The 144,179-nt window shown below is 44.4% G+C and overlaps 1 protein-coding gene across 1 annotated transcript; it reads right to left on the reverse strand.

Annotated features, from left to right (window-relative positions):
* Nucleotides 1-2,210: 2,210 nt before the first annotated feature.
* On the reverse strand, nt 2,211-109,714 carry SCN8A (sodium voltage-gated channel alpha subunit 8). Its single transcript, XM_077923944.1, has 27 exons — nt 109,422-109,714; nt 80,908-81,237; nt 71,319-71,438; nt 69,486-69,574; nt 68,495-68,623; nt 66,182-66,273; nt 58,374-58,595; nt 57,492-57,555; nt 55,213-55,354; nt 51,653-51,859; nt 51,167-51,454; nt 49,295-49,687; nt 46,898-47,033; nt 46,171-46,409; nt 44,490-44,663; nt 41,816-42,172; nt 36,542-37,012; nt 35,368-35,485; nt 34,267-34,421; nt 31,504-31,677; nt 22,742-22,864; nt 16,946-17,230; nt 13,722-13,775; nt 12,489-12,626; nt 11,825-11,929; nt 9,845-10,115; nt 2,211-7,939 (listed from the first exon to the last, which is right to left on the reverse strand). The coding sequence occupies exons 2-27, from the start codon at nt 81,181-81,183 to the stop codon at nt 6,795-6,797; spliced, it is 5,967 nt and encodes a 1,988-aa protein (XP_077780070.1). The 5' UTR covers nt 81,184-81,237; nt 109,422-109,714; the 3' UTR covers nt 2,211-6,794.
* Between the last annotated feature and the right edge of the window lie 34,465 nt (nt 109,715-144,179).

A 144,179-nucleotide genomic window follows, 5' to 3' on the forward strand; every position in this document is an offset into this window, starting at 1 on the left:
AATGGAAAGATTTAAAAGTGGGGGCGGGGAGAGAGAAATGTACAAGCAGCTGATTGGAACAAATTATTTAAAGTGCAAAGCGTAGGCATATTACTTTTGTCCGGTGGATGGATTCAGAACTGCTATAAGCCAAAGGAGTGGCTTTCCACTGACCTATGTGCAGCTAAAGCCCTAGCACATACTGTTTATGGAGAGACTGTTACCGATATGCAAGAGACAGCAAAAGGAGGAGAGGACATGGAACACACAGGACCACAGAGCTACCCATTTCCTGTACCAAGGCAAGTGCAGTATCAACCTGAGAACCTTCTGGCTTGGAAGGAGTAATAACATACATAGCAGAAGAAGGCCAAGGTTGCGGACGGGACATGATTGTGAGTGCTTACCTGCAATCCCCAGGTAAGGGCCTTTTCATGCTGGTGCATAGTCTCGAAACTGAAGTCCTCAACATGGTGATGGAGACCAGAGGGTTTCAAACTACCATCTATCTATGGTCTTCATCACCATGATATCTGAGCCCTTCACTTTCATGTCATTCTCCAGTTCATAAGAGCCAGTTCACGCTATTTTCTCCATTCATCCCCCCAGAGGTGCATGTGAACCTTCATATGTTTAGACAGGCTTTTCGAACCAGCTGGTGCTTAGGAGACTGAGCAATGCTTCGGAGCCACATTGGCACCGCAACCTTGCATGTGTGCCGGCAAACACGTAAGAGGTCACATATGCCTCGTTTTCAAACATGGCTACGTTCATACTGAAAATACTTTACAACATGAAATATGAAGCGGCCCCTTGGTCCTGTACAGGAAGCCACCTTTCACTTCATCGATGGCGAATATCAGATCACGCTGTTGCCCTGTACTGGTTCCCATGAGGCAACCAATTTCAAGCGTCAGACTCTCGGCCCAAGAAAACATTCTCACTGGGCCACATTTAGGCCTGTTCACTGTACCTGAATGTACCCTGTACGACGGGATTTTGTATCAGAGTAAAAAATAAAATAAAAATAAAATCGAATCTCTATTTTTCAATGCTCAAGCTGGTGTCTTAACTAAAAATTATTGGCAAGATCACTCCCGAGCTATCAAGATTTTGCCTTTGCTTCCCGAACTTTGAATTACAAAGTTTTGGAGGATAGCACTAGGTCAACAGCATTTTGCTTCAGAGAATCACCAAAGGTTTTTGCACAGTCTATCAGTGCAAGAAACAAATGTCAACCATAATTGACGATTTCTGGATGGCCAGACCCTGCTTCTTTGATAATTGCCACAACTATCTATTTGAGAATAACTGCATGCTAATTCTCAACCTAGCAGGCCCAGTTCCCTTACATTCTTAGGAGTTAATATGATTGCTACAGAAACTTTTTAACCGCTGAAATGCAGAACACACACATCAAACCAACTTTCCCATGTGCAGTTGAACTGGGAATGTTCATTTCATGTTCTTTGGCTAGCAGCGGCAGCAACATAGTTCATTAAAGTGTGTTTTCTTATAACGACTACAATGAGCCACCAAGCTATCTAAGAAGGAGCAGCCAATTTATATGAGGTCAGACTATTTGCTCATTTAGCCCAGTGTTTTCTAGTTGGGCTGGCAGTAGCTCTCCAAGACTTTAGTCTTTTACATCACATCTTACCTGATCCTTTTATGTGGAGATGTCTAGGATAAGGCTACCAGATTTTTTTCAGTGAATCCGGGGACACTTTTCAACTTCAATGGATTTTGTATCGGGACTGATTTGTACATCTGGGGACTGTCCCCGGGAAATGGGGACGTCTGGTAACCTTAGTCTTGGACTGAACTTGTAACCTTCTGTAGGAAAATAAAGTACTTTACCACTGAATAATGGCTTCTCCCCAGGGATAATTCACTACTGGCAATCTGCACTTGCAAGACGGATTACGGCAGATATGCAAATCCTAACGGGTCTATGAATCTTGAGTTTAAGATTCCTCAGCATTTCCCCTTTATCTTAAAAGTTTAAATGGGAGGACTGGGTGTAGGGTGAAACTGGGGCAATATCATTTTTGCCCCATGTCTTTACAAAATAGAGAGAGAACAAACAGGAATATACATATGTATCTTGATGCAACTTCCCACCTGAAGAGCAAAACATTTTCTGCTTTCTAACTAAAGCTCCTGATTCCTCCTAGTGAAACAATAATATAGAGATTGGATTGCACATTTTTGCACTGTTAGAAATATTCGAAGTTAGGAGTAATTTTTATTCTAAACCCTCAATAATAAAATGTGTCGAGAGTAAAAGAAGCAGGATTTCCTTACATAATACCCTCCAGAAAAATTCCACAGATAAAAGTGACAACAGTGATCAGAACAATATTTCCTGTAACACTGGTATTTTGAATTCTAGATTTCCCCCTTCATGCACAAGTCAGTTTCGATTATCTTCTCAATTACATAGTTTTACTAAGCATTTCTGCATCATAAAGTTGTCTGTTGGTTAAGGAAAACTTGAATTCTTGGAGTCTTCGTAAAAACAATCCAAGTAGTTGAAGAAGGAAAACAAAGGAAGTCGGTCATATTATTTTAAAATATCCAGCATTTTTGATATAGGAACTTGTCACAACCTGACCACTGGTCTAAAGAATATTGTCCGAATTATACGTGTTCAAAAAATAAATAAATGCAGTCTTGAAATTATGTTTTCTCCCAAGGCCTATTGCCATTTATACCATTCAATTGTATTAACAATAATACCCTCAAGTTCTGGTTTTGTTTTTTGTGAGGGAGAGGATGGTTGGAGTGGCATGAGTTTGTGAGAAGTTGCAAGCCCAGCCATAGTATTTATGCCAAATGACTTGATGTATGAGTGTTTTCCCCCCTGGTTGTGACTTGATTGAAGATCTTCCATGTCAGTTTCACAAAGCACCTGCCATTCATTGTTGGCTGATTAGAAATCTCCACTGCCCATTTAATCGGACAGCCCAGAAAACCAGATTGCTTTTTCTTACTAATTCTACCACTCCAAATAAATAAAGAAATGAACATAAAAGCAAAAACTAATTTAAATATTCTCAGAAAAACAACATTTCAACAAAATTCTATACAGCACCTTTTCTGGTGGTGGTGGGGAGTACAAAATGTTGAGCTTAAAAATCAGCACTATCAAAATTAAATGTACGTTTTCTAACTGTTCTCAACGATTTTGAGATTTCTCTGATTTCTAATTTTCTAATGCTTTCTCGAAAAAGCATTGGCCATGCCTGTTAAACTAATAGGATTCCTTCTTTATTGCCAAATTCTTTGATTCTATATATCTTTATATGCTGTCTGTATGTCTCAAACTACCTTTTTGTGATTGTTAATTTTTGAGTAAGATTTCCCCAATATTCTACGCTTTGCTTAAATTACGATGCATATAAAAATACGGAGCAAGTTCCACAATATCTGTGAAGTTTGGCCGATTGTTTGTTTAAACAACTGTCCCCAAAAAAGAAATGGAAAAAAAGAAATGTAGTGTAGCAACTAGAAAAAGCAAAAGTATTCACTTTAGTAGGACATAGCCCTCAGCTCTGAAGCTGTTTGTTAATAACTTTTATTTGTTAGTAAAGCTAGTGTAACGTAAGAAAGTTCAAGTATCGCTAAATAATGACCCAATGTAAATATAGATTGCAGGGCATTTTTACTAAAAATTGCTTAGTAAAATTTGACAGCACAAACACTACATGTACCGAGCTTTCCATATGGAACAATAGTCCAGCTAAAGAACAATTATGACATTTAGCCAAATCTTGCATAGAAGTGGTCAAAATATATTGCACCTCAGAACCAAAATATAGTCTAAATATTTCCTTTTGTTGTAAAGGTAACTTTGCAATAAAGCTTTGCTCTGTGTCTGTTTGGGAGGCTTTATCTCCTCCCCCTGTGGGGATGTACATAAGTTGACATTGTCTCAAAAGTGGAAAAAAGAAAGAGAAAAAAATGTATTATATATAGATATAAAATTAAACATGGACAGTGGCATATGCCAGAAGCCATTCTATTTAATTTTTTGTAGTCCTTTGTTATTTACAAAAAGGCATGCCAATAAAATAAAATGATATATTACAGTATTTATAATATTCTTTTAAAAAGTTCAACCACATTTTTCAGCTTTTGTTGTTGTTGTGCTGTTTACAATGTTGCCTGTACATATGCATGTATTTTTTTTATTTTTATTTTTATTATACACATTGTAGGAGTAAGTGGGGTAAGTCTAACAGGATAGAAATGTTTTGTTCCTTGTGGTATCTGGTACAGCAGAATTCTTCCACTGATTTCATGATAGCTAGACTATGCGTTTAAAAAGTCCAACTTGGCACAGATGTCTATCGAATGGCTTGCTTTCTACAAGACCCTTGTTGCGGGCATCTAGGCTGCGAGATTCTATAGGTCAAGCCTCTGCCAGCTATCTAAAAGGCATTGCTATTTGTTTGTTTTGCTTTTGGAATATTTTGAGTGGTTATTTTGTGTGTGTGTGTTTTTGCCCTTTTATAGATACAATTTATTTGGTCCACATTCAAACAGCTTGTTTTCTTTCATCGCGCCCTAAAAAAAGTTCAGTACACCTCCCTTTTTGCAACCAGGCATTCTAAACGATTCATAGCAGCCTATGCCTTCTCTTTTAAGCTGCATGATGGAACAGAGTCTTGGTTATAGTGCAATACAACCTTTGGCCCATCGGCGAGAACAAGCCCACAAGCCCGTGCCCTTAAAAAACAAAGAAAAACCCACACAACTGAATTCTCAGTATGATCGACTCGTTGAAGGTGACACAATGAAACATTTTGAAATATTGAGATGCCCAGGTACTAACTAGAAACACAAAAATTATGTTCCCACCCACCCCCAAACCCCCCAGGGTGAGACTCCCGTCAATTTAGAGTTAAGACTGGTTGAGAGGTAGCTCTTTCATCCCTACCTGAATTTTGCAGGACTGGTTAAAATTATGACAACAATGTGGGATGAAATGCAAAGTTGGTGAAGGCACACGACATATAGGACACTTTCTCTCTCAGCGCTGCACCCATGTCACACGGCTACTTTGCCCATCAAACGTGTGATGTTCTACTAAACGTTGGTTTTTAACATTGTGGTTATTGTTGCTAGCATTTTGGTTTGCTTTTCCTGTAAAAAAAAATATAAACAAACAAATGCCAAAAAGCAAAGAAAATCGTGCAATGTCAAGACTGCAAGCTGCAGGAAATCTGTCAATGGAAGAACGCTTAGTAGAGGCCACTTTTCTGGGAAGCAGCTTGTGCCCCATTGTTGAGTTCCTTGCATCAGAACGATCCCAAAGGACGCAACCGCCAGCATGTAAATATGGCACACAGTGCTGTAAACTTCCCTGTCGTAACCCTACCCTCCTCGATAAAATTGCTTTATAGATCTGCTGAAAATTGCACCTTTGAAAGGTAACGTGCTGTTTCCGATAGCACTTTTTCATGTCTAACAGGGGAGGGGGGGAAAAGTTACCTACACTGCGGAATGGAGGCTAAAGAGTAATTGCGAGTATTGCAGGAAACAAAACTACCGGGTGGGTTTTCTTGAAGCCCTAAAGCACTCTTTGACAGCGACATTGTATTAAGAAACCATTGCTGCATGGTCTTTTTCCATCAGAAGGCTTTTAAGAGCAGCATTTCCCGTGTTTGCTGTTTCTTTTAAAAAGTGCAAAAAATATATGGCTGCATGGTTAATAAACATACACATAAACAGGTCTCCGTCGGTTGGTTTCACATTTTTGTTCTTCCTAGAGGAGGTGCATGGAAAGATCTAAGGATTGGTAACTTGGCGGAAGGGCATAGATATAGCTAAGAGTAACTCTCCCAATACAGTGTGCCGTAGTCAGTGGAGTGCCTCGAACATATGGCTTAACACAAGGCCTGGACAGCATATTGAGTGTCTTGTGATTTTATGATTCCTCATGCATGATTCCTGATCACAGCATGCCATCATGCAAATCATTTCTATGCATTGAAACGAGCACAATTTTATTTTATTTTATTTTTGGAATCAGCCTGAGCGAGTTTTGGCAGGCTGAAAACACCTGATTATCCCCATCTCCCAAACCATGGTGAAGCCCATATAATAAAGAAGTATGCAGATAATAAATACCAAAGGAACTATGATGATTAAATGACATGGGCTAAATATGTGTCGTTTCGTTTCAGCTTTTTGTCGTTGCTCAATTTGTTTTCCCCCTTGTTCTAATTTTTTTGTTTTTTTGTTTGTGTTTTTGGTGCTTAAACTAAATGTCAAGTATGAAAATCTAGTTTTGCATGAGCAACCCAACCCTTCAAAGTGATGGTTTTTTTTCTTTTGTTTTTGTTCTGGGTTTCCTTTCAATAAAATGAGAAAAATAAAATCCATTTTGGCTGCTTCGGAAAAAATATATACGAATCCTAAAGCAGCAGGTTTGTTTGTTTTTCCTTAAGTGTGTGTGTGTGTGTGTGTTTTATTTCGCTTGTTTGTCCTAAGTTGCATTGACTGATGTGGAACATGCAGTATCCACCTGCCCAAACAGTATAAAATCCTTTTTTTTTTACCCCGCCTTTGCATTGTTTCCTGTTTTTTTTAATATATTTGCCTAGATGGGTCCGTTAAACAGGTGGTAGATCACTGCTTTGAGATGCAACATGGTCACACAGTAAGCAGACTATGTTTGGTATAGGATCTTCAGGTAAAGTGTCTCCACAGCTGTTCACTATTGATATATATTTTATCGGGAAGTTTGTAAACAATCTTTTCCGCTCATACTTTTTTTCCTAGAGTTATTAATGTTACGGATCATCTCAATATTTGGGTTCCCTGGTGTCTCTTTGCCTTTTCGCTCTTTCCCGTCTCCCTTCCTCGGCTCGCTGTTTCTCCTTTTCGGGCTTAGTCACACTGTCATAGGATGGGAGGGACGCTGTGGACGGGGTACCTTCTTTTTTCTCCCTGTTTGTCCCTCCGTTTTCCATCTTATTGGAGACGTTCTTTCGGTAAATAAAGCCCCTCCTTATTAAGCGAGCCCGGTACGCCCTCTGGATGACCAATGCAGAGACCTCTTCCTGCTTGCGCCGCAGTGTGGTCGTGATAGGCTCGTAAGACACTTTGGATGGATTCGAAGCCACAAACCTCTCCTCCATCTGCTGCCTCAGGATGTCCAGCTCGCCGCTATCGCCCAGCACCCGCTTGGTAAAGGCAAACAGGATGTCCAAGCAGTGGATTCTATCCCCGCTCACCATCGGCAAGTCCATGGCAATGAGTTCAATAGTGTTGGGCTTCGGGACGCGGAGAGGGTGCTCCAAGGCGTCAGCAAAGTCTGCCAGCTTGCAGTACTCAATGAATTGCGTGGCGTCGGGGTCAAACTTCTCCCAGATCTCGTAGAAGGTCTCAAAGTCGTCTTCGCTCAGCGGGTCGGCGCTCTCCTCCGTAGCTACGCTGAAGTTCTCCAGAATGATGGCAATGTACATATTCACCACAATCAGAAAGGAGATGATGATGTAGCTAACAAAGAAGAAGATCCCCACCGAAGGATTCCCGCAGTCGCCTTTGAAACCACTCCCGGGGTGTTCCTTAGTCAAATCACAGTCCGGTGGCCTGTTGAGGATGGGCAAAAGCAAACCATCCCACCCAGCTGAGGTAGTGATCTGGAACAAGCAAATCATACTGTTGCCAAAAGTCTCAAAGTTGAACATGTCATCGATGCCAGCCTCGTGCTTAACGTAGGCGAAGTTGGACATCCCAAAGATGGAAAAGATGAACATAACCAGGAAGAGCAGGAGACCAATGTTGAACAAGGCAGGCAAAGACATCATTAAGGCAAAAAGCAGGGTGCGGATCCCTTTGGCTCCTTTGATCAGGCGCAGGATGCGGCCAATACGGGCCAGGCGGATGACTCTGAAGAGAGTAGGTGACACAAAGTATTTCTCTATGATTTCAGCCAAGAACATACCTTAAATGAGATTGGGGGAAAGAAGAAAAAATAGCGTTACAATTCTTTCAAGTAATCACATACCATTTGCCCAGAAGCGGGTAGTACTGGCCATATTTGAGAGGGAAATGCCATACTAGGTTCATTGAGACTGGCAGTCTTCCTATCTCCATATCCTTAGTATTTGAGTCTTTGCAAAATGCCCACGAGCCATATCAGCAAATTTCCTTTTACAAGGGCACCTCATCTTTTTATTATGACCATTATAAAATGATAGCCAGTGCTTGTTGCCTCGTTATACCCCATGAATCATAAAATAGTATAATCTCTCTTCCCTTCTGTTTACTTTGCTCTGTTGTTTAGGATCAGGCTAGATGTAACATCCCGTTGTGTGTGTGTGTGTGTGTGTGTGTGTGTGTGTGTGTGTGTGTGTGTAAATCCCCACTCCCTTGTAACAACAATTTTTATACCTTGCTTTTCTATTCAACAATCCTCTAAATGGGTACCAATCGGTAAGACAAAAAACAAAATGTTAAAAACGGCAACAATCCAAATTTCATGTTCAAAGTAGGCGCCGGCGCTTTGGGCAATTGCCAACAGCAGCAGAAAATATGGAACAAAACTAGTCACCCAGAGAACCCCAAATGCTCAACAGAACTACTGGCCAATTGTCTAAAAGAGAGCAAGGAAGAAGCAAGGCAATCCCTAGAAAGAGATTTTCACACCTTTGGTGCCACCACCGACAATGCCCTACCCTGCATAAATGCCCACTGCATTAAAAATAGAGCCATCACACAGCGTGGGGCCTCTAAGGGAGCTCTTAATATGAAGGTGGGCTCATATGAGAGAAGGCTGCCCTTCAAGAACAAAGATCATTCGGACCGTAAAGGTCAACACCAGCACTTTAAATTGGGCCCAGGAACTAATGGCATGAAGTATGATTAATTGGTGCAATATGCTCCTGATAACACTTTCCAGTTAATAAAAATCATTACCAAGGCCTTTGGTGGCTGTCTTCCTCCCGCATTGCTGTGTGCTGCTAGTTTGTTACTGTTTTGTGGCTTTGTTTTATTATGCTTACTGTATATTAATCTGCAGTTGTTTTTAATCATCATATTTTTGTGATCCAGCATAGGACCATTTGGAGCAGGGTAGTTTATAGGTACAAATGAAAGCAAATTTGCAGAGTTTAAGCAGAAGAACGGGTGTGTGTGTCCGGGGGGAAAGCAGTTATTTCCCGACTCAAACTTCCTTCCCAAACTACCGTATTTTTTGCTCTATAAGACGCCCCAGACCACAAAACGCACCTAGTTTTTGGAGGAGGAAAACAAGAAAAAAAATATTCTGAATCTCAGAAGCCAGAACAGCAAGAGGGATCGCTGCGCAGTGAAAGCAGCAATCCCTCTTGCTGTTTTGGCTTCTGGGACAGCTGCACAGCCTGCATTCGCTCCATAAGACGCACACACATTTCCCCTTACTTTTTAGGAGGGAAAAAGTGAGTCTTATAGAGCAAAAAATACGGTATTTCCCCACAGAAATCTGACCAACTCTGATTTTACAAGCTGGGAAGCAGTGATAAGTTAATGTGCAGTACAGTGGTACCTCGGTTTTCGAACACAAGACCGTTCGAGTTCTGAAACGTTTGAAAACTGAAAACTCAATATGGAAGCCTCAATACTGAAGCCACGTTTCCTGTTCGACTTCTGAGGCGCATTCGAAAACCGAAGCATTTACTTTTGGGTTTAGGGCATTTGAAAACTGAAACGTTCGTCAACGGAGACATTCGAAAACCAAGGTACCACTGTATTAATTGCACAATCCTATGCAAGTTTACTCGGAATCCGATGCACATCTACTCATTTTCTCTTCTCGCAAGCGCAGGCCTTTGTGCTGCATGCGCCCCGCAGAAAACACCCATATACTCACCCACGATGGAGAGAATGACAACCACAAAATCAAAAATGTTCCAGCCAATAGTGAAGTAGTAGTGACGCAAGGCAAACATTTTCAGCACACACTCGCATGTGAAAAAGATAACAAAGACCAGGTTGATCCAGTAGAGGATTTCTTCCATCTGTTTGCTCTGTGTGTCCGTCTCAACCATCATAGTCACCATGTTGAGGCAGATGAGCAGCATGATCAGTATGTCAAACGCTTGCTGGGTGACAAAGTCGAAAACAGCTCCTTGGACTCTATTCTGTTACACCGGACAGGAAGAACGCACAATTAGGGAGATGCATGTATTTGTAGTATGGGACAATTCACTGCATATATCCTCTACTGCAGCTGATTTGTGTGTTTACATCACGTGGGGATGGGGGGTGGTTTGTTGGGTTGTTCTTATTATGTATTGCATGTTTTTATATTGTGTTTTTATGTTGTAACCGCTCCGAGAGTTGTGGGTACAGGCCGGTGTGCAAATTTAATAAATGATAATAAGAAACATATATGGCCTCACAATCCCATTTTGTAGTGAAGGGTGAAACACACAGCGCAATCCTGTTCATCACCAGGTATGTGTGGAAATGTAAAGGACCCCTAGATGGTTAAGTCCAGTCAAAGGCAGCTATGGAGCGTGGCGCTCATCTCGCTTTCAGGCCAAGGGAGCCAGTGTTTGTCCACAGACAGCTTTCCGGGTCATGTGGCCAGCATGACTAAACCGCTTCTGGCACAATGGAACACCGTGACGGAAGCCAGAGCGCATGGAAACATCGTTTGCCTTCCCTTAGGAGCGGTACCTATTTGTCTACTAGCACTGATGTGCTTTCAAACTGCTAGGTTGGCAGGAGCTGGGACAGAGCAACGGGAGCTCACCCTGTCACACAGATCTGAAACGCCAACCTTCTGATCAGCAAGCCCAAGAGGCTCAGTGGTTTAGACCACAGTGCCACCCATGTCCAGGATGCAGATTAACATTAAAAGGCTCTAGCACAAGAACCTTCTTCCTAAGAACCCAAATGATTAAACCACCTTCGAAGAGTAGTCGCAGCCCTGTTATGCTGCTTCAGGAGATCACTTAAATGTAACAAAAACATAATAATGCTGAGTATTCAGGGCTGGCAGTGACTTAGGCAATGTGCCATGGTCTAAGAGCCCTAGAAGGGCTGCTTGGTCCTGCCATTTGACCCTCCTGCCTGCTCCCGGTCCCTTGATTATGTAACAATGCCAGGGAAATTATCCACCATTTTGATTTTTCCACAGTGCCCTGATGTTCTTGATTTTTGTATCCACTCTGGAACACCGCAGGAAAATTAAAATGATGGGTGGCTTGAAGCTCATAACAGTGTGACAAGGTGCAGTGGGGCAGTTTGAATGGGGCACTCTGAAGAAGAAGAAGAGTTTGGATTTGATATCCCGCTTTATCACTACCCGAAGGAGTCTCCAAGCGGCTAACATTCTCCTTTCTCTTCCTCCCCCACAACAAACACTCTGTGAGGTGAGCGGGGCTGAGAGACTTCAAAGAAGTGTGACTAGCCCAAGGTCACCCAGCAGCTGCATGTGGAGGAGCGGAGACGCGAACCCAGTTCCCCAGGTTACGAGACTACCGCTCTTAACCACCACACCACACTGGCTCTCGTAGTGGTGGGGCCTATAACCTGCTTCCTGCTCTGGATTTTATTATGCACATCACAACCATGTAAGATAGATGCATGTTGTTATTCCCACCAGCTTGGGGAGGGGGAACTGAGGCTAAGAGATTGCAGCTGGCCCAAGGCTATCTGCTGGTAGGTGAGATTTGAAGCGGGGTCTTCCTGAGGTAGCTTTGTGCCTCAGCTATGATACCACACCAGGTCAAAATAAGAAGGGATCAAACCTCAAAGAGCATGAGCTGGATGCTGGAAAAGTGTGAAGACTTTATTTGAATGTACAAGGGGCAGCATATTGGGAATAAGCCCGGAAACTCACCAGAGGCCTTGGAATTGGCTTCTGAGGTTTCTTGGAGCCCAGTTTTTTCATGGCGTTGTAGTATTTCTTCTGCTCCTCTGTCATGAAGATATCCTGACCTCCAAAGTAAAGGAAGGAAAAGGAAATAAAGCTGGTTACAATCTGTTCACCTTTGCTTAAAGATGAAGGTACAACTGAAGTTGGGTAGCCATTTCGTCTTACTCCATGAGGTAAAAAATAATAATAATGGAGAAAATTACATTGTCACTGCCAGACAATGAGAGAAGATACGCTAGTCCCTGGTAGTTCAGGACTTAGAATCTATTTAGTGGTTTTGAAGAAGCTATTGGATCTAAGTTCAAAATGTGGTACAATAATTGCTTGAAATGGAACTGTATGATGGCAGCTCCATCTTTGTGTGAGACTGGTGTGAATGTTTTGTTCCAGTATGGTGAAAAATCACAGAAACATAAACATTCATTTGAGGGGACAAAAAAGTCCTCTCTGTGAAGAAGACACATTCATACAACCATGCCACCATGTGGCAACTGTAGTGGCAACCTGCATGTGTGAAGCAGTTCTTTCGTAAACTGCAAGTTTCAGGGAATTCCATGGGTTATTTATTGGAAGTTAATTCAGAGAAAAGGGGGTCCTTTACTCTAGTCAATATGAAAAGTTGACCTATCTTTTTCTTTTGCTGATTGAAATTGTCAATGATGACACCAATAAAGAGATTCAAGGTGAAGAAGGATCCGAAGATGATGAAGATGACAAAGTAGATGTACATATAGATGTTGTCCTCATACTTGGGCTGCTGATCTTGCTGTGTGTATAAGAGAAAACAATATACATATTTCAGGAGCTGCAACAAGGAAGAGGGATTTAACAAAGGCTTGAAAATCTTTGCAATTCATTCATTCATTCATTTTTTTTATCATCAAATGTGCGCTCTGAAGTTATTGTCCCCCTAAGGGGCGGACTTTGGTAACCTTTTGTAATATAGTGCCCTGTGCGAGGCCAAACTTGGGCGCCCCAAAATGGATTTTCTTAATTACAGATCTTCTCAATTTTGTGCCCGTCAGCTCTATGCCCTTGTCAGGCTGTTGCCAGGGACTCCCGGCTGGTTGCCCAGGAACATACAAAGACAAGGAATGTTCTGACCTTCCTTTTTTATTTCATTCTTTACAGAGAGAGGCTATAGAACCCAGCCTCCTGGAGAATGGCATTGTCCCAAGTGAATCTCCATGCCTCGTCTCTCCCACTTCCTCATTCGTTATTTCTATGGGTGCTGCTAGGTGCCCTCTGTCTTTGAGCTCTTTGCTCTCCTACTTTCAAGGCTTGTCAGGTTCTGGGAGATGGAGGGTCTGGAATGCTTTCTAAAGACACTGTGTCTGTCAGCTGTTGCCTCCCTCCCCTCCATGATTCCTCCTCCTCCTCTCCCATTATTTCCCAACTTTCCCCCTCATCTGCGTCTGAGCTGTAACCTCCCTCAAACCCCTGTTGTAAATCTGAACTGTCTTCTTCTTCTCTGGAAGGGTCAGGCTGGGAAGGCGGTCTCCACCATTCCTCCTCTGCCCAGTCCCTGACAGCCCTGTGCAGAGAAACTGCCCACACCATTCTAAAATCCGATGCTCGTCCCCTGACCCAAAGTTCCATAGTAACCCAGAGTGAACATAAAGCTCTGGCAGGATTGGGTTTATTCCACCCACTTCAGTGTTGCAGGATTCTGCATCGCATATTCCTCATATACAGTAGCAGTCCTTGGGGTCCTAGGACAGTTGGATGGGGATGATGGAGCAAATTTTTTGCAGCTATGACTTTGCAAGGTGGCATTCTTTGTACGTATAAAATGGCATGGAAAAACATTGTTTTAAATACCAGCTCTATGATAACAGTGACAGAAGTGGATGTACTTTACCTTTCTAGAATCTACTGCTGCATACATTATGTCCATCCAGCCCTTAAAGGTTGCCTATAGAGGGAAACACACATTGTTTTAGAGGAAAATGATTTTTCTCATTAAAAAACAAACAAACAAACAAACAAACAAACAAAACCCACCTGTATAGGACTATATAAAAGAGCATCTCTTTGTAGGTATTTGGCACATAAAATATTCAACAATTTGTTTGGCTATAGTCTGTGGGATAGTGACTAACTCAAGGTCATCTTTCCTTTTCCTCCTACGGTTTGGGTGAAGGCAAATTTAATAATATGGGCCCTCCTGTTGGCTAATGGTTCCTTCGATTGGTTATGCCATTTCTTATGAATCCATGTCGCTCAGATTGTGGTCAAGTTTCTTTTCTCCTTAGCAGGGAATTTACTAATGCGCTCGGAAACAACAGATTTCATGTGCAAATTCTCTTGGCCACCAGACTCAGTTCTTTACAAGAGCCTTCTCTGCAAACTGCGTATAACATACCAGAACCGGCTTGCCCATTAGGCAAGCACCCCTCTTGCCGAGTTTTGGTGAGAGGGGGTGCATTTTGGTGCATGGCAGAAATGGTGGGGTGCAGTGTGTGTGTGGGAGTCCCGTTCCCATTTTGCCTCGGGTGGCAAAACAGGGTGTGCCACCCCTTCGATATACTAACTACGAATGATCAATCTATCTGATGCGTCTCTTCCGTAAATCTACACAATTCAAACTGGTCTTACAGTGATTTGTCTGTAGGGAAAAAAAGCAGTAAAAAGGATTTATACGCAAAGCTGAGTTAAAGAAAGCAAAGTTCAAAAGGTTTATACATAAACATGCTTTTTTGTTTCGGACCATTTTCCTTGAAATAAATATCCAGTAAATTAATACAGCACACACCATCTCGGCTTCTTCACTCCATTGAAGTTATTACACATTGCTGTGTTGTACCTCATATATAGATCAATATTGGGAACCACCCCTTGGGAGTCTCCCTAGGCTACACCCCTTTCCCAGTGTCACACACAACACACCATTCCTGTTCTGAACCCTCCCTGAGTGCTTCTGCCTGGCTGCAATGAGTGTTTGAACTGTGATAATGCCTCTTGCTTTCCTGGAAGGTGGAGGGAGAGATCAAGACATATTTGTGGTGTGTGTAGAAGCCTCTGACATTTGCCCCACTGGAATGTAACAATAAAACAACGAACAGGGTGGTGATGCAATGACTACTGCATTGAACCACTGACATATTACAGGTGCAGGTATTTGAGGCTTATTCTTGGTTTTTTATGTGAGAAGATAAAAGAGTGTAGTTTTCTCTGCCAACTGCGGAGTTGGGTTGAGGGGATCCAGCCTGGGAGGGTTTGGAATAGGTAGGTTAGTTTTAGGAGGGTGATCATTCTGATCATGGCTATTTTGTCTGAGAGAGTGAAATTCATGTTATTCCATCTCTTTAGGTCTTTGTTAATTTGTCGCCACAGGGGCTTGTAGTTGTGGAGGTATAATTTATTGAGGTTTCTGGTTATTTGTACCCCTAGGTATCTGAACTTGGCGTGGCAAAGTTTTAATTTGGTGACCTTAGTGAGTCACTGACATATTACAGGTGAACTCTTCATTTACCGCATTTGCTACTGTTTAAGATAAAACTGATTTGGGAAAGAAGCCACTTTTGCCATTTTCTTATAGACATTTACAGATCATTGCCTTGGTGATGTTATCTTGTGTCAATCACTGGACTGTACAAAGGTCACAATTCCACATCCATTGCTTGGCCCACGTTTGCCTCTGACAAACCCCACCGATGGCATGCAGCTCTCGGAAGGTTCTCCGTGGCCCTTAAGGCAGAGAATATTCCTCACTACTGATATATATTGGCTGGGATGTGTGAATGACTTGTTGGGCAGCACAGAGGGCTGCGGGAAGGCCTCTCCATGCATGAACTAAACTCACTTGATTGGATGGAAGGCATGCAAATGAAGTGGATAAAGGGTGACACCCAACTATATTCTTCCACCAGCAGAATAGTCTTCCGCCCACACAAGGGGACTTTCACTTCCTCCTCTACACTCCCCCCCAAACCTATTTGGTTGACACACTGTAGAAGATACTGGGGGCACAGCATGAAGGACACGAAACCGGAGTCTCATTGCGTGAACTGGAAATTCGCTTGCACATCTGGACATCAATCAAAATATCTGGAACAGTACATCTAAAATGGCCAGGGGAAATTCTCAACCAACTATTCTCCCATTTCCTTGCTGCCACATTCCTCTCTTCACAAAGTTTCCCAATCACCTAGCTCAGACTTCACCCTGCTCAGTACACAAGTACAGTGGTACCTCAGGTTAAGTACTTAATTCATTCCAGAGGTCTGTTCTTAACCTGAAACTGTTCTTAACCTGAAGCACCACTTTAGCTAATGGGGCCTCCAGCTGCCGCTGCGCCGCCCGAGCACGATTTCTGTTCTCATCCTGAAGCAAAGTTCTTAACCCGAGGTACTATTTCTGGGTTAGCGGAGTCTGTAACCTGAAGCGTATGTAACCTGAAGCATATGTAACCCGAGGTACCACTCAACCCAACAGTTAAGCTTCTCTTCCCTCCTTGAAACCTAACTAGCCAAAAGATTAAAATTGGGTCTTGTTCTCTCTCCACAGGCAAGAAGATACTATTTGCTTCATGAATTTGCTGTTAGAATTCCTGCCCCATGATTGCAGTCATGGGATTTTTGTCTATCACATGACGGTGTATGTTTTGACTCCACAGAAAGGGAAGTGACAGAGACAGGATGTTTGTGTTACTGTGTTCTGTGAAGTGGGACTATTGTCCTTTGTTCTTTTCCTCTTTGCTGTCTGATGCTAGAGAGAGAGGGAGCCATGTTGCAGTGCTCCGTGTGTGTTTATATGTAAATAAAGTAGATTAGCCAAAATGCTGAGTTGCTGAGGTCTGTTACGCAAGCTGCAAAGACTTTGCGGATCCCTAAGTGTGCTGATGTCTGTTGGCATCGGTCGCTGTGATGTTCGGGCTTTTGAAGCTCCCGAACGAATGACCAGGAGGGAGAGAACATGCCAGTAGGGCATGTGTCTCTACCAGGGTCCTACTCGAGTGTAGGACGAGCGCCTGACATTTGCATGGGACTTCACACGGGGAAGCCAATATTTGCAACCATTAAACATTGAACAGAGATAACCCATTACTTCCAGGAGAAGTCAAGCTACAAAGGCAGAACTTACAATTTGCAGAAGGGCCAGGTACCCTGCACCAACATTGTCAAAGTTAATCTTTACGTTCTTCCACCGGATCTCCGTTTCGTTGGGATTCATGAGCTTCTCGCAGTCTGACTTGTTGTTGACTTCTTCTATCTCGAATCGATACTCGGACGTCTCATTAAAGCAGTAATGATACTTCCCAGCAAAAAGATTAACCCCCATTATGCTGAAAATCAGCCAGAAGATAAGGCAGACCAGCAACACATTCATAATGGATGGTATAGCTCCCACCAAGGCATTCACAACCACCTGTATTAGAAGTGGGGAGGAAGGAGGAGAGAGTTTCAGTACAGAAGAGAGGATGAATTAGAAGCAAAACAGACATGCCTAGTTTTAATGGGGGGAATCAAAAGCTAGTTGCAATAAAAAAAAGATACCCTCTCTGTCCACTGTAATTTTTTAAAGAAAGACTTTATATTTCAAGAGATTGTTTGGCAACTTATTCTTTTGGTTTTGCCGTTCAGTAAAACATGTGGTGGACGAAGAAAGAGATTATACCTTATCTTGATAAGAACAGGACCGCTGGCTGACTCCATCAGCTAAGTCAGAGAATGTGGAATTGAATAGGCTTAAAGAATTTCCGCCAGCAAAAATTTCCCCCTTTAAAACCAGACTTATGGAATTTATGGGCAAGGTGTATCCTACTCCCATGTAGAAAAGTGAGGGGTTTTGAGCCATTTATTTCAAATGGGAGTAGGAATGGGTATCAAGGTTGCTCTAAGGCTTAGCAGTGGCTTAGTGTAAAAACAATCAAGGCTATATTTATTGTTTGATAAGCAAGGCCAATCATATCTGAAGAGCTGAGCATGCATGTTTGCAAGCTCAAAAAGAAAAGCCATATTCCCTCCCCTGAAACAAAGCAAATGAAATCAATACTTTTTCAACAGGGCTTCCCTCCCATTTTTTATTTTTATTTTTTGGTCCCTGCCACTACAGATGATATTTGTGAAAATACGAATAAAGTCTAATGGAGAAAAGTTAAGCCATCTTTAACAGAGCCAGGTGAGTTGTCATTTATTTATTTTTATTAGGATTTCCTATGTTGGGAATGAATGAAGAGTTTAGGCTGCAATGCTTAGAAAGCTGACTTACATTAAAGCTGACTTACATTAAGTCAGACAGTTGGTCCATATAGTTCAGAACTACCTACTGTTGACTGGCAGTTACTCTTTTGGGTTTCAGACAAGAAGTCTTTCCCAGTTCTACGTGGCATTGCCAGGGATTGTATCTGGGGCATGGAGAGAAAGCGTGTCCTCTACCACTGATCTACTTCCTCCCTTTCCATTTTTCTTTCAAAACTGTCTTCAGTCTTCTCTGGGTACTTTGGACTCAAGGCTCTTATCCTTTGATTAAGACGTATATATTGCTCCTCCCAGCATCTTAAACGGGGGATTAAAAAAACCAATGCATGTCTATTCTATAATGTTTGACATGCATTTTGTCACACAGATTCTGAAAGCGTGCCATTCTGAATCTATGATTCCAAAGGATGGGGAGCTATTAAATGCTCATTTCAGGACCAAAGCATTTTTCTGCTTCCTTTCAGTTTTACAGTTTCTGTGCAGTAGCTATCAAGTCCCCATTACTAAGCAATTACAGTTTCTTCCAAAGCCATCCACACCTCAACCAGCAGTCTCTGAGGCTTCTTTTGCAGTGAATTAGGATTAACGGGATAGCACTGACATTGCGCGAGCACTTATTTCCTTGCCAGCAGGTGCCACTGTTGCTTTACATAGCAACCGCTTGCAGTGTCACACACTGCAATCTATATGTATGTGCAGCACTGCCTGCAGAAAAATACGTCATGTGTAAGGCAGAATGCGTAAAAAAATCATCACACCCAATAGTCAATTGATTTCTCTGCATATACTTGCAAAGTAATAATAATAAAAATACATACGCTTAAATTCAGAACCTTCAGTCTAAATCTCAGATCCTGATATGAGCTTCAGAATTTGTCCCTTCTATAGCCACAATTTATCTGGAACAGGGCAACTAGCGAAAATGTAAAGTAGTGCAATTATTGGCCAGGCATTGTGACTTTAAAACTGCTTTGGCATTTGGGGTTGCTCTATTAATCATAAAATAGGACCTAAGTTTTCTCGCTCTTCTACTCATTCACTTAAATATATGTAACCAATATATATACTGTATATATGCTTTACCTAAACAAATGGTAAAAAATCACCATCAAGTATTATGAGAGGGAACATGGCTTTTTTCGTGTGATTGTGTGTTAGAAATTGTCAAGAAATACATGCATGTTTCATAGCAATACTATCAACCTCCCTCCCCCAGGAAAATACAGCTGAGTACATTCTTTGAAATGTAAGTTATTAGAGCATAGAGGAAAGCAAAAGACCTACATTTAGCGCTTCTTAGCAAGATCATTTCAGCTCTTATTTTCTTTCATTTTGGCTCAGATTGTTCTTTTTTATTGTTTGAGGGGTATAAGATTGAATCAGTGCTAATAACAAGGATGGGGAAACGCTGCAAAATAGCCCAGTAAGCGAATTTTGATTTGCTAAACTAAGAAAACAACACCTTTCCAACTCTATATGGGTGAAAATCTTTTATTGCTATCTTCAGATTATCTGGCAGAAAATGAAAAACTAGCCTTCATCATATCTGTGATCCATCTAGTTTATTAATCTTTTCCCAAAAATGTCAAATATCCAGCAGTTGAAAGGTGACAGTAAACTGAAGGTGTCCTGGGCTCCCTGAAATTTCTCAGATTTTACGTCCCTTCAGACATGGGCTACATTTGTGCTAAAGATGGGTTTTCCACTAGAGACACCTGGTCCTGCCTTATCTGAGGTAAGTCCCACTAAGGGGTCTTACTCCCTAGTAAATGGCACTGCAATCCTAAATGTGTACGTACTAGAGAGTAAGCCCTATTTAAAACAGCAGGACTTATTTCTGGGTAAACATGTGAAAGATTGCTCTGTAAATCTAGTTCAACTTCATGTCTAAGCGGGCATGGGGACTCAAAGCCTAAACACAATTGGTTATATTATGGAGAAGCTTTAAGCCGTACTGAAATTCATGGCATTTATGCAACCACAACTTTCTTAGGATTGCCCACAATTCAGTGCATAGTTACATGCACAGATCTCATCCGAATCAATGGGGCTTAGGCACAATTAACCCTCCGCTGAATTATGCAGGCACAACAACAATCTATACTAGGAAATAAACCATGAAGTACATAGTTTCTGGAAAGCCACTTCCGCCCAGTGGCAGAGCTTCATGCTCCAGCACCGGGGGGCAGAGAACAGGCAGGGACGGGGCTGGCGTACATCCCGGGACATGGTGTGCGTCCTGGGGGCGGGGCATGCATCCGGGGGGCGGGCAGCCGAGATGGCACCCCACCGGGATCGTGCTGCCAGGGGCGGTGCGCTCCCCTGCACTCCTCTTCCTCCGCCAGTGCTTCTGCCTTAGGAGGAGGTGGAGCTGCGGGCACTCACGACCCTTTCATGTGCGCAGGGGTGTGGGCAGCCCTGCGTGACTGGGGGGGATTCCCGGCTGCGTCACTGCCCAGGCAACCAAGCCGATTACTCTGGGAGTGTGGCCTGCTTGATTTAAGCAGGACGCAGAGGGAATCTCACCCCTTTCCGCGCCTCCAGCTGCTCCGGTTTCCCCACCCTCCTGCCCTTTAGGTTTTTTCATCTCTTGACCTTGCTATCGACTTCAGTTGGTTGCCATTGAGGGGCCTGGTAGGACTTCTTCCACTTGGCAAATTGGCACCGGCCACTTGGTTTTTGCCTACCTCATAGCAAATATTCACAACTTGATAAAGTTAGGCGGTTAGGCATTGGAATACTGCTGAAGATGAGAGGAGGGGAGGTAGTGCCATCACCTGCCCCGCACATTGAAGGGTATTCCGTTAAAGGATTCCGGGGGCCTGGCCCTGCCCGAAGTCTGGGGAGGCTAGGGCCTAAGGCACGACCCCTATTGGTGGCCCTGGGGGAGCTCCTAGTTGATGTATGTCAGCAGGACTCCCCCTACTGGTGGTTAACCCTTCCCGGACTCCGCACAGATGGGCGGGAGTCAGATAGGTCCAATGCCTAAGCCAATACCGCTCACAATCTGTAGCCAATAAAGTTGTGGCCTTTTTTAGCCTATTAACCTAAAATACTGTTGTCAAGTGTCTTATTTAACCTGGGGGGGGGGCAGGTTGGGAGCTTGCCACGCTTCCATCCAGGGAATGTTTTACGTGGGAGGCATATTACATAATATTTAGGATGAAAAATTCAAATAGAGAATATCTGTGGTTTCTCTGAATGGCCTGAGCTACCTGTTAATAACTCCCCCCCCCCCCTTATAGAAGTTACCTATACTCTTTGAGGCTGCAATCCTATAAACACTTACTTGGGAGAGCAAATATTCTTGAAATCAGCAGGACTTAATTTGCAACCCTAAGTCCACTTACCTGGGAGTAAGCCCCACTGAATTAAAATAGTACTTACTCCTGAGTAGACATGGTAAAGATTAATGCCTTAAACATGCTGAGGATCATGCTAAACATTGCATCTTTCTAACCCCATTTTGGGATGTGTGAATAGCTCAGATCTTGAACTCTGAAATCAAACACGTTTTTTAGGTCTTTGCATAGTAGTTGTAATTCTTCATTACATCGTCTCCCAATTCTCTCTCCACCTTTATCCCATTTCTACTTTTAATGATATTCTTGCTTGACTTATAATACAGCAGACACCCATAATTCAATGCATGTTTACTCAGAAGTAAGTCTCGTGGTGTTCAATGGAGCCTATTCCTTAATAAGTATGTTTAGGTTTGAAACTGTTGCATTATTTCCTTTGCATACAGACCAAGATGGGTAACCTTGGGCTGGTTTTGCATGAGATTATTTCACACACAAACATTTTGTTTTAATACAGCAACATCAAAATGGCCATTTCCCATTAAAGCCTGGAAATTACCAGATACACTCGGCAGCGGAATCTTCTAAAAATTTCAGGAAAATTCAGGCTCTGTGCTTTTACTTGTGATTTGTTACTTACATCGCCGTGACAGGACAGGGGGACCATAAAGCATGGTAAAAGGGGAAAGGAGAATAGGGAGGGAAGCTGAACTACCAGTCAAGGCTGCCAGTCATTGACGACTGGACTGAGAACAACGAGGTGCAAACGAGAGGAATTAAACCAGTACTCTTTTCTTTTGGGATGGCTAAGCTCCTCCACCAACCACCAGTGCTTTCCTACTGCCATGAATAACCCCACACAAGAGATAGAAGCTGTATGGGTTTTCGACCTCTTCTGATTGATACCTTTGGCCGTAGCCTTTTTTTTATGGGGAAGGGGAGAAGAAAAAACAAGGGGCGGTTCAAATTCTGCTTCTTTGCACCTAGTGATTCTCCCTGTTTCAAAACTTACAGCCAGAAAATGCCCCCCTCAGATGCGAGAGGTATCAGAAGCCAGGCTAAATAAGAGCAGCCAAGTGCCAACAGAGAATCTACAAATGACATGTGGTTTGGGCCAATAATGAGGCAGCTTGATATATCTCCCTTTTTTTTTCTTCTCTTCCAATGAACCATTTAAAAAAAAAAAAGGGAGAAGTGTGCAGCAGGGGTGAAGGTGAATCATAAACAGAGGGAGGTGATCAAGTCAGCAGCTGCATCATGATTCTGTTTGTCGTTATGTCTTTCTACCAGTTTGATCAGTTCTAGCATGCTTTTAAAATAAAAACCCCGGTAATCCACAGGCATGCAGAAGGATCAGCTCGCTAATGGCATCTTACCCTCATCCCCTCAAATCGGGACAACGCTCTTAAAGGCCTCAAAGCTCTGAGTGTCCTAAGGGATTTAATGGCACCTAGTTCCGAGTAGCCAAGGGCATTAGCTACAAGGCTGACTAAAGAGACCTACACAGAAAACAGAAAAAAGAAAGAGAAAAAAAAGGAAAAAAGGAAGAAAAAAAAAAAAAGAGGTTCCAGACTGTTAGAATAAATCTCCTAGCACTGAAGGTTTTTTTTTTTTTGTTTAAAATCCATCCCCCAAAGTGGACTGCAGGCAGGCCCAAAGTCCACCCCCGTTTAGATTGATAGCGAAGACATGACCACACCAGCTGCCTACTTCACTTCACTGAAACGACCTGGAAGGAAATAATGCGGTTGAGAGAGGCATAAGAATAAAACAAAAGGGGGAAAAATGTGTGAGATAGAGAAAGAGAAAGAGAGGCAGAGACACACAAGACGGAAACGGGGTCTGTCGGAAGGTTAGGAGCCCAAACGGATGACAAGAACCTTACCCTCGCCCTCTTAACAGTCTGCAGGATCCCAGCAGCTCCCATTAAATTAAGCCAGACAAATTTTTAAAGGTACCTATGAGAAAGAATACAGATAAATACACACACTGCACAAGCCGCCTTAGTTCTCTCATTCAGACGGGGCAGATAGAGGGCCTGCCTTGCTCATTTCCACTGGCGTGACATGGCAGAGATTTGAGGGGAGAAGGGGAAGCGTCTAGGTTCTCACCTCCTTTGGGGGGAAAAAAAAAGCCAGCAGCGAAACACACCGAAAAGTGTGCAGCGGTTAAGGGGTGGGGGTAAATCATTTTAAGCTCTTTATTGAGATGCTGGATTGCAATTCATTATTCTAGGGGGGCCAGTCCTTCCAGTAAGATGCTATACAATGGTGGTGTACAATTAGAGAGACGTATTTCCTTGCGCCCCCAAACCCACTGCTAAAATGGTTGGGATGGAGCAAACCTTCATGCACTATGGAATCAGTAGGCAAAGCCCACGTATCCCTGCTATATCCTCAAACATTATCAGAGGATTGTTTCTGACGCCCGCTTATAACAATTTCGATTAGGCAAGCCTATCCAGAAATGTAGAAGTTACATGTGTTTTAATCTCCTTTTAGCTATTGTTTATTTTCATCGTCTTTTGAAAGTTTTAAAATACCTGTTTTAAACTGTTTCATTTTTAATGGAGCATTTTAGTGTTTTATTTTATACTTCATTAAACTGCCTAGAGAGGGTTTTTTTTTTTTTGCAGTCAAATGGTAAACAAATTGTGTTGACTCAATCAATCAATAAAGTAACATATAATACTTTGAAACTGCATGCATGTCAGTTGGGGGCCAGTGTGTAGATCACCATTTGCAGTGTGGCTGTTGCTTCCGTGTGGTTCATTCCTAAAAGGTAAAAAAGGTAAAGGACCCTGGACGCTTACGTCCAGTCCAAGGCGACTATGGGGTTGTAGCGCTCATCTTGCTTTCAGGCCGAGGGAGCTGGCATTTGTCCACAGACAGCTTTCCAGGTCATGTGGCCAGCATGACTAAACCGCTTCTGGTGCAATGGAACACTGTGACGGAAATCAGAGTGCATGGAAACGCCGTTTATCTTCCCGCTGCAGTGGCACCTATTTATCTACTTGTGTTGGTGTGCTTTCGAACTGCTGGTTGGCAGGAGCTGGGACACAACAATGGGAGCTCACCCCGTTGCAGGGATTTGAACCGCCAATCTTCTGACTGGCAAGCCCAAGAGGCTCAGTGGTTTAGACCACAGCGCCACCCGCAGTGTTCATTCCTACACTGCTGTGGTACAGTCTAAATACAGGAACCATGAGGGATGGGCACACAATGGGGCTACTTCCCATCTTAGCATTGCAACTACGGTTGCTGCGTATGAGTGTAATTGGGTCGTTCACCTGTCCCATGAGGTCCTAATGGTCAGGGGTCCCTTTACCTTTATTAACAAGTATAGGACCTGATCATGCCGATAGAGTGACTATGTCTATATGTCGTCTATGCCCTATGGGCCTGGAGTGGTTGAAGCCTACCAGACACATCTTACTATGCTTTGAAGATGTTAATTGGATGTTTTATTTCTGTAAATAACAGGTGTCGGGGACTGGCTGTATGCACCAGCGGAGGACACCCCCCCTCCTAAGTGAACCCCCAGGGGAAGAAGGCTCAGTGCCTGGGGATTGGTGATGGAATGCTGATGAATGGTCAGAAGGAGAAAACTGGGAGGAGACGTCAGAAGCCAAAGGGGCAACAGGGTTTAGTGAGCAGGAAGAGGCTGTGGTAGAGAGCAGTTCAGACTCAGAGGCAGACTCAGAGGTTGGAGAAGAAGGGGGACAAAGAGGCAGAGATCAGGTGGGCTGATGATGAAGCCAGGGGGTCTCCCCCTCCTGATGTAACCAGCTCCCACCCCCCAGCCTGGTCTCCCCAGAACCTGTGGAGGTATAATGAGGGTGTAACAGACAAGGCAAAGAAGTCTCAGGTTGCTTGGGACAGACCCAGGGGAGGAGGAGACAGGGAGTTGTGGTAAGGCAGGGACCTTCAGTCCTCACAACTGGAGCAAGACTTGCTGGGAAGAGTTGCTGTGTGTACTAGGTCTCAGCTCTTTTGTTTCTTTGAATAAAGAGTTAACTTCACCGACACCTTGTGAGTTATTCATGACCAGATCCTGACTCCTGCCTTGACAACAGATATGAGAACGAGGGTGTTTTGGGGTTTTTTTTTAAATGTAAGTGCATTTAGAATGGAGAAAGGTTGATTTACTAAATCCTGGTTATAGATGTTTTTTATGCTGTTCTATGATAGAAACAATCTTTGCTCTCCCTCTCTCTCGCTCTCTTTTAAAGGTAACATAAAATGGGACTGTGTATGAACTGAGACCAATCTTGATCTCCCATGTTTCCCTTTCACATGTTATGGTGATGCTGCAAGGTACAGATCATTTACACAAAAATTTTATTAAAGTGGTACCTTGGGTTAAGTACTTAATTCGTTCTGGAGGTCCGTTCTTAACCTGAAACTGTTCTTAACCTGAAGCCTCACTTTAGCTAATGGGGCCTCCTGCTGCCGCTGCGCCGATGAAGCACGATTTCTGTTCTCATCCTGAAGCAAAGTTCTTAACCCGAGGTACTATTTCTGGGTTAGCGGAGGCTGTAACCTGAAGCGTATGTAACCTGAAGCGTATGTAACCCGAGGTACCACTGTACTTTATACAGGTGGTAAACACACTAATGTTACAGGTGATATAGCATAGCTGTCAACATTTCCCTTTTTTTAAAGGGAAATCCCCTTATTCCGAATAGGATTCCTCGCAAGAAAAGGGAAAAGTTGACAGCTATGGTGGTATAGACACAAATTTTATATGAAGCATCTCTAAGGGGAATATTATTTTTGCTTACTGCCCCCCCTACTTTTCTCCTAGTTTAGGGATTGATAATTCAGTAGGCAAGGTATGCTTTATTAGGGAGATATTTTAAAATCCCACCTAACAATTCATTAATATTTATATTGAATTAACTGGTAGAAGAAGGAAGGAGGCCTTGGTTTTCTTCCTGTTTTGTCTCTTGATATATTAAAATAGACCTGTGGCTCTGGGGAGACAACAGTCTTCAGACGGCCGCAAAAGGGTTATGCCTAAAGGCACCAGCTCATTGAGGACATGTAACTAAGTTTGGGTTAAGAGTGCTTTGGAACTGAAAGAATAAGAATAGTATGGGTTTTATTTAACCAATTAAGGAAAGGAGGAATGGGCTATACAGTGTTTTGAGGGGGGGGGGATGAGTTACTGTAGAACTGTACTGTATAGTGAATGCTAAAGTACGGGAATAAAGGAAGGATTTAGTAGAAGTTAAAGCTGTTTTGAGGACCTAATGGCTGAAAAGTGTGTTACATATCTAAATCAATACAAGCCAGTGGGTCTTAAGCTTGCATAAGCACGAGTTTAATGCAAATTAAATTAGGAGCAGGCAGTTCAACATGTATATGTGATACAGACAAAAATAGTATTTGTAAGCCAGGGGTTGGCTGATCTGTGTCCCTCTAAATGTTGTTGGACTCCAACTCCCATCAGCCCCAGAAACCATGATCAATGGTCAAGGATGATGGGACTTATAGTCAAGCAAAAAACAAAACAAAAATATGGAGGGCCATGGGTTAGCCACCACTCCTGCTTTAAAAATTTCCCATGAAATTATAAAAGAAGCTCTACTGTTAAAATAGTAAGCTTCCCAGAATTATATTTCAGCAATGTTTTTGCAATGTCTTTGAAAAAAACAATTGAAGCACAATATATTAATAGTCGGCCACATAAAAAATCTCCCCCCCCCCAAGGTGTGTTCACATAGGGCACGTTCAAGCCAAAATTAAGCCCTTTTAAGTTCCATGGAGTTCACTGAGCGAAGAAAACATACATTTAACTCTCTCTAGCTGAAACAAATGAGAAGTAAAAGTGCTTAATAAATGGATCATTTTAGTAATTCATGGAAAAATTGTGTTTTAGCCAGTCCTGAATAGATACTGGTAGAAAACCAGAACCCCTCCAACACTAGTATATACAGATTTCATTTATTAAATTATTGTTGCTATTATTATTATGAATAATAATTTCATTGATGAATTGCTTCCTATGAGGCATCTCAAGTGATTTACAGTAATTGTCCCTATGTACTTGACACTCTCTTAAACAATGAGAGATTAGTTTAAAGGAAAGAATCTCTGCTTGACTTTTAACAGGAATTTTAGTTTTCCACTTGTCTTTTGAGACAATAGCAAGGGGAAGTGCAGTCGTGCTAGAGATATGAACTTTCCCCAACATAAAAACAGACAGTCAACATTTATTACTGAAAAAAACATAACACTTTGGGGGAAGAAAAGACAAATAGCACTAAATATATCCAAGACAGTTCCTTCTAAAATTTTGAATGCTAGCAGTAAACTAACAAGAAACAAACAGATCATTTACATTGGCCTATAATGTTAATTTTCAGAATAATAATTTCAGGAAAAAATGCATAATGGTTGGGTTTCTGATATGGAACTGAAAAGTAATCACATTTTCCCAAACGAATCAAAACAGAACAGAACAGTAGGAACAGAACGTATCATTGCTCAGAAAAAGAGACGCACAAATATATCCCACAACTTCAGGAATCAGAAAAGATCTACATGGAATAACTTTTTTTCCAAACCTCAGAAATACCACTTGCACGTGGTTTGAAATAATGCAGCCATTTTAGAGATCTTAATAAAATACTATTAGCAAAAGTGGGGAAACTTTTGGCTCACCAGATTGTTCTGAACTAGAACTCCCGTCAGTCTCTGAAAGCATTGCCAATGGCCAGGGATGATGGGAGTTGCAGTTCTGCAACATCTGGAGGACCAAAGATTTCAAACACCTGCTATTAAGACAGGATGCTCTTTGCAGATTTTTGTTTCACTTCATTTTAGCCAAATATCAAAATATTTTAGTACCTGTCTCTGAAAGTTTCATTTTCTTTCTTTCTAATCACATAACAGTAGCGTCCATGAAAAAGGTATATGCTGTTTTTTTAAAAAAATCACCTCACTTTCAGATCTTCTTTTCCGCGAAGAAAGGGAATGAATTCACAAGAACATTTTGCAATCTTGGCCCATGGAGGTTGCCAGGTAGGGTCACAGAGACCCCTGCCATCCATTACAAGCAACAAGCCAAACTAATTGTTATATTAAATACATGTGGGCGGTTGCTTGTGTCTTTGTGTTGTTGAATGGTGCTGTGCTGCAGGTTTAAAGTTTTCCTTGCACTGCAGCCCTGAGAGGAAAATCGTCCCTGGTAGCTGCTGTTTTCCTAGGAGGGAAGTTGCGATGGACGCTAATCACAGCTACCCTTCCAGGGAAATAGCAGTGAGAAGGAGGGGGGTTGTGGGTGTTATGTACTGAAGTTCTCACCCTGGGCCAGCAGGGGGATACTGTAGATAGTTATGCAAATAAAGGATCGAAAGTGACGTTCAGTGATTGGATAGTTTTAGAAAATTGTTACAGTTACATTGTACTGGAGCTCTATATAAGCAGGCTGACTGAACCCTTCAGTTCAGTTCTGTTCTGGCCTGTGAATAAACAAGAGCTGTTTGAAGAATTGCTGTGTTGTCTGATATGTTCACCCACAACTTAACAGTGGGAAAGGGGGAAAGGGCTTAAAAGCCTTCCACCGATGCCTTGGTCCCAATCTGGACCCCTGCCCCCACTTCACGGCTGCTACCCAAATCAGGCATTGTGATGTGACACAGGCATACTAATGCAGGTGCACATTTAATTTAAACTTGTCGTTTGATACTAAGCTTCCTCAAAGCTTACACTGCAACAGAGGAAAGAAGACAAGGACACGGCCCAGAGCAATTGAAGACTGGTGCACTCTCCACCCAACCCATCTCCATTGTGAGCTACCTCTGTCTGTAATCTTTGCAAGGATTCACAATTGGACCCTATTACACGGGGGTAGTTGCAAACATTATGGGACATGTATTTTTCGCTCCATAAGATGCACCTGACCATAAGGCGCACCTAGTTTTTAGAGGGGGATTGCAAGAAAAAAAAATTCTTTAAAGGAAGCGCTGAGCAGAACCTGTATGCATCCCAGGCTCTGCTCAGCGCTCCCTTTCACGAGCCCGTCACCCTTCTCCCTCCTCAGGGAAAAGCCCCCAAGAGTTGCACACACGCTCCACGCGGCTCTTTAAAGAGAGCGCAGCTCTTGGGGGCTTTTCCGGGAGGTGGGGGAAGGGACAGAGTGCAGGTAAGCCAGAAGCTAGAACAGCGAGAGGGAGCGCAGCGATCCCTCTTGCTATTCTGGCTTCTGGGATAGCTGCGCAGCCTCTTCAGGGCAGCGGGATGAAGGCTCCCCACTGCCCTGAAGAGGCTGCGCCCGGCTAAGCCAGAAGCCAGAACAGCGAGAGGGAGCGCTGCACAGCATTCCCTCTCGCTGTTCTGGCTTCTGGGATAGCTGCGCAGCCTGCATTCGCTCCATAAGACGAACACATATTTCCCCTTACTTTTTAGGAGGGAAAAGGTGCATCTTATAGAGCGAAAAATACGGTAATTTCCAGTTTTTAGTGCTGTCTCCCCAAGTAAGCCTGATGAAAGCTCTGTCCCTCAGGCTCATTCAATGTGGGCTGGGCAGGCCAAGCGAACTTGGGTTGCTTGACACTTCTTGCAAGGGAGGGAAATAAATATTCTCTGCAGAAAGGATACCATTCCTCCACTGCCTCCCTGCTCCCACAGTATAATTAAAACATGGAGGGAGGCACATAGTTGAGCATCTTATAATACTTGAGGCAGATGGGTGGAGAGACAGAGAAGCTTTGGCGCAGGGGGAGCTTATCTATCATGTACTCGCACCTCCTTCGGCAACACTGAAAGAGAACCCTTGCTTTTGAGGAAGGTGTAATACGGAAGAAGTGCAATTATGTGGTTCATTCTTGATCAGTACTGGAACTCCAAGCTCAAATTGGGCATTCTGGGGTGAAACACAAGAATATTCACCCAGTGCTTTTCCAGCTGCACTAGCTCCCGGTGGAGTACAGGGTCAGATTTAAGGTGCTGGTTTTGACCTTTAAAGCCCTTCACGGCCTAGGACCCTCGTACCTACGGGACCCCCTCTCCTGGTATGCCCCATGGAGGACCTTAAGGTCCATAAACAGCAACACCCTAGAGGTCCCGGGCCCTAAGGAAGTTAGATTAGCCTCAACCAGAGCCAGGGCCTTTTCAACACTGGCTCCGGCCTGGTGGAATGCTCTGTCTCATGAGACCAGGGCCCTGCGGACAGAGTTGTTCTGCCTGGCCTTTGGCCTGAACTGTTTAATTCCCTCCCCCTCTTTCTTTTTCCTTTCTCCTCCTGTGAAGAGGCTGCATCTTAATGTTTTAATGTTGTATTTTAATCTTGTTTTTTAAAATTGTATTTTAATCAACTTGTTTTTATTACTGGTTGTTAGCCACTTTGAGCCCAGTCTTGGCTGGGGAGGGCAGGGTACAAATAAAAAAATATATCATTTTTTTAATTATTATTATTCCATGTTCTGGGTCTTTGGTTTGTTAAACTGATAAGATCGGTTAGAATTCAATTTTCTCCATTTTATTCCCTCCCCCCCCCCAAATAATTCAGCAATACTGGGTACTGACGATCCCAAAAGATTCTGTCAACTGCACCATTCACCAATACTTCGATTGTTGGATCTCTCTGGCAGCTTATTCAATTATCTCTTGGACAGCCAGTAGCAGCAGCAGGCAGATTTTCTTGTAAAACTATTTTTCTTTGTCTGCTATTTCTGTGCCCTTTTCTCAATTCCAGTCAACATTCCGATTCCACTGAAAAAGCAGGCCTGAAAGTGAAAGTATGGAACCGTGCAATTTGAATTGCTGGAGCAGAGAGCATAAAACAATTCTATTTTGATGGATTGGTCCTGTTCACACATGTATACACATATAGGTGAACTCTCAACACTTGGTTCAGGAGTGGAGAAACTGTGGCCCTCAAGATTTTGCTGGATTACAACTCCCATCATCCCTGACCATGGGCCAAACTGGCAGGGGCTGATGGTAACTGGAGTCCAACAACAATGGGTGGGTGGGGGCATAGGTTCTCCACCCCTGTCGTTATTGGAGCCCAGATTTAGAAAGCTACAGGAACAGTATTGCTGGACCTCATTTATCTGTGCAAAGGAATGCCCCAGTTCTGCTAAAACAACAACCAATGCATGGATTGGAAGAAGCAAAATGATACCTACTGCTACAATGAGGAAATCTAGCCAGCACCAGGCATTAGTGAAGAACTTCACAAATCCATAGGCACACCACTTCAACAACATTTCGAGGATAAAGATGTAAGTGAAGACTTTGTCGGCATACTCCAAGACAGTCCGTATGGTCTTTCTCTGTTCTATGTAAATATCTTCAAAGGCCTAAGGAGTAACAAGGCAACAAGGATTATCACACTCTTTTCCTGGCAGCAGAGCGAGATAGAAATAAAAAACTAGGTCCAAAAACTTGTGGGAGACACACAGACTTCTCAAGGAACATACAGTTCACACATCTCCCAATGCTTGAAGCATTGTTGGAGAGGCACAGAAGCTGCTTCCATGTGGGTGGAATGCCATTTCCAGTCTATCTCTGTCTATCTCTTGGAAGGACACCAGCTGGATTATATGGGGTTTTTTCCCCTCCCATGCAAGTGTTGCCCAATCCTTGGGTAGGAGCAATATCGGCATTGGAAAGATGCAGGTAATTTGCTTGGACTTCATTGGTCCTTCGAGTAGATATTACCCTGTGTGATTTGGTCATGCAAAAGTGGTTCCAATGCTTTTCTGGTTGTGTAGAAACTGGTTGTTGTTAGTATTTTCTTTTTCTTTTTTAAGTATTGTATCCGAGGCAATGCCAAATAAATGAAAGATCTGCTGGAGTCACTTGCTCACTGTGCTTGTCAAAGACACCTAGGGTGTTTTCACAAGTAATACCCAGCTCTACCTCTCTTTTAAGTCAGAACCAGTGAAGGCGGTGAAGGTCCTGTGTGAGTGTCTGGAGGCGGTTGGAGGATGGATGGCGGCTAACAGATTGAGGTTGAATCCTGACAAGACAGAAGTACTGTTTTTGGGGGACAGGAGGCGGGCAGGTGTGGAGGATTCCCTGGTCCTGAATGGGGTAACTGTGCCCCTGAAGGACCAGGTGCGCAGCCTGGGAGTCATTTTGGACTCACAGCTGTCCATGGAGGCACAGGTCAAATCTGTATCCAGGGCAGCTGTTTACCAACTCCATCTGGTACGTAGGCTGAGACCCTATCTGCCTGCAGACTGTCTCACCAGAGTGGTGCATGCTTTGGTTATCTCCCGCTTGGACTACTGCAATGCGCTCTGCGTGGGGCTACCTTTGAAGATGACCCGGAAACTACAACTAATCCAGAATGCGGTAGCTAGACTGGTGACTGGGAGCGGCCGCCGAGACCATATAATACCGGTCTTGAAAGACCTACATTGGCTCCCAGTACGTTTCCGAGCACAATTCAAAGAGTTGGTGCTGACCTTTAAAGCCCTAAACGGCCTCGGTCCAGTATATCTGAAGGAGCGTCTCCTCCCCCATCGTTCTGCCCAGACACTGAGGTCCAGTTCTGAGGGCCTTCTGGCGGTTCCCTCACTGCGAGAGGCCAAGTTACAGGGAACCAGGCAGAGGGCCTTCTCGGTAGTGGCACCCGCCCTGTGGAACGCCCTCCCATCAGATGTCAAAGCGATAAACAACTACCTGACATTCAGAAGACATCTGAAGGCAGCCCTGTTCAGGGAAGTTTTTAATATGTGACATTTTTGTGTATTTTTCATCTTTGTTGGAAGCCGCCCAGAGTGGCTGGGGAAACCCAGCCAGATGGGCGGGGTACAAATAATATATTATTATTATTATTATTATTATTATTATTATTATTATTATTAATATAGTAAGTGACTGCAGAGCTGGCGTCAGCACAAAGCATTCTCAGGCAGCTTTGGGGAGACCCAATACTTACACTTGCTTTTCACCCTGTTAAAAGCAAACACCCATAGCAGCTCCAGATAGTCACCATTTTAAGTTTTTAACAAATGTTCCAGTAGCTGTGTTTACTTCTAGAACATTGTGGTGGAAAAAAACAACACCACGACCACTACAAAAACATGATTGTCACTGGTACCACAAAAGTCCATATGTCCCTTCATGAACACCAAGGGCCCCCCCTCATAGAAGAAGGGGGGGAGCATTGGATGGTATAATAATAATAATAATTTAAGGTAAGGTAAAAGGTTAAGGTAAAGGACCCGAATGGTTAGGTCCAGTCAAAGGCGACTATGGGGTTGGAGCGCTCATCTCGCTTTCAGGCTGAGGGAGCCGGCGTTTGTCCACAGACAGCTTTCTGGCTCATGTGGCCAGCATGACTAAACTGCTTCTGGCGCAACGGAACACCGTGACAGAAACCAGAGTGCACGGAAACACCATTTACCTTCCCACCACAGCGGTACCTATTTATCTACTTGCACTGGCGTGCTTTCAAACTGCTAGGTTGGCAGGAGCTGGGAAAGAGCAACAAGAGCTCACTCCGTTGCGGGGATTCGAACCGCCAGCCTTCTGACTGGCAAGCCCCAAAGGGTCAGTGGTTTAGACTACAGTGCCACCCGCGTCCCTTGTGGATGGTAGACAATCTCAACTACTGTGCTGCCCAAGTGACTGTAAGAGCAACAACTGAATTTCCTGAGTTTGTAAATTGAGAAAAATGCACCAATAGAAACTTCCATCCTGGGGTGACCAGCAGCTTTGGGGACGGGTAATCTTCCCCAGCGTGCAGACAAAGGGATAACCTCAAGGGCCCCAATCCTTTCCCACTCCTGACAGCAGCTCTTTAACTTTGAAAACATACACACACTCAGCTGTTTGAAATGCCTTTTTACACATTTCGTGTATTGTCTGGTTTGACCCCCAAAGTGACGCTAAGAGCATTACGTAGAGAAGACTCAATATAATATAACTCTGCTCACCAGGGCTCCACTGCTTAGCAAGATCATGAAGATAATGAACGTCTCAAACCAGTTATGCTCCACAATAAGAAAGCATGTCTTTCGTAAGTTCCACCACGACTTGCCCCACCCTTCTTCAATGCTGACTTCGCAGCACTTGAACCGCTGAACGCAGCCTGCAAATGGAAAATTAGCACAGGTTTTCCAAGAGCCGCAACACTTCCTTATTCCTTTTATTAAAAAAAATTAATTAATTCGGCTTCGTTACAAAAAAATAAAAGGTCAAAATAGATTATTTTCCCAGCGCTGTCATAATCATCAAGGACATTGCTCTACAAAATATTTTTATTTGTGCATAATACTTTAGATTTTTCATAGCTAAGACCCTGTAGAATAGTATTGCTCAGGGCAGAAGATTTAATTCTCTAATAAAAGGTTGCAGCGAAATTTGCTGCAGTCAGAACATGCACCGGCAGCTCCATATCAACTGGTCCAACAGTACCTTTCAAATTTCTTAATAAGACTTTTAAGAGATTGGCTGAAAAATCTAATAATGGTTATTTTTATTATATTTCTTAAGACACTGAGGTCCAGCTCCGAAGGCCTTCTGGTGGTTCCCTCCCTGCAAGAAGTGAGGTTACAGGGAACCAGGCAGAGGGCCTTCTCGGTGGTGGCGCCCGCCCTGTGGAACGCCCTCCCATCCGATGTCAAGGAAATAAACAACTATCTATTATTATTATTATTATTATTATTATTATTATTATTATTATTATCTTCAGGAAATGTTTAGCTTGTTTTTGAATGTAAAAAAAAAAAAGTGTAATTAGGCACAGGGGCTCCACTTAACCCTAGGAGCTTCTTAACTCTGCTGGATCTGCGAGTTGCCATTTATATTTCCCAGAATGTCTCAGAGTGATGCCAAACTGGGGGCACTGAGATAAATTAAGAGCATATCTCACAGTGGCTGCCTAAACAGCAGGGGTCTTAGGGGGCATTTTGCTGAAGGCCCCCTCAAACCTGAAGTCAGCCCTACCAAGGAAGGCCACTCTGCAGAGGTAACATGCCCTGAGTGGACGCCATATTGTTAAAAGGTCCATTTTGCCCCACGGTGTTCAAAATCACCTTCTGTGAAACACGCGTCCGGATCCAGGTATTCTTCTGGTGCTTCCACAGGAACCTCCTCTGCCTCAGGCTTTATATCAATGGTACTGCCCTCCGACGAACTCGTGTCATCCAGTTTCTTGAACAATGGGAAAGAACATCACAAAATATTATGAGCGGGGAGAAAAGAATAGCTCAATTTTTTAAACAACGTTGACTTCATGCCAATATGCAGCACAGGAAAGAAATAAAATAAGAATAAAACTCTTTCCTAGTCTAACCCCTGCTGAATATCGGCTCATCTTAATATGGTACATCCTTTAAGACTTTTGAAATAGACGTAAAGAAGGAAACAATTGGAGGGAGCAACTATCTCCCAGGAACAGGACCTGATTTAGGTGTGATGAGGCCCTGAGCTACTGAAGGTAATAGGGCCCTTTAAATGTCCAGCTGTCCTTTGTCAACAACAAATTTTCACTGTACTTTGTGTTGAATATATGCTATATGGTAATTTATGGACCTAATAGGTATCTAAAGCTATTTACACATAACAAAATATGTACATCATAGGAGCCTACACAACACAGAACACTGTTGCTGTATGCAGGTTTTCTTTTATTTGTTTTTTATCTTATATTTTGGAAATGTACATCCAGTTTTTTCCTTTAATTTTTTTGGGAGGGGCCCAAGAGAGTGGGGCCCTAAGCTATAGTTTGTTTAGCTTATATGTAAATCCAGCACTGCCCAGGAAGATATTTCCCCCTTTTTAAAAGTGGAGAAACATAGGCAGACCGATTGTGGTGTTAAGCCAAGCACACAATACGGAGGGCCTAGCATTCTGCTCCTGCGTAGAAAGCCTATGAACACATGAGGAAGTGACAGACTAGAAAGAAAAAGATTTATCTCCATTACATGATACATGATGGACCTTTGGGCTGATCCAACAGGGTTCTTTGTATGTTCTTATTATGAATGACTTAGTCATACATACGACCCATGAAAAGTCTGTGCCACCTTTGTTCTCATCTTGCCAAACAAAGTAAAGAGGGCCTACTTTATTTGCACTGAGAAATTTGCTGGCTGCAAAGCCTCGCGCTCTGGCCAGAAGGCCAAATTTGCTTCTCTCTCCCAATGCAATGGGTCACCCAAAACAAAGGCACGAGGGTGCGGCCTATGAGCAAGCATGGCTCCGTACCTCTTTGCTGCCATCGGGGTCAGTGTCACTGCTGAAATCTTCCGTGTTGAGGTTCTCAAAGTCAGACTCACCCACAGCTATGGGGACACGGACGGTGAGGTTAGGGTTGTTGATGAAAGACATGTGGTCTTCATCAATGATGTACTTTTCCACGCTGCTGCCAATGCCACTGGTGGTGCCATTGCCGTTCTTCTGGTAATCGATCTCCCGGTTGATGTCGGCGCCGGTGTGGTTGGCGATGCAGTTCATCTTCTTGTCATACAGCTCGTCTAGTGGCTTCACTTCATCCGCCTCCTGCTGCTTGAAGTGGGTCTGCACAAACTCGTGCATTCTGATCTTGGCCCAGGCAATGCCTTTCTTAATCCGAATGACAGAGATCTGCAAGTTGTTCATCTCACCGTCATCATCTGTCGCTGCAAGGTTGTCTGCGCTGAAAGAGCTCAGCAACAAGGCCAAGAACAGGTTCAATACCTGCAGAAGCAGAAAAGGGTATGTAAAAGGTCTTATATTTTCTGAGAATCCTCCAGAAAAACAATCTCTCAGAGGACCTGTTGATGGTATTTTACCATTGTACTGTGGAGAGCGTACTAACTTATGGTCTGTGTGTGTGGTTTGGGAGCTGCACGGCCAGGGGAAAAACAATGCTATCCAGGGTTGTAAAGGCTGCAGAGAGAATAATTGGGTGCACCTTAGATCAAATCTATGCTGCCAGGTGCCATAAGAAAGCGGCAGAGATAGCACAGGATAGTACGCACCCCGGAAATGATCTCTTTCAGCTTCTGCCTTCTGGAAGAAGGTATAGGGTTATACAGGCCAGGACTAGCTGCCTTAGAAACAGTTTCTATGCAAATGCAATTCTGGTTCTAAACACAGCATAAGGGGTCTCTATAGTATAGTGTATTTTAAAATGGGGTTTTAGAGTTTTTAGGGGTTTTTAAATGTTTTATGTAGTTTTGCAGTAGTTTTATGTAGTTTTTATGTAGTATTATGTAGTTTTGTGGTAGTTTTATGTAGTTTTATGTAGTTTTTCAATTTCATTGTTCCGCATGGGACAATGACAATAAAGATATCGTTATCGTTATTGTTAAGACAAGACTCCCTCTAGCCACTTTTTGCTCAGTGAATTGGCAATATCATCCTCAAAGTGCATCCTTCTACTTGGTGGCAGTGGGCCTTGCTCTGCTGGCTCCTCCCATCCCAGTTGGCTCCTCCCATCCCAGAACCATTTCCTTCAGCAGCCATTCATGCCACCTGTTTAGCTATTTATTTATGGAATGTGCATACCACTTAATTGTAGAAACCTCCAAGCAATTTGCATTATAAACAATTGCAATCATTATGTAATAATCGGTACAACAATTTGCTTATTATCTCCCCTTTTCCTTTTGTATCATCTCTGTTAGATTGCATGCCATTATTTTAAATCGCAAAGCGCTGTGAATGCCTTGGCATGAATGTGATATACACATGGAGTAAATAAATAAAACGTGAGCACACGTAGACAGCCCTGAGCTTACAGACAGCCCTGTAGTATTCCCACGTTTGTTACAAAGAAGAAATCTGAAATGTTTTAATTAATTTGACCGCACCACATGGGCAAAGCCTTGCAAGTTTTTTGTTCTAAATAAGGTAGGAAAGGGTACTGGTTAAAGAATCTCAGAAAGTAACAAGGAGGGAAGGCAAACATTGAGGATTTTGACTGAGGAAAGCAGTCTTATGTTATGAATATCCAAATACAGCAGGCAAAATGGATCCCTGGTTTCTTTCTGATCGATGCATGAATGTTTCATATACACTGAGCACATTAAAAGACAGATTATATACAGTGGTGCCCCGCAAGACGAACGCCTCGCAAGACGGAAAACCCGCTAGACGAAAGGGTTTTCCATTTTGGAGGCGCTTCGCAAAACGAATTTCCCTATGGGCTTCCTTCGCAAGACGAAAGCCCATAGGGAAATCTCCGGGACAGCGGGGAAGCGCAGCACGTCTTCCCCACTGTCCTCGGACCTCCTCCGAAGGCTGGCGGCGGGCGGAGAGACCTCCTCCCGCCGCCAGCCTTCGTTTCTCCGCTATCCCCGACGGCTTCTGAAGGCAGGCAGGGGGGACAAAGACTTTTGCCCCCCGCCCGCCTTCAGAAGAGGTCCTGGACCTCTTCTGAAGGCAGGCGGGGGGCGAAAGTCTTTGCTCCCCCCTGCCTGCCTTCCCGGGAAAGCGGAGAAACGCAGCGAGTTTCTCCGCTGTCCCGGATGGCTTTTGAAGGCAGGCGGGGGGGAGCAAAGACTTTCGCACCCCGCCCGCCTTCAGAAGAGGTCCTGGACCTCTTCTGAAGGCGGGCGGGGGGCAAAAATCTTTGTCCCCCCTGCCTGCCTTCCCGGGGGCTTTTAAATCGCCCCGGGACAGCGTAGAAGTCCCCCGCTGTCCCGGGGCTTTTTAAAATGCTGGCGGGCGGCAGCGGAGGCTTCGCTCCCGCCCGCCAGCATTTTAAGATCGCCCCGGACAGCGGAGAAGTCCCCCGCTGTCCCGGGGTTTTTTAAAATGCTGGGGGTGGGAAGAAAAGCCCTTGGTTCCCCCCCCCCCCAGCCTTCAGAAGAGGTCGGGGGACAGACTGTCCCCGGACCTGGTCTGAAGTCGGTTTCCATAGGAACGCATTAATTGATTTTCAATGCATTCCTATGGGAAACCGTGCTTCGCAAGACGGAAAAATCGCAAGACGACAAAACTTGCGGAACGATTTAATTTCGTCTTGCGAGGCACCACTGTACACACAATTTTCTGTAAAATAAAAGGAAATTGCACTGCATTTTTAAGTCTTATGGGGGTCAGACTTAATTTCATTCCTTATTTTAAGGCGCATCATATAATCAGATCATTTTATTCTCATGTTTCCTTTGCTTTTATGCACAATTTATTGTATCGTTTGTGTGTTTTGTTTTGAACAGAACCGTTAAATTGGCAAATATCCAGTCAAGGTAAAAGGGAGGATATTTGAAAGACTTAGCCAGACAAAATTAGTTTTTCTGAAGCATTTCAGCAGCATCCTTTTAAATACGGGGGGGGGGGGGGGAGAGATTTTTGCAAAGCTTGGGGGAAATTGCAACGTGAGCAGCAGTAAAGGAAAATTATGCTTGGATTTTTTTTCCTTTTAAAAAAATGCTCTTAACTTTTTGGAAGTTTTATGCCAGTTTGAAAAGAGGTAATTCTTCCAAACATGCCCCGACATTCACTGATGCTATGATCTTAAAAATATGCATTGTAGTATATATGAGGGCCAACAAAGCTACAGGGCCATCCTATGTGAGATACAAAATGCATGTATTTTGCTGTAATGTCAGCTGCAATTCCATTATAGAAATTTTCTTAGGTGCATCATATATGTATGCTTGTACTAACATTGTTAAGTCTTTTGTGGCTAAAATACCTGTAAGAGGTGGGTCCAGGGCTGGTGTCAGAACATGCTATCCTCAGGCAGATTCCTGGGGCTCCAACATCCCAGCTGGGTCTACTGCTGACACCTTCCATGAACCCTCTTTTTTATTTCCCAGAATGCCCTGGAATTATGCTGCTTTGAGGGCATTGTGGGAAATTAAAACAGTGGTTCGCAGCTGCCTGGTGCTAATTCAGGGCACTGTCACCATTTTGTTTACTTGTAAGAACCTAACAACTCATAAATAATATTGTCAGCCTGCATAGCATAAATGATGACAGTCTATTCTGCTATGGTGCCAGCGGCAGTCCCATTGTAACAGCTGCTGCTGCCTATTGCCACGGCCCACCAAAAGAGCACCAGAAGGTTTTGACACATCTTATCCTACCCCATCAATTCTGCTTGCACTTATTTTAAAGCCAGGAATGGGGACAAGTGGTGATGTAATACCAGCACAATGCCATGGGTTCAGAGACAGTTGTGGGGTGGGTTACAGAGGGCTATGCTTGTGGGTTTCCCAGAGGCATCTGGCATGTGGGAATAGGAGACTGGATAAAATCTGCTTGGCAGGGGGTTTTCCTGCTTGGCAGGGGGTTGGACTCAATGGCCCTTGTGGTCTATTCCAACTCTATGATTCTATGAAAATGGTTCTTTGATCTGATCCAGTGGGGGTGTGTCTGTTCTTACATTATCTTCTAGATCAGGGTAGCCAATATTGTGTACTGTAGAAGCTGTGGACTACGGCACCCAATAGCCCTGGTGAATGTGACTAATGGCCAGAGAGGATGGGTGTTGCAGTCCACCTCTGGAGAGCAACAGGTTGACTACCTCTGTTCTAGATCATGATATTGCTCAGGACCGCAATACCTCAAGGACCACCTCTTTCCATATGAACCTACCCAGTCCTTGAGATCATCTTCTGAGGCCGTTCTTCGTGTGCCTCCTCCACGAGAGGTATGGAGCCTGGCAACACGAGAATGGGCCTTCTCTGCAGTAGCTTCCCGTCTGTGGAATGCTCTCCCCAGGAAGTTCCCCTGGCGCCTTCATTACACACCTTTAGGCGCCAGGCAAAAACGTTCCTTTTACACCAGGCCATTGGTTGATCCTATACCCTTTTAGAATGTGGCTTTTTCTGGGAGGGGGGTGTTATTGGGTTGTTGTTTTTATTCTGATTATATATGCTGTGATTTTTTTCTGTGAACTGCCCTGAGACCTCTGGGTAAAGGTAAAGGGATCCCTGACCATCAGGTCTAGTCGTGACCGACTCTGGGGTTGCGGCGCTCATCTCGCTTTATTGGCCAAGGGAGCCGGCGTACAGCTTCCGGGTCATGTGGCCAGCATGACTAAGCCACTTCTGGCGAACCAGAGCAGCGCACGGAAACACCATTTACCTTCCCACCAGAGTGGTACCTATTTATCTACTTGCACTTTGACGTGTTTTCAAACTGCTAGGTTGGCAGGAGCAGGGACTGAGCAACGGGAGCTCATCTCGTCGCGGGGATTCGAACCGCCGACCTTCCAATCGGCAAGTCCTAGGCTCTGTGGTTTAACCCACAGTGCCACCCGCGTCCCTCGAGACCTCTGGGTATAGAGCGGTTAATAATAATAATAATAATAATAATAATAATAATAATAATAATGCATTTGTGCTGCAGTCATCATTCTTAATCCTGAAAATTTCCTGAATGTGCAGTAACCCTTAGCATTGGTCTTTAAAACATCTTAGCATATAGGGAATATTAGCTGCAGAACCTGCCACGGAATAGAAACAGTGAGTTCTTGTCCCAGCCCATTACAAGACAGCCATCCACTTCCCACTCAAAAGCAACCACAGATAGATATTTACTGACCACCAGATTTCCAATGACCATCACCATCATGAAGACAATAAGGCACATGGCCTGTCCTGCCACTTCCATACAGTCCCACATGGTTTCAATCCACTCCCCACACAGCACACGGAAGACGATAAGGAAAGAGTGGAAGAAGTCGTGCATGTGCCATCGTGGAAGCTCACACTCGGGGTTGATCTTGCAGACACATTCCTTGTAGCTCTTGCCGAAAAGCTGCATCCCCACCACGGCAAAGATGAAGACAATGATGGCTAGCACCAAGGTCAGGTTTCCTAAGGCCCCCACCGAGTTGCCAATGATTTTAATCAACATGTTCAGGGTTGGCCAGGATTTTGCCAGCTTGAAGACCCTCAACTTGAAGATGTAAAAAAGAAAGAGAAATAGAGATAAAACAGATTTATGATTAATAAAGCAACAGTCCTGCCAATGGGAACCCAGATTTAAAAAGAGATATTGATCACAACATACCAAAGGGGCAGTTTTCATATGTGGTGGACCTGCGAAAAAGCTCAGGGATTTTGGGAAATGGTGTATAATGAACTGAAGAAAATGTTAAAAGTGGTTACTCCTCAAAATCCTGAAGCTAGGGATAATAGGGATGGACATCCCAAAGAGGATGATTAAACTATTTATGTACGCAACAGCAGCAGCCAGAATCCTCTATGCGAAGAAATGGAAGGAAGCAGAAGTTCAAATCAAGGAAGAAACTAATGGGCTATATGCAGAAATGGCAAAATGGACAGCAAGATTAAGAGATCAAAGCCACAAACTTTTTATTGAGGAGTGGAAACCCCTTTGGGATTATCTGAGGAAGTATTATAGCCAAATCAAGTCGTGATCAGGATTCGAAATTTAAACAGCGGAAGGGAGACGACAACAGTTGTAACAGAAGAAATAAGCATGAGAGATACAGTGGTGCCTCGCAAGACGAAATTAATTCGTTCCGTGAGTTTTGTCGTCTTGCGAATTTTTTCGTCTTGCGAAGCACGGTGTCGGGAAAGTTTTGGAAAAGCTTCAAAAATCACCAAAGTCTTTAAAAACCTCAAAAAAGGCTACCATACCGCGTTCTATGAGTTGCTCCTCGAAGTCAAGTCGCAACTGTCTTGCGAAGCAAGCCCATAGGGAAAATTGTCTTGCGAAGCAGCTCAAAAAACAAAAAACCCTTTCGTCTAGCGAGTTTTTTGTCTTGCGAGGCATTCGTCTTGCGAGGTACCACTGTATGTATGCTACATAATGCAGCAGATAAAAGGGGAGGGAATAAAAACATCTTGGAGGTAAGGATGGGAAGTCAAACCGTCAAGGGAAATATGTACAGTGGTACCTCAGGTTACATACGCTTCAGGTTACATACGCTTCAGGTTACATACGCTTCAGGTTACATACTCCGCTAACCCAGAAATAGTGCTTCAGGTTGAGAATAGAAATCGTGCTCCAGCGGCGCAGCGGCAGCGGGAGGCCCCATTAGCTAAAGGGGTGCTTCAGGTTAAGAACAGTTCCAGGTTAAGTACGGACCTCCGGAACGAATTAAGTACTTAACCTGAGGTACCACTGTATTAAAAGTTGAAGTTAATTTGTTAAAATTTCCAAAATTTAATAAAAATTCAGTACTGTACAGTGGTACCTCCGGTTATGAACGGGATCCGTTTTGGAGGCCCGGCCGTATCCCAAAAATTTCGTAACCGGAGGACCGCTTCTACGCAGAGCACTTCTGCGCATGCACGAAGCGCGCAGAGCGTTTCTGCACACCCGAGCACGGCAAACCCACTTCCAAGTTTGCCACGTTCACATCCCAAAGGTTACATTACCTGAAGGGGCCACTGTATATATAATAAAAAAAATACTGATCATGAACTAAACACTGAATGGGAGATTTCTAGTGGCAGAGCTGTCAATCTATGGATTTTTACTGGAAAGTCAGGATCTGCAGATTGCCACTAACTGAAGAGCATCAGGCCATTGGTCCACCTGGTACAATATTGTCTATAGTGACAGAAGCTTTCCAAAGGTTTAGGGGGGCAGAGATGTATCGCAGCCCTGCCGGGAGAAGCCAGGGACATTGAACTGGAGATATTTTGCATGCAGAGCACAACCTCTACTACTCTACTACCCAACACCCGCTTTTCAAACGGACAGCCCCTTCATGTCCTCTTGACTAAGACAGAAACGGTGGCAAGAACCCTGCATGTTCTCGGAGGTGACCACATAAGAGGTGCAAGCCTGATTGTGCTCTGCATTGGGCAGTTCACCTGCCACAATCACTTCCACGCTCCAACCCAATAGGATCCTACTGCTAATCCCCACTGCCATTTTTAAAGAAAACCATATGCTGAGAGTGCATTTGGGATATTAACTGCTTCCTGAAATGGACTTGTTGCTAAGGTCTGCATGTAAGCTCTGCAGTCGTTGCTTGCAGCAACTAGCCTTCAGATTCTAGCTATTTAGAGGCAATTTTAGGCAGAATAAATGGCAATTGAAAGGGGATAGAAACCAACTCTTGGACCCGGAACAAGTCTTTATTTGCAATACTGGCCAGTAAGGATTTGGCAATTAGTCCTCCCGTGGACCTTTGCTGTGGGTTCTGATATATAACCTTATTTAAAAAGTTGTATTGGGTGAAAGGAGAGGAAAGACAGGAAACTGTGAAAAGTGGAGTAGAATAAGCAAATAGTACCAATCGGAAAGATCGCAGCACCGAAAGCCCTTCCACATCTGCCAGCATCAGCTCCAGCAAACTGAGAGAGACAATAAATCCATCAAAAATGTTCCACCCTTCTTGGAAATAATAGTAGGGGTCCATTGCTATGAGCTTTAGGAACATCTCAGCTGTGAAAATTCCAGTGAAAACCTAAAAAAGGGAAAAAAGGATCAGAATGTTCAAAGCTCTCACTGAACTTGACTTAATACTTTTTGCCTTCAATTGAATTAATGAATGAACAGGCCACAGTATATCAGCAATTTGGATGAAGAGACAGTCTTTCCCCCCTTTTTTTCGTATAATCAGAATTTTTGCCCCACTGCTACTTTTTTCTTAGTATTTCACTGAATTACCGTATTTTTCACTCTATAAGACGCACCAGACCATAAGACGCACCTAATTTTTGGAGGAGGAAAACAAGGGGAAAAAATATTCTGAATCCCTCTTGCTGTTCTGGCTTCAGCGATAGCTGCGCAGTCTGCATTCGCTCCATAAGATGCACACACATTTCCCCTTACTTTTTAGGAGGGAAAAGGTGCGTCTTATAGAGCGAAAAATACGGTACCTCAATTCCAAAACTGGCAGTGGCACCAGCTAGAGCCCCAAAACTCTAGATACTTGTGGGCAGCAATGGTTGCCTTATTTTATTTATTTAAATATTTATAAGTAGGCCTTTCTAAGTCTATCCTGATATTCAAAAGTAGCTGGCAATAATTCAAGTCACTGTTTGACTAGAGTAATCAGTTAGCCAAGGTGAATTGTCTCTTGTTTTCAAGTTGTGTTTTCTACAGATCAGTTTGATTTGTTGTGAGACATTAGTGTTACATACAGTGTTAGGTTAGGAAGAAAAGGGGGGGGGAATGGTGAGTGGGGTTGGATCGGGGGCAATGCTTCTAGTCTTCTACTTAGTGCATGTGTCAGCATCACTTGTGTGGGTTCTCTTACTATTCGCTCATTGTATTTCCTTGGTGGTAAGTGAGGTTGAAAGGGACGCGGGTGGCGCTGTGGGTAAAAGCCTCAGCGCCTAGGGCTTGCCGTTCGAAAGGTTGGTGGTTCGAATCCCCGCGGCGGGGTGCGCTCCCGCTGCTCGGTCCCAGCGCCTGCCAACCTAGCAGTTCGAAAGCACCCCCGGGTGCAAGTAGATAAATAGGGACCGCTTACTGGCGGGAAGGTAAACGGTGTTTCCGTGTGCTGCGCTGGCTCGCCAGATGCAGCTTTGTCACGCTGGCCACGTGACCCGGAAGTGTCTTCGGACAGTGCTGGCCCCCGGCCTCTTGAGTGAGATGGGCACACAACCCCAGAGTCTGTCAAGACTGGCCCGTACGGGCAGGGGTACTTTTACCTTTTTAAGTGAGGTTGAGGGTGGCCTAGGGTGTGGTTGGTTGTCTTTGGTTGGCTGTAGTGAGATTTGTTTTTGTGTGCGAGGGTGTGTATTTTTGAACCAGGTTAGCCAAATTGATTCGTAGGCTGTTGGCGGATTCTTGTTGTTGTCTTGTTGGGCTGTGTATGTGATAAAAGGGAACTATACTGGGGTGAAGATGTCTTCTGCTATTTGTCCTCGTGTCCATTTCGGTTTATTGGCTAGTTTTTCTAATAAGGCTGTTTCCCATACATAAGGCTGAGTTCCCATAGGCACTGGGAACATTTTCACGCTTACCAGGTTCCCTACGGCCAAGACATGCTCAAACTGTGGGGTCATGGGATGGTGCTCCATTGCCATGAACAGAGTATTCAAAACAATACAGATCGTAATGGCTAAATCCACAAAGGGGTCGAAGACAATCAAGTTGACAATTTCTTTCAGCTTCATCCAGTATGGGTGGCACTCCCAAATAAGGAAGATGTTGGCAAATTTGTACCAGCAGGGAGGGCATTTTCTTTGGGATTCTTCTAGTTCTACAACAAAACAAGAAGGTGGGCAACTTTAACCGATTAATGTAGACACGCCCAATGAAATTTTATGCAAGGTTTAAGTCATTCTCAATTTGTTGGGCCTTGCAGGCTGTTATGTTTTAGGTTTAAGAGGTGGTCACATTTCACAAACAAAAGGAATCAGGACATCTGCAGTGAGACAGGAAAACAAGCTATGCGTGAATAATTAATCTAAGAATCCATAAAATTAATATTTGGGGGTGGAGTGGAATAAAGAAAAAATTCTGTATCTTAAATCAAGTATATGTTACATTTTAATCCTGATTTTGAGCTCAGGGCAGCATGCAGAGTCTGAAAAGTAGGGTCTATGCAATCTTAAGAACAACAACAACAAAAATGTAAGATGGTTTTTAAAATTAAAGCATGGGAAAAGGAAAGACGAATACTAACTTCTGAAGTGGGTAATCCCTTGAGCTAGTGGGCACAGGACCACAGCTTTCTAACACACATACCTTCTACAAGGGTATTTGTGATTACTGTCATTATACTGTTGGTTCGGTCCTTCCTTCCATAGGATGCATTCAGCTGGTCCATTGATACCAAGAGTGACCCAGTAGCTTTCTTTTTAATCTCCACCTCAGTGGTTCCCTGCAAAATCCATTAACATCCCGTTAGTACGGCCTCTTTCATGTCTGTGCGGGGAAATGTGATGGGCTCTCGGCTGCAAAGGCAGAATTTGTTTTTAGTCAAATCTTTATATATGTGGAAGATGGTGGTTTTGCCAGATAACCTCACTGGCCTCCCCTCCTTAAGGTGAAGAAAGGTTTTGCTGTTATAAAAAATGAGGTCTAATCTACTTAACACCTAACTTATTAAAGTCAGGGATATTCTGAAGCGCATTTCAAAAACTATCGCAGTGGGTGGAATTCTGGTGTAAAAGGAACTTAGATGAAACGCTGCAGAAAGCTGATTTCACATTAATGCACAGGATAGAGACACCCTGTATAATATTTTGTGAGCTCTTTATTGGATATGTTCATCTCCTCTCTGAATTCTTCAAGTTCTGCTGCTATTCCAGCCAAATTTGGAGTCCCTGGAAATCACATTAAACAAAAAAGTTGGAAGAACATGTCTTCTGTGCCTACCTTGATTGTTCCAAAACACCACTAGCTAATCCTTTAATATGGTTTGTCTAAAGCTGACTTTCCCATTGGCCATTTAATTGTGACTGGTAAACATAAATAACTGAGAATCTACTCCCTTCTGTGCTTCTTTGTAAATGGGAGCAGGGACAGACCTAGGGAACGACAAATGCTGTTTGCTTCAATCAAGCAAAACTCAGCATTTGCTGCTTTGGGTCTGAGCATATAGAGGTTTGAAATAAAATATTTACTCCAGGAAAAGCCTGCATGGCTCATGTGGTCTCTCAGATGTGATGATGAAGATTAGGTGTTTCTCTTGTTTAACAACAGATTATAGCCACTGTCCCAAAGAACTATCGGATGACAGGCATCACGCAATACAGATATGTATCTTAGGTTGCCTTTCATGCATACGTCATGCTAAAGTTAACAGTCTGTAACATTTCCATGCTGTTAGAGGACCAAGTCTGGAAAGAGCACAGTAGACTAGCATGCTAACTAGAGAAAGTGGTAGTAACTGAAGCTGAAAGTAACTAGGAAGGGTTTCAAACATTCTTAAGGAGGGGGAAAAAGGACTGGGAAGGAGTAGTTTCATTTAGTTTGCAAGAACCTAGACAAAGAGGGTTTTTTTTTAAAAGGAAAAAAAAGCTTGGAATTTAAGGACACAGGAATAAGGCTTCCCATGTGCACTTTGGCCAAAGACGGTGATGCTATTCATAAATAACACTCACTCTGGAGCAACTTCCTTTGGCCATAATGGGAGCAAGTGTGTTTAGGGTTGGTGGCAATGGTTTTGGCTTACAGGTGACCCTGTACCTTTCGTTTGCCTTTATTCTCTGGCATAGTTCTAAACTAACTGATCCAGTAAACCTGAACCTGGGCTGTATCAGTTCAGATTAAAAATGGAGAGGGTGCAAGATGGGGGTGCAGGAGGATTTTGATTGGTCCTGTAGGAAAAACCAAGCCTTGCCCCAGCTCCTGTTCCAGCTATTCATATATGGGGAAATTCACCTCAAGGCCTGTCACTCCACACAAACAACTATTCCCCATGGAGAAAACTACAGTCTCTTTGAAATCTATGGTTTGTTTTTTGGTAGTTAAGGGGTATTCAGTGATCTGAAGTCTCTGAAATGCTGCAGCTCAGTCACAGGTTTACTGCCTCTGACTCTACGCGGAGAAAGTCTTGTTTCTCACTGCCCTAGAAATTCCTAAACGATTTGGGTTGTGGTGTTTTTTTTTTGGTAACTTTTACATTAGAACTTGCCTTATTCATCTCGTTTCTAAAATACGGACTGAGATGTCCAAAATAAAAAGCAAGTAAACAGATAGGATATTAATACGTTGAGCAAGATTTATACAAAATTAATCCTAATTGGATGAGTGGGATTAAGAAATTTCTGGCCTAGCCCATTCACGCCCAGATGTTCCTGCACATTTTGAAACTTCTGAGGGATTTGATTTAGCAAACAGTGTACTTGATCACTTCTCATTCCTCAAAAAGATACATAATTTTTTTTCCAAGCCATTTTTTCTTAGAAGCCAGAAGAGAAAAGAGAAGGAAATATGTGAGTAGGTTAATCTGGGAAAGAAGGGAAAGTGAAGATGATTAAGAAGCAGAGGAGCCTGGGATAAGGTTCAGACTATAACATCTGTTGGCTAGACAAACCAAGTTTCATTCCGTCAAAGGATCCATTTTGGCGGCATACAGGAAAGCAGAGAGAAGGGTGGGCCTCCATGCCTAGACTATCTACTCATTGACTTCCTTACGCTGTCGTCAGTAGCTGCCTTATCTATTTTCACCTCAGGCAGAAGCCGTCCGCTGGGTATGTTGGAGGTTGGGCCACCAATCAGGGAGACCACGCCGTTGCAGTCCACGGTGCTGTTCCGCTTCATGTTCCGGCGGATGCTGGGAAAGATGCGGGACGATCTGCTCCCCTGGCTGTAGCCGCTGTAACCGCTGTAGCTGCTTTTCCTCTCGTGGCCCCGGATCGGGATGAAGAGGGAATCCCTCCGGCCCTCGCTCTCCTCCACTGTGCTGTGCTCGTCATCAGCAAATTCGTTTTCTGAACCCGGGTCGCGGAAACCTCTCTTGAAGCTGAAGATGCTGCTTTTGCTGTTGTGCCGGGAGAGATAGGGAGATCCTGGGATGCTGAGCAGCGACTGGAAGGAGAGAGGAAGCAGGAAGATGGAAGAGGAATGTGGACAGGAAGCTATAAAGCACCAGCAACAGGCGAAAACATAGAATTTACCGCGCAATCGGACAAAAAAAAGGGGGTGACAGCGAATTCTCCATTGTGAAAACGCTAGAGGTTGGTAGCCAAGGAATCAGCTGATTAGTTTCAATTAATATATGGATTTAATAGCACATGTCACCCTCCACTGCTTCATGGTCCTCATTTACCCCTTGGATCGCCCAGAGAAACCCAAACTGCCATTTACAGTGGTACCTTGGTTTACAACCATAATCTGTTCCGGAGGTCCAGTTGTAAACCAAAACAGGTTGTAACCCAAGGCGTGCTTTCGCCAAGGAGGCCTCAAAGAAAGAAAAAAAGAGAAAAAAAGGGTTGTAATCCAAAAAAAATAATGGGTTGTAATCCAAAAAAAGGGACACACACTTCCAGGTTTGACGTGGTTGTAATTCAAAATGGTAGTAATCCCAAACGGTTGCAAACCAAGGTACCACTGTATGTATCTCTACATATTTAGATAGATAAAAGTCTTTGGTAGAAAATGTCTACAGTTTTGATTTGACCAATACATGTCTCTCCTCCATTAAGCCAACTCTTTTCAACAAGTTTTCAGCCTCACCATGGGAACTAACTGCTCTGAACATGTCCCCTTTGGGGTATTCATGGATTGTTTAAAGAGCAATAGGGACTTCTCTAGAGCACTTACTACTTTCTCAAGACAAAGTAACTGAACACCTTTGCTTTTTAGCAACGGCATGAAAACAAAGAGAATCTCCACCAAGAGATGCAATGACGTGGTCAGTCAGGCAACTGATTGTACCAAAATTGATCTGGAATGCATTTGATAGTTTGCAATCAAAGTCTTTTCAATGGAAGGTAATGGGCAATAGCCAACTAAGTTTTGCTCAGAGTAAACCCATTAGAATAAGCAGAGCAAAGTTTGACCTTATGCCTAAAGGTGCACTCCTCCATTGTCTCCTGAGACAGACGGATGCAAACAGCATTAGCCATGTCTTAATTTCAGTGGGCCTACTCTGAGTATGACTAAAGTTGGATATAACCCAGTGATTTCTGTATTTTGGAGAGACTGGTTTAAGCAGAGTGCTCGGTTTAAGCAGAGGCAGTACAAATGAAGTGGAATATGGCATTACTTCCATTCCACTTTATAGAAAAATCTGTCTTCCTGGCATTTTGAATTACAACATTCCAACTTCACCCCCTTAGTAAGGGGTGGCTATGAAGGCTGGCGGGCAGCTTTGAGGCGCAGAGGCAGCTAGGACATATTGTGCCAAACGCTGATGTATATACATGGCTGCAATATAGCACGAGAAAGACTGAAAGGATGAAAATAGTGCTATCAGGGAAGGTGGGGAAAGAGTCCAGTCCAGCCATTCCTCTGAGACATTCCACCCAACACAAAGTTTTCACTTGCAGGGCCTGCAAACGGTACCTGGTTCATGATGGAAAGTTTCCGCCCCAACCTGTTGTCTGGCAAGCGGAAGACCTTCCTCCTCATGCCATCTTCCGACTCTGACTTAAACACCTTCTCAACATCTCCCTTCTCTTCTCCTTCCGACAGCTCCTTTTGCTTCCGCTTCTTCCTCCTATTCCGCCTCTCCTTGGCGCTCTTAGAGCTGAGCTTGGAGATCTCAGAAGAGCTCTGGGACATCCTTCCTCCACCATCCTCTTCCACAGCATCTTCTGAGACTGTCCCTGCTGAAGTGGCCATGGCTGCAGCCTGCAGTTGGGGGGGGGGGGGAAGAGTAGGAAGAACCAAGATAACCAAATTGTAGCACCTTGCATGAATTCATTCCAGCCTCTAAACACTGTGATTAATTAGACTCTAGCCATGGAGAGAACAGCAAACTCTCCAATTTCCAATGTGCTCTCTATAAAATGAGAAAGCACAATATGGTGGGGCACGTTAGGGAATAACCTGAGCTTCCTCCTGTTGCCTTTTCAGCTGTTCCAACATGGCCTTGAATTCTGCTTCCTTCTGCTCCGCCTCTTCCAGTGTCGCCTGGTTTTGTTCTTCATAGGCCATGGCCACCACAGCCAAAATCAAGTTTACCAGGTAGAACGACCCAACGAAAATAACCAGGACGAAAAAGATCATGTAGGTTTTTCCCGCTGCTCGCAAAGTCTGCGAAGAAAAAGAGGTCATTGTGAGGTTTCCTATTTTGGTCGCTGAACCCAAGATTGGCTTGTGGCATGCTTGAGGTGGTGGGAACCCCATAAGGCAAGCAGAAACCCAGAGGGTTTGAGAGAACCTATTACCAAGCAAAGAGTGGTTTGAATCTTCCTCCTAGGTAAAGGTAAAGGACCCCTGGATGGTTAAGTCCAGTCAAAGGTGACAATGGGGTTGCAGAGCTCATCTCGCTTTCAGGCGGAGGGAGCTGGTGTTTGTCCACAGACAGCTTTCTGGGTCGTGTGGCCAGCATGACTATACTGCTTCTAGCGCAACAGGACAGCGTGACGGAAACCAGAGCACATGAAAATGCAGTTTACCTTCCTGCCACAGTGGTACCTATTTATCTACTTGCATTGGTGTGATTTCAAACTGCTAGGTTAACAGAAGCTGGGACAGAGCAACGGGAGCTCACTCCGTCATGGGGATTCAAACCACTGACCTTCCAATCGGCAAGTCCAAGGGGCTCAGTGGTTTAGACCACAGTGCCACCCGTGTCCTCTTATGTGCATGGGAAGGTATGACACCACTGCTCATGACCAATACAGTGTCATGGCTGGCCAGCTACAGCACTATTATGTGAGTGTGTCTTTTTTTCTGAATGCTCTTGTGATTTTGTATACATTAACCATGACATCTCTCCTGTCATTGCTTTCCTAAACTGAAGAGACTGCAATCACTTTTTGCCTTTCCTAATAGGAATCCCCTCTCTCTTTGGATTCTTTGGAAATATCGGGGTAACCAGAATGGCAGTATTTATGATGCTGCTGCAGTATGTATAGAAACATGGGAGTTCACGTATTGCTGGACTGAAATACCTGCCCTAATTATTATTTTTGGCCCTTTGGTGGGGTAGGGTGAGGCAAAAAGGGTAGGAAAGGAACAAAGTACTTTTGTGGGAGGGTAAAATCTATTCATAATTGGTGGCAAGGGACTCCCCATTAAGAGAAGAGCCATAATGGCTGGTACTAATTGTCCTCTGACACAATAGTAACAATTTCCTACCTATTTGTTGGTTTGTTTATTGCCTTTACATCCCACCATTCCTCAAGGTGGAATACATGTTCCTCTTCCTGCCCATTTTATTTTCACAACAATCCCGCGAGGTCGGCTGGGTTCAGAAACTGAGACTAGCCCAAGCTCACCCAATGAGTTTCATGGCTGAGTGGGGATTTGAACCCTGGTGTTCCAACTCCTAGTCCAATGCTCTAACCACTACACCACGCTGACACTTTACCTTACAACGTAGAATTATTCCCATGGGCCTGAGGGAAGGGGGGGGGGGAAGACTGCTGTTCCCTTTGGCCAGTTAAAGGGAAATAACTAGAAACCTCTGCCGCATCTTCTCAAAATGGTAAGCCTTCCCCCCTGCCCCACCACTCTCTGAAAATGTAAAAATTACACCCCCCCCCAAAAGCCCTGCGTTAACCATAACATCTCTCCTGTCATTGCTTTCCTAAACTGAAGAGACTGCAATCACCTTTTGCCTTTCCTAATAGGAATCCCCTCTCTCTTTGGATTCTTTGGAAATATCGGGGTAACCAGAATGGCAGCATTTATGATGCTGCTGCATCATAAATGGGATTGGTGGTTTATGATTCCAAACTTACAACAAAGCAATGCAAAGCAGTCCCTGTGTACAGAGGGAGTATCAGTTTCCTGCCTCCTTTCTCCATCTCTGTGTGTCATTTTTTAAAAAAACAACAACCCAATAACCCACATGTTCCAATCTACAACAGGGAGGTATCATTTTAACCATTTTCGCTTTGGGTGCAAAAATGTCTAAGACCGGATATTTCAACACTGCATATAATATTCTATCCCTTCCCTGAAAACCCTGCTGCCATACCTATGGTCCCTCCCCTTCCACTAATTTGCCCTTTTGTGGGCTGGGTGGGGTGGGCCATGCATACGTTATCTATCCATCAGCACAGGACAAAGGGAATCTACAAAGCTATAGCGCAGGCAGATCCAGCTCCCAGTATAAAAAAACTGGCAGTGATCTACTCATTGTCCTTGGAGGGAGGAGGAGCGTGCATGGGGCAGGTGGATTGCCCAGAGTTGTTGAGCATTTTTGGGGAGGATTGCATAGAGTTTTTAAGCTTCCCACCCCCATAACTTTTTGTACACGATAAGGATCCCGTGATCTACCAGGATCAGCTGGGGATCTACTGGTTGGACAGCCCTGCTATAGCGCATTGGTGTCAGGGACTGGGCAGAGGAGGAATGGCGGAGACCGCCTCCCCAACCTGACCCTTCCAGGGAGGAGGAAGATGAAGACAGTATAGATTTACAACAAGGGGTCTGAGGGAGGTCACAGCTCAGAGGCAGATGAGGAAAAAAGTTGGGAAATAATGGGAGAGGAGGAGGCAGAACCAGAACAACATCTGGCTGACACGTTGTCATTAGAAAGCATCCCAGACCCTCCATCTCCCAGAACCCGGTGAGCCTTAAAAGTAGGAGAGCAAAGACCTCAAAGACAAAGCACCCGTAGAAGTAATGAATGAGGAAGTGGGAGGAAGTGGTGGAGATTCCAAGAGGCTGGGTTCAATAGCCTCTCTCTGTAAAGATTGAAATAAAAAAGGACGGTAAGAAATTTTCCTTTTCTTTATACTTTCCTGGGCAACTAGCTGGGAGCCACTGACAGCACCCTGACAATTGGGCTAGGCTGGTGTAGACAGTTCTGCATTCCTTGTGTGTGTTGGTATTCTTTGTTTAGTCATGGCACACACAAACTTGCAGTCTCCTGGAGAAGAGAAAACGGCCACTTTGCTGCTCCTTCCATTCTGCTGCTGCCCTGTTGCTGTGAGCTAAACCATGGTTTGGCTCAGTGTGTCATCTGAACCTAGGCTTGTGCTTTGCCTTGCTCCAGACACCCCACAAGCTGTAACCAAGGTTTGTTCTTGGCTTACAGCTTGTGGTTTGTACGAAGGTGACAAACCGCAAACCCAGATTCGGATGACATGTAAGCCATGGTTTAGCTCCCAGCAGCAGGACTGGAGGAGCAGAGCTGCTGCAGTCTCCTCTCTGGGAGGCCATATGCCTGGGTATTTGTATTAAGCCATAGTTTGGCTTAGTGTCACATTCAAGCTGAGCCAGTGCAAGGAATGCTTTGTACTCAGCCGAATCGCAGCTGCTGTTTTGATGCTAATTCATTTGATGCCAGAAAATGCTTCTGTCATTTTTCACAGGCATAATTACATACAACTGCACCTTTCGTTTTTTTTTGCAGACCGCTAGGTGGCCCCTGATGCAGGCCGAAGGAGACTCTTCACACATAAGTAAAGGATAGGAGATGTCATACTTACTAACTGATACAAGTTTTCCCAGAAATCCTGAGTCATGAGGCGAAATAAGGCCAGGAAAGCCCAACTGAAGGTATCAAAGCTGGTGTAGCCATAGTTTGGATTCCTCCCTGCTTTCATGCATGTAAAGCCCTCGGGGCATTGGCTGCAGACAAGATGGAAGAAATTTAAGCTAGTTGGCATGGTAGGAGCTATTAGACCAGAAAGAGGAAGACTCACGGTGAATGCTTTCGCTGCCCCCAATTCAACAGTCTGCTTTCAGCAAGCCTGATGTTACTACTGTATTGTGTTGGTTCCTTACTTGAATTGTAAAAGTTTCTCATTTAAACTCTTTTACCTTCCATCTTTTTTTTTTGGGGGGGGGTCTGTTATTAAAGATTTTTGGGTTTACAAAAGTATGTGCAGTGTCTCTATTTTCAAGTTACATTTTCTGCAGGCCAGTTTCATTTGTTGAGACATTAGGGTTACATTAGGAAGAAAGGGGGGGGGGAGAGGTGGAGGGGAGAGTGGTGAGTGGGGGTGGGGTGGGGATGTTTCTAATTTTAGTTAATGTATATGTGGTGTTTTGTGTCAGCATCGTTTGTGCAGGTTTTCTTTGCTATTCGCTTGTGTTCCTTTGGTGGTAAGAGAAGTTGGGGTTGGCCTAGGGTGTGTTTGCTTGTTTGTGATTGGCTGTGGTGAACTTTATTTTCATGTGTGAGTGGGGTGGGTGGGTGTTTTTGAGTCAGGTTAGCCATATTGATTCATATACTGTTGGTGGATTCTTGTCGTTGTCTTGTTGGGCTGTGTATGTGAGAAAGGGGAGCGATACCGGGGTGAAGGCATCTTCTTCTATTTGTCCCCGTGTCAGTTTCAGTTTATTGGTTAATTTTTCTAGTAAGGCTGTTTCCCATACTATTTGGTACCATTGGTCCATGTTTACTCCTGACAGGTCTCTCCAGTGTCTGGATATGATGTTTCTGGCTGCTGAGAGTAGGTGGGTTATGAGTTCTTTGTGATGTGAGTGGACATTATTGTTTTGAAGATGTTTAGTAGGGCCAATTCTGGGGTGATTTCTAATACTTGCTTAGTTATTTTACATATTTCTCGTATGGCTGTTGTCCAGAATGGTTGGATTTTTGGGCATTCCCACCACATGTGGAGGTATGTGTCTGTGGAGGTGCACCATCTCCAGCATTTTGATGAGGTTCCTGGGCATATTAGCACTAATTTTAAACTCTTTTACCTGAATTAAATGTATATTGTTGTCGGAACTTGCACTGGAAACCTTACAGTGAAGGGCAGGTCAGAAATCCCATATTAAGTAAAACAAATGCGAGATGGAAGAGTAGACTTTCTGTATGACTTCATGGATTTTCTTTACATCCATGGAATAATTTTATTACAAGAGTGATTCATTCACCCATATACAGTCCCATCTGTGCAATTCATAGGCAAGTACACAAATGTAGCACACAAATGTGAATTTCTGGAATGCTAAAACAAAACACAAACTTGAATTCAACTGGCAGCTTCCACAGCAAAAATCAAGAGTTCAAAATAGAAGCAGTTTTGATTGCACTTGCTTCTGCATAAATACTGCATAATTGTTCTGCAAGTGTTAACCGCATATTCTCCAGCAAACAACCACACAGCAAGGCATTCAACCAGTGTGGTTCATATATGGAATATTGCAGTGTTGCATTCTGCCTTGCCCTCTTCCTTTCTGTTGGTTATTGCTGCAGCTCTGCCCTACAGGTTGAGCCACTCCTGGTATCAGCACTGACCTATCAATGCTGATGTGCTCACATGGTGGAAAATTAGGATTGTAGATACCCCTCCCCCAAGCTTGTAATACATCCTCACATTTTAATAGGCTAAAAATCAATATATGTAGGAATGATTATACCACTTTGCCTGAGTTGGGGCAGTTATAACAATTGGAATTGAACCTAACATGTGTTATTCCCTGTTCCAACACTGAAGTCCAATGTGTGGCTCAAGTGGACTTTGGGTGAAAAAAGAAGGTAGAGTCCCAGTCCTGTATCATGTATAAGCTCTGTGCTCATCTGCATGTCTGCTTAATGTATGCTTTAAGTAGGATACAGTAGGCACCTCCATTAAAAAATGTTAAATAGTCGGGAAGACTTAAGGTGACAAGGTACCAGGTAAACCAATTGCTTTACAAATGAATTTATTTAAGTACTTTTGGAGTGTAATCCATGCCTATTGACTTTTTCCTCTCTTTCAAAAGTAGTTTGTCAAATTGAGAGAGACAGAGATAATCTGAATTGAGAACTTACCCTGCGTCAGAGCTGTTACCGCACAACAAAGGATCAAGAAACCCAGGTAATGTGTAAAAATTGGCTACAGAAGGTACAGGGGAGGAAGAAAAATAGAAGGAGAAGGAGAAGAAGAGGAAGAGGAAGAAGAAGAAGAAGAAGAAGAAGAAGAAGAAGAAGAAGAAGAAGAAGAAAGAAGAGGACAGTCACTTAATGTGATCCACAAGCTGGGATATTATCATTTCACAACCACAGTACCATGAGTGCAAGGTCATTTGGGACTTTACTATTTCACAGCGCAGGTGTTTGGGTAGGGAGGGCAGTTGTCATATGATTGAATTATCCTCCCACTTTGCAGAGTATAATTATGACACTCTGTATGCTGGCACAATGACAACCTCTTATGTCAATTGCCACATGAGGCATGTTTATTTTCTTACGGGGATATGGAATTCCTAAGTATTTCCCCCCAAGACCAATACTTTGTAAAGTCATTATTGAGACTTTAATTTTTTAAACAAACAAACAAACAAACAAACAAACAAACAAACAAACACGCTTTGCAAAACTGAACAAAAGATTATAAATATGAGGCACAATTCATAATAAACACTGGGGAGCAGTCTGCAGGGCATGTTTTTTGAACAGACTATAAAAAAGGACTCTACACAGAACCAGATTTTAAGGACCATGGCAAGAGCACAGGGGTTTTTCTATGAAAGGAAAAGAGGGAAGCATACAGTGCAAAAGAGAAATACTGATCAAAATAAACACCTTTCCTCCAGAGAAGAACCATTTCTGGCTTTAGCAACATTTTAAGTCATGACGGTTAACCCAGCAAATCTCACAGCCATAATTATTTAGATAGAATTGTGCCAGGAAAAAACAGCCACACACACTTACAAACATTGTTGGTGTATTCTTCCCAGTCAAAGCCCTTGGTGCCATTTTCCAGGTAGGTCTCATTGAGATCAATGGGCCAGATGACACACTTGTTCCTTAGATTCCCCATGAACAGCTGAAGCCCAATTAAAGCAAATACGCTGAGGCAAAACACTGTCAAAATCATCACATCTGACAGCTTCTTCACAGACTGGATCAGGGCTCCCACGATAGTCTTCAGGCCTGAGGAAAGGGAAAGCAGTCTTGGAATTCCTGTGGAATCTTAGGAAAAGCAGCTACCTATGGGCTACATACTACATTTTCTTGACAACAGGGAAGTCAAGGAGTATTTTGCTATTGTCCTCTGCCCACCCATTCCAAAATAAGTCCAGTGTATTGCCTTCTGAACCTTATTTACCAGATTCATACTCCTCACTATACAGGTATCAGGAACGTAAGTGGTTCATTAAACAGGGACATGTGCAGTTCCCTGATCTGAGGGGAAATTTTTCCTAGCTTAAGGTGAGGCTGAAGGTTGGGTTACGTTAAGGGGATAGCACACAGTTAATTCACTGTCCCTGAACACAAACATCTAGTGAAGGCAGCTAGAGTTTGTGCAACTCGATGATTTCATACGGTACCCTCACATGAAAGGGAAAATAAGTTTTAAGAAAATGTAGAGCTGTGTACACTCGGTCTGCATTGCTGTGTCCCCATTCTTGCAGAATTTCCCTAATATTATATACCAATAAGAACAGCCGATTCAAAATCTTTCTCCCCCCACTGTGGAGAAATTAAAAACAACACAAACCATATCCTTTTCGCAGTTGTGGAAACTTTTAAACTATTCTCTGGTGGGGCATTTTGATTTTTGTGTGTGTCTTAAAAAACAGGGAGGGTAGATCTTAGTAAAAAAAATAAAAACCAGCTGTTCCCAGTCCTAACCCTGGACTCCTGATTCAAATCCTTACTTGGCCACCAAAGTTCACTGGAGGACTTTGGGATAATCACTGCCTCTCAGGGTAACCTATCACACGTTGCTGTGGAGAGGATAAATTGGATTCACCCAGTGAGCTTCATGGCTGAGCAGGGATTTGAACCCTGGTCTCTTAGGTCCCAGTCCAACATTCTAACCACTATACCAAACTAGTTCTCACTTATTCATTATCACTGCTCTATTTCCAGCAAACATTGCTCTGAACCATTAAGGGGGGGAAAGCATAATCTTCCATAAAGATAAAATCAGTTTATGATAACGAACAAGGACAATCTTTGAAATACACTCCGTGCTCTGCCTCTTCTATGTGAAGCTTCAAGCGACATCTTTGCAAGATACAGCAAAGCACATCAAATGTATCCTCTACTATGAGAGCTTAGATTATAATTCAAAAGTAGAGCGTCTTTTATTGTGGGTCACAAGTAGTGATGAAAGCAAGCTTTGTCTTGTTCATGAATTTACCCAAATAGGCTTGGTACTTTGATGTTTTCAATGTGGGGATACCAACAGGGTTAAATGATGAAAGTATCACAAAAGATGCCATAGCAGCAAGTAAGGGAAGTATGAGGAGGAAGTTTCAAAGAACAACATATAACATGACTCCACAATCTCAGGCACTTGGGGGGGGGGGGGGAATCAGCCATTCTCCTAAACTATGTGGTAATAGTTTCTTAACTTATCCTGTTAATAAAGCCTTCTTGGCTTGAATGCGCAGAAATTCAGATTATGAGGTTTTGTTCCATTATTTCCCAACAGTATCCAGAGCTTTGGGGGAACCCCTCGGAACAGATTTAAGGGGTGCAAAGAGAGAAGAGAGAAGGGGGAGTCCAGTTGCTCAAGTGAAAATCATTGTGGTGATGGGACAAATACTTAGTGTTGCGTATTACAAGTGCTGGTGACACCAGCATGTGCCTGTATGCTTGAGTCCCCATAAATTACCAATAGATGAACTAGACCAGAAACAGCACTGAAGAGCACATGGAACAACACGCCTGCTATAACGTTTCTGAGTGATTTGGTAATAGTGCTAGAAGGATGAAGTCAGATAAAGAATGCACATTATTTTTTTGTTGTGGCCAGGCTTACACAAATTTCCATGCATTAATCTAATGCATGGTGGATTCCATCAGCAGTGGTTGCTGGAAGAGATGTAAAATTTCTGGAAATTCTGAAACCATGGGGGGGGAAAAGCAATTTCCCCCCTCCCCTCCCCAGAAAAAAAAGCTGAATTGGGGGGGGGGGGTTGGAAACCAGCAAAATGAACATCAGCAACATCTGGAGAACCAAAGGTTCCACAGGCATGCTTTGCCCTTTCACGCAGGTTTATTTCTTGATCTGATGTATTTCCAAACACAGAATAGTTTATTTCAGATGCTGCAGAAGATAAAGGAACATGAATGGGCGAGAAGCAAGAGGAATCAGAGAGTGTGTTGTGCAAAAGTCTTGCCACCATCTTGCAGGAGGAATAAACTTGGCACAATCCCAAACTGCATTCCTGGGCCAAATACCTACAGTAAATATGTTCTGAAAGTACCTTTCCTACATCAAGCCATAAGTGTGTCTGTAGGATCAAAAGTTAGCATAGGAATTCTTTTGGGGTTTTTTGTCCAAATGCATTCTTGAGCTCCCTCAGACTTCTCGGTTTATTTTGTTTCAAATGCTTCTATCTGTTTTAAATAAATCTATTTCTCCTAGTCAAGATCATCAATGAACACCCTCCCAATCTTAACTCAACAGTTGTACAACACTGATTTTTAAAGTAACCCTAAGATGTGGTACAGCCAGCAACCTTCTAATCAAAGTAACCAGCTGCACTGTTTTCTCCCCAGCTAATACACCAACCCATTTAACTCACTCTCCTTTCCTTTAATTTATGCCCATTAGTGGCATCTAATGAGCCATTAAATGTTCTGACTTATTAATTTCTTGCTCCCCTCAATCTACCACTTGATCCAAGCATTTCCAGACAATTTTATTACTCCCAGTTCTGAAATTTCATCCATTTCCTGACTCAGAGCCCTGAGTCTCTTTCCCTCTCCAGCCCCTTGGTGCTTTCATGCAGCTGTAATTGATATTAACATCCCCCTCGTCGCTGCTTTCAAGCGTTCCCAAAGGGCTCCAGTTTATAAAGCTTTGGAAGGGGTGCTCATTCGTTCATTTTGTTCTAAGCTCATGACTCACCCCCTCCTCACTAAAGGCATTCCCACAAGTGACAATAAAGAGCACCTTCTGATCTATCCAGTGGGATTAAGGTATACAAATGAATAGCTTTTGTTGCAGTGTATTTTGCAAGCACGCTGTTTTGATACTCCAGTTCTGTGATGGATGCACATTTATGTCAAGCCTTCAATGCACTATTCCTGTCACTTGTAATATACATGAGGTATCTAACTTGGCCCTCCAGCTGCCATCATTCCCAAAGATCACCATACTTAATTTTATTGCAATCTGCATATGGGCAGCTCTTTTTTTGGACGGCTCAGAGCAGCTTGCAAAAAGCTCCTTGTGAGCTACAACCTAGGTATCGATCAGGTCCAAAATCCCTTAGCGGCAGCAATGCCACAATATCGGTGCCTCTCAGACCATTCGCTCTCTGACCACGCTAGCTGAGACTGGTGGTATTTGGAGCACACCAGCACTCGGAGGGCAGCAGGTTAGGGGTAGGCTGATATACAACGAGGAGGTGTAAGCAGCTGGATGAAAAGCAACAATTAAACTAAACTAAACCAGTTCGAAACCTATCTTTGTCTGGCATCCAATATATCAAAGTTGGTGTCACGCAAGCCTCCTTGGCGGAGAGTATTCCATAAGCAAGGCATCCCAACTGAGACAGCTGCCCCTCCAGTTGCTACCATTGGTGGTATGGGGGAGAATATCATTAGGCATACATACAGAAATGGGGGAAAGAATTTGTGAAGATATCGTGGAGAAGTCTTTTGCCACAAGGGCAAGAAGCACACCAAGAAGACGAAGAGTTTAGGGAAGAATGGCAGATGAAGTTGATGGACTATATGGAACTGGCGGAAATGACTGGCAGAATCCGAGACCAGGGAGAGGAGTCGGTGGAAGAAGACTGGAAAAAGTTTAAAGACTATTTACAGAAATATTGTAAAATTAATGAATGCTAGAAGAACGTTGGAATGAAGTGATATGGCTTTAGTAGAAAGGTTATAAGGAATTAAGTACAAATAGATTAATAGAGTATTAAAGGAAAAATAAGGTTAAAATGTGTTAAGATAATTATAGGACAGAAAACAGGGGAAGATGGAAAGGAATTGCTGAAATAATTAATAGAAGTGGAATACAAAAAGGGAGGTGTGAGGAGGTCATGGAAATATGTGAAAGAAAGGTAAGTCTAGATATTAAAATTTCTTTTTCTTTTTTTTCTTTTTTTGATGTGTTTTTAAATTGTTTTTGTTTTGTCTTGTTAGTTTAATGTTTTTAGTGTTATGTAGTGTCTTTGTATTGTAATGTATTGTTTTTTCTTTTTTTGTAAGTGTTTAAATTGTTGTAAAAGTAATAAATATTATTTTTTAAAAAAAAAAGAAGACGAAGAGTTTGGATTTGATATCCCGCTTTATCACTACGCGAAGGAGTCTCAAAGCGGCTAACATTCTCCATTCCCTTCCTCCCCCACAACAAACACTCTGTGAGGTGAGTGGGGCTGAGAAACTTCAGAGAAGTGTGACTAGCCCAAGGTCACCCAGCAGCTGCATGTGGAGGAGCAGAGACGCGAACCTGGTTCCCCAGATTACGAGACTACCGCTCTTAACCACTACACCACACTGGCTCTCCAAGAGTTTGACAATCCCAGAGTGTAATGTCTGGCCAGAAGAATCATTCCAGGGGATATACCCTGGTTCTGAAAAAACATACCCGATGGCAACCTTTCGGCTTGTGTGTGGCTATAGAAAGCATTGTCTTATCCATTCCTCGGTTTCAGGGAACATGTTGCATGTTATCACTATGGATTTTAGGACACACAAAACTCTACACTGGCATTTTGAAAGAACCAAATCTATACTGTGCCCCTTTAGGAGAGGTCAATCAATGTGGACTGCCTTTGAATACAGTCTACAACCTAGAGGACAATTACCTTGGACTACAGCAGCAGTATATGACTAATATAAATACCGTCAATGGAAAAGAGGAGAACATAACCTTTCTAAAAGCCTTTTTCCAGTGAAGTGATCATAGAACTATTCATTGTGACTGAAACGCTCACTTCTGGGAAATGGGAAAGGTTGATCTTACAAGTATTCAGCAGGCATTAGACAACCAACGTGAAACAAACTGGATTATGTGAGCCAGGCCCAAGCAAAGGCTGGAAATGTTACATCATGCACAGGATTCATATTCCAAGGCTAAGCAAAGCACATATGCTTCGATCCCAAATGTTGTCAAACATTTCCTCAAGCAAACATCATGATTACATAACCAGAAAGGCCCACTTTTGCCGGCTTGTTTGCATGCTCTAGACCTCGGTTAACCCATTTCAGCAAGACATTAACTTACAGTGCATTTAACATATTTCTGCGTACACCTACCCACCCAAAACTATGTTAACACATGAGGCGGAGGGATTAAGCTCATTATTTTTAAACAAAGGGAATGTGCTGCTTCATATGTTACATTGGGCTGCCTTTCCATTTCCATTAATCCACGAAAATGCACTTTGGACCACAGAAGTCGCTGCTGCAAAGAATGGGTTACGAGGGTTTTAGCCTGCTCAGTGGGTTATCTGCAGAGTTCCCATGAATAAATGAGTTGCACGAGCCAAACTTTTTTTGGGGGGTAGGGGCACAATGTAACATGTGACACAGTCCAAAATCACATAAAATATCTGGGGCAAAGCAGCCATCTGAAAGGAACAATCATATCCCAAGCAGACATCCTAGTCATTGTGGCAATCATCTTCATGAAAGGTTGCTTCCCACAACAGAGATAAATGCAATGAAGGAAGACATATGTTTACTGTGTGGAAGTGTGATATGACTGGCTTTCATTATATCATAAGAAGACCAATCTGGATGCCAAATCAGGTACTCTAGGTCTACCTACGGGACCGCCTCTCCCGGTATGCCCCACGGAGAGCCTCAAGGTCCATAAATAGCAACACCCTAGTGGTCCCAGGCCCTAAGGAAGTTAGATTGGCTTCAACCAGAGCCAGGGCCTGGTGGAACGCTCTGCCTCATGAGACCAGGGCCCTGCAGGATCTGATTTCTTTTCGCAGGGCCTGTAAGACAGAGTTGTTCCGCCTGGCCTTTGGCTTGGAGCCAATTTGATTCCCTCCCCTCTTTTTCTTTTCTTTTCCTTTCTCCTCCTGCAATGAGGCTACATTTTAATATTTTAACGTTTCAATATTTTAATGTTGTATTTTAATTTTGTTTTTAAGTTGTATTCATTCAACTTGTTTTTATTATTACTTGTTAGCCGCTCTGAGCCCGGCCTTGGCGGGGGAGAGCGGGGTATAAATAAAAATTATTTTTATTTTTATTAATAAACACTCATGCCTGAATTCCACAAATTATGGCACATGTGGGTTACTCCCTAGATGTAGGCACAACTGTACAGGGGAGGGAAAGACCAGGGATATTTTTCAGAGCAGCAGTGATGCAGAGCAGCCATCACTTGACAAGTGAATAAAGTGATAACGAGCCTTTCAAGTTTGTTTGTTAGCATGGGTAGCAAACTAAGGCCTGGGGGCCGGATCTGGCCCAATCGCCTTCTCAATCCGGCTTGCAGACGGTCCAAGAATCAGCGTGTTTTTACATGAGTAGAATGTGTGCTTTTATTTAAAATGCATCTCTGGGTTATTTGTGGGGCATAGGAATTCGTTCACCCCCCCCCCCCCCAATATAGTCCAGCCCTCCACAAGGTCTGAGGGACCATGGACCGGCCCCCTGCTGAAAAAGTCTGCTGACCTCTGGATTAGCGGAAGTCAGAGAATGCCCAAGATGCAGGCTGATTCATTTTTTTAACGGGTTCCAACTTCACGCTAACAGTTTAAATGGTAACACTTCTTTGCAAGATTGTTTGCACTTGTAATTAAAAAGTTGCCCTTCAGCTGACTGAAGCTCTTTTGTTTTGAAAACAGAAACACAAAAAAGCATGTGTTTTAAGAAGTTGAAGCTATGCGGTCAGCGGTACAGCACCACCGAGCTCAGTGGAGCTCACTTCCAGGAAACTAAGCATAGTCATGCTGATCCTAATAAACTGGGGGTTATGCTGTGTACTGCTGCTATGTGTGTGTGCAATTGTAAAATGGATCAACACAGCTGCATTTTATTTTATTTTTAATTCTTCTCGGGACTGTCTTATGGGAGCTGTCATGCTAAGCTCCCACACTTCAAAATCTACATATTTAAAAACATAAGCAGTTTCGCAATGTCACCTAGTGCCATAACTGGCAACAACTGATACTTTCGTTGTATACAGACAAACGCCCCTTTTTTCTAAAAAATAAGTATAATCATGCAATTTGCACAGCGCGGGTGATGTTGGGAAATATTGTTGCAGAGTCCTCAACTGGTCTGGGTTTGAGATTTCATGGGCTATGTCCAAGTTCCCAAAAGTCGAAACGACAATGTGTAGGAGTTCTGAAAGGGAAATTTAAGTTCTTTGTTTCGCACCAGTTATAGTACTTAGGGGAATTGACTGAAGTGCATTATTGCTGTATTTTTGATCCATCTGTTTACACTGTTGTAAACACTACACTTCATGCAGAATGCAAGGCCTATCAAAAATGTGTCAGGGCCATTTTTGAAAAGGCGAGTGACCAGGAAGGCAAGGGAGGGGAAATGCAAGACGCGTGTATAGAAGCATTTCTCACCTGGAATGACAGAGATAGTTTTCAAAGCTCGGAGAACTCTGAAAGTTCTCAAGGCTGACACATTCCCAAGGTCCACAAACTCTGTGACATATCTGCAACGAGGGAGGTCACACACAAAGAGACACAATGACAATAACACACACGAAAAACGGGAATGGGGGAAATAAAACAACAACTACAGACAGCAATACATCACTCACAGGGAGCTGCGACCCAACACCTAACACCAACAGCCTTACCTGGAATTACAGAAATAGTTTTCAAAGCTCTCAGTACCCTGAAGGTGCGCAGAGCTGAAACATTGCCTAGGTTTACAAACTCTGTTATATACCTGCAGAATTAAACCAGAGTTAATGGCACCGATTGGGGTTACCTAGCTTTCAAAAATAAAAATAAAATAAAAGGGTAACGTTCAGTTGGGGGCGGGGAACAGCATTCACAATGTAAACTGCTTTGGAAGTGGCATGAAAAAAGAAAAAAAAAAGAAACAAATCTAAGGTTGCAAATGAAACAGTTTTAGACGTCTCCATTATCACAGGGCTTCTTCTTCAGTTATGCTTTCCATTTGTGATTTCTCTTGTGGCAAAACAAGGGTAGGGAGGAAGAGGTATCCTGAGAGAGGCACATTTTAGAGTTCCATTAAAGGGCAGGAAATTGTCAACTGGGGGGAGATGGCACTTGGATTTTCTGCTTCAATGGTACCAACATGGCCTAGGCCAAACACTGGCCTGAAAACGCTCCAATCGGGGAACAGCCTTTACCAAAGGTCTTATGGACTTTGAAGACGCTCAAACTCAGGACTAAAGGGGGAAACATGCTAAGATGATCAACTCCTGTCTTCAAACCTATGTCCCCACCGTGAAAGACATGTGGATCCAGAATTGGTCTCCGCAGTCACTTATGGACTCACTGTTAAGACCATGTTCATGGAAGACAATCTTACTCAGCTACGAGTGATCGCCAAAGAAGAAGGCCATCTCTGTCTGCTGGAAAAGTACTGCTAAGCTCTGTGATTTACCTTGAACACAGGTGAGCAACTTGAAGTCTGTGGGCTCCATGCAGCCCCCTCTATTTTCCTATACAGAACTTTGGCTCTATAAGCCACCACTGACATGTGTTCCCCACTTCCCCTACAAAACAATGTGGCCCTCAATCCCAAACAGGTTGCCTAACCCAAACCTCTACTTTCTTGTTTCCTCCTTCACTGCCCCACTAGAGTCAGCTCCACAGAAAAGGATACATAAGAAGTTAGTTCACAGTGTTTTAATGCTGAAATTGTTAAAAAGGACCTGGCCATAATTTCAAGGTTGACATTTGCCATCTTGGTTAATTTATCCCCAGGCTGTGCAAGGACTGAAAATGACTGGAATTCTCAGGGCTCCAACAGATTTAGCATAAAAATGATATTTGTATACCAAAAGATCATTTGCAGAACAACCCAATTTGTTGCTCCGTTTGCCTGTACAAGTGCACATAATAAATCTACTTGTGAACCTTTCCTTTCTGCTTATCATGATTCATACTATAGGCAAACACATTGTCTGAAACACTTGCCCAATGTCCAAGAATTCAGCCAGAGTTTTAGAAGGGTAGACCATCATTCCTGAAATTAGGCACTCTGGACACATTGCAAAAATTGTCTCTCCAGTTCCTTTTCAGTTTTTTGAGCCAATATCATGGATGTAAATATGATAACTGCACCATGCCCAGGGTTGTTGTTTTTTTTTGGGGGGGGGGGATGCTTCTACTGAGTTAAGTAAAACATTTGAAAAAAACAATAGATACACCAGCCAAATGTGATATACACTTGAAAAGGCATATCTGAATTCTCTCTCTAGCTGGGCTGTTCATAGTTTATCAGATCTGAAAAGGCAAACTGTCCCAGTCGAAAGATGTAAATATAGGCTGCACAAGAGCAAGCCAACAAACTGCCTTGTGTAGACAAGCCTGCTCATTCATTCCTCTTTGCTGATCAGTTGGAAAACAGTGACCTGAAGCAGAGCCAGGATTCAAGTTCCTAAGGATATTCCTAGCTTTCCATTTTGTGCCGAAACCTTCAGCTCAAGACTGATTTAGAACAATTACAAAAATGATTATCAATGGAGAGCAGTCCAAAAATGTTTAGCTGTTTTACAGGAAAGGTTTTCGGTCCTGAATCCAATGTACGAGTTTACCAGTGATTAGTCAGGAATGATCAAAGGACCCAGTTGCTTTGTCACCTTCCTGGACTTCCTTTGCAGCCTGCTTCTCCTTCTCCTTCCACTAACATATACAGTTATCTAGACACGAAAAGGAGCACAATGCGTAACTTACGCCATCATGATGACACTGAAGTCTAGCCAGTTCCATGGGTCACGGAGAAAAGTGAAGCCGTCTATGCAGAAGCCTCTTGCAATAATTTTCACAAGTGATTCAAATGTATATATACCAGTGAATGTGTACCTATCAGAACAAGGAAAAGCAGTGGAGGAAAACAGAATACAGTTTAGAATATGCAGCAATGTCTTCATTAAGAGAGATGGCCAATCTTGCACATTCAAATATTAGATTCAGATTTATTTAAGAGTTGGTGGGATTTCTGCTCACAGTGGCTCAGTGCACAATTCATTGTGGTGCATAATTAATAGCTGGCCTCACATCATGGCTTGCATGGAGTGAAACAAGAACACCTGGTTTGGATATAATGATTAGCCAGGGATTGTAGTTTGTTGCACCCACACGTGCTAGGAGCAGAGCAGAGCAGGAGCTATCTACATGCGGCATGTCCACAGTAAAACATTAAAACTACAGTTACCATGATATGGGAATGCAGTCACAGATATTCTGGCCAATCACAGACTGCAGATAGATTCAGGTAGGTAGCCGTGTTGGTCTGACACAGTAGAAATATATTTTAAAAAAATAAATAATTGTCCAGTAGCACCTTAGAGACCAACTAAGTTTGTTCTTGGTATGAGCTTTTATGTGCATGCACATGGTATCTGAAGAAGTGTGCATGCACATGAAAGCCCATACCAAGAACATAGTTGGTTTCTAGACTACAGATAGGTTTTGGAATAGACTATTAGATTATTAAACATTCTAATACATATTTTCACAGGTTTTGACAGACATTTCAAAGTCTGATTGATCCAAGTTCAATTTTTAAGGAAAAACCTGAAGTGCCAACTTGCAGCAAATTATAGCATACTGTGAACTTGCTGCCTAGCATACTTTCCAAAAAAAGAGAGGCCACCATCACTTTAAAGAATTAAGCAAGATTTACACCACCACCCACAAAACAAACAAATGAATTGCTACTTACTCCACCTGTTTCGACCACTCTGGTGGGTTACTAAAAGTCATGAACACACAGTTCGTCAAAATAGTGCACATAATGATCATGCTAAATACTGTAGAATAAAGTCAAGGAAGCATGAAACGTAAGAAATCACATATTCATTTCATCCCATTAAACTCCCGCTGAACCTTACTGAATTAAATCGGAAAACAATATCATCAGCAATTACCACTGCAACAGTTTTTCAGCAGGTGTTTGCGGCTGCAGTGGACTGTCCTACTATTCATCTAAATATGAGTGGTATATATACCTGGTTTAATATCCTGATTTGGAGGAAGTTCTTAAACCACAGTTTCTCAATTAGGACGTAATGGGAAACTGTGGTTTAAGAAAACAAGAGATTTGCTGAAGCTGTGCATGTGAGGTGAAGAGGAAAGCAGAGAGGGGAGGAAGGAGAAAGTTGGCATATAGCTTGTTCTTCTCGGATGTTGCCCCTGAACTCTAGTCAAGAGCCACACTGTTCCAAATACTGGGTGCAGATTATGGACTCTCAAGTGTTGAATCATAAAGTCTCACAGTGGATACAAGAAATTGATATTAATTAATAGTGAATGCAGTAAAGAAGATCTGAAAGAATCTAATTCAAGTCTCTGTGTGCTTATTGTAAAACATATGTATATGTTTAAAATGCTTGCATACATGAGGAATAATAAATCATCTTGAGTCTCTATTGAATGTGAATGCATGATAGAACGTAGATGTAAGGGATTTCAAACTTGATGTTTATTCTGGCCCATTTTGGTTTCACATTCGCATTCCAAGCTGATTTAAATTTCTTGTGAGAATACAGCCTGAATCTACTATTAAAACGAAAACATCCCCTTTCACCTTTGAACATTAGACACACATCACTACTTAGCACCTAATGTCAAGGCTGTAAAACTGTAATGCAAGCAGAGAAAAGCTGATGCATAAATAAGAGCCCTCTAGGTTCTCAATGCGGGTGGCGCTGTGGTCTAAACCACTGAGCCTAGGGCTTGCCGATCAGAAGGTCGGCAGTTCAAACCCCCGCGACGGGGTGAGCTTCCGTTGCTCAGTCCCAGCTCCTGCCAACCTAGTAGTTCAAAAGCATGTCAAAGTGCAAGTAGATAAATAGGTACCACTCCGGAGGGAAGGTAAACGGCGTTTCTGTGCGCTGCTCTGGTTTTGCCAGAAGCGGCTTAGTCATGCTGGCCACATGACCCGGAAGCTGTTTGAGGACAAACGCCGGCTCCCTTGGCCAGTAAAGCGAGATGAGCAGCGCAACCCGAGTCGTCCACGACTGGACTTAACGGTCAGGGGTTCCTTTGCCTTTACCTTTAGGTTTGTATTTCCTAATATTTTATAGTCAACTTTTCAGTCCAATATCCCAAGGAAGTGAAGGCAGGGGCATTAAAAAGTGCATTGGTTTGTTGAAATAGGGGTGGGGAATCACCTAAACGTGCTAATTTCAGTGCAGGAGTACAGAGCAGGAATCCACTGGGTGCCAGCAAATGCCTCTGCAGGCACACCACTCCTGGCACACAATGAACAACCCTTAGCAATCCAAACTTTTTGTGTCACAAATGCATATACATACACCCACCCCATTTAATTCTGTAACAATGTAATTCCAAATAAAGTGTCCTTCTTTAGTTGATCGTCCAGGGATCCAGACATTTTTTGGGTGTCCCCTGACTGTTTGGGTAAAAAAACCAAAAACATTGATGCGTCATGGGCCATAAACCCAATCCATATATTTTTAGTCAGCACAGCAACCCTACATACCAGGAAACGTGACTACAGAAGGGGCAACCAATATTACCATCAAAAAGGATATGAATGTATCAAAATTTTAATAGCTATTCTCCTAAGCAGATTAAAAGGACTTAAAATGTACAAGGCAGGCGTGGCACTAAATCGGAAGAGTGTTTTGCCTCTGTTTAGTACTACAAAGGTCTGCAGAGAAAGAGAGAGAGAGAAAGAAAAAGTTATGCACATATACCTCTCAGCGGAAAACACACACACACACATATACAATCTAACCATAACTTGAAACCAGTATTTTGGGTTAGCTTTAAAACCACAATCATATGTCTGATGTTCATATTGTTGTGTTTCATTGTTTGTCATAAGCAGCTTTGTGGGAACTTTTAGAGCTGAAATGTGGCAGATAAATAAATACAGAAAGTTAGTAGTACTTTTAGAACAAATACATAAATGAAGTTTGCAATCACTGTACACACTTACCTGAAAGTCAGGCTCATTGATTTCAGTGGGACTTACTTCTGAGTAGATGTGCAGAGAATTGTACTGGTTTTGGTTTTATATCCATGTCTTAATTTTATATTTTATGGTTTGTAGACAAAACTGTACACAGCCCAAATAACTATTTAAAACATTTTGTACATTACCTAGTCATTTATTGTTTCTAGTATTGAAAGACCACACACACATCTAACATAAAAGCCAAATATTTATCAAATCAACAAAGAGAAAACTTATTAATAAAGGGTTGTGTTTTCATGCTGTTTTGACTTTTCACAAAGTCACAAAAGAAAGAATGAAAACCCAAGCCTTCGTTAAGAAGTTGTCCAAAGCGGTGCTAGTTGACTTTCATGAAAAATGTGTGAAACAACAACAACATGGAACATGTTCAACAGATAAGGCCCCATTTTAAAATACGCATAGGATGCTACGTCTGTAAGAGGGACATAGGTTAGAGGCCACAAGCACCATCTGGCAAAGGCCTTTTTGCTTAAGTCTCAATGAAATGTAGCACACAAACCTAAGAAGCCGTCTTATACCACATCAGACCATCAGTTTACACTGACAAGAAAGTGATTCTCCATGAGTTTAGACAGGAGCCTTTCCCCAGCCCTATCTGGAGATGATGTGATTTGCACCTGGGACCTTCTGCATGAAACAACATGTTCTACCAGTGACTCCAGGCTCCTTCCCTGTCCATTACTTTTTCTATACAGACCACTACCTTTCTTTCCCAAAGGAAACTCAAAGGACCAACTGCATGCAAAGTCTAATAAATGAGATACAGAAATACCTCTCTACATTTTGTGAGAGTGTTTGAAGCAAGTGTAAGATAATGTAGGGTATCATCCCATAGAACTTAATTAACCATCTCACCCCACTTTCTATTCTTTTGTCCATATGAAACATACTTGTCCTTATGGACAAATGAAGACCAGTACACTCATTTTCTGCCTTCCCTTGGTTTTTCCAGCCTTCTTTCATCTTTCAGGGATCTAGACCTCAAGTTCCTCCTGCCATACACCCAAACCAACTCTGTCTATCGCCTCTCCCTTTCCTCTAACTTTCTCCTCCCTGCAACCTCTCTTTTTATCTTGCCTGGTTTGAGATTGACTTCACCCCCAAAGGTGCACTCCTCCATTGTCTCCCAAGACAGATGGATGCCAACTATGGCCAAGTATGTAACGGCGTCAAAATGGAAATAAAATCAAGGCAACTCATTTCAGCAATTTCAAAACAGGTAACTGTAAAACAACTATAGTTCGTATTAACAATTACTATAATAACATCAAATGCCTGTTTAGAAGAAACCTCGGAAGGAAAACAGGTCAGGCACCAACCCTTGGCCAATTTCCTGAACTTCTACAGTAAAATAAGGAAGGTAGGAATGCAGTCGAAGAAACCAGACTTGGAATTTCCATGTGGGCTGTTGACTGGTGCTGCAGTGCTTCCACCCCATTTGTTGGTTCATTTTTAATTTTGACCTGTTGTCGGATATCTGTACTTTTTTAAAACGATCACCTGAAAATCCTGAACATTAAAAACACCCCTCCCACAATAAAATAAAACAGCTAAACCCAAGAAAAGACATGGTGCGTAGCAAGCACCCCTGCTGGCTATTAAAAACATCTATTGAAACAGCAAAAGTCTTCAATGGGCTCCTAAGAGCTAACAGATAGTGGGCCTAAAAGGTTTCCCTATGGAGAGAATTCCAAAAAATGTCAGCAACCCTCAAAGGGACCTCACCATCCCAGTGAGGAGACTACTGTGCTCAGAAGAGAGGCTCCTTAGATGGGCCCACAGGTTAACCAAACTGTTGGTGCTAACCTTTAAAGCCCTGAACAGCCATGGCCCAGTATACCTGAAGCAGCATCTCCACCCCCATTGGTCAGCCCAGACACTGGGGTCCAGTTCTGAGGGCCTCCTAGTGGTTCCCTCACTGCAAGAAGCGAGGTTACAGGGAACCAGGAAGAGGGCCTTCTCAGTAGTGGCGCCCGCCCTGTGGAACGCCCTCCTGTCAGATGTCAAGGAAATAAACAACTATCTGACTTTTAGATGACATCTGAAGGCAGCCCTGTTTAGGGAAGTTTATAATGTTTGATGTTTTATTGTGTTTTTAATATTCTGTTGGGAGCCGCCCAGAGTGGCTGGGGAAACCCAGCCAGATGGGCGACATATAAATAAATTATTATTATTATTATTATTATTATTATTATTATTATTATTATTATTATTACTACTACTACTACTACTACCACTTCTGAAATGAACCAGGCATGGGCAGTGTGGGATCCTGTGTGACCACAAAACCAACAAACAAAACAGAGTACTCATGCATAGGATTGCAGCTTGACTTCTGGATAAACATGCATAGGATTGCACTGTGAATCTCTTCTACAACATTTTAGAGACTTTAAAGTATGGAGACGAAGCCAGTTTAAAGCACACAGTTCAATGCGGTTTCAAAATCGAGCTTACCCATCTCTTAGCTTTCCGTGGCTATAGAAAGCTATCTATAAGGGGGTAATAATCAAATATGCAATTCACTCCTTGGGATGTGAAGTGGTGCAATCCAAGGAAGGCTGTACTCCGTACAGTTCCTGCTCATTCAGAATAGTGACAGGGAACACCGGAATAACGTCCGCCATTTTGTTCAAATGATTAGGCCCCTTGCTTGCTTATTTCTGAAACAAAGCAAGTTTACTGGCTTCTGTTCCATTCACTCTTGGCACAGGGTGCAAGGTGTTTCTAAGTCCTCTCCTAGCTGGCTAAGCCTTGATGGTTATGCTCAAGCTCCAGTTGCTGCACACAAGTGGGGAGAGGGCTGTTGTCCTCAACTCCTGTTTGTGGATTTCCCATAAGCACCTGGTTGGCTATTGTGAGAACAGGAAGGAAGCTGACTAGGTGAACTATTGGCCTGATCCTGCAGATTTTTTTCTCTTATGTTATTAGTCTTTCCCACAATGACAAACCTAGACAGCATCTTAAAAAGCAGAGACGTCACCTTGCCAACAAAGGTCCGTATAGTAAAAGCTATGGCTTTCCCAGTAGTGATGTATGGAAGTGAGAGCTGGACCATAAAGAAGACTGATCGCCGAAGAATTGATGCTTTTGAATTATGGTGTTGGAGGACACTCTTGAGAGTCCCATGGACTGCAAGAAGATCAAACCTCTCCATTCTTAAGAAAATCAGCCCTGAGTGCTCACTGGAAGGACAGATCCTGAAGCTGAGGCTTCAATACTTTGGCCACCTCATCAGAAGAGAAGACTCCCTGGAAAAGACCCTGATGTTGGGAAAGATGGAGGGCACAAGGAGAAGGGGACGACAGAGGACGAGATGGTTGGATAGTGTCTTCGAAGCTACCAGCATGAGTTTGACCAAACTGCGGGAGGCAGTGGAAGACAGGAGTGCCTGGCGTGCTCTGGTCCATGGGGTCACGAAGAGTCGGACACGACTAAATGGCTAAACAACAACAACAACAAATTAGTCTTTCCCAAGTACAGCACAGCTTCCCTTTGGCTAGGACAATAAAATTCTCCTGTGCCCTAGGGACATTCTGTAGACACTGGGTGTCAAGATGCACTGTGCTGAGGGATGGTCTCTAACAAATTCAAAACATGAGAAAAATGCAGTGGTGCCAATCATTTACCTGTTTACCTTTACCTGTAAAGGTAAAGGTAAAGGACCCCTGTTAGTTAAGTCCAGTCGCGAACGACTCTGGGGTTGTGGCACTCATCTCACTTTACTGGCCGAGGGAGCCGACGTTTGTCCGCAGACAGTTTTCCTGGGTCATATGGCCAGCATGACTAAGCCGCTTCTGGCAAAACCAGAGCAGCAAACAGAAATGCCATTTGCCTTCCCGCTAGAGCGGTACCTATTTATCTACTTGCACTTTGACGTGCTTTTGAACTGCTAGGTTGGCAGGAGCTGGGACCGAACAACGGGAGCTCATCCCGTCGCGGGGATTCGAACCGCCGACCTTCTGATTAGCAAGCCCTAGGCTCAGTGGTTTAGACCACAGCTCCTAGTGAATATCACTAGTACACAGACATTCTCAACAAGACCAAGGGAAGAGACCAAGGGAAAGAATGACAATCTGAAAATCAATTATCACCCCCCAGAGAAAAATTGAAACTTGGACAGGGGACACCTGGGTAAATGGTCTCAATGAGCTGGTCTATATTTAAGACTCGCATCTCCATGGCAAGTGTCTCTGTTCCACATTATATTGAATTAGTACAGATCACTGTTTAGAGCTGGGGCTGTCATGTAGTGAGTTTCTCTGTCAGTGGTCCATATCGGGGGCATTTGCTTGGCAGGGGCAGCAACTGATGCAGTGAGTTCTAATTAAGTATTTGGCCAGGGGCTGAGGAGCTCCCAGTGGGGATGCCAATAACATATAGAGCAGCAGCCTAAGCAAAATCCCTGGGTTTACCAAGATGCCACTTGATCTTACTTACCCAATCTGTAAAATAGAAGTCATAGCAAAGGGAAAGGGAAAAGGCTGGGGGCGGTGAGAGGAACAGGATTCCTTGGAAGGTAGTGGACTCCCCCTTTTTAAACAAAAGCTAACAAGGATGTTGTAGCTGTGGGCTTTTTTGCATCAGCAGGGAAACATTCCAACATGGAGATCTGCATTATACTAAGTCAGGACAATTGGTCCATCTAGATGAAAAGGTTGCACTGCTGGCTAAGATAGCTGGCTGGTTTCAGCAAGAGAGCTTTCCTAGGCCTATTGGGGGGTGTTACTGGGTTGTTGTTTTTATTTTGATTGTATGTTTTGTGGTTTTATATTTTGATTTTCTTCTGTGAACCGCCCTGAGATCTCCCAGTACAGGGTGATATATTAATTCAATGAATAATAAATAATAATAATAATCTAGAAATGCTTGAGAACCTGGGACTTTCATTAAGAAGCTCTACCACTAAGGTTTGGTCTGGTTTTGGCCTTCAGTTGATGACTCTGTGTCTTATAGTTGCGATGAGGTTCATTGGAATAAAGAAACAGTGCCATCTTCCCTAAGTATTGGGGGATAAGGCAGAGGCAGGTGCCATCCTCCAATTCTGGTGCCAGTCAGGCCACGCCTCTGCACTTAGCTCTCTGGCTGCCATTAAAAAGAAAGAGCCAGGACTGCTTTTCATACACTAGAAGCTGGCATTAAAAAAAAACATGGCAACATTCCAGTTGTTCAAGCAGAACTGCTGCTTTTGATGATTCAGAGAGGCGTTTGTGTGTGTGTGTGTGTGTGTGTTTTAAATGGATTTGTGGGATGATCTTGAACCACTGGTTATTTGGAGAAGTAATGCACATCCTTTCTGGTAAAACACAATGGAATCAGGAAATGTGCCATTCCAGGGTTTGTGGGAAGATGCACAAGGCCTCGCTATACAGAACAGGAAGCTGGGGGAGAAACTGTGCGCCAAAAACATTTCCAGTGATGTCTGTAGCTCACTATTTCTAAAAAGAAAAAGAAAAAGACCCAACCTTCTATGCAGTCATGTTGTTCTCTGCACAGCACACAAGATGCGCTGCCAGAGGCCTCCCACATATTTCTAAATGGGAAGCCTTCTCTGGGGAACATAAAGGGCTTTCTTCAGTACAGCCTTTCACACGGGCTTGCACCACTTGATGGGTGGGTGTGGGGCACCTAAAGGTGCCCAGTACTGTACACAAAGGAAATCCTGCATTTCCTCGTATGTGTTTGGCTTTGCAAACAGCACCTCTTAGCTCAGCTGACCCCCGCACACCTGCCAAAACAGCCTCCAATGCTTCTATCAAAGCCACCGTCAAGAGGGTGTGGTACTAAGTCGTGGCTGTGCTGTGTGCAGTAAAACTGTCATGCGGGCAAAAGAGAAATGCATGCCCTCCAACATTTCTCCGATGAAAATAGGAACGTCCTATTCTTTATTACTCTTATTCTTATTTTACTGTTTATAACCTGTGAATCCGACTGGGTTGCCCCAGCCACTCTGGGAAGCTCCCCACATATATGAAAACACAATAAAACATTAAAAAAAACTTCCCCCTACAGGGCTGCCTTCAGATGGCTCGGGGGTTGGATAACTCCAACATTTCTCCAATGAAAATAGGGACGTCCTAAGGAAAAGTGGGACATTCTGGGATTGAATCAGAAACTGGGATGGCTTCTGTAAATCCAGGATTGTCCCTGGAAAACAGGGGCACTTGGAGGGTCTGGAAATACCTCCCAGTATTTAACTGTTTACCCAGCTCATACAAGCATCAGAAGATGCCCGTTGAAACAGACCCACAACCCATCTCTAGCTGCCTGCACCCTGTTCTGACAAGGGCCTACCAAATCCAGACATTGGTGCTCAAAAGATCCTCACAGCAGCCATGCCTCCTGCCTCCCCTTGCCACTCGCAGGCCCAACCATTCTAAACCTGAAAGCGCAAGCTTGTGTTGTCCCTGAACAGCCGTACAACTGCAGACTCAGGCAGCCTCACCTTCTGCCTGCCTGCTGTTTTCCTCCTGTTCACTGAAAGGGACATCACCCCCAGAGGAAATCTCCTTCCTTCCCCTCCATACTGACCAGACCCTGCAAATTCACCTCAGTCCTCAGCTAGCTACCACACAAGGTGCCTCTCTTCCTTGCCAGCGGCCCGGGCATTCTGCTTACCGCTGAAGGCAGATCCAAATAAATCATATTTTCAAAGGGAGAATAGCCACGACGTTTCTGAGTCCCAGAATCCCTTGGTGCACGATGAAATCTATTTTGCACCCAGCCTAATCTAACCTAATTAAAGTCTGCGCAACGCCTCCTGCACTACCTCCAGTTCCGGGAGAACGGACGCTTCACTCTCAGAGGTAGCAGCAGCTAGAGACCATCAGTGGAGGAGGTGAGCTGTTTACCTGGCTCCCCTTCATAGCTGCTGGAATTGCCCTTTTTGAACCTTTGGCCAGCAGAGGGTCACCCCCTTTTTGGGGAGCAGCTTTGGGGGAAAGCAAGGACAAGGGCCACCCCCAGAACTTCATCTTCTATGGAGATTGCCTTGCCCTAAATTGTTTTAAGTGCTTTTTAACTTGTACACTTTAAATTTTGACTTTTCAAAATAAGGGAGTAAATGTGCCTGGGAAGAGAGCAACTGGGGAAAGCAGCTGGCACCCCAATTGCAGTGGTTCTGGGCAAGTGGGTGGGACATGTCTGGTAAGGGACATGTGGCACAGGGAGTTGGTGACTGTGCCGTGTGCCACACCTCCCTTCAACCTGAGGAATTGTGGCTGTCCTATCAGCCAGCCCTGGGGTCTGTGGCTGTTCAATGTTAGGTTGGTCCTGCCTCACCCATGATGTGATTGTGGATAAGGAGGCTGATCTGGTCTGTATTACTGAGACCTGGGTGGGTGAGCAGGTGGAGTTGGTGCTGGCTCCTTGGTACAGCTCCAGGGCAGACTTGAGGGTTGGGGATGGGGAGTTGCTGAGATTCCATCTCTGTCTCCAGGCTTTCTGGCCAGTTCGGTGGGGAGCCAGAGTGTTTGTTCCTGGTGTTGGGTAATTGGGACATATTAGGGATTCTGCTGGTTTACCACCCACCTGACTGCCCAGAAGTCTCCCTGCCTGAGCTGACAGAGCTGGTCTTGGAGGGAGTGTTGAGGACTCCCAGATTGCTGGTGTTGGGGGACTTCAACATCCATGCCGAAGCCATTAGCTCTGGCATGGCTAAAGACTTCACGGCTGCCATGATGACCCAACATGTCATTGGCCCAACATATGTGGACCTTGTTTTCTCAGCTGGGCAGGAAGAGGGTGAACTGAAAGTGGGGGTTATTGACATCAGTCCCTTGTCATGGTCAGGTCACTTCTTGTTGAGATTTAGGCTCTCAGCATCCTTCTACCTCTGCAGAGGCAGGGGACCTATGAGGATGGTCTACCTCAGAAGCTGATGGCTCCAATTGGTTTTCAGACAACCTTGGGGGATTTCCCTGCTGATATGACTGGTGCTCCTGTTGAAGCCCTGGCCAACTTGTGGAACATCTGGATGGCTTCGGCCACTGACGTGATCATCTGAATGTCCTCTCCTGCTTCGTGGAGGCCACTTGGTTCCCTGGCTTGCAATAATCATCTGAGGCCCTTCTTCATGTGCCCCCTCCATGAGAGGTCAAGAGGGACTAGATGGACTCATGGCCTGATCTAGCAGAGTTCTTATGCTCATTGGCAGGGGCTTCATAAAATGCAAAAGGCTCATGCTTTTGTGCAGGCTATTGGTTATCACACAACCACCTCCATTTGTGGTACCAGTTGCACGTATAGTTAAAGGAAGCACAACATAGGAGCTGGTTGTGAAACGGGCTCTTTAGCTTTCTTGACTGAGAGCATAACAAAACTGTTAAGAGTATATTAGGTAAAGTAAAATGGAAGGGCTTTCAATGTGCATCATCAATTTCCCACGCAAAGCATTATGGCAAAGTTTTAAGACCCTCCCCCTTCCACTTTAGAGGGAATCTGGTTGCCAAGTCCCACAACCACTTTGAGGCTTATGCTCAATATGTGATGGTGGTGATGGTCTTTTATTAGTCTAAATGGTACACTGAGGCAGTGAAAGGATGGAGGAAATGTCCCATCACTACCACAAACCCAGATCCAATAACCTTTCGGGAGCATTTGACGCAATTAAGTAAGTCAGGTTCTGGATTATATGGTGGCACACCACACCTATCTCTTTGTCAGGTCTAGATACATTTCATCTCTGTCCAAGATGAATTTTAGAAAGTCACCATGGACAGAAGACAAGTCTTCAAATGCTGCGAATTGGCCTGGGAGACACCGGACCTAAAACACCATGGTGTTTCTCTTTCTTGACTGTGATGGACTGACTGCCACTCCTTTTCTTAGTGTCTGTTGCCACTTCCCCCTCATATTTATCTGCCTCCTCCCTACTAGATGTGCTGACTTCCAGAATTGCTTAAGCTACGCATCGAGCTGTGTGCAGATTTTGCAGAGCTATCAGCTACCCCAACAAACGATCAGATACATTTCTTCCCCAACCCTGAAAAAAAATGAAGAGAAGATTCGTATTTGAAAAGCCCACAGAAAAAGGTCCCCTTTCATATGCAGCAAGAGACTCTTGCCACCCCAAAACTGTAATTCCTCCTGGGGACAAAAAAGACTTGAGTTTTTAATAGGCTGGGTCTTGGTGACTCACTTTCTGCGTCAAATAGAAAGGGTCAAAGTCCTCCAGTGGCACAGCAACCAGGCCTTTTGGGATATCCCCATAGATGAAAGGCAAATTCTTCCCTGCCTCCAGGTCACTGTTTGGTTTTGGTTTGCTCTCTTCGTCGTCATCTCTGTGACTGCTGTCTTGCTTGGGGCGCTTCTTCTTCTTATCTTCTGCGATGCGCTTCTCGATGTTAGCCAGAGATTCCGGAGTGAAAGGTCGAAAACTATCAGGGCCTGGTGGTGCAAGCAGCCGCCCTGCCATTTTTTCATCCTGCAGAAACTTATTTAGTTATGATGCGCCCGGGATAGGTCAGCTCTGTAGAGGAGAGAATAAGACAGACGGTCACAAGTCAAATCCTCAACATACTGGTGGGTGAATTAAGTATTTTTGGAGGGAAGAATGAATGAGTCTTGTTGAGCCACATCCCCATTGAGATACCACCAACTGTTGCATTGGTTTTACCATTCACCATTTGCATCTTCTCAAGGGGAGCGTTAAACAAAGCTGCCCGAGACAATGAGCTCAACACATTCCCCATGTATCTCACTTAAACCAGAGCTAGCCGACATGGTACCCACTGGATGTGGTTGAGGGTTGCCATATTCCAGGGATCAAAAACCCAGAGACCCCACCATCACCACTGGGGCACCTCCGCCACCATCCTGCACCTCCCTCCCTCACCCTCCGTGCTGCTAACCCCTTCCTCGCCCACCTGTCCCCCCTCCCTCTCCTCTCTTATCATTGCTGTCTTTGGCCTCCTGCTCACGAGGGGAGGCTGAGCGGCCCCAGGAAGGTCACACAAGGCCAGGCAACCGCTTGGACCGGCGCGGGGCCTAGCGCGGTCCTGGGACTCCAACTCCCATCAGCCCCAGCCATCATGGTTAATGCTCACAGATTATAAGAGCTGTAATTCAAGAGCATCTTGAGGGTCACAGGTTCCCCATCCCTCTCTTAAACTACTTAAGGTTGTCAAGTTCACTGGTCCATTATAGAACTCATGTAAAATGGCAGATAACATGGATGAACTCTCTACTACTTACTGTATTTTATGATACTTAGTACTACCCTGACAACTCTACCTCTTCTGGAGACAGCCTTTTAATATTAAGACTGGCCAACAACTCCAGAACTTTTAAATCCTATGGTCCTCCTATTACTGTTTTCCTTCTGAGCAGCTTCATTTTGTGATGCCAAAAGTTCTCTGGTGTTTCTCTAAGAACCGCTAATGCCTGAAGAGAAACATGGCAAAGTTTGCAAGAGCAGATTCCTTAATAAGAAGATGCCTAATGATGGACAAGTTACCCTGATTTTCCAGGACAGTGTCTAGCTACAGGGTAGGATTAGCAATGTTCTGTGTTGTAGTCCCAGTTGTATGGGACCTCCAAAGGTCCAACAAGCTTAACCAGAGTCCAACATGAATCAAGCATGCCCCAGAATTCACCACAATGCACAGGAGTTCAATGGCAAATGCCTGTGTGGTCCTTGGCAGATAAGTCGATTTGGAAATACTTCCATGAAAGCAGAAAGACTGAGCACCACTGTGTCAGATTTAACCAAAGCTCCACACATGAACCCATCTCTTTTTAAAGTATATTAAGGTAGGCATATTCAGCTTTGCATGCAACAGTTCAGCAACAAAACCAGTGACCCATCACTGTAAACCACAGTTAATGATTCACTATGAATGCTCCTATATGGGTTCTTTTGCTTCTCCCTGCTAGTACACAGAGGAAACAAACCATGATCACTGGCTTAGTGTTATGTTCAAACCAATGACCATGGTTTGCTTCACTCCAACAAAGCACAATCAGTAAGCCAAAACAAGCCTTGGCTTCAGATCATGGTTTGCTGAAAATGAAACAAACCACAATCCCTCTTTCAAAGGTAACTCTAAGTCAAAGACCTTGGTTTGATTCCCTCTAGTGCTAGCAGGCAGCAAAAACCAGGGTGGGATCAACTCATACACAGTAAACCATGGTTTATGGCTTACCATGATGTTTGAACATGGTCAATATAACATTAGAACAATAACACCCCAACACTATAATTTTGGCATGAATGTATGTCAATCAATGGTTTAAACATTATTATTACTTTTATGTTGAAGTAATGGCAGGAGGATACCATTTTTGGCCCTGACACAAATGCGCATGCACCACATGCTAACATCTGCATGTATGGAGCTTTTCTGAATGCCAATGTTAAAATACATTTCAGGGATTAGTGAGTTTGATGGAGATGGGGACTGAGGAGGATCCCATATCTATTTATATGAAATATCTTCAAATGTTGGATGATTTGCTCTAGTATATTTCTCCTCTTCCCTTTCCGTCAAGCTGCCTGCCTGAAATCCTATAGGCCGCTAAGCAAGGAATCAATCTCTGCCATCCACAGATTCAGCTAGCATTTTAAACTAGCAGATTATCCTAACTCAGCACCTTCTTTTTCACTTCTCCCTTGAGCAGTACAATACTGTTCACACAAGGCCACAAAAAGCCACACAATCTCTTCATATTACTCACGCTATTGGAAGCCACAAGTATTAGTGTTAAGAACAGAGTATACAGGTAAAAGAAACCATGTGTCCCAGGTAAAATTTGGACCAGTAATGCTTTGATTTTTAATCTTTAAAATATGTTATGGTTTTAGTTTGTTGGCTAGGGCAGGCATGGGGAAACTATGGTCCTCCAAACATCATTAAAGACTCCAGCTCCCACCAGCTGCAGCCAGAATGGCCAATGGCCAAGAATGTCCAACAACATCTAGAGGCCACAGGTTCCCCAGCTCTAGTCTAGGGACCTGCATCTTGCTTTGGGTGAAAGAAGGATCCTGAGTTTACAAGCCTTGGAAATCAGGGAAAGAAGGGCCATGCCAAAAAAGATGGATAGATGGCAAATAATTCTCACTGTTCGGCATTCATATGGTACCAGACAAAACCTGAATGCAACAACCTCCTGCCTTGTTTAAACCTCCTGTATTATGTATTACATGTAAGTATTTGCTGGGGGTGGGGTGGGGGAAAGTGGCTAGCTGAATACCTTTTCTAGGGTTGCCGTTAAAAATAATGCCTGTTTCTATGCCTTAACTGCACAGGTTGGGGTTAACAGCAGGCTGATCTTGCAGACATGAGCAGAAGATGATAACCCTTATCTTCATGCAGCAAAAAACTTCACCTGCTGCCGATTTCTGCAGATAAGGTTTCTGCTCCAAGGACAAGAGCAGTTCAGGCTTTTTACTGATCAGTTGGCAACCCTGTGTCTGATCTCAATAGGGACCTATGCATATGAAGCCAAAATTAGGTGTGTTTTTTTAAAATCAAACTGAATTTAATGCAAACATTCTCCTCCCCCCTCCAAATTCCATTGCCAGTAAGAAAATACGTAAAAAATTTAAAAACAGAGATGCTACTAAAAAAATTCTTCTTTTTGGCAAGCATCATGAAAAGCAAACAAAGACATATTTGTTTGAAGGATGAGTCTAGAGAAATAAGTTTGCATTCTGCAGGGACTGCACAGTGTCCCCAGCAAAGAGGCCGCCAACCAGGTATGACGTGCTGTCAGACCAAATAATAAGTGTGAGTCAGAAAAACAGAGTTTGTCTGCATCTGGTGCTCCTATGTAGAACAAGCACACAGAGAGATGCACAAGCAGAGTCCCCCCCCCCCCCTTCTCTGTAGTTTGACACCTTTGCCAGAGAAACAGGAAGGAGAATGAAACCGTGATTCAGGACTGACGATTCAGAGCTTTTCGCTCCGAAGGAAGGGGAGTGGAATTCTAGAAGCTGTGCACTGATGCAACGGCACTGCAGCACTGCAGACTGAAATACAACAGAGCACACGAGCTTTGGCACTTAAGGGAGCCGTCTAACTGCTGGATGGGCAGAGGATTTTTTTAGGTGCAGAAATAACCCCGTTGCTTCGTGCACCAGACACAGAGGGACTAACTTGTAGAAACAAACAGAGACGATACAGATATATTCAGCAAATAAGAGAAAGGCACATACAAACACAAAATGCTTTTTCACGTACACTTCTTACAGCAGAAAATAACTGGCTAGCAAGGACCCCTTGAATAAGGAATGATGACTCAACATATTCCTTGAAGCCAACGATCCCCTACGGGGCCAAATCATTACGATGCAGCTATAGCCGCATGGAGTCAGTCATCACCATCATTAAGAGGTCTAGTTTGCCTTCCTTACCCCTCTCAGCTCAGGCGCCACTGAAGACACCTAAGATTAACACCACCTTAACAGGAGTTTATTACTGTAGTGTAGCGAGCAGACTGCTGGGATAACCCAGGCTGAAATCCCCACTCAGCCATGAAGCTCACTGGATGACCTTGGGCAAGTCACCATCTTCTAGCCTTACCTACCTCTCAGGGTTGTTGTGAGGAGATGCCACACTGAGGAAGGGTGGAAGCAATACAACACCCCCATAATCAAATGGTTGTGTGAAGAGGTGCTGCATATTGGACTCTCTGAGGACACACAACTGCAAAATGAGGAAGGCTGCAGCCTTTAACTGGCAGATCAGCTGGCTAAAGTTTTTATTGATTCATCAGAGGGAGTAATTTTATTTGATAAGGCTGCGAAGGCATTACCTGTTTGCTTTAAGGATATTTTAGCTCTGGTTTGTTACTGTAACAGATAACAAAAAAAAAGGAAAGATGACCAGTCCCGTCTAACAAAGAATGGCAGCTTTCTTCTTCTTTTCCATTAGCTCCTTTGGCATATTAAAAAAGGCATCTATAATGAGGTTTTGATAATATGCCCATGTGTTTAAATTTGACTTATTAATAGATTAATCAGTTAAACATCATTTGATTAATCAACCAAAACTTCTTTAATTGGCTGATAGTGCTAAGCATGAGACAGTGAAATATTTACTTCTGCAGTTTATCCAGAGCAAGCATGCAATGCCAGTCAGTTGAAGCACGTTTCATCTGCAATTATAGCATCACCGATAAACCTCACCTCCAACCTTATAAAGCCAACAGAGCAAGCAATCATAGAGAAAGGCAGAGCGATTTTGCCCAAGGCCACACTAGCAGAACTCTAATCAGGTCAACTATGCCCTGCAGGACCATTCCGCCACCTGAGATTCTCAATGTCTCCCAGGAGATAGGGAGGTTTAATCCTATAATCAATTTCCAACACTACACAGATACACAATGCAAGGAAATGAATGGGACAAGCCATTTTAAAAAGTGCAGGTCCTTATGAGAAATTTATGACAACAACAACATCACCCTTCATCCATAGATTTCAGGGCAGTTCACAACATAAAATCACAATATAAAAACCACAAAGTAAATAATAAAATTAAGAACAACCACAAACCTAGCCATCAAATTTTATAGAGACTGACTCCCACCCTCAAAATCTGCTGTCCCTATTTACTCCCAGACGGTGGATTGCTTTTGACACTGGGGAAGGAGAGGTTTAAAGAGGCCTTTCCCCTTGCTGTCATCTAAATACCCGTTCCCTGCAAAAAACCCCAACCTCAGTCATTGACCAAAGTTTTTATCTTGTATTTTTATGTTGTGAACTGCCCCTGAGATCTATGGATGAAGGATGGTATACAAATTTAATAAACACATAAAATAAATCTTGTGTGATATTATGGCACTGCATAGGGCCACTTTATGAGCCTTATAGCTGCAGGAGTCTTCAATCTACTCCACGGTTATTTTGACGGGCACAAATGAAATGGAAAGCGATGATGGAATTCTTGGGATTTAATCAAGAAAACCCCAAGTAAAGGCATAAAGTAAATACTGGAGAAGACTCACAAGGGTCCAGAGGAACTCCTTGGGCACACCCACATCATTTCCTCAATGGAGAGCTGGAATATTCCTTAACCATGGGTCAAAGATCCATCTCAAGAACACACAGAGATTCTTGCTACAGCCTTTGATGGGGAGGGGGAAACCCCTCATGCTACCTAAGTGTGGAACCCACGCTAGGAGGAGCTACAAATACTTGAACCACAATGCCTCTTGGTTGCTGTGAAGCAAGGGGGAATCGCTTTTACATGACAGTGTTCTTTGTGCGATTGTGGGGACTTGTCCTTTCAGACGGGGCATCTGGTTCATTCATCATGAGTGGAAGTTGCTCAACCCACAGTGAGTATCCGTTATGGCAGCACGCACGATTACAAGTTTTCCTTGGAGTGAACAGATCAAATAATCCATTGGACATAAGGAAAACAAAGGGGTTTGACACAAGGAAAATAAACCCACCAACTTCAGGGATTCCCAAACTCCACAACACCACGGACCACTTGAAAATTGCTGAGGGTCTTAACAGATCACTAAAAGATTTCTCTGCCTGGTGTAGCAATTGTAATGTGCTGCGCTAGATGCTGTGTGATCTTTAATTCAGTTTTTACTGACATAGTGTGAAAGAAGCTTGCAGGCCCCTGAAAGTTCATGGAGCACAGTTTGGAAACCTCTGCATTACTATGTTAAAATAAAGAGCCATTACCCCAGGGGTCCAGTCCCAATGACATTTGAACAGCATTTCTTAATTCCAAGTAAAATGTAGCCATTTGGGTGGTGGTGACCAATGCTAGCCAAATAAGGAAGTGGCCCATATCAATGCTGTATGCCTGGGTTAGCAACTTTTTCTAACTGTGTCCTTCCTGGTCCTGCTACCCAAACAGCAGCTTTGAAATGGGAATATTTTGAAAATGTGCTGCTCACATTTTAATTTATCTCGCAGCTGTCCTTGCTCTGAGTCAATGGTAAGGTGTTGCATATCTCCTCCTGATCGCTACCCCAACAACCAAACTGTTCACCTAGAAAGGAAATAAAACAAACTGAATAATCAGATAATGGGGGACCAGAGGAAGGCGTCTGCACCATGAACGAAGACTGTAAAATTTGGCTAAACCTCTGGGAGGTTTAAAAAGCAAACATCTGGGCACTTCAGGAAGGCTAGAAGAGAGGGAGTTCAGAGGCAAGGTCTGGAAGGCAGGTCCTGTGACAGCAGCCTTAAAGGAACTGGGAATCTAAGGTTTCAGTCTTGCGAAAATAAAATGGCGGAAAGAAGGACATATGCTGACGAGACATAAATATTTCAAAGGATGTCAGAAAGAAGGAGGAAAGCAAGTTGTTCACTGTTCCCACAGAGAGAAAACAATGGATTCAAAAAAGCTTAAGATGGGCTTTAAGAAGAATGGGGAAAGGAAATTTGCCCGCAATGCTATCCAGCAAGGGAACAAGAATGTGGAACCCCATTCCCTGGGGAGCACTGGTAGTATAAGGACAGCACATCTGGGCTAAGAGCACACGTTTCAATGACTCATGGGACCCTTAGAAGATTAGACCAGTTCATGGACAATAAAGCTATCAGACCCAATGGCTATATTCCAATACCATGGTCGAAGGCAGTATGCCTATGGGACGCCTGAAAGCAGGACTGAGATGAACAGCAGTGTAATCAACCAGTTGCCTCCAGGAAGCCCAGCAGTGAGACTCAAAGGTGGTTTTCCTCTCCTACTGTTGTAGTAGCCACATTGTATTCAATGAATTTGTCTTTGTTCTCTTTTCAAACAGTCTAAACTAGTGGCCACCACATTGCACAGCTTCGATAGTTAAGTAGTGCTTGTTTACACATCACCCAAAAAAGAGAATGTGTATGTATGTGTATTCGCATAAAATTAGTATAAAATAGAAATTCAATGCATCTTTCTATAGCATGGAAGCAGAACCAGGCACCCTGTGTGGCTCTTCAATCTGCTGTCTGTTCAGGGGCTGTTGATGGGCAAATTTAAGGCCCTCTCTGCTCTCCCTTCCTATTGCACTTTATCTTAAAACTGAACTCAAACTACGTAAGCAGCCTTTCAAAGACGGAAGATAGAGGGCTGCCCCCTGATCTTCCCTCCAAACTGAGGGCTTCCTTCTGCAAAGATGGCCACCCAAACTCCCACATCCACCAGCATGGGTGCCAGGTCATCAGTGGTGATCCTAAAACTTTTTACTGGTGACCACCTGCCCCTTGATCTCAAGAATGAAGCCTCTCATCTCTTGCTCCCTGGGTTTTTTTAACATTCCTCACACACATGGAGAAACTGCCTGCTGATATCAGTACCAACATCATTTGCTTCATGGCCTAAGAGTTCTCCCTGTCCCCTGCAGATTCCAATAAAAGCACTTATCAGAGAACATAATATCTGGAATGCCAAAGAAATGTTGGCTGATAAAATCAGATTGTTGCAAATGTTTCATTTTGCATTGATTATCGAGCGAATCAATTTATGAATTGTAGAGTGTGACATTTAAAATTTCACTGCCCCAAGGGTGATTCTTCTTGCGCAAGCAGCTAGTGCAAAGAACATCAAGGTGCGCACTTCTAATTGTGTGGGTGCTTATGCAAAGCTTTGCATATCTGTAAGTGGAATTATGATGTTCCTGCCAATGGATCAGCATTTTTGAGCTCTTTTTCCCACTTGACTGTACCACAAGAGAAGAAGAAGAAGAGTTTGGATTTGATATCCTGCTTTATCACTACCCGAAGGAGTCTCAAAGCGGCTAACATTCTCCTTTCCCTTCCTCCCCCACAACAAACACTCTGCGAGGTGGGTGAGGCTGAAAGACTTCAAAGAAGTGTGACTAGCCCAAGGTTACCCAGCAGCTGCATGTGGAGGAGCAGGGAATTGAACCCGGTTCACCAGATTACGAGTCCACCACTCTGAACCACACTGGCTCTTTATGTTACTTATTTATTTCAGAAGATTTATAAACTGCTCACGCTATAAAATATCTAAGCAATGTACAAAAAGCAAAAAATAAGTATGCAACAACACCAGAAATAATACATTTAAATGACAGAACAGTCACAGTAAATGATTGGTGGAGTATTATTATTATTATTAGTCAGGAAAGCATTGAGCAAATTAAAAAGAAGTCTGAAAGAGTGCACCTGAACAAAAGATTGTCGGAGCATGGCCTCTCTCAGAACTTGATCCAGTTCTTTAATTCCTACTCCTGCTACCTTATTCCTTGCTGTGGCCAGTAAAGCAGAGGCTGTTACAGCGCTTAGGCATAAATAGTAAGTGTTCATCTACTGCATCATTGCTCAGGACTTCCCTTCCATCTGTCTTTTGTCCTGTTGCGTTTGGGTTTTACACAGTACTGTGTGATCGTGATATATTATGCAGATTAAGGATATTTGCATACATCTCCTCAGATCTTCATAATATAATCTGTTTCTATCATTCAGGTTTTCAAATATCACAGGAACTGTCAACAGCGGAAAGGCAGATTAAAAAGGGACAGATTTTTTTTGGGGGGGGATACTTTGAGGGGTTACAATGACAAAGACTTGCAACTTGGATATCCAAGACGCGGGTGGCGCTGTGGGTTAAACCACAGAGCCTAGGGCTTGCCGATCGAAAGGTCGGCGGTTCGAATCCCCGCGGCGGGGTGAGCTCCCATTGTTCGGTCCCAGCGCCTGCCAACCTAGCAGTTCGAAAGCACTCCCAGGTGCAAGTAGATAAATAGGGACCGCTTACTAGCGGGAAGGTAAACTGCGTTTCCGTGTGCGGCTCTGGCTCGCCAGAGCAGCGATGTCACGCTGGCCATGTGACCCTGAAGTGTCTGCGGACAGCGCTGGCCCCCGGCCTCTTGAGTGAGATGGGCGCACAACCCTAGAGTCTGTCAAGACTGGCCCGTACGGGCAGGGGTACCTTTACCTTTACTAATCTCTGTGCCAGATAGTACCTGGCCTTGTGCAGCAAACCAACAGAGCATCTAACCTTCTAGTTACTGTATATATGACTCCAATTTAGGTGCATACCTTTGTACTGTACTTGAACAGATAAGAATCATAGGAAGCTGCCTTATAGTGAGTCAGACCATCGGTCCATCTGTCTCAGTGCTGTTTACACTGATAGGGGGATGCCAGATATTGAACCTGTGACTTCCTGCACACAAAGCCGTTTTCCGCATACATCCTTAGTGCAGCAACCCTGGGACATGATATTGAGAATGCCAGGCTTTGCTGAAATCAATGAAACACTATCAATGGACAGGACTCTCTCGTCTACAATGTCTCCTGGGGAGCACGGATTTGCAGGGCCAGCCCTCCCATGAGGCAGAGTATGGCAGCTGCCTCAGGCAGCAAATTCTGAGGGGCAAGAAAGGGCTAGAAAGGTGTGCCATGGGGTCTGCCCAGCAGCCCTAAGCTAGCTTGCTGCACTAGCATGGCTGGCACACCAAGGGGTGACCTGAGTTAACCCACCTCAAGTGACATGCTACACCCACTCCACTGGGGTGTGGTCCTAGATCTGAGGAAGAGGGGAAGCATCGGTGGCATTTCTTGCCTCAGGCACCAAAGGGTCTTGGGCCAGCCCTGTGAATTTGCCACTATCATTCACACCTTGGAAACATTTCAGTTAATAATTTATAATCCAGTGTTCGGAATCAACCAGGAGCCAGGCGCATTTTACACCTGGCCTTCAATCACTTACGACCAAATGAGGATGCTTGGGTGCCAGATGTCTCCACCATCTGTGGATCATTGGATCTGGACTGTTTTCACACACTAATGCCCCATCCTGTAGAATTCTATCAGTTATATTTTATCTGCACAATCGCACAATGAATTTCTGGAACCCAATTGCTTTTTCTGTGCAGCACGAGCAGCCACCATTCAGAAAAAGAGGTCGGAACAGGCATATATATATGTGTGTGTGTGTGTGTGTGTGTGTGTGTGTGTGTGTGTGTGGACTGTCCCTGGATCAAGTGACTTTTCTTCTTTAAGTTCTCAAAGTTCCTAACCTAGCTCAAGGTTGTCATCTGAACAAGCCAGACACTTAACTGAGAATCCATCACAGTCAGTCCATCCTTTGAAAAATAATACTTGAGAGCCGTCTTACGCCAAAATGGCAACTAAGGATTCTGCTTTGGCAACTGCAACCTTGGTTTAAGGAGCCATGTGGCACCTAGATGATATACAGTGGTACCTCGGGTTACATATGCTTCAGGTTACATACGCTTCTGGTTACAGACTCCACCAACCCAGAAATAGTACCTTGGGTTAAGAACTTTGCTTCAGGATGAGAACAGAAATTGTGCTCCAGTGGTGCGGCAGCAGCAGGAGGCCCCATTAGCTAAAGTGGTGCTTCAGGTTAGGAACAGTTTCAGGTTAAGAACGGACCTCCGGAACAAATTAAGTACTTAACACAAGGTACCACTGTACCTGAGTTTCCAACACTGTTAACCATATAGAAGTGAAAAGTGCCTGGTGAAAAGTGCCATCGCATACCCTCTGACGGGAAAGGGGCGCATGCAGCATGTGACATTAGTGCTCAGGACTGTCCCAACACATGTTGCTGCTTGAGGCAAGGGACAAGAACCCCCTTCCACTATTCCACATACAGTAGCAGACTGGGGTCAGCAGGCTAGTTTAGGAGGTGCATGAGAAGCTGTGCAGCACATACAGGTAAGCTCAGCAGCAACAGTTGTAGGCGGAAGGCTTCTGGTGTTTGCCCTGACATCTGCCACCTGAGGCAAATCCATCATTCTGCCTTATGGTAGGGCCAGACCTGCTGGTGCTGTTTGCTTTTGCCTTTCAACCCTGAAAGAGCCAGTGTGGTGTAGTGGTTAAGAGCGGTAGTCTGCTAATCTGGGGAACCGGGTTCGCGTCTCCGCTCCTCCACTTGCAGCTGCTGGGTGACCTTGGGCCAGTCACACTTCTGTGAAGTCTCTCAGCCCCACTCACCTCACAGAGTGTTTGTTGTGGGGGAGGAAGGGAAAGGAGAATGTTAGCCGCTTTGAGACTCCTTGAAGGGAGTGAAAGGCGGGATATCAAATCCAAAACTCTTCTTCTTCTTCTTCTGAAAGGGCATTCAGGACAGCTTACAAGAAAGTGCACACAGGCACACACGCAACAATCCCTCTCATTAAAATATCACCCAAATAAAATAAAAAGCAGTGTGTGTGTCAGAGGGAGAAACAGGGCGAGAGTGACCCTACATAATTCCAGTTAATCTAAAGATCAACCAGGTATACCTGTAATAATTATCTCTGAATTTAGACGAGGACAGGTCTAAATTCTCTCCATGACAATTTCACATATATATATATATTTACACACACACACACACACACACACACACACATATACATATATGTATATATATTCCACATAAAATTCTTTGAAAAAATATAATAACATTTTAGCCTGAGGCTGCCTCTTTCCCTCCCTCCTTCCCATTTTAGCTGGAAAGTGCAGAAACTGTCATATATGTGTAGAAATGTGGCCCCAAATACCTGTGATGACATGTCATCCCTTCCAGGTAAACTGTATGAGGCGAGGAAAAGATGTCTGCTCCCACCTTTCCAGCTGTTCCAAGTGGCCTACAACCTGAAAAAACCGAGGCAGGGTGGAAGAGTCTAAAAGACAACTCTCAAGCCAGATTCCAAAGCAGACCACATTCCAATCCATTTAATCAGGATCTGTGAATTGGGCACGTTTATGTTAGAATGCGGGACACGGGTGGCGCTGTGGGTAAAAGCCTCAGCGCCTAGGGCTTGCCGATCGTAAGGTCGGCGGTTCGAATCCCCGCGGCGGGGTGCGCTCCCGCTGCTCGGTCCCAGCGCCTGCCAACCTAGCAGTTCGAAAGCACTCCCGGGTGCAAGTAGATAAATAGGGACCGCTTACTAGCGGGAAGGTAAACGGCGTTTCCGTGTGCTGCGCTGGCTCGCCAGATGCAGCTTGTCACGCTGGCCACGTGACCCGGAAGTGTCTCCGGACAGAGCTGGCCCCCGGCCTCTTGAGTGAGATGGGCGCACAACCCCAGAGTCTGGCAAGACTGGCCCGTATGGGCAGGGGTACCTTTACCTTTACCTATGTTAGAATGCAGACCTGCCCACCCTCACCTTCCTAACTACTGTACACTTTTTAAAAATATATTTTTTTATTAAAGAGTTTCTTGGTTTACAAAAGTGTGTGCATTGTCCTTTTTTCAGGTTGTAAAGTCTTTTCTACAGCTCAGTTACGCTTGACATATGCATAGCTGTCAACTTATAGATTTGAAAATAAGGGACCAGCAGCCTCGAAAATAAGGGATCAGCAGCCAAAATAAGGGATTTTATCCAAACAGCTCCTTTCCTTTCCCCCATAACAGTCAATCAAAGGAGCTTCCAAAACAAATCCAAAAGCCCCCCCTCCCACCATTGTACTCAACTAGCTCCTTTCCTTTTCCCCCACCATGTGCCCCCGCTCCAGACAGACCTTTTCCCCGGCCAGGGTGAGTGGGCAGTCGATGATGTATTCATATGATTCTGAGAACAGGTATGTTCAACTTCTGAGCCCCTCCAAGCCAAAGGGAGAAAGCCCAGCCAGCAGCCAAACGAAGCCTCAAGCGGTGGTTCCCACAGTACAGCAACCCAGCAAAGGGGATGCAGCAAGGAAAACCACCGTCACCTCTCCGCTGGGAAGCGCTGAGCAAAGGCGAGTCCCCAGGCAACGCGGCCGATTTGATCGCACAAGGCATGCAAGCTCCACCCCGCAGTTGTTCTTAGACTCCTTATTGGGTGAGCAACACAGCCAAGCAACACAGTTGGAGCCTCCCTCCTCCCTGGCCGGTAGGGAGGGAGGGAGAGGGGCTGCTTCCTTTAAAACCTGGGAAATTTAAGGGACATCATCAATAAGGGAAATGGGAAATGGCGCTGTGATAAGGGAGTTTCCCGCCAAATAAGGGACGGTTGACAGCTATGCATATGGTTTCTAGGTTTTGATTGTGTCAGTAGCTGCATGTATTTAACTGATGGGTGCCTTCCTTGGGTTTATCAGGAGCGACATGTTTCACACATAGCTTTATCCAATTTACCTAATTGTGTGTCCTCTAGGAAAGACGGTGCTGCCATTTCTCAAAGTGGTATTGCCATTATTTATCTGCAGAACGTTATTAATCAAGAAGGCAGAAAAGGATAGGTCCATCAATACCCTTCAGTGCCTGTGGAGCAATGGCAAGAGGAGGCTATTGCCTCCATACCCTGCTTAAAGTCTTCCAGATGCGTCTGGCTGGCCACTGTGGAAAACAGGATGCTGGATTTGATGGAGCTTTTGTCTAATCCAGCAGGGCTCTCCTTAAGTGCTGAGCAAGAATGTAGGAGGCTGAACGTCTCCAAATATCCTGGCTCCGCACCGAAGCACCACTGGCTGAAGCTGATCCAAGACGTTATGACAAGAGGAGCTTCCAGCTGCAGTCCTATGCACGTTTACTTGCAAGTATGCCCCCACTGAATACTCTGGGGTTTACTTTTGAGTTAATGGGATCAGATTGCAAGGATACAGTTGCAATAAACCCTAACAATTAAAAATATATATAAAGTAGGTAGATTACCCGTTACTTGGATCCAACCAAAATGAATTTAGAATCTGGGTGTTAAGCAAGAATGGAGTCTCACCATACAAGTAGTGCTTTAACATCCAGAATTTGCCAAAGGACTGTTCCTAAACCCAGACAAAGCTAGTAAAAATGTTCCATTTGCAGCAATCTTTGTACCAGAGTTTGGATTCTGTATGCGTACCTATAGCTGCATACTGGGAAGTAAACGCTCTTGATTTCAGCGAGACTTACGGTACTTCTATATGGGTATTGTCAAGGACCACAATTTATTGGCTTTAAAATGTGGCCTATTGATTTGATTTTGAGAAATCAGATTTTTAGTTATTAGCGGCTAATCCGTATAAAGGTCTATGGCATGGATGAGGAACCTGTGGTCCACCACATGTTGTTGGACTACAGGACCCAACAACCACGACCATTTGCCATGCTGAGGCTAATGGGATTTGGAGTTCAGCAAAAAACTGCAGAGCCACAGGTTTCTCACCTCTGGGCTCTATGGCAACAACCAGTGTAGAAAGCCATGCACTGCACTACGACTGGAGTAAAGGAGATGTGTTAAGAAGCTGAGTTAGAAAACCGCTGATTAAGGTTTGATAGCTTACCTAGATGCCTCCATGATGGAATTGTGGGGTTCAGGAAAGCACTATCCATGAACAGTTCTGCGTATATGCCTGCTTCAATTATTTAATTTTCAAAAGGGCACTGTAGCAAGGCCTTCCTTCCATTACCAGCATCACATTATTTTTTCAAGTGTTCCCTACAGTCCATTTAGTGCTGCATTATGAAGTTATTACCATCAATAATTAAAAGTCCATTGTTCAAAATAAATGAACAGATGAAAATTTTGAGGTCGGATCCATGCTTCAGTGAGGACACACGTGTGAGTGTCTGTGTATGTGTTTTACAATTCTCCCTTGGGGAGAATCTTACATATGCAATGTACATTTCACCACGGAATAAATAATGATCAAATACTCATGTCTCTAAGCTGGCTGTGTGTTTGTGTGTGTCACATTAGATGCTCATTAAACAAAATTAATACATGTAGTTTTTATGACACCTTTGAGTAGGCAAAGCAATTTATATTCTCAGACAATTTCATTCATTCTCGCAGCATCTCTGTGCGTTGGGCAGGTCCATTTTATTATATTTCTTCAATGCAAAGAGAGAGAATTCCACAAAGAAATGCTGGAATTAGATCCTGTTCCAACCCTAAGCCTCCAAGTATGTCATTATACTTTTTTCCCCTCCTTATTTCTCTCCTTCTGCCATGTATTTCCCCCTTTTAGAAATAGCAGGCATATGATACCCCAAATGTTCTCCCCTTGTCCTCACCTGCATAGGAACAGATGACCCCTGTTGGTTCAGACCAAAGGCTCGTCTTGCTCAGCATCCGTTCTCGCAGTGGCCAGCCAGATGCCACTTGGAAACCCACAATCAAGACATGAGCACAACAGCGCTCTCCCCACCTGTGATTCCTCGCATGCTGCCTCTGCATACCTAATGCACTAATTAGAAGTAGCACAGTGCTCACAGCTTCCTATCACGTAAATTCACCTCATGTCGCCCCCACCGTTATCGCCTATTAGTGGACACATTCTTGCTTAGCCAAGGGATTTTGTGATCTGCCTTGCATCCGTGCCTCGAAGACTCATCTGCAGCAAGGGCAAGTGAAGGGGCTGGTTGGGTGAGAAAACGAACTCTTGCAAAATGGGAGGGGTTTTCTACCTTCCGCCTTCTCCTCTTCCCTCTTGCCCAGGGACAGCACACCCAGAAGTAGGCAGTTGCATACCTTGGGGTACACAAGGCAGCCAATGTTAGAAACTCAGATATACAAGCTAGGCGCCACATGGCTCCTTAAACCAAGGTTGCAGTTGCCAAAACAGAATGTCTAGTTGCCATTTTGGGGCAAGACGGCTCTCAAGTCTTCTTTTTCAAATGATGGACTGACTGTGATGGATTCTCAGTTAAACGTCTGGCTCGTTCAGACGACAACCTTGAGCTAGGCTAAGAACTTTGAGAACTTACAAGAAGAACCATCACTTGATCCAGGGACAGTCCACATATATATTGGCCTATTCCCACCTCTTTTTCTGAATGGTGTCTGCTCTTGCTCAGGCTGCACAGAAAAAGCAATTGGGTTTCAGAAAATCCCCCCGATTGTGCACATAAAATAGATAGAATTCTACAGGATGGGGCATTAGTGTGTGAAAACAGTCCAGATCCAACGATCCCCAGATGGTGGAGATGGCAGGCGCCATCCTGGAACCCAGGCATCTTCATTTGGTTGCAAGCGGTTGAAAGCCAGGAGCTAAATGCGCCTGGCGCCTGGCTAATTTCAAACACTGCAAGGCACAGGAGAGACAGTGTGTACTAAAACCTAGTACACTTGCTTCTGTGCTCCGAATGCATGTACTGTGTTTTAGATTGAATGGGGACACACATAGCGGAGGGAGAAAGGTTGTTTTCTGCTGCTCCAGAGAAGCGGACACGGAGCAATGGATCCAAACTACAAGAAAGAAGATTCCACCTAAACATTAGGAAGAACTTCCTGACAGTAAGAGCTGTTCGACAGTGGAATTTGCTGCCAAGGAGTGTGGTGGAGTCTCCTTCTTTGGAGGTCTTTAAGCAGAGGCTTGACAGCCATATGTCAGGAGTGCTCTGATGGTGTTTCCTGCTTGGCAGGGGGTTGGACTCGATGGCCCTTGTGGTCTATTCCAACTCTATGATTCTATACCCAAAGCCTCAGTTATCAGGGTCTTGGTGCCTTCAGGGTGGAAGTTTACAGGGAGGGTTCATGCCCAGCTCTATCTTGCGTGGTACAAGCACCCTGCAAACTCAGGCTTGTTGTCCTTGAACTGGAGAGGAGGAGAGCGAGTGAAGCTTGGACCTTCTGCCAATCCCACTGAGCTTAGACTCTCTCCCCTAATTGCATGGGCATGTCTAGGAAGCGAACCCAGGACCTTTCACACCCCAAATGCAAACGATTCCCCTAAACTAGGGGAACCTGTGGCCCTGCAGGTACAATTGGGCTACAGTCCCTGTCACTCCTGCAACTGGCAATGTAGGCTGGGACTGTGGAGTTGGGAATCCCAACAACTGGAGGGCTATCCCTAACCTAGGGGAATTATTTTCATGTTGGGTGGGAGATGTCCTGGGCTCTCTTCCTAAGCAAACCCATGCAAATTGGCTTGGGGGAGCAGAATGAGGGCCATAGCTCTGTGGGATTGGCTATGAGTCCTTGCTTTACATGCAGAATGTCCCAGATTCATTCCCTCATGTCTTCAGTTAAAAGGCTCTCACGTGATACAAAAGACCTGTTCTTCATAACCCTGGAGCGTTACTGCCATTCAGAGTAGATAGTACTGGGCTTGGTGGAAAAAATAGTCTCACCTGTGTAAGAGAAAGGGAGGCATTGGGCCTCCATTTGCAAAACTGGATGCAGCTACTGGTGTCCAGGAAGGGATGTGTAAAGGGGTGTTTAATCAGGAACACTTGAGAGGTGGGGATGAGCCTTAACTGCCACTCCAGGCACAGACTGCTCATCTAACAAAAGTATGGATCCGACATCACTGTTATCACCAACTGTAGCTTGTTGCTATTGCTGTCACCATAACTGAAAATAATCTTAAAATACTGACATATGTAAGGCAGCTTTCCAAGGGTAACTGATACTGGGAGATCATCTCTTGAAATAATTGTGGTCAGCTCATCAGAAAACTCCATTCATGGTCACTCAAACATGCAAATTATACTGGGAATTTTTAAGGAAAAGAAATGAAATATTGCCGGATATCACAATCCCATTATTTATAAGTCTGCATTAAGAAGTATCTAGTGTTACAGAACTGCAAAGCAGAGAAGCAACAATAAAAAGAAAAGATTATTTATAGGCTTCTGCATGAGCAGTGGTACGTAACTTGAACCCAGATTCTAAATCATAGTATCCCTTTCCCACGGAATCCCCTACCAACCCCTTCTCCTGTAGGCTATATACAGAGCAAGAATCCCCTAATAATTCTTTCTGGTATCTCAAGTCAAAAGAATCAGGTAGGAGAAGATCAGCAAAAACTCTTTCCAAGACCATCTGAAGAGTTGCTGCGGGACATTCCTGGGCTAGATGAGCTGATAGTCTGACCTAGTCTTAGGCAGCTGAATGTGTTTTCAATGGTTCTTCAAAGGTTTATAATTTTTTTTTGCATTCGCTATAGATAGAAAACAATATCACTGGGTTGGATCAAGGCTTAGCAATCAAAAGAACTGAATTAGGTCACTGTCTTGGTCTCACTTATTTCAGTGAGTCTACTCTAAATAACCTTGCTCTTCATTCTATAGAAGATGGCAAGTGAGAAGTGTGAGAGGACACCTCCCACTGCCTCAACATCCCTATGCTTGCCAGACTGGGCTTCTTGTATGTCCTACAGGAGAGGAAAGTCCATGTGAAACCCTGTATTTCTGCAACGCGCCAGTGAGCAGGTATATATAAGAAGTCCACACTAGGAACTGAATATCCCTTATCCCGTACCTTTAGGTTCCTATCTTTGTTGGCCAGGCAATGGTCCCACATAAGGTCCCACAGCAGTTTACAGTTCTTAGGGACCAATGGTGAGATTCCTTCTGAAAGGCTCTTCAACAATCCATGCAGAAAAAGGTCTGTCTACCAAAACCACAGACTCGCCACTATCCATGAGGTTGAGAATTCTAAGGAATCGTCAGCAAAGACTGGTGAAGCCCAGTTTTCCTTGGCAAAAGTCAAGCCGACTCTCCTTTAGCATGTTTTCTCATGTCTTTTGTGATGGAAATTGAATTTCCCAAAATGCGCAATGGACGTCTCTTTCATGGGAGGCCATAGAGGGAATGCATGAAATGTGGCAGCTATTTGGGAAAGGCGACTCATCACATCCTTCACTATTCCTGGAGTGGGGGAGAGGGCATGCTGATTTAAGATCTGTACGTGTAAAGGGAAGGGGAAAGCCATTTGGAACAGAGGCAGAGAAAGGGCAAGTTGAAGGTGAAAGCAGACTGGGGGTGGGGGTGGTAGTGCTGTGTCCCACTCTCTCTGGGGGCTTGATGTGAGGCAGCAGATCTGTTGCCTCGTTACTAGGAATGTTTAATAAGCTGCTTGCCTCCATCTATGCTCTGCTTGTATATTTGTAAATAACCCAAATACTACAAAACAGCTTCCAGTGATTTCTCCTTTCCAAAGGAAACCAAAATCCGGACAGCATTTGCCCCTGCAATATCTCAGTGACTCAGACAAGTTGGGAGCGCTTCATTTTTTTGGCCTATCACTTGCACCAACTTGGTGTATATCTACTGAATATAAGCCTCACTTTTTTCCAAATTCTGACTGTGAAAAGTTAAAGTGCAGCTTAAATTTGCGACCTTACAAAAATCGGCTTTTACGATATCGCTGCTGAAACAGACATACGGTAAAACGGAACGGGTGTGAGTACCTGCGGAATTTTAAGGGAGAGGCTTATATTTGGGTCTTATATTTCTCTCTCCCCCCCCCCCCCCGAATTTTAAATGTGCAGCTTATATTCAGGTGCGGTTTATATTTGGGCCAATACGGTATGTATGTTGTACTAAAATAGGATCCCAACACGAGAAGGAAAAACAGATCTCACTTTTAGGGAAGAACGTCATGAAAACGTGTCCCATAGTCTGAAAAACCACAGTAGCTGAATGAATACCTCAGGAGGCATCTAGCAATTACTCCTGTAAGGTAAAGGTAAAGGTACCCCTGCCCGTACGGGCCAGTCTTGACAGACTCTGGGGTTGTGCGCCCATCTCACTCAAGAGGCCGGGAGCCAGCGCTGTCCGCAGACACTTCCGGGTCACGTGGCCAGCGTGACATCGCTGCTCTGGCGAGCCAGAGCCGCACACGGAAACGCCATTTACCTTCCCGCTAGTAAAAAGGTAAAGGTACCCCTGCCCGTACGGGCCAGTCTTGCCAGACTCTGGGGTTGTGCGCCCATCTCACTCAAGAGGCCGGGGGCCAGCGCTGTCCGGAGACACTTCCGGGTCACGTGGCCAGCGTGACATCGCTGCTCTGGCGAGCCAGCACCAGCGCAGCACACGGAAACGCCGTTTACCTTCCCGCCAGTAAGCGGTCCCTATTTATCTACTTGCACTTAGGGGTGCTTTCGAACTGCTAGGTTGGCAGGCGCTGGGACCGAGCAACGGGAGCGCACCCCACCACGGGGATTCAAACCACCGACCTTTCGATCGGCAAGCTCTAGGTGCTGAGGCTTTTACCCACAGCGCCACCCGTGTCCCCTTCCCGCTAGTAAGCGGTCCCTATTTATCTACTTGTACCCGGGGGTGCTTTCGAACTGCTAGGTTGGCAGGCGCTGGGACCGAACAACGGGAGCGCACCCCGCCGCGGGGATTCGAACCGCCGACCTTTCGATCGGCAAGCCCTAGGCGCTGAGGCTTTTACCCACAGCGCCACCCGCATCCCAATTACTCCTGTAGCAGTTGGCTATTCAACCACTTCAACAACAAAACCACAAGCAAAGCATTTCTAACAGCTCAATCTTAAAAACAATTGCCCTTATCAAAGGAAATCCATATACAGAGGCAACTTTCTGACCCATGTTTCCCCATCTGCATTGTATTGGCCATCCAGGCCCCCCCCCCCCCGACCTTAGGTTAAAGAAATGCACATCCCCTGTCCTAGGCCACTAGTTGTTTTCATGCATTATAAGTTGACTATGATGAGAACCATAAGATCTAGAATCTTTCTCTCTTACTTTGGCAGGGAGCCCCATTGAGTTCAATGCACCTGACTTTCAAACAAGCAGCTTAAAAATCACACCTTGAGCCTTATAACGTGCTGGGCGCTATTCTGGATTTGCCCCCCACAAATTCCATACGTCACCAGGGTGCCCATCTGCTCCCAAATGGGTATTGAAGCTGAAAAAATGATGAAAAGAAGGAGAACAAATTCTCTCCGCTCCTACATGGAAAAAATGCACCAGTTGCTCATGAGCAAGCAGCAACTCCTCATTGAGGGCAATGTGGGGAGGGAGATTCTCATTGGGAGAGATATTGAGTTTGTGTATTTTAAAACTAATTTGGGCTAGACATATTTGGACAGGTCCAGACACATACATGAGTATTAAGATGGCAAATGGGGTGAAAGCTGTAGCTCAGAGCACGAGCCAGTATAAATTAAATCGAAGCCAAATCAGGGAAGGAAATAGACCTGGCACACACGTACCCTGGAATTTGTACCGGTCCCCTGAGACACATTTTGTGCGTGCACAGCTGTCCCTAAAATCAATATAGCCACTGTAGAAGTAGTTATAACGCACACATACACATCCTAAAGCAGCAATTCTGAAATGGTGTGCAGGGTTGAGCCTCGAGAGAAATGCCAGTATGCTGCAAGAAAGAAAGAAATTAAATCACAGCTCCTGGGAACTCAGAACACCTTGGCTGCTCGCTGTGTCTCTGGGTGAGTCACTGGCCTGGCCTGCCCGCCTTCAGAATCAACCTCAGCTAGGACTGAGTAAATCTGCCACACCTTCATTGGGTATGATGGGACCATTTGGTCACTACCAAGGAGAGGCCCTTTTCTGTAGCAGCACCCTGACTTTGTGCCCAAGAGAGACCTACCTCACACCTTTCTAACTATCTGTTGGGAACCAGGATAAGACCTTGTCGTTTACTTGGGCTTTGGTTGATTGATTTTGGTAGCTTACAGCAGAATCCCCTCCTTCTCTATTCAAAAGCAAATCCTATTGAGTTCAACAAGGCTTTACTTCCAGATATGTGGGTACAGGACTGCATCCTTAATTTACTGCAGTGTTTGGCTTTAGTCTCAGTCATGCTGCATTCTCAGTCTGGACTGTAGACACGATCTATTGGTTTCTGAAGTTTGTAAATTTGTGGTGGTGTTTTTATTTGTTGCTATGCTCTCTTGTTTGTTGCCGTTTTCCCTTATGATGTTTTTTAATGAAACTTTGCTAGGTAGCCTTGAATACCATTATGGCAGAAAAAGTGGCATACAATTCTTTCAAAATGAATGAACGCATATTATTGCCCAATATAATTATTCTTCCTCAGGGAAATTATTCTTTACCAGGGCTGAATGTACTCCTCAATCAATCAATAAATCCCTATTAAAGGCAACCTTTGAAAAAGCATCTATATATTATGCAGTTTGAGCAAATGAGTATAATTTATTTTTACTTTGCATGGAGTTTTCTGAATTTATTGCTGTTTTCATTTGGGTCTAGTGCTCACAGGGCAGAGACAAGGATCTATGGAGAGCATTGAGTTTTTTCTGGAAAATTATTCAGCCCTCCCTCTGGCTTCTGAGATTTTAGCAGGCTTTGCCCACAACATCTTGATACCCCTTGGGGCTATAAACTTCTAAAACAAAACAAAACAAAAACAAAACCCTAAGGATGTGAAAGCTGACCCTGTCATTAAGCTAGATTCTGAACACAGTCTCCCATTCTACACTTTTGCTGTGATTCTGGAGAACTGTGGCGTGTGAATGCACGCAGTCCACAATATACTTTTATGCACATATGATGTTGCCCAAACTGTCTCCTGTTCCTTGTAGACAACCTTTGAAACACTTGGTCACAGTTGCTCTTTATTCCTAGATACTGGGCTAGACAGAGTGCTGCTTAAGCTGCTATGGCATTGTTGTGTATTCTTAGCACTTTTCTTTATTTTGAATGTGGTCCACTACATTATTTGGATGAGAAGAATGCTGTGAATGAGCACCTGCATCCTCCACCCATTCCTGTCTTGGTCCAGGACAGATTTTTTGCTAAAGGGCCACTGAGGCAGCAACAGGTGATGGCTGGTCTACATACCAATTGCTTTACAGATAATCTCCTCTCTAAACGAGTTTCCCTCGGCTTCCTTAAAATCATAACCATGAGGCATGCCAGACTGGATCATCAAACTCTTGAACCTGGTGCCGGTATCATGTAAGGGTTAGACCAGTGGTTCCCAATTAGGGGTCTGCGGAACGCACCCATGGAGTCCACAGCCCATCCCTTGCCCTCCCCCCAACTAATTTTTTGACATTTTTGCATGGTAATATCCCAAATTTTATGGTTTGTGGTTGTTTTTTATATTGTATACCTAAATCCTTTGCTTATTAGGGGCTATCCCACATTTTGTTCAAAAAATTGCTTTGCAGAGGTAACTACCATAGAGTTATCACCAATTTTAAAAGTAGGGGGTCTCTAGCTTGGCTTTTGAAAAATAGGGGGTCCTCAGTAATTAGCTAATTGGGAACCACTAGGTTAGAGAAAGGTGCTAGAATCCCACAGGAAACAAATGTAAGATAACATGCCCTTATGAAAGCCTCATCTTAGCGCAGATTCTAAAACATATTATCTCCACTGTCAGAGTAAATGTACTTCTGAATATAAGTTGCTGGAAACTGCAGAAGGTGAGAGCGCTATTGTGGTCACATCCTGCTTACAGGCTTCCCATGGGTCACCGTGAGAGCAGGATGCTGGACTAGGTAGACCACTGGTCTGATGTTCTCTTATGTTCTTATTCTTGATCTGGGCAGCCTTGTCATCCCCAGAGATACAAAACAAACAAAAACTTTCAGTGTACTACATATTAATCTTTAGCTAAGTAGCTACTATACTCAGGAAGTTCTTACCAATGCACAAACTTGCAAAAAATATGTGTATGTGTCAGAGTGAGTGTGAGAGAGTAAAGGTAAAGGGACCCCTGACCATTAGGTCCAGTTGTGGCCGATTCTGGGGTTGCAGCGTTCATCTTGCTTTATTGGCCGAGGGAGCCGGCGTTCAGCTTCCGGGTCATGTGGCCAGCAGGACTAAGCCGCTTCTGGCGAACCAGAGCAGTGCACGGAAACGCTGTTTACCTTCCCGCCGGAGTGGTACCTATTTATCTACTTGCACTTTGACGTGCTTTCAAACTGCTAGGTTGGCAGGAGCTGGGACTGAGCAACGGGAGCTCACCCCATCGCTAGGATTTGAACCGCCGACCTTCTGATCAGCAAGTCCTAGGCTCTGTGGTTTAACCCACAGCGCCACCCATGTCCCTTCAAGAGTGTGAGAGAGACTTATCCCTTATTTCATTACTGAGGGGTATTTGCCTAAACACCTTTAAGTGGGACATATTTTTTACTTTAAGAACTGGGCTGGGATCATCAAGCTGCACCATCGGGTGCAGATTAGGTTAGGCTAGTTTCCTATGTCTTCTGATCCAAGAGAAGGAAGAACTGGCTAGCAAGGAAGCTGATAATCAAAGCAGAAGACAACATGACAGAACCCCAGTTAAATGGGTGAATCAACATAAAGCTCAGGTTGCAGCAGTAAGGTGGAAAACAAGTACTGAAGGAGGCATTTATTCCAACACTTATGAATAAGGCTCAATGTTTCAGCAGATAAAATGAACCAGGACTGAGGAAATGGCTTTGGAATAGTAAGAGCAAGAGGACAATCGCTGACATGTGATATGGTGTGAATGTGTGTGTGTGGGGGGGGGAACGGAACTGGTCAATGTTAATCTCTTTGATTATACTAAATCTAGTATTTTAAAGACAGTTTACTTTCTATCTTGACACTAAAACACCTGAACCCCATGAGACCACCCAAGACCACTGTCATCATCCCTACCATCACCTGAATGCCAATTTATGTTCATGGCTATTTGGACATAAGAAAAAATCCTTCATGATTCAGATTAGCTAGTGGCCTCAACATTTGTCTTGTTTTATCACGTTTTTGTATTAAGCAACTTATTTTCTAATGCTAGAGTAAGTTGAAACTGTATGTTTCGAAGGCATCTGTTCAAAATTGCTTTCTGCTTGTGTCACAATGAGTTTGGGATCATGTGGCTTAATCTACATCGGTGGGATCCTGCCTTGAGGCAGGGCTTAATGATGACCCTGTCTTTGGTAGTTCTATGGTTCAGAAACGCCATTTATCACAGTGTCATTAACCTCACTCCTTACCTTGCAAAACTCCTCTGAGCAAACCACTGGATACGTTTATTCCAGTGTATTCAATATATTTCAATGGTCAGGGAGTGTAACAGGAAGGTAATCAATAACGAATGGAAACTGCATGACTGGCATGGATTGTGTACTGTTAAAATGAGCCTGGTTAATTAATGGATGATTGCAACTTTAAAGTAACTGGGGAAAACCAATATATATTAGGACCACGTTATAGAAAACAATATATTAAAACAAATCAGATCATGGGGATAGAAAGTTGGCCAATTCCACAAAACATAGCTTCTCCAGGTGCTTTGGGGCACACTATGGAGGAGTTACACATGTCTCACTGAAAGCATCATTTTCCTCTAAATTGGAATGAAAGCAGAACATGTTTGTAAGCCAAATTCTTAGCTACATCAAATCCCACTACCTACTTCCAAGCAACTGAAATCCAGTTCTATTTACAATGATGATTAACCATTGACAAAGCTGCCTAAGAGAAGAGGAACCAATTTATCATCATTTCCAATCAGAAATAGATTCTTTCTGAAAGAAAAAAAATGAGTCAAACACAAGCCAGTGGATTTCATCTGGCAGTAACTGGAAGAAACTTACCAGTTGACGTTACCAGTGATTTCAGCTGGGAGATTCTTACTGACTAAATATATCCATATATTATATCATTCAATGTGGATATCCGACTCTAAGGAACTGGCTTAAAAGAATAGGTTTTAAAGTCTGAGGGCAGACCAAACAAGGATTTCATTATCATGTGAGGTTTGGGTTAACCCCACACAGTCAAACATCAACATGTAAGAGAATGTCAGCATCCTGCAAACACGTGCTACTAACCATCTCCTTGACATGTTAACCCATTGGAGAGCATTGGAAACATTAAGTCCTTGAAATAAATTTGCCACTCCCTGAAGCGTGCTGCAGTAACACAAAATGATAGGTGTAAACCTGTAGTGATATCTAGTTACAAAAGATTGGGCCATTGGATACACATTCCACCCTAAAACCTATTCAATATGAACTGCAAATAACTTTTAAAATAATTAGAAAACTAATTAACTATGTTGACATTGTCTAGAGGGATCAAACACCAGTCTGGTGCACCCAAGCAGCATGGACCAACAGACAACACAGGGCTAAGATATCATTTTAAAGGTTTAGGATGAAAGGAAATCATCTGGCTAGCACCACATGACAGCTGTTGACTTCCAGCTGGACAGATCAGATGCCCAGATGTCTGTTTGTCATGAAGTATACTGGTGATGGCTCTTCAGTATGACAATGATGAAGGGTCATTATATCTCTGGGGCTATAACAAGGTGCTGAATGCATCTACTCCATGACAGAAACAGTTCATTTTTCTAGATGCTTAACGCACTCCAATGAGCATTTCTCAATGTGATAGGACTACGGAGGCTATTCCTTGTGGCAGTTAACTCCACGCAGCAAACCAGGTGATGCTGGTTGCTCACTACATAATTCAGCCCTGACTGGGGCTGAAATTGTGCTGCCACTGCAATTTCCTGGGGTGGCAGCTTGCAGCGACACAGAGAGAAACTATACAGTGGGGCCTGAGCCACGCGGCAAACCAGGAAACACAGCACAGCTCACCATACAAAGTCACTGCTACAAGGAGGCATCTTCAAGAGGCCCCCACAAGGCATATTGCACACCTATAACAAAGGTATCTGTAATTTCCATTTATTATTAATACTTTATATGGAATCTTAGCTTTGCACTGTGATTTCATATCTCACTGGCCCTTACAGTAATTTTGCAAAATGGGTTATTGAATCATTTCCATTTTGCAGATGGAGTCTTGAGGCAGAGAGAGAGAGTTACTTTCTCCAGCAGGGCACCCAATGGGCCCATGGCTTTTGAAACCGTTTTTCAAGTCCTCACCTTTCATCTCTACTGGGCTTACTGGGCTTCATTATGTTTCTTCTGTGATGTAATCATGCAACCGTCTTTTACAAAGGGGGGGGGGAGAGAGATTCCTATGGACATGCGGGTGTTTCCTTTTGCTACCTCCACGCCAGAATCAAACAGCCTTGAAATTCTTTCATTTGATAAAGACACTGGGATCGCTTTGAGGATGCTTTTCAAAAGCAACTGCACTCAACCACGTTACTAAATAAATAAATAAATAAATAAAGCCTGGCTTTCTTAAGAGGAATTGCTTCTCTTCCCTCATCGCCACCACCAGCAAAAGCCTAGATGATTGGCGTGAGGTCCTAATGGATAGGCCCAAGCGACACAGAGAAAATACACAGCCCATTAAAGACAAAAAAAAAAAAAAACCCAACTATAACCCCCCGCAAGAAAACCTGTCCTGTAAAAAATCTGCGCGCTTTGTAACGAAGATCTCTTCCCCTTCCCGTCGGAGTCCAGGGAGCTGTCCGTTTCAGCACCACGTTCCTAAACAGCTCTCCCCCTTAGTCCAACGCCGCAGAAAGACAGAGCGGGTGGGGGGAGAGGAATAAAAACCTCAAGCAAAAGCGGAAACCGAAGGAGGTGATCAATTTATGGGGGCCGGGAGAAGATCTCAAAAATAAAACACCCTAAATAACATTCCTTTTCTTCCACCACTCCTCGATTTAACCCTTTCCCTGTAAAACACAGTAGACAAGCATTCCCCCCCTCCAATGACGGGGAGACGCCGGCGACAGGAGAGCGAAAGCTAATCACCTCCGCCCCCCCCACAACCCCATTCAAAAGGAAAGTCTTTTGGGGAAGCCGCTGTAACTCCTCCCTCTCCGCCTCCCATCCCCACACCCGGTAAGGTGTCTCCGATGGAGCGCAGGACGCCAGGGTCATGAGTTCGCACGGCGGAGGAGAACGCTGCAGTGTGACAAGAGGCAAGCAGCGCTTCCCTAGGAGTCGGCGCGCAAGAGACGAGAGCGCGAAGCGGCCACATCTCCAGGCCGTCCACCCCCAACCCCCGCGCCCCACACCTCCCTGTCCCACCTAAGAAACCCAGATGCATCCGTACCCATCACCCTGGGCTCTTGCAACACGCTGAGCAGATGTAGATCGGGAAGGCAGGCGGGCGATCTCTGACTCCTGCAGTCTCTGTCCCCATCCAGAAGGGCTGCGCCGCCCGCGCTCCTTCTCAGCACCCCCCTGCCCAGCCCTTTGCAACACAATAAAACAAAACCGATGTACCTTTGATCTCCAGCAACGTGGATCCTCTCTCTCCCCCACCGGCCTTTCCAACTTCCTCTAGTCCTCCACGCCCCCTATGTCCTCCCCACATCGGCTGAGTGGACACAAGAGGCACAGCGAGGCGGCGGCGGCGGGGGTAAGGGTGGGGGAAGAGAGAGCGCCTCCCCCACCCTGGCTCCAGCCAAGGAGATTTCCAAATAAGACAACCCCCTGCTCCTCCTCCTCCAAACTCAGGATAAAACTTGCCGTCCTTTCACTTCGTCCACCGGGAATGCGTTGGGGGGGGGGGAGAGAAGTGTGGGGGTGTATAATGACAGCTCTAAGTTAGTCCCCTAATGGGAGGAAGCCTCGTTCTCTGTTCCTCTCCCCCCTCCCTGGGACGAAGAAGAAAAAAAGATCAGGGGGGAAGAGATCGAGACTGGGAGCATGGGGGGGGGGGAGGGAGGGGTGAAGGAGGCTCTAGACCCGGAGTTTTGCGGAGGATCTGGGAGGGAGGGAGGGCTTTGGGGTTATTTGTTTTTCAATCTGGGGCTCAACGAGTCCCGTGTGAAGGCCAATACAGACTAGAGGGCCCGGATTCAAGGATGAGGGAGCCTTGCCAAGAAAAAGGTGGCCTGCTAAAGGATAGGAAAGGAGATTGGAACGGGGGTGGGGGAGAGAAAATGCACCAGTTCCACCAGCCCCCTCACCGCCGCCACCTTCACCTCTCTCTCTCTCTGCCTCCCGCCCCAGATGCTGGCCTGCCTTGCCTTGCCTGCAGCAGCGGAAAGTCGGCGCCGCGCTCCTTCTCCCAATGCAGAAAAAAAAAGACGCTCGAGAGGTTGCTGCTGGGCTATGGGGGAGGCGGGGGGAGGTAAGGATCGGCTTCCCTCGGCTGGGGAAAGGTAGGAGTTGGCCAGCAGCCCTGCAGAGGAGAGCGCAGGGCGAGGGGGGCGCAGCAGACCCTCCACCCAGCCTCCCAAGTACCCAGGAGGAGCCCGTTCTTTGGAGGGCTTCCCAAGTGGGGAGCAAGAGCAGCACCGCTCTGAAATCCGGGGTGGGGTGGGGGCAAGAAAACGGGGGAAAGCCTGCTATACGGCGCGGGGAGGGGGTGATGGGAAAGGAATAGCACTAGGAAGCATTCCCCCACCCCCGCGATCTGGGGAACTGCTTGAAAAGGCTGGGGGTGGGGGGGAGAGAAAAGATCTCCCACTGTTGGACTTGGGGCCATCAAGGCTCGGGCCCATGAGCCCCCTTCCCCACACTTCTTCCCCCAAGAGTGGGGAGGTGGGAAAGTGTGTGCGTCTGTTTAGGCGGGGTTGGAAGAGAAGCGCCGGCCCCTGCTCCGGGGCTGGGAAATCGCTCTGCGGCAAAGCCCCTGCCTGGAAGTGGAGGGCGGTGGGGTGGGGTGGGGTGGGGTGGGGGGAATGAAGGAGGGAGGGAGAGAAGAGGCAGGTTCAGGGTTTTTTTAATTTTTGTTTTTTTTTTTTTTTTAAATCAAATCCCAACCAAGGGGAGGAAGATCTGTTGGGGGGTGGGATTCCCGCGGGTCCCCGTCCCCCCACCGCCCAACCCCCCGGTCCCCGCGATCACGCTGGAGTGCCCCCCCGGGCTGGCGGTGCAACTTACTGTGGCTTCGGCGCTAGCGCGACTCCTGCAAGGCGTTGCTGGACTGCAGAGGTGGGGAGGCTGCAGGAGAAACTGCGGTTGTCGCCATCTTGGTGCGCTGCCTCCCCTGCCTTCCCCCCAGTGCAGCGCGCCGTTCCCTTGCATAATTGATGACTCTCAGCAGAACGCTTAGGGAGCGTGGCGAAACTCCGCGCCCCCGCCTGCCCGCCTCCCACGCAGCCCCGCTCCCTAACCCAGGGTCCCTAACCCAGGGGCCGGGCCGCAGCCCCCAAGCAAAGTTGGCGGGAAGAAAAGTTGGGAGACCTCCGGAAGGAGGCAAGGGTCTCTCTCTCTCTCTCTTTCCGTCCCTTATCTATCTATCTCTCTCTCTCTCTCTCTCTCTCCCCCCCCCCCGCGAGAAGAGAAACTCACTCACTTCGGAGAAGTTCTTGGGAGTTAGAGCAGCAGGCCCGACGGCACCGGCGACGGGCGCAGCGGCAGGGGAAGCCGAGCTGCACGCTGGGGGGGGGGGGGCAGGTGGGCCGGATCTCCCCCCCCCCCTTCGCCCATGTCGGGCCAAACTGGGCAGAATGGAGAGAGGCTCGGGCAAGCCCCACCATGTGCCGGGAGGGGGTGGCGGTGAGTTCCGCTTGCTAAACAGGTCAGCTATTACCGAAGGAGCTGGAGGGTGGGGGCATGTGCAGCCGAGGGAGGACCTGCCATCTCTGCCCGGTGCTAAGTACACTTGGGGCAGTGTCTGGGGATTCGTAGGTATATATGCTGGGCACAAATTTAAGAGGGCTGATGGGGGAAGCTGTTGATAAAGTCTGCTGTGGCTTTGTTTTTGTTTTAAAAAACACACTCTTCCATCACAATTTGTCCACCTGGTTTGGAACGCTCCCCACACACAATGCTTCATATATCAGGAAAGGCTTGGGGTGCTGAAGTCATATCGAAGGAGGAGAGGAGCTAGGGACAGCACCTATTGCCTCACAGATGGACAAAATGCTGGAAGAGCCAACACTTCCCTTTCTACACACACACACACACAGACACACAAACATATATATAATGTTAATTATTTCATTAAGAATGTTACAGAAAGTTCAAGTAAAAAGAGAGAGAAAAAGAATACATTAAAAAAACATTTTAAAAGGCAGAGGAAAACAAAAATAACAATATGGCCATAAAATATAATTAAGATTACAGAACTATATAACATTTATGTATGTAAAAGGATGAACTTACGGTTTCCCTCAAATATACATTGATTCGTGCAGGACATGCTTTTTAGGATTGACTCCAGTGTGAATGACCAAAAGAGATCTCCAATGCAAGCAGGTGGGTCACTTGATCTGAACACTGAAATTTATCAAAGTGATTATGACATAGCAAAAGAAGGGAGGGTGTCTGTGCTAGACGCAGCAGTTCAAATAACTTGTGTGTACCTCTGCCAACAGGAAGCTGGGCCACATGGTCTCCTGGTTCCACCGTGTTTATTCAGCTATAGGAAATCTGCTAGAGCTACAACCTAGCCCCTGATTTCCAATTTCCACAGTGTAAGGCTGAGCTTTTAATGAAAAGGTTTGTTGCTGTGCTCATGCCAAAAAAAGTCAGGGGAGAGGATGTCTATGACTCTACAAAGGCTCCCTGGATCACAGATTCATCAAACTGAGAAGGGATCCAAAGGCCATCTGTTCCAATCCCTGCTCCCTCCTCTGTACACGATCTCGTTTGTGCATTAACCAGCATTGATATGTTCTGTCGCTACTTGTAATGTTATCAAAGCATAAGGAAATAACATCGATGGCGCATATCATAGTGGGGGAATGATATATGCATCAGTTATGTATCAGAGGATCGCCAAAGCATGTGCCATCAGGACGCAGCATCATCAAAGCTAGAAGTCAGGTTATTCAGATCTAGAAATCCCCCAGATTACTTTCTCATGCAAGGTAGGGAAAGGTAAAGGACCCCTGGATGGTTAAGTCCAGTCAAAGGTGACTATGGGGTTGCAGCGTTCATCTCACTTTCAGGCCGAGGGAGCGGGTGTTTGTCCACAGACAGCTTTCTGGGTCATGTGGCCAGTATGACAACCACTTCTGGTGCAATGGAACATGACGGAAACCAGAGCACACGGAAACTCCATTTACCTTCCCACCACCGCTGTACCTATTCATCTACTTGCACTGGCGTACTTTTGAACTGCAAGGTTGGCAGGAGCTGGAACAGAGCAATGGGAGCTCACTGTTGCAGGGATTCGAACCGCCAACCTTCTGATTCTCATGCATGCACTCTTGGGTTGGGACAACTGGTTAAAATGTTTTAAAATGTTTTAAATGGTTCCTCTGTTTTGTTTTTCTCGGGTTGATGTTGGTTAAAGGTTTAGTTGGGGTTGGCGGTTATTTTAATTTGGGTATAACTGTCAACTCTTTATTATTGTTAATTTTTGTTGATATTATTGGTTTCTATTGATTTATTGGTTTGTTTGTTGCTCGTATAGGATATTTTGTTTTTAAATGTTTGGTGTTTAGTTGTGTTTTTATATATATATGTTGTAAGCCACCCAGAGTGGCTGGGGAAACTCAGCAATCTGGGCAGGATATAACATTTTAAATTATCATTATTATTACTAAATTAAAGAAAATGATGGATGGCTACCTGTCAGGTGGGTTTCCTGCATTAGCAGTGGTTTGATTAGATGACTTTTGAGGTCCTCTCCAACTCTTAAGATTTAATAAGATCCCAAAGCTAGAAAAGATACCTTGTGGTGGGCAAGTACCACTGGGAATGTGGGAAGCTTCTGAATCACACCAGTGGGGGCTGGTCCATTTGGGCAAAGAGCCCCCCCCCAAAAAAACCTTACAGCCAGTCCAAGAGTGGCACTGTCTGTCAGATTCCTCCTTAATTTCAGTGCTGCCCTGGTAGAACTCAGCAGGGAAGAGGATGGGAACAAAATGAGAATTAGTTGGCTCTGCCTGTTGGTAGTTTCATCTCCACTTATGGTTTAGCTCCCTGACTTCCATAACATCAACTCCAGCAGACAAGAGCCACCGCTGAATAACTCAACATCGTTTCTCAGGTAGGAATGAGAACATGGCAATTAAGAAAAGGAACTGTAGGAACTGGGCTGGTTTGGGACAGTTGGTTATTCTGTTTTATCCTAGATTTTTAACTGAATGAAAGGATAGTCTGAGCGTGTCTGTCCTAGTTGACTGAACAAGAATTAGTCCCCTGCAAGGAAAATAATCCTATGTTTCCCACATTTAGTTATAAAGAACACACACTGTTTGGATTACGCAACATGATGATGTGGTGGTTAGTGTACTGAAAAGGATAAACCAAGAACTCTGGCCACAAGTTTCAATGTAAGGATTAATTACTACTCAAGAGTTGAAAAGAAAAAAACGTGTATATTCTGCAAAGAATGACAGTTTAAAGCTAATAGTAAATTTGAACACAACGTGTGAGTACAATGGTTTTAAGATAATAATAAATTTAGATATTAGTATACAATAATATAGTATAAAGGTACATAAAATACCAGTACACAACAATAGTTTTATACAAGTCTCAATGGTAGTCAAAAAGAGTCCATATTATATAAACTCAGAATAAAGAATAAAGAGCCAAAAAGGAGTATCCGGAGTATGAATCAGATGTACGACTCAGTAGTGGTGACCAGGACAGGGCCCTGTTTCGGAGTAAACGCCTTCTTCAGCTCGGTTTTTTGAGGACTATAAATCTGTTGGAAGTCTATATCATATCATATAGTTCTTTTATGTTTCTTTTTCAACATGTGTCTTAGATAATTGAATCCAAGTTTTCTTGCGTTTCTCTGTGCGTTTTCTCACTGTTTGGATTACGCAACATGATGATGTGGTGGTTAGTGTGTCATGGCTGGATGAGGAAAGCTAAGGTTCAGATCCTTGAAGTTTACCAAATTTACTCAAGCAAATCACCACCTGTGTTGCAGGAGCCAATCTCACAGGTTTGTCATTGAACTCAAATAAGGGTCTGGCTTTCAAAGGAGAAATTCCTTTGGAGAGGCTGCATGCAGTAACCTCTTTAAAGTACCAAATTTAGCACCTTGTGCTTGCGAGGATTTCCTACAGAAGAACAAGTGAAAGCCACAGTGCCAAATAATACCTATTTATTTATTTATTTATTTGAAGTCCAGCTTAAGTACCTGAAATTATCTGGAGAAATGTTCCTAGTGTCACAGTTCAAGTAAGATGACAGCAAACTAGAAAAGAGCCCAAGGAAACTTTTAAACATAAAGGGATTAGAACGAGTGTCTAGAGAGAAGACAGTTTAGCTAGAATATGCTGACGGTTTTCAAATATTTACAGAGTGTCTGAAGGAAACCAAGGAGTAAGAGTTGTTCATCCTGTCCACTGAGGACAGAATTGACTCAATTACTTTAAAGTATAGGAAGGTATAAGATGGTTAGGAACCCCCACAGATAGGACAGACTCCACTTGTGGGAATTATCTGGCATTATGGAAAGGATATCCTGCCATAGAGCAGGGAACTGAACTAGCTAATCCACATTAAACCTTATGTAATTTTTGGGTGCATCCTTCAATCACAAGCAGGTGCAGATATTGTGCGCAATGCTTGTGTAGCACTTCAGCAATGTTTAACATGCTTTCTTCAAAGTACATCAACTGGGTCTTCAAACACTTAACACAGGCTATAATTCAGATATATTTTTTTTAAATCAAGAGGTTACTTCGGTTCCATTCATTTCAATGGGACTTCCACACACCAGTGGTGTAGCATGGGTAGCCAGTACCCAGGGCACGGTAAGTATTGCACCCCCCTGGTGGACTGGGCAGCTGGGGTGGGGGCACACACCAGGGGGGCACGCTTGGAGGGTGAATGGAGCTCACCTCCAACAGGCTCCTCGCCTGCTGCCTCCACCCACCTGCCAACTAGACCAATCTGCCTGCTGCCATGACTCAGCTGCCAGGGCCCCTTACCTGTTGGGTCACCTAAAAAAATGTGCTCCTGGAGCCATGGCCCCCTCCCGCCCGCTATGCCTCTGACACACACGTAACATTTTCTGCAGACTGGATTGTCTGCCAAGACCGAATTGCCTATATTCCTCAAAATGTCTGAAGCATTAGTCTGTACCATCCATTTGCAGGGTGTGGTATGAGCTGGTAGATCACGAGACTCTTAATCTCAGGTTTGTGGGCTCAAGCCCCACATTGGGCAAAAGATTACTGCATTGCAGGGGGTTGGACTAGATAGCCCTTGTGGTCCCTTCCAACTTTACGATTCTATGATTCGATGAGTCTGCTATGATGCCAGAGGTGCCTGGCAGGTAAAGAATGACCCCAAATATCGACAGGTAGCTCAAACAAGCAAGTTGTGCAACATGGTCCTGTTTAGATGAAATATGCACACGCAGAATTCACCACTAATCTGATCCAAAGGAAAAGAGAACAACGAAATGGTACAGAAGACTGAAACGAAACGAAACGTTGCCTCTCAGAGTCAGTTACAAAATTCTGACACAGATGGTACTTCCTAGTGGGATTTAACATGTGCAGGCTGTCACATCTGATGATCATCAGATCCCAAGCTGCATGTGGATGTGAGAAACTGAGACTGGCTACTGTTTCCTGTGCATGCTATCATCACCCCTTCTCAATGTTCAAGAAATGATATGCGTGTGGGTTTCATGCCAATTCCTACACAGGAGAACATTCAACATATGCTTTTTTTTTTTTTTTTTGGCAATGTGTGAGTCAGTTTTGCTCAGCATTCTTTCTCCTTATGGGGTCAGCTGAATGGATGTATCACATGCTAGGAAGATGTATCATTTACCTCCGGCATGTGGTGGTGCAAGAGATGCAATTTCTGCAAAGGAAGGTTTCACTTGGTGTGTCAGAATTAATCCAGTTAGGACGGTCATTTGTAGTAACACAATAAAGGTAAAGGTAAAGGTACCCCTGCCCGTACGGGCCAGTCTTGACAGACTCTAGGGTTGTGCGCCCATCTCACTCTAGAGGCCGGGGGCCAGCGCTGTCCGGAGACACTTCCGGGTCACGTGGCCAGCGTGACATCGCTGCTCTGGCAAGCCAGAGCTGCACACGGAACGCCGTTTACCTTCCCGCTAGTAAGCGGTCCCTATTTATCTACTTGCACCCGGGGGTGCTTTCGAACTGCTAGGTTGGCAGGCGCTGGGACCGAGCAACGGGAGCGCACCCCGCCGCGGGGATTCGAACCGCCGACCTTTCGATCGGCAAGCCCTAGGCGCTGAGGCTTTTACCCACAGCGCCACCCGCGTCCCCAGTAACACAATATCCTGTGGCAATTCAGTTCCGTAGAACCAGCATGTGCTTTTCGAAAACAGAACAGAAACCTTAGTTTTAGCGGATGACTCCAGCATCTGTATTATAAGGCAGGGTCAGGCTGTAATTTTGACATTCCAAAGGTCAGTTATATCCAACCCACTTAAGGCCACACTGCACTTGCCTTTAGCTCAGTTCCATCCTTTGACTGCCTGCTGTTAGACAGATGCATGAAGATGAATGGGGCCCGGTGTAGTAGCTAAAATCTGCACACCTGGAGAAGTGATGATGATATGAAGCTCTTAACAGACACCATTATTCTATCATTTCTGCTCACCTAGGGATTGTTTCAGCACTAGTCTCTTCCCCGCCTCCACCAAATAATTCCATCCCCCCCAAAAAAAGATACAACCATCTCTGATAACTCCAGAATAAAAAAAAAGATTTAGGGAAGTGGGACTTATTTGTTTATTCATCACTGAGCTACGAATAGGAATTTGCTTTATTATCTCCATAGTGCCATTTTCCAGGTTTTAAAAACCAATGAAGTTCCTATTTACGATTCCATGGAAGTTCAGTCCTCTGGTATGCTATGAAAGGAAGAAACCCCAGAAGGGGATTGGTGGTGAGCCCCATGAGCCCAAAAACTTGTGTTGAATTCATACATATCCCAGGGGGGTTTTCACTGCAAACCTAAGCTGAAGACAAACGTTAAGGTGAGTCAAAAATGGAGTAATGTGCCTACTTTTTTTGCAGTGATTTCATGTCAACATCAAGCTTTTAGTGGCTGAATTTTAAACGTGTCTCCTCTCTCCCTTCTGCCACCGACCCCTCTGTCTAATTTCTGACATGCTGCTCATGGCACTTGGAAAGCCCCCCTCCCGCCCTGCTCTGGTCACCAAGCTGCCTCTTCCAAGTCCCATTGTGCCAACGAAGCTCACTCTGGTCCACCTTAGCCTGTTCTTAGTTGCCCCTTCACCACCCTTTAAGCCTCCCACCCTCCCCGCTACCTGATATTTCTCCCAGACTTGCAAACTTCAGCATGTACAGTACTCTCAGTCTCCTAGGCTGTGATCATGTCGTTTCTGTGGGATGTGCATTTAGTACCATCACTGATGCTAAATTAAAGTTGCAAAGCAGTAGTAAAGCACACAATTATCGTCTTAGCTATCAGGTGGTTTTTGTCATGTAGGGGATCAGCATTTGGGTCCTTAAGGTCCAAGAGCAGATGGTTCAGCCTCTCAGTCATTTCAGGAGAGCTGGCAAGCAACAGACTCTCCTTGCCCTTCAACACCCCTGCAGGCATTTCTCAGGCTCTCACTGGTCCCCAGCCTGGCATTCTGATTGGCTTATAGAAATTTTCTATGTCTGAAAAACCTTCAGTGTTGAACCTTCTGCAGTCAACCTTCAGTCTGCTTCCTGTGAGCTGTCTTGCAGCCCCTCCCAGTGGTCTCAGCTCCCGCTTCCCCCTTCACTTTATTCTCCTTCAAACTGTGCTGCAGCACAGTTCCTAATGTTTGGATTGATTGCCTAATCATTGCCACTGATTCAGTTCAAGTCCCCACCCAGGTGAGTTTTGCTTTTTTTTGACCCGAGATTAATTGTAATCTATGCAATCCTGTTTTGAAGCATTGCTTTAACCCTGATTCCTGTTCCAAGAGCAGCCCAACTAGGGTCAGTACTGGATATTTTTGTGCCTTTTGTAATAGCTGTTTGTTTATAAATGTATACGTGGAGCACATGGGAAGAAAGCACACATCACTGGCCCCTGATCAGTATCCATTCAACTCCCTACATCTTACGAACAACGGAAGCCTCTTGGCAACTTACTCTGGCATCCCTCCAAATCCATATTAATTATCTTTTCTCTTTCCACATTTGGATTGAAGATGTGCTTCTTTCGGTCCTCATCCAAGCTGGGAGACACAAAATAACAGGGCCTAGAGTAGCCTTTGGCCCTTAGTCTGGGTCTTACTGTGCATCAAGCGATGGAGCCATTCAGCATAACCCAGGAACATGCTTGCAGCATTATAGCACTGAATGAATTTCTGTTAGACTGACTGAAACTTTCACATGCTCACAAAACCCGCCTATATAATATCTGAACCTTCTGAATTCTCAGACCATGATTACATACAGCCAGTGCTTTTTTCTGGGGGTACACAGGGGTATGCATACCCCTAAACATTTTGTGAATCTAAGTTTGGCCTCATTGAGGTGCAGTATTTCAATATGAGTAGGAAAATGAGAGTACCCCTAAACATTTTTTTAAGGAAAAAAAAACCCTGCATACAGCCATATAAAGGCACACATTATGTACACAGCTCATAAGATGTATTTCTGTGATGGTGCCTTGCGTTAGACATCACCCACTGGGGACCCTTCAAGGAGAACGTGACTTGCCTAAAGCCATCCACTGTATCCTTTCATACTTCAAATTATTCACTAAGCCTGAACATCTAAGCACAATATGGCATCTATCAAACTTCATATTCTAGTGACTGTATACCCATGTGAACGTGTGTGCATCTGGAGGACCAGGGTTCAGCTCCCCACTCAGCCATGAAGTTAACCGGGTGACCCTAGGATGGTCACTTTTTCTCCACCTCACCCATGCCACAATGGGGAGTGGAGAACCATCTACACGACCTTGAGCTCCCGAGTGGAAAAGGTGGTATAAAAATGCAATAAATAAATGAAGTAAAGCACTGAGCCTTTTCGTGGCTGGGCTACATGCAGTGGTGTAGTAGGGGGAGCCACACGGTTAGTTGCCCTGGGTGCAAAATTGCTAAGGTAAAGGTAAAGGGACTCCTGACCATTAGATCCAGTCGTGGCAGACTCTGGGGTTGCGGCGCTCATCTCGCTTTATTGGCCAAGGGAGCCGGTGTACAGCTTCTGGGTCATGTGGCCAGCATGACTAAGCCGCTTCTGGCAAACCAGAGCAGCACACGGAAACGCCGTTTACCTTCCCGCTGGAGCGGTACCTATTTATCTACTTGCACTTTGACATGCTTTTGAACTGCTAGGTTGGCAGGAGCAGGGACCGAGCAATGGGATCTCACCCCGTCACAGGGATTCAAACCGCCAACATTCTGATCAGCAAGTCCTAGGCTCCGTGGTTTAACCCACAACGCCAGCTGCGTCAGGGACACAAAATTTCAACACCCAGTGCTGCCTCAATATGGTTTCTCCATGCAAACTAGGAAGTGACCTCTCCCAACAACGGAATGACTCTTCTTTTTTTAATCTCTGTGGCTCCAATCTCCTGGGTGAATGTGCATGCATACTCTTTCCACTTCCCTCCTCCCCAGCCACCCATCCCCTTCGTGTAGCCCCGGGTACTGGCATCCCATGCTATGCCACTGACTACATGGGGTACAACCTTCTTCTCTTGCACATGCTGGGAAGCAACAGAGATGAAGCTGCTTTATGCTAAGCTAGATCTCTTGTCCATCTAACCCTTGGCTATCAGAAGTTTTCCAAATCTCAAGTACATGTCCTCCCCAGCCCAGCTCTCTGAGACCCTTTTAACTGGAGATTGCCTTCATGTGAAATGCATGCTCTGCCACTGAGCCACAGCCTCTCCCAATCTCACATGTCGTGCCTCAAAGAAGCTGCAGTCGTTGAGCATTATGCACGTGTGCGTGAACCACATCTAGGATGTAAATGTGACAACTTTGTGGCCAATAATGCTGAGTAACAACCACAGTCAGTGAATTTGGGTACTATTTTCACTGTGTCTCCTGTCATACCTACCACATTTCAAAGAAACAAATGTGGCCTACTGTGCACGGCAAGTGGTCCTTTGAGGTTCTCTGCAGCATGAGCACTAAAAGAAGATGCAGCCCACAGTGAAGAGGGAATAATCAATAATCTAAGCATGTTTTGAAAACGCATATTGGTGGGCAAAGTTTTTTTGTTTAAACCACCTTGAGCAAAAGACGCCAAACTCTCTGAGGAAGCGTTTTCTTTTTGAAATTGCACTTAATTAGTTAGACAGCATCATTACGCAATTGGAATTATGAACCATTGCCCACAACCAGCCATCTAATAACACAAGGCTGGAAGGTATGTAAGAGTTATACATGTTCTCAGCCATAAGCTTCAGGGAAGGAACATTCAGACTGACCCTTGCCCAGGCAGAGAAGATGGCTTAAAAATAAATCCAGATTGTCATGTGCCATGAGCAATGAGCATGGAGGGCTACGGAGCACCCTACTGTTGATGCTCAGGGAAGAAACATATTTTAGTTAAGATGAACTCTGGGCTCCTACTGCTGGGCCAGCCCAAGACTTGACAAGAATTGCCTGTGCTAAATGATCCCTCAACATCACTAGATTTGTTGACTTGTTGTTTATTCCTGGAACATGTGACGCGATCAATGAGAAAATGAGAGAGAGAGGGAGGGAGAAGGAGGGAACCTGCACAGAGGTTATGTCATTGTTCACTGAACATTCATTGTGATTTGCTTGCACAGAGGTTATAGAACATTGCTCAACATCATTTTTATCTCACACATGCTGGTGTACTGTCCAATCACTTCTTGCCACAAAAAATGCCATGGTTTCCTTTTTCTTTTGCAAGCAGGCTTGATATGCAAGAGCCCAAGAGCATCAAACCAACTTTAACTGTGCAACCTAAATTTGCCAATATAAAACTGAACTGCAGCTGCAAAATAGTAAACAGTCAGAGAGGCTTTATACATATTTTTCCTCCTTCTCAGTCTAATCATGTATGTAAATGCCTGGGTTACTCTACACTTTTTGCTACTCTTGGGCCTGATTCATGCATGCATGGTATTATAGGTGTAGGTAAAATTAATAAACATTAGGATTTTGATTAATTAATCATCCATTCTCCAAAGGGACACAGCCCCTGTGTGTGTGTGCCTGTGGTCCTATGCACTCTTGCCACTGCTTGGCAGAGAGAGGGGCAGGCACCGGGGTTTTGTAACCATACACCCCTCCGCACTGGATGACTGGATGCTTGATGCTGGCATCTGTATGTGTGAACTGGCTCTGCTGCAAAGCATTGCATCTGAGATTATGTGGAAGTTCTATTTGTGGTGTGAGTTCTGAGATGGTGCAGCCACACATTAAGTCATCACTGGATAGCACAGTCGCCAAGTGGTGAATATGCATATATGAACTGACTCAAAATTACCACAGAGAGACACATCTGAGAAAAGGGTGCAGGCGCACGGGGCAGAGTCTGGGTATGCTTGAGCCCCTGTATCTCCATTCTTGGAAATTAACCACTGAGTGCAAAGCACAATGTGCCTGGCAATTCAAAGGAAAGCACATTTTTGCAGGCTATGGAATTTATTTGGCTATCTATAATTCAGTGCATCTTCCAAACAAGCTCCACACCAATCCAATCCATTATTTACAAATGTGGCTTTCTAGTGAGGCCCAGTTTCCAAAATGTGTCCACAGACAAATGAAGAAGTGTCATCTTACATTGACATTATTTTAAGGAAGATTAGCTTGTGCAAAAGGGAGGAGGAGAGTTGACCTAACTCCTAGTTTTCTGTTAAATTATTTCTCATCCTTTTAGGTTAGTGAATTTGATTCATAGCGTGGGCTTTTGCAATGTTTCCATCTTTCCTATCAAACTGAAGGATCCATATAGGATCCATATATGGATATCACAGCACATGCATGTACACATATATGTATGTACACAACCACATGAAAAACAAAGCCTATCAGTGCAATCTTAACTCAGAAGAAAGTTGCATTGAGTTCATTGGGATTTACCCCCTATTAAGTATGCTTATGACTGCAGCTTTGGTACTGCAATATTTATACGTATTTCTATGTATTATACGTGCTGTTCCCATTACTCTTGTTTCTCTCTTTCCTCCTGTTCTGTTGCAATTTAGATCGAGAGTTTCTTCAAAGACCTACAGTTCCCTGAGTGGTTTAATGTTCCCTCTTCCCACAGAACTCTGGGAATTGTAGCTCTGTGTGCGGAATGCAGGCCTCCTAACAATTCTCAGCATTTGTAGCAAACTACAGCTCCCAGAAGGGACGCGGGTGGCACTGTGGGTTAAACCACAGAGCCTAGGACTTGCTGATCAGAAGGTCGGTGGTTCGAATCCCCACAATGGGGTGAGCTCCCATTGCTCAGTCCCAGCTCCTGCCAACCTAGCAGTTCAAAAGCACGTCAAAGTGCAAGTAGATAAATAGGTACCACTCCGGCAGGAAAGTAAACAGCGTTTCTGTGTGCTGCTCTGTTTCGCCAGAAGCGGCTTCGTCATGCTGGCCACATGAACCGGAAGCTGTATGCCGGCTCCCTCGGCCAATAAAGCGAGATGAGCACTGCAACCCCAGAGTCGGCCACGATTGGACCTAATGGTCAGGGGTCCCTTTACCTTTACCTACAGCTCCCAGAATTCTTTGGCAGAAGCCACAACTGTAAAAGGGCTTTAAATGTATGCTGTGAATGTGGCTTAAGGCTAAGGAGCAAGAAGCTGACAGGCAGACCATCCCCTGGATTGGTTCCAGGTAAGGAGGCAGGTTGGGAGCAATGAGAGCAGACTGAGGTTGGTGAGACAGTGCCCCATTTATCACAATGGATCAGCCTCCACTGCACACGCATACATGAACATGCACACCCCTCCCATAACAACACAAACCCTCCATTTGTGTGGACTGGCATGTTACCCACCAAATGCATCACACCCCAACGCTGATGAATATGGGAATCAATAGGATCAACTCAACTGTGATTATATACTTTAAAAGGTAAAGATAAAGGACCCCAGCAGTTAAGTCCAGTTGCGAACGACTCTGGGGTTGCGGTGCTCATCTCGCTTTACTGACCGAGGGAGCCGACGTTTGTCCACAGACAGTTTTTCCAGGTCACGTGGTCAGCATGACGAAGCCGCTTCTGGCGAAACCAGAGCAGCGCACGGAAATGCCGTTTACCTTCCCACCAGAGCAGAATCTATTTATCTACTTGCACTTTGATGTGCGTTTGAACTGCTAGGTTGGCAGGAGCTGGGACCAAGCAACGGGAGCTCACCCTGTTGCGGGGATTCGAACCGCCAACCTTCCGATTGACAAGCCCAAGGCTCAGTGGTTTAGACCACAGTGCCACCCGCGTCCCTATATATTTTACAATGCACTTAAATGTTGTCCCGTTTCCACGTGGATATTTAAGAGGTTTTGGCGTCCTATATTGTAAGCAAAATAAGGTTCACATTCAGTTTAATTAAAACATTCATTAAATATATGCATTTTGGTCCTTTAATATATTCTATATTGTTGACTCTGTTTTTGACCTTCCAAAAGCTTGATTCTTACACACATTTACTTGGAAGTAAGAACATTAATAAATGCTCTGCTGGAATTTATTCGCAGGCAAGTATATTTACGATCACAGCCTTATATGAAGGTTTGTACAGTTATTTGCCCCCGTATGCACTGAATTTTACATTGCATGTTTTTAATGCTTGTATCATCTGTCATAGGCGGAACCTGTTCAGACAACCCAAGCATTGAGGCCAGTGAAGTTTGCCATGTTGAAAGAAGGGGTAGGGGAATCAAGTCATCATCGTTTCATACATGGATGGGGAGCAGGGAGGAGCAGTCTGCCACAGAGATGTACATATGTAAGGGTGAGAAATTAGAATCACATCTCACACAACAGATGGAGCAAGTGTGGGATTTAATCCCGGCGTGGGATGAAAACCAATTTCAGCGATAGCTGTATGCGCAGTTGGGAAGGTGGAATGAGAGTCAGAGAAGACAGAGTGAGAGTGGAACTCTCCGTGCAAATGCCTAGCACTTGTCAGGCACAAGAACAGCCACCAGAAACCCCTCGTATAGGATAACACCCGATCCAGGCCAGTGAGATGCACATTTGTGTGCAGCTGGGGTGGGGAACCTGTGCTCCTATGGATGTAGCAGTGCCGGATTTACGTATAAGCTAAACAAGCTATAGCTTAGGGCCCCACTGTCTTGGGGCCCCCCAAAAAATTAAAGGGGAAAAACTGGATGTACATTTCCAAAATATAATACAATTACTTTGATAAAATACATATTTTGTTATGTGCAAATGGCTTTAGATACCTATTAGGCCCATAAATTACCATATAGCACAGGGGTCTGAAAACTTTTTCAGCAGGGGGCCGGTCCACTGTCCCTCAGACCTTGTGGGGGGCCGGACTATGTTTTGAAAAAAATAAAAAAATGAATGAATTGCTATGCCCCACAAATAACCCAGAGAGGCATTTTAAATAAAAGGACACATTCTACTCATGTAAAAACACGCTGATTCCCGGAATGTCTGCGGGCCAGATTTAGAAGGTGATTGGGCCGGATCCGGCGCCTGGGCCTTAGGTTGCCTACCCGTGATATAGCATATATTATAGACAAAACCAGTGACAATTTGTTGTTGACAAAGGACAACTGGACATATAAAGGGCCCCATTACCTTCAGTTGCTTAGGGCCTCATCAAACCTAAACCCGGCCCTGGGATGTAGTAGAATTCTAGTTCACATCTGCATCAGCCAACATGGCCAACGGTTAAGGGATGATGGGAGTTGTAATCCACCAACATCTGGAAGGCCGCAAATTCCCAACCCCTGATGTATAGCCTCGCTACTTTTACTAGGGATTGCCTAGTGTCAGCCAAATTCTTCAAAATGGCCGGTCTTTTTCCTAAATGGAAGGATGGTTTTCAGAAGCACTGGAAACCATGTAATGACACAATGGGCTAAGTGGATGGGTGGCTTCCAGGTAAAAGGGATTTGGCCATATGCTGGGCTTGAGGGAAAGGAAACTGTATGGGGAAATCCTACCTGTTTAAATACAATTGAGAATTGCTGGTTATCGCTGGCGTCGATGCTTGAATTTTAGCCACGGGGTGCCAACTTGAATAAAATATTGGGGAGGGGACCACATAATCAATCACAGGACGTGTATCACACACACCATTTGAACGGCAGTGCCCAACGAAAGCTAAATGCTTTTATCTGATAAAAAGAATGTGTGTGTGTGTCTGTGTGTGTGAGAGGGAGAGACGGAGATTGAGAGAGAACACAGTGAGATCTGTGACAGCCCAGGTGAATTTATGAGGTGATCTGGCCAATATGCTGAGTCAGTGCAGGTAAGGGGCAGGTGGCAGGAGCTTTTGAGGCTAGGAAACTGGGTTACTGCAAGATTTATAGGGGAGGAGAGGTGGGCTGAGAGAATGAGGCACAATATTGACTCCTGCAGGTGTGCTTGGGGGGGGGGGGAGAGAGAGAAGAAGAAGCAACCAGCATACTGATAGGTGGAACATCCCTTCTCAACCCCAGGCACTGTGTATTACTTGACTGCTATACCCATTCGGGTTTATGTAATCCATCATAACTGCTGACTAAGGGCCCCAGCGCGCTTTGCGTTGTGGTCACGTTTCGCCACCCACAGTTAGTGTGAGGAGCAGAACTTGCAAATGGTGGACGGAAGGGTGATTTCGGCCTGTAGGACCTACAGCACAGATCCCATCTGGACTGCAGTCTGTAGCCCAGCAATCTGCACTGCTAAATGAAGAACGCTCAAAGGAGCTGTCAGTACATCTGCTCACCCACTGGAATTTAACAACTTCTAGCTACAAAGGCTGGACTGCGAGAGGGGGAGGTGGGTGGGTGGGAACAGGACTTTAAAGCAAAATTTCTTCACTAGATTCTATTGTCATTCCAGGCAGACAATACCAAAAAGAAAAGAAAAAGAAGAAAAAGAAGATACCCCAAACTGGCTGCTCACTTTCAAGCTTACGGGACATTGACAGGTTAGTCTAAATCGGACATTCGTAAACAGAAATTTGCTCAGCTGGCAAAAGGGCAAGTTAGCTCAGTGGGAAAGTGCATGCTTTGCTTGCAAAACATTGCAGGTTCAGTCACCAGTAGGGCTGAGAACGACCCCTGTCTGAAGCTCCGGAGAGCCACTACCAGCCGGTATATTCTGTATACTAACCTGGCGCCTCCAGATATCTTGGAATCCAACTCCCATTGGTCCTAGCTGGCATGGCCAATGACTGAAGAGGATGGGAGTTGTAATCCAAAACAGCAAGATAGCAAAGGCTGGAGTAGACAACACTAAGCCAATGGTCTGACTCAGTTTAAGCTAGTAAGGCTGCAATCCTTACATCTTTCTATCCCTGGAGGTAAGTCCCATTGAGTTTCTTCTGAGTAGACATGTATTAGATTGCCCTGTATGGCGATAACTCTTCACCTGAGCTGAAACAGCACATTTATTCAGCTGGCAGGTCTACAGCTTCCACAGAAATCTGCAATTTTGTTATACAACCAGTATTAAAATACAAGGAATGTTAGGGATGCTGTGTACACACACACACACACACACACACACACACACACACACACACACACTTAAACACAACTTCAAATAACTAAATCCACTCATGCTTCTTTAGGGATTATTTTCCCTCAAATCATAACAATCCTCCCTCATACCATACTGATCAGGTTGTATTCTTCTTCCAATAGTAAACTTTTATTTTTAAAAAAGTTGATTGCTTTCGGATGACTAACCACGCCAGATTTCATGCATTCTTACATGTGACTCTCTCAAGTCATCTTAATTAATAGAAGAATAAAGTCTTCTCTTGCTTTAAGCAGGACATTCCCCTTGGAATTGCTGAATATTTCTTGTAAGTAGGGAGGGAGAAAAAAAAAGAATACCATGCCAAGTATTTGCTTTTGAGTTTCAAATATTCAGGGAGGCTTCCCTAATGAGGTGTGGGCAGTTGTGTGGGAGAATAGCAAGCTCCTTCTTGACCCAGTTTCTGTGTGTGCATCTTCATTGGTCCAAGAGATGGAGTTCTCGCCTTTCCATCCCTCTCTAGTCCTGTGGTAGGCGACATGGTGGCATTCAGATGTTCTGGACTACAACTTGCACCATCCCTGACCATTGGGCATTCTGGCTGGGGCTGATGGGACTTGTAGTTTAACAATATCTGTCATGTTGGCTGCCCCTGCTCTAGTCAACACAATATGGGCATCTGTATGTCGGACCAGCCATCTTCATGATGGTACTTGGGTCTATATGTAGCCCTCTCTGAACCCCCTCAAGCACATTTAAAACACACACTTTTCTCGGATGTACTTACTGTCATAGACTAATCGGATTGTAAAGTTGGAAGGGACCCTGAGGATTATCTAGTCCAATCCCCTGCAATGCAGGAATATGCAGTTCTCCCATATGGGGATCGAACCTGCTACCTTGGCATTATCAGCACCACGCTCTAACCGACTGAGCTATCTAGCCATTTGAACTTTCTCAGGAGGAAACTCCATACAGAAAGGATTTCCTGGGGTGGAGGTAGCTTTGTTGCACATTAAGGACTGACAAATTTATTAATGTATAATCTGATGAAGTGGATTCTAGTCCATGGGCGCTTATGACATCCAATGCACTTTGAAATGTGTTGGGGGGGTTGTTTTCGTTCTTATTTTTATTAGGCATTTTGTGTGTTTTATATTGTAATTTTATGCTGTGAAGTGCCATGAGTTCTACGGATGAAGGATGATACTACTACTACTACTACTACTACTACTACTACTACTACTAATAATAATAATATTGGGAGGAGGAGGAAGAAGAAGAAGAAGAAGATATAAATGTTGGTGTTGACCTTTAAAGCCCTAAACGGCCTCGGCCCAGTATACCTGAAGGAGCTTCTCCATCCCCATCGTTCTGCCTGGACACAGAGGTCCAGCGCCGAGGGCCTTTTGGTGGTTCCCTCATTGCGAGAAGCAAAGCTACAGGGAACCAGGCAGAGGGCCTTTTCAGTAGTGGCACCCACCCTGTGGAATGCCCTCCCATCAGATGTCAAACAGAGAAACAACTACCTGACATTTAGAAGACATCTGAAGGCAGCCCTGTTCAGGGAAGATTTTAATGTGTGACATTTTAATGTATTTTTAATCTTTGTTGGAAGCCGCCCAGAGTGGCTGGGGAAGCCCAGCCAGATAGGCAGGGTACAAATATTATTATTATTATTATTATTATTATTATTATTATTATTATTATTATAAGTTTGTTAGCCTTTTGATGTCACAACACCCTTAGTCAGGGCTGGCCAACCTATAGGAGGAGGGTTGTGGCATGTTCACAGGCTGGTTCAAGATATTTTGCTGTCTGAGGCAAAGGAGAATGGCACCTTCTCCTCATTCCATGTACGAAAGACCGGCCGGTGAATCTTACTTCAACACCAGAAAAGGAATAGCATCTTCCACTGCACTAGAGCCCCCATCCCCCCAGATAGACTGCGTGTGGCACATACAGCTCTGTGATCTTGTAGAGTGGAGTGGCTGGGGGGCTCAGGAGTAACAGTCCCTGGAATCTGCTGTCTGGGGCAGTTGCCTCACTCTGCCTTATGGTAGGGCTGGTCCTGTAGGTCCAGATGCACCTGTAAAAACAGCTGGCTTCCTAAAAAAGACAACTGAGAAGGATTTCTGCTCTGAGTCTTAGTTTGACCTTCTGGGGAACCTCCGCTAACACTAGCTTGGAATTAGCACAAAGCCTGATGCTTTGCTCCCATACCTGCACATTTGCCAAGAATTTTACGAAATCATAAGCCACCAACATCTTCTCTTCCAAATGAAGCTGATTTGCTGAACTTCCCTTGGGGAGGGGAATATCATTTGACTCTCTTAAGTCCTCCCGTCCTCCCCGGCACCAAGCGATGTAGCTCATAGATTCACATTTCCACTGCAGACGCAATCACTCACAAACAAGGCCAGCTAGCTGGGGAAGGAGGGTTTTTAAAAAAATAAAAATTAAAGGGGGTTAAATCAGTGGAAAGGAACACATGCTGCATGCAGACATAAATAATAGATTAAAGAAAGTGAATTCTGCAAAGCCTCAGGGAGCTTTTATACATCTGAAAACCTCGTTTCCTCAAGAAAAGTGAACTACAAATGATCTGCAAAAAATATATTCAACTTAGTAGGTTTAAAACACATGCCTTTTGGGGGGAGGGGGGAGACTAATGAGAGTTTCTGGCTAAAAAAGCAAAAGCCACAAGGGCTGTTTGCTTGGAATATTTATGCAACTCTCTTAAGGCTGGATCAGTAGTGATGCTAGCATAACAGTTTATCTCCATCAGTTGTAAAGAGCATCGCTTAACTCTATTCAGCTGTATCCCAAGCATCTTTGCCTAGAAGTAAGGCCCAGAAAGTTAGCAGAGAGCTTCACATTGCAGGTGTGGCTAAACTGATAACTCCTATCATCCCTGAGCATTGGCCATGCTGATGGGACTTCACCCTTAATTTAGGGGACTGGGATGGGTGGTACATATGATGCACCATATCTAGTTTGTGTAAAACCAAATGCTTCAGTTCTGAGGAACTTCCCTATGCTAGTTCTTTTGGTTTTGCCGATCAGAAGGTTGGCGGTTCGAATCCCCGCGATGGGGTGAGCTCCCGTTCTTCAGTCCCTGCTCCTGCCAACCTAGTAGTTCGAAAGCATGTCAAAGTGCAAGTAGATAAATAGGTACCGCTCCGGCGGGAAGGTAAACGGCGTTTCCGTGTGCTGCTCTGGTTCACCAGAAGCGGTTTAATCATGCTGGCCACATGCCCCGGAAGCTGTACACCGGCTCCCTCGGCCAATAAAGCGAGATGAGCGCCGCAACCCCAGAGTTGGCCACGACTGGACCTAATGGTCAGTGGTCCCTTTACCTTTTAAAGTACAGAAGTAATTTCATATAAGAGATACGCAATTGAAGTGTGTATTGTACACATCTTGCTTCCTGCAGGTCTGACGTGGGCCAGGCACCTCTAAGCCTGCCTTTGCTGCTAGATAATATCATGATGACAGAATAAAAAGGTTACTGCTTACGCAACAGAGATATTGGCTTGATAGAATGTTTGACAGCAGGCAATTGGCAGTACTTGACTGACATTCCAAGTCTCATTAAGGAAGAACAATCTACCTCCCAGGAAGGTGCCCCATATTTCCCTAGCAAGGCCCACCTCTTGCTCAGAGAACCCTGGGTCTCAGCCGAGACAGGAAAATGCAATGTCATGATATTACATAAAAATAATAGCACATCTTGTAGGTTAAGCACTGTCTCTTGGGATTTTGAAGACTCGTCCTCCGAGCTCAGCTTTAGGGAATTCTAGGCGCCAAATGCTGAGCAGGCAACCTTGTGGCAGAGCGAATGTTACACCTGAGGGCTCATTTATCATGCCCTGGAAAGCTTTGGGTGCCTACATGTGACTTCAGGAAACAAGCAGATGCGAGCAGGACTGGCATGGCTTTGGGAACTGAGCCTTGAGGCTGTATTTAGCCTACAAGGAGGGTGTATATGTGTATGTTTTCCCATGCCCTCCTATGAAAATGCTTACAAGGTCACTGCTATTGCACCCATTTTATATAAGGGAAGACTGAGGCTGAAAATAGCAACCTGGACATCAAAACCTGGTCTCCAAGTTCAAAGTACAGCACTCTGCCAGTGATGTCATGATGAGAACCATCCAATAGGGGACCATCTTTTAAGCACAATCCATGCAGCATTCCCAACTGCAGACAGATAGATTAGCTAGGTAAAGAAGCAAAATCACACAGCTCTGCCCACCAATACGTTCTGGATTTGAGTGCTGGGAGAATAAGACAAGCTTGCCGCAGAAGCAATCCCTCGCATCTGGGATCCCCCTAGAGCAAACAAGTAAGATAACTGCTAAGTAATTGCACAGACAGGCGAAAGATCATCTGCAACGGCTCTTAATAGCTCTAGAATAGCGTTCTCTTTGCAAAGGATGCCTTCCTCTAAGCAAAAGCTGCACACGAGTGGTGCTCATCTCTCAGGGAGGCTCAGAACCAAGGCAGAGCTGTAACTATTGATCTGGCAGTAACTGGCTGACAGCGCAATGTCTCTTTAAGAGCGCACAGCTGTGAGGCTGTGCCAGCAGATATCCACCCATAGTAGCTTCCCTCCCATTTCAAGGGATGTGTTTGTATTCCTGCCTTGTTGCTGATACATTGGCTTTGTTTTATGGTGCTAGGCAGGGATCAGCCAGCTGTCTTTATGTAGGTTGAACCTGAGGTGAATGAGTTGTCATTTCAGGTAGTTTGGTGGTTGCTGGCCAAGGGTCCCATTTCCAGTTACTCCAGATGCCCCAGAAGAAACTGGCAAGAGCTGGCTGAGTGAATTAGCAGGGATGTTATTAGTGGGTGGCCTGGCAGAGGTGTGGAGAGGGGAAGGCAAGTCCCAGATCTTTTAGACCAAGCCCCACAGCTCTTTATTTATGTATCAATCTTCTTTTTATAAAGCCAAATAGCCAACAAAGGACCCCACCACTCCATATGAGAGCATTTTTCTGGGGGAAACTTCCAGGTGACCTGTTCATTGAGCTTTCATCACGATTTCTTTGCCGAGAGATTAGCTGACATGGCGATTTAATGCACATTCATTCCATTTTGTTTGCAGGGATGTTAGATGCAGCAAGGCAAGTGTTACTTTCTAGCACATTTCCCCATCTCTTATCACAAAACCTCTGTGCAAGTCTTTCCCATCAATTGTAATTGTGCAACCTGAATTTCTTGGTATGTGATTGAATCCCACCCCAAAATAGCAGCAGGATGGAAACACCCTGAGATTGCATGGATAGCACCTTGTTTTGCTGTGTGTTTAATAAAAGCTTGCCAAGTGGAATTGAATATGTCCTTTTTTATCTGCACCTCTTGGGCCAATTTTTCCAGAAACTCCAGAAATCGGACTATAGCAGACCCCCAGAAAAGCTCCCATTAATTACTTCCGATGAAGCAACAAGAATTCTGGCAGCCATTAAAAGAAAATTAACGTTTTCCTGCTTGCTGTCTTTATTCTTGCCACCCCAGATGTTGAGGAGCACCAGTGTGGGCACAGGGCACAGCTGGATGTGCTGAAAACCACAGTACGGGCATGAAAACCCACCCAAAAAACTTCAGCCTGGGCAGCAAAAAAAATCCTTGGCAGCAAGTTAACTTTTCAGAAACTGTCCTAAAATTTCGTACCTCCATTTAAATTAAAGGTAAAGGTACCCCTGCCCGTACGGGCCAGTCTTGACAGACTCTAGGGTTGTGCGCCCATCTCACTCAAGAGGCCGGGGGCCAGCGCTGTCCGGAGACACTTCCGGGTCACGTGGCCAGCGTGACATCGCTGCTCTGGCGAGCCAGAGCCGCACACGGAAACGCCGTTTACCTTCCCGCTAGTAAGCGGTCCCTATTTATCTACTTGCACCCGGGGGTGCTTTTGAACTGCTAGGTTGGCAGGCACTGGGACCGAACAACAGGAGCGCACCCCGCCGCGGGGATTCGAACCGCCGACCTTTCGATCGGCAAGCCCTAGGCGCTGAGGCTTTTACCCACAGCGCCACCCGCGTCCCCTCCATTTAAATTAGCCTATACGTGGTTACGTACTTAATTTGTTCCAGAGGTCCGTTCTTAACCTGAAACTGTTCTTAACCTGAAGCACTACTTTACCTAAAGGGGCCTCCCGCTGCTGCCACGCCACCGCCGCGCGATTTGTGTTCTCATCCTGAAGCAAAGTTCTTAACCCGAGGTACTATTTCTGGGTTAGTGGAGTCTGTAACCTGAAGCGTATGTAACCTGAAGCGTATGGAACCCGAGGTACCACTGTATGCATCATTGGACTACGCTCTGAGTCTTTTTGGTACCTAGCAGATCACGTCATGTTTAATGAACCCATCTCACAACAAAGTAGGCATCAGATTCCTTACTCTCAGGAAACATCTTTTCCATGCTGAGAACCCCTGCATTTTGCAAAGAATCTTGGGATGCATTCAAAGGCAACTTCTTAGTTCACCCTGGGTCCCTCCCTGCTCTCCGGCCTAGAAAGTGACAGACACTCCCCTGATGTTGCACATTGCAAAAGCAAGATGGGTCGCAGTGGACAAGCTGTTTCAGGGAAGCTTGCCTGTCACTGCCAATCTAAACCGGCAAGGAACCCCATTATCCCTGGGAACACAGTTTGAAAGCCACTGCTATGGCACTAAAATATTGGCTTGGGGCGGGGGGTTACTCTGGGTGTATGGATTTCTCGCTGTCGAAACAATTATACCAGGAGCTGAGCGGTCTGAGGTTTTTTGCACATTCATGGCAGGGTGAAGCTAATGCGAGCTGACTTTGCCATGCCGTTGTTTCTCAACACATCTCCAGATAGCGAGTTGATGTGCCCTCACTAAAGCTACTCCACATCATCCTACTGCACAGATGCACTCATCTGCAGCGTGTGCATGTTCTGAACTGGGATTCAGAGGTAAAAAGGGACACTTTGTACCTCCTAATCGATGCCACCTGGAAGTGTCTTTTCACCCACCCATAAGAAATGCAAGAAGAATCTTCATCTAATCCAGCATCTTTTATGGGATGTTAGCATCCATTGAATTATGGTGCTGGAGGAGACTCTGGAGAGTCCCATGGACTGCAAGAAGATCAAACCTATCCATTCTGAAGGAATCAGCCCTGAGTGCTCACTGGAAGGACAGATCCTGAAGCTGAGGCTCCAATACTTTGGCCACCTCATGAGAAGAGAAGACTCCCTGGAAAAGACCCTGATGTTGGGAAAGATGGAGGGCACAAGGAGAAGGGGACGCCAGAGGACAAGATGGTTGGATAGTGTTCTCGAAGCTACTAACATGAGTTTGACCAAACTGCGGGAGGCAGTGGAGGACAGAGGTGCCTGGCGTGCTCTGGTCCATGGGGTCACGAAGAGTCAGACACGACTAAACAACAACAAGCATCCAAAATGCATATGTAAAGTGTTAATTGCAAGAGTTGTAGGACTCTGTGACACCATACACCCTGCGGCAGTTATGGCAGTTGGTACAGTTATGGCAGTTGAACAGTCTTAACAGTTAGAGGCAGGTATAAACTGTTATGCTGCTGTCAGCCCCAGAGTTAGTTAGTCTGTAACTATGTGTAAGGTGTCTTAGCAATTTAGGAAACACCGACCTGCATTGTATATTTAATTTGCAACTGCAAGTATACCAAGTAAAAGTTATATGCTCTTTTAAATGGTTTTTAAAAGTGTCTTCCATAGTTTTTTATAGCAGGTGTAAAGAGAACCAATTAAAGGGTCAAACGACCCAGGGCTGTCTTCTGCATACTCCGCATATGGGAACTAGAGTTTAATTCCCATAGTGGCTCACCAGATGTTTCTGGGATGTTACTCAGCAGGGCAGGAAGGCAACACTTTTCCCTGTTACTCCCTCAGTAACTGGTACTCAGATGCCACTCATTTTTATAAAAAAAATGAAAATATTTTTATTTATACTTTCCATGTTTACACATTTCACTGATTTTACAATCATTTTAACATTTCAAAACCTGACTTCCTTCCCCCCTCTTTCTGCGGTTCATTAAATTTATTTGTAATACCTTCTGCATATCCAAATTGACTTAATTTGCTCATTTATTCATCTACTTTAAATATATAGTGTTATAAAACTGCAAGTTATCACAATAATCCTGCCAATGTTCTTATCTGCTTACCATTTATCTGCATTTATCAATAAACCATTTCCATTATTTTATTAAAAAGTTTGTTATCTTGATTTCTCATTCTTCCGGTAAGTTTTGCCATTTCTGCATATTCCATAAGTTTTTGTTTCCATTCTTCTTTTGCTGGGATTCCTGCTTCTTTCCATTTGGGGGCAAGTAGCATTCTTGCCACTGTATACATGAATAAGTTTTTCTACAGTTTAGGTAGTTCTGTCCCTATAATTCCCAAAAGAAAAGCTTCCGGTCCCAGATGTCACTCATGGCCAGCATGATTAGTAGCCATTGAGAGAATTCTCCATGTTTTTGGCAACACTTCATGCTATGTCAGTGACCATCACCACATCTCGTGGCTGTGTTCCATAAGTTAGTCATCCGTTGTGTGGAAAAGCACTTCCTTTTGTCAGTTCTCTTGGCTCCTCTGTCTATCGTGGGATGATCCTGGACTCTAGCATTATGAGAAATGATGGGAGGTGAAGAAGTCTACCCCCTTTCTCCTCAGTATGTGAATGTACAATCTACACTTTCATAAAAATAGAGCAAGAAGAAGAAAAAGAAGAAGAAGAAGAAGAAGAGTTTGGATTTGATATCCCGCTTTATACCCAAAGGAGTCTCAAAGCGGCTAACGTTCTCCTTTCCTTTCCTCCCCCACAACAAACACTCTGCAAGGTGAGTGGGGCTGAGAGACTTCAAGAAGTGTGACTGGCCCAAGGTCACCCAGCAGCTGCATGTGGAGGAGTGGAGACGCAAACCCCGTTCACGAGATTACGAGTCTACCTCTCTTAACCACAACACCACACTGGCTCTCAAGAGAGCAGGACCCAAGGTTCAGACGTCACCGAAATCCGAGGGTAAACCAATTCTGCGAGGTAGTAAGCTGCCACCACTCCTGACATCTGTCCGCCCGTCCTGAGGTCTCAGGTCAAAGTCTAGACATCCCTAAGATCCCAATGAACAACAGCTAAAGTTGCACTCTCTGCTTTCAGGGGGCGTTCAAATTACACGGCAGATGTGACAAAAGACATTGAAGAAACCGGTTTAGAATCAAGGCTTAACCCAAACAAGTCCACCAAAACGAAGAGGTAGATATTACATTACTGTAATAAACCCGTTGTCTTCTGCATTTTCCCCTGTCCCCTACCTCCCAGTTCCAAGGCCGAGAAGAAAAGCGATGTATGCCTAAGTACACATGGGAGGCTGAAATGCTTCCCTGATTTATGGAGGACCAGGCGACAGGTTCTTTAAAAACCCTGCTCTAAGCATTCCTGCCCTCTCAGAAAGCAGAATCACCAATCAATCTCATTTTGTCCTGGCAATCAACTGTAATTCTTCATCCTCTCTAGCCTGGAAGATCACCTCTCCTTCTGTTTCAGGGATTTGGTCTATGGTTCTTCAGGCGCTGTTGGACTACAAATCCCATCAGCCCCAGCGAGCATGGCCAATGATCAGAGATGGTGGGAGCCGTAGTTTGGCAACATCTGGAGGGCCACAGTTTCCTTAACCTTGTTGTGCACCCAAACCTAGCTTCCAAACTCAAGAACTGTGCACAGAGCACCATCTAGTGGCAAAGTCTTGTGAATGCCTCCATTTCTATAAGCTCTATTACAGTAAATCAATTTGACTTTTCTTTTTTTAAGCCATCATTTCAAAGACAAAACTTTGCTTTATTGACTTCTGTATGGCCAGTACAGGTTAGGAACACAGGTAAAAACCTTTCTCCTGTAGAAATTACACCAAATTTGCTTGTAACTCACAATGTACCCCTTTTATCACTGCAATTTAACTGGTCCTCTCTTTTTATTGTATATGTTGCGGTTTCGTAAAAATAAAATAAAATGCTTACATTTATCTCCTGCCTTTTTCCCCACTAGAGAACCTAAACCTTGCAATGGTTCTCAACCTGTGGGTCCCCAGATGTTGTTGGACTACAACTCCCATCATCCCTGAGCTCCGGCCTTGCTAGCTAGGGGTGATGGGAGTTGTAGGTCAACATGTGGGGAGCCACAGGTTGAGAAAGGCTGAAAGGCATCATGCATGTGTTTCCTAGGCAGTATCACATCCAGACACCGACCAGCCCCAGCCTCATGGGTCTTCAAACCATACCCTGTGGGTTTTTTAAAATAAAAAACATAAGAGTTTATTTTATTTCCCATTGCTATTAACTACTGTCGCTGTGGGTTAAACCACAGAGCCTAGGACTTGCCGATCACCCCGCGACGGGGTGAGCGCCTGTTGCTCAGTCCCTGCTCCTGCCAACCTAGCAGTTCGAAAGCACATCAAAGTAGATAAATAGGTACCGCTCTGGCGGGAAGGTAAACGGCATTTCCGTGCACCGCTCTGGTTCGCCAGAAGCAGCTTAGTCCTGCTGGCCACATGACCCAGAAGCTGTACGCCGGCTCCCTCGGCCAATAAAGCGAGAGGAGCGCTGCAACCCCAGAGTCGGCTACGACTGGACCTAATGGTCAGGGGTCCCTTTACCTTTACTGTCGGAAAGGGGCAGCATTGAAATGCAAATGTTTCTTTATTTATGGCACTGGTTTTAGCATTTGCATTGCCTGTTATTCCATTCTTAGGTGCTTAACTCTTTAGATCAAATCTTCCACTCCTTATTTGAGGGTTGAGCTCTAGTCTTACTGCAGAAAGCTGCCACATTAGCCTGCCCAAGGAAAAGGTGAAATACAATCGATCAGCAGCTGCGAGGAGGACCCAGAGTCATTATGGTTCTGGGAACACAAAGGATGAAGTCAGCATTCTGGGAAAGTGCTAATGAACCAAAAAGCACAGAGAACCTTCTGAGTAATCACCAAACAAATGTAAGCAGACCTACATACTAAAGAGACACGTGAAGTATCCGCCTAAGGTGGAGCTCCTGCGGAAAGGGAAGGGCATTATGGGATAAGGAGTCCTATTCTCTTCCAAAGTTTCTCATTTATTGCCTCTAATGAGAAATCAGGCTGAGTCACCTTTTCTTTTTCCTGCCAGCTTTCTTTCTGATGGGAAGTGGGCAGTCGCCACTGGAGACCGTCCAGGATGCTACCAGTCAAGTGTTTCAGGTAGAGAGGCTGCTTTTAGCGGACGCATCTCTGTGTTTGTGGTGGCGGCACAGCAAAATGGTGAGAAGGGCGGGCAAGCGTGCATTCGCACGCCTGCACACACAAGCCCTGTGTTATGTACTGAAGTTCTTACCCTGGGCCAGCAAGGGGGATACTGTAGATAGTTATGCAAATAAGGGATCGAAAGTGATGTTCAGTGATTGGATAGTTTTAGAAAATTGTTACAGTTACGTTGTACTGGAGCTCTATATAAGCAGGCTGGCTGAACCCTTCAGTTCTGTTCTGGCCTGTGAATAAACAAGAGCTGTTCGAAGAATCGCTGTGTCGTCTGATATGTTCACCCACAACTTAACACCCCGAACCCGAATCCCATTGCATCAAAATCCTGAAGACCGGAACATGTGAATTAAGGGTACAATCCTTTGGAGATATCTGGGAATAAATCTCAAACTCAGGGGGATCTGTTTCTGAATAAATATGCATTGGAGCAGGCTGCATTAAAATAAAATTGTGACCCTCTCCCCCACTTTCCTAAGAACAGACCTACATTTAAAAACTACAGTAGCCATCCCATGGGCTGGGCAATATCTGGTTTTCCACATCACAATATATCACCAGCTAAACATCATGATAAAGGATGCGGGTGGCGCTGTGGGTCAAACCACAGAGCCTAGGACTTGCTGATCAGAAGGTCGGCAGTTCAAATCCCCAAAACGGGGTGAGCTCCCGTTGCTCGGTCCCTGCTCCTGCCAACCTAGCAGTTCGAAAGCACGGCAAAGTGCAAGTAGATAAATAGGTACCGCTCCGGCGGGAAGGTAAACAGCGTTTCCGTGCGCTGCTCTGGTTTGCCAGAAGCGGCTTAGTCATGCTGGCCACATGACCCAGAAGGTGTATGCCGGCTCCCTCCGACAATAAAGCGAGATGAGCGCCGCAACCCCAGAGTCGGTCACGACTGGACCTAATGGTCAGGGGTCCCTTTACCTTTACCTTTAAACATCACGATATACCGATATATCATGATGCCTGAAATAACGATGGAACTATGTACAGCGGTACCTCCGGTTGCGAAAGGGATCTGTTCTGGAGCTCTAATTTCTGACTTATTTATAGTGCCCCCCCCCCTGGTGTGTAGATTCACCCAGAGAATCCTGTGAAGTGGAGCACTTATTTTTAATCTTAGCATCGCAGAGTTGGAAAGGACCATCAAGACCTTACAATGCAGGAATATTTTGCTCAATGTGGGGCTCAAACCCATGACCCTGACATTAAGAGTCTCATGCTCTACCATCTGAGCTTTAAAACACATTAGTATTCCAATTTTCCGGTGTGTATAAGCAGCCCAAAGTAGCTTACAACTAAAAAAGAGTTAGGTATAGCAATTTTTGAAAACAAATTACAATAGCACAGCAGGGACAACTGTTAAGTTGTGGGTGAACATATCAGACGACACAGCGATTCTTCAAACAGCTCTTGTTTATTCACAGGCCAGAACTGAACTGAACTGAAGGGTTCAATCAGCCTGCTTATATAGAGCTCCAGTACAACGTAACTGTAACAATTTTCTAAAACTATCCAATCACTGAACGTCACTTTCGATCCCTTATTTGCATAACTATCTACAGTATCCCCCTGCTGGCCCAGGGTGAGAACTTCAGTGCATAACAATAACCATTTTTTTAAAAAATGAAGGGAAAACCAAAAGATAAATCAATCATCATACAAGTCATTAGTCTGCTGAAATAAAGAAAAAGGTTTTCAGGGGTCACATCTGCAGAATAAAGCAAATAAAAATGCAATCCGTTTTCCCTGGATTGAACAGCCACTCAACTCACCAGGCTCTCAGAAGATTCTTACACTTGAGTTGCAGCTTTTTGTTTGCCTTTCTGCTTATCGTGTTGAGCACGATCTTGAAATGAATGAGATTCTGGATGTTCACCTGCTGATATAAATGTCCCATGTCAATCATGAGCACCACACAGGAGGCCACAGGAAGAAATGGCTACCCTAGATGGGGCTGTGACTTTTCTCATTACCACAATGCCAAGTTTTGTGCCTTGATATTTGCAAGCTGGTTAACCCTATGCTCCCCAATGAACAAACAGGTAAGATATGCATCTTGCATATAATATGCAACAGCCCATGCAAACAGTTCTTTTGAAGAAAGCCTGGGAAGAAATGCCTTCCCATACAGAGGTACCTCGGGTTAAGTACTTAATTCGTTCCGGAGGTCCGTACTTAACCTGAAACTGTTCTTAACCTGAAGCACCACTTTAGCTAATGGGGCCTCCTGCTGCTGCTGCGCTGCCGGAGCGCGATTTCTGTTCTCATCCTGAAGCAAAGTTCTTAACCTGAGGTAATATTTCTGGATTAGCGGAGTCTGTAACCTGAAGCGTATGTAACCTGAAGCGTATGTAACCCGAGGTACCACTGTACTAGCAAAATGTGCAATGGTCCATAATAATGGTCCTAGGTCCAAGTTCAAAGAATCAGGGAGCAGGTGATGGGAAAGATCTGAGCCTGAAACCAGGGATAGCTGCTGTAATGATTTCTGGCAGGCAAGCAAGCCCGATAAGAAGTAAAGACACTCCAGCAGTTTTATGTATGTTTATTTACAAGACACATCCAGAGCACGACTTCTCGCCTGCTCAAATTTATGATAGTTGGTTGGTCTGAATTTTTGCCCCTCCCACAGCAGGAAGGACGCCAAACTCCTCCCTTTCCTCTCTTGCCCTTCCGTTGCCATCTGATCTTATCCAGACGCCTAGAATGGGGACTGAGAGGCTGACCTTCCCCCTCCCCACTTTCACTCGACACAGACTCAGACCTCTGCTTATCTGCTGATTGCCTAGCAACACTCTGGCTACCTTCCAACTCTTCCTCTTAAGAGCTAACAGAGTTTTCCCCGGGAAGGGGGGGGGGGGGTTGAACTGACCTTTTTTGACTCTGTCAGCCAGGTCTCATCTGCAGAGGCAATCTTACCTAATTCCAGGCATGCCAACTTGAATAAAATATGGGGGTGGGGGCAGGCAAGCCCCACCCTGCATAATTGATCACATGATGTAGCGCATACACACCATTTGAATGGCGATGCCCATCAACTTTGGGGGTGGGGGTGGGGGTGGTGGCGGCAGTGGCCCTCTCAAATATTTTATTGAGAGAGCTGAAGGGACCTTGGTCTCTAGGAGTTGGTTCTTATGCCTAATCCATATTTTCTGAAGCCATATGAAATCCACTATCTTTTGAAATTTGCACACCTTCCAATTTTCCAGTGCAACTCTCCAGCCACATATTGCAATGTGTACAAAAATGCATATACTGGGGTGAAGTGTGCCTAGAAATGCATATATTAGTCAAAATAACATACAAAATGCATTATATGGGGGGAAATGGCTTCTCAGATTTGTGTGTATTAGGGAAAATGCATACTACATGCATATATTAGGGTAAATCCACACTAAGCTGCCTATGAATTTTCATAAGGACTTTTTTTTTTTTAAGGGAAAGTGATGTGGAACTCTGAAGACTGGAAAAATGAAAAAGAGAAAGAAGCCAAAATTGACACATTCGGTAATTCCTACTGAAAATATCATGTGCTCATTAAGGAGACTCTTTGGTATAAAATATTTATAACAACTGGTTTTTGGATCTAGTTCTTTAAAATATTCCTCAGTGGCTTTCTGCTATTAGATCCAACTGCTTTTAAGTGGAAGTCTGTCTCTCTGACTTGAAAATTAGCTTCTTTTGCAAGTTTTGCGGATTTAACCTGCTGGGAATTTCTGTACACACAGGATAATTTGGAGATAATTTGCTGTGATTTGGGCATCACATTTTTTATTCTTTATGGTGCAGATGCATATCATGTAGTTTTTTAAAAAACGCCATCAGATTATGTAAATGTTAAGTTTTATTTGTTTTTATTTTCCCTTGGAAATGTACAGTGGCAGTTTGGGTTGACAGTCACATTTACTGCTCTAAATTGTCATAGCAGGTTGACTCCACAATAAAGTTTTGTTTGACTAATACACATAGCAAGCACCTCAGAGAGAAGCTCATCATGTGCCTGGGCAACTGGAACACAAACATATGTGGGACACTAACAGCCCTTTTTTTCTAAAAAAAATATGTTTAGGGGTACTCTCATTTTCCTAGTCATATTGAAATACTGCCCCTCAATGAGGCTAAACTTAGATTCACAAAATGTTTAGGGGTAGAAGAAACCAGAGGCCTTTCTCCTGGGCATGGTCGGCCAATTGGTGCCAAAGAAGGACAGAACTTTCTTTATGTATGCCACAACAGCAGCAAGAATACTTATTGCAAAGTATTGGAAGACACAAGATCTACCCACTCTGGAAGAATGGCAGATGAAGGTGATAGACTATATGGAACTGGCGGAAATGACTGGCAGAATCCGAGACCAGGGAGAAGAGTCGGTGGAGGAAGATTGGAAGAAATTTAAAGACTATTTACAGAAGCATTGTAAAATTAATGTTAGAATGATGTTGGAATGAATCTATGTGATTTTAGCAAAAATGTAACAAAGATTTAAGAAAAATAGACTGTTAATTGGTGAAAAGAGGGAAAGTAAACTTATATTAAGATCAAGATAAATTTTCAGGATAAAAATTTTGAAGAGAGGGAAAGGATTTGCTGAAATGGATAATTGACTTAGAATACAAAAAAGGGAGGTGTGAGGAGGTCAGGGAAACTAGCAAATGAAAGATAAGTTATGGGAAGGTTTGATTTGTTTTTTTTCTTTGTTTTTCTTTGTTTTTATTTTTCTGTTTTTTTATTGTGATGTGTTGTTTTGCCATTGTTTAATTTGGTGTTTTTTCTTTTGTCTTTTTGTAAACTTAAAACCTTAATAAATACTATTTTTTAAAAAATGTTTAGGGGTATGTGTTCCCCTGCGTCCCCCCAGAAAAAAATCACTGGACACTAATAATTTCAAAGAACACAGTTTAGAACCAAACCCAGAGCACGCTCTGGTGTGCTCCAACTGTCTTTCCTGAATTTTATTCTGTTTCTCTATTCCTTGAGACACATTGCCATCTAGTGGCAATCACTGGGTTTGTTTGTTTTTTGCACAATAGTGAGCGAGAGTAGGCAAGTAAATATTTGAATTTCCATGGCAAAACTAACCAACCACCTCTCCATCACTATGAATGGTCCCTGCTGTCACAATTTATAGTGTGGGCTGATGCTACAATCATCATACGTTACAAAGAAGTAAGCCCCACTGAATTCTATAGGGATTGCTGCCTTATAAGGTTGTACACAGGATTGCAGCTTGAATTGCT

Source organism: Podarcis muralis, chromosome 2 (genome assembly GCF_964188315.1).
Source record: "Podarcis muralis chromosome 2, rPodMur119.hap1.1, whole genome shotgun sequence".
Taxonomy (NCBI): domain Eukaryota; kingdom Metazoa; phylum Chordata; class Lepidosauria; order Squamata; family Lacertidae; genus Podarcis; species Podarcis muralis.

What these genes read in the sequence shown, in the direction of transcription:
- SCN8A (XM_077923944.1), bottom strand. Translation starts at nt 81,183, where the DNA reads ATGGCAGGGCGGCTGCTTGCACCACCAGGCCCTGATAGTTTTCGACCT. An exon ending in GAGTGGTCGAAACAGGTGGA is followed by an intron (nt 68,624 to 69,485) that starts GTAAGTAGCAAT and finishes TTGTTCTGATAG; the next exon opens with GTACACATTCACTGGTATAT. An exon ending in AACTATCTCTGTCATTCCAG is followed by an intron (nt 58,596 to 66,181) that starts GTGAGAAATGCT and finishes CCCTTTCCTCAG; the next exon opens with GCCTGAAGACTATCGTGGGA.